Source organism: Barbus barbus (assembly GCF_936440315.1).
Source record: "Barbus barbus genome assembly, chromosome: 19".
NCBI lineage: Eukaryota > Metazoa > Chordata > Actinopteri > Cypriniformes > Cyprinidae > Barbus > Barbus barbus.
Window position 1 is genome coordinate 6,846,884 of NC_136747.1, and position 144,179 is coordinate 6,991,062.

General features: G+C 37.8%; 5 protein-coding genes and 1 pseudogene across 8 annotated transcripts; 4 read left to right on the forward strand and 2 right to left on the reverse strand.

Annotated features, from left to right (window-relative positions):
- The first annotated feature begins 1,008 nt into the window (after positions 1–1,008).
- LOC306885079 (mothers against decapentaplegic homolog 4-like) lies at positions 1,009–17,542 on the forward strand. The gene is made up of 11 exons (XM_079441413.1): positions 1,009–1,248; positions 7,071–7,245; positions 7,396–7,419; positions 8,820–9,038; positions 9,119–9,325; positions 11,043–11,138; positions 11,235–11,288; positions 11,404–11,587; positions 13,468–13,636; positions 15,899–16,037; positions 17,067–17,542. Exons 1-11 carry the CDS (start codon positions 1,012–1,014, stop codon positions 17,276–17,278), a joined length of 1,716 nt encoding a protein of 571 aa, XP_079297539.1. The 5' UTR covers positions 1,009–1,011; the 3' UTR covers positions 17,279–17,542.
- A 5,957-nt stretch (positions 17,543–23,499) lies between these two features.
- Positions 23,500–59,122, forward strand: LOC306885427 (synaptotagmin-11-like). Its single transcript, XM_079441926.1, has 4 exons — positions 23,500–23,758; positions 41,147–42,036; positions 57,117–57,237; positions 57,349–59,122. Exons 1-4 carry the CDS (start codon positions 23,725–23,727, stop codon positions 57,657–57,659), a joined length of 1,356 nt encoding a protein of 451 aa, XP_079298052.1. The 5' UTR covers positions 23,500–23,724; the 3' UTR covers positions 57,660–59,122.
- Positions 59,123–61,662: 2,540 nt separating this feature from the next.
- LOC306885565 (GTP-binding protein Rit1-like) lies at positions 61,663–73,553 on the forward strand. The gene is made up of 6 exons (XM_079442178.1): positions 61,663–61,793; positions 63,850–63,939; positions 66,672–66,728; positions 68,249–68,322; positions 69,696–69,887; positions 71,866–73,553. Exons 2-6 carry the CDS (start codon positions 63,858–63,860, stop codon positions 72,094–72,096), a joined length of 636 nt encoding a protein of 211 aa, XP_079298304.1. The 5' UTR covers positions 61,663–61,793; positions 63,850–63,857; the 3' UTR covers positions 72,097–73,553.
- A 522-nt stretch (positions 73,554–74,075) lies between these two features.
- LOC306885566 (peroxisomal membrane protein 11B-like) lies at positions 74,076–79,944 on the forward strand. Its single transcript, XM_079442179.1, has 4 exons — positions 74,076–74,552; positions 75,917–76,032; positions 77,039–77,240; positions 78,518–79,944. Exons 1-4 carry the CDS (start codon positions 74,497–74,499, stop codon positions 78,945–78,947), a joined length of 804 nt encoding a protein of 267 aa, XP_079298305.1. The 5' UTR covers positions 74,076–74,496; the 3' UTR covers positions 78,948–79,944.
- Positions 79,945–104,611: 24,667 nt separating this feature from the next.
- Positions 104,612–115,619, reverse strand: LOC306884990 (ras-related and estrogen-regulated growth inhibitor-like protein). Of its 3 annotated transcripts, XM_079441286.1 has the most exons (8): positions 115,566–115,618; positions 114,739–114,818; positions 114,168–114,323; positions 113,922–114,038; positions 106,504–106,634; positions 106,371–106,424; positions 106,204–106,280; positions 104,612–105,863 (listed from the first exon to the last, which is right to left on the reverse strand). In XM_079441286.1, exons 2-8 carry the CDS (start codon positions 114,816–114,818, stop codon positions 105,447–105,449), a joined length of 1,032 nt encoding a protein of 343 aa, XP_079297412.1. In that variant the 5' UTR covers positions 115,566–115,618; the 3' UTR covers positions 104,612–105,446. The 3 variants fall into 3 exon arrangements, with proteins under 3 accessions (XP_079297412.1, XP_079297410.1, XP_079297411.1); XM_079441285.1 differs by lacking the exons at positions 104,612–105,863; positions 106,204–106,280; positions 106,371–106,424; positions 106,504–106,634 and adding exons at positions 108,633–110,746; positions 114,438–114,484 and having other exon boundaries at positions 115,566–115,610; XM_079441284.1 differs by lacking the exons at positions 104,612–105,863; positions 106,204–106,280; positions 106,371–106,424; positions 106,504–106,634 and adding an exon at positions 107,766–110,746 and having other exon boundaries at positions 115,566–115,619.
- A 17,659-nt stretch (positions 115,620–133,278) lies between these two features.
- Positions 133,279–135,132, reverse strand: LOC306885320 (perforin-1-like; annotated as a pseudogene). The gene is made up of 2 exons: positions 134,615–135,132; positions 133,279–134,485 (listed from the first exon to the last, which is right to left on the reverse strand). The product of its transcript is annotated as a perforin-1-like (transcript).
- Positions 135,133–144,179: the final 9,047 nt, after the last annotated feature.

Genomic DNA, 144,179 nt, shown 5'->3' on the forward strand with positions numbered 1-144,179 from the left:
TGCATACTAATCTACTACTCTTACTATTTCCGCAGTATTTTTTATGCATGCTGTGCAAATATGCAGTTTTTGTATACATAGAGCAGATGACCTATTACAATGTGCAGAAATATGACAAAGCACACCCTATAGAATACTGCATCCCATAATCCAATGCACTCAACTTCCATTCCCAGAGTGACGAATGATCTTTTTTTGACTCATTATTTGATCAAACTGCCACACGACTGACATTTTTATACATAATGTAATACAACAATACAAAATGACAGAGCATCATCTTGACATTTAGGAAAAGGAATTAAAAAGACATGCACACTTAAAGGGATAGTCCACCCAAAAATGAAAATTCTCTCATTAATTACTCTAGTCGTTCTAGTTACCCTCATGCCATTACAAACCCCGTAAGACCTTCATTCATCGTCAGAACGCAAATTAAGAGAGGTTTCTGACCCTGCATAGACATCAATGCAACTGACTCTTTTAAGGCTCAGAAAGATAGCAAGGACATCTTTAAAATAGTCCATGGGGCATCAGTGGTTCAAAGACTGACACGGAAGAGAAGAATTTGTTGAATAAAGTTATTTTTGTTTTCTTTGTGCACAAAAAGTATTCTTGTAGCTTAATTTGCTAGAGTTGAACCACTGATGTCACATGAACTGTTTTAACAATGTCCTTACAACCTTGTATCAGTTGCATTGATGTCTATGCAGGGTCAGAAAGCTCTTGGATTTCATCAAAAATATCTTCATTTGTGTTCTGACGATGAACGAAGGTCTTACGGGGTTGGAACGACATGAGGGTGAATAATTAATGACAGAATTTTCATTTTTGGGTGAACTATTTTAGGAAACTGAGCATAATTATAACTATGATATATTGAGCGATTCTACCACTAATGTCCATGAAGCATTACTACGGCATTGCCGGTGTGTTGGCACACTTAATGCAGCGTGTAAGTGTCATGTGTTGATGCTGCTGTTCTGTTTTCCCATCTGTCAGAGCAGCAGGATGTCCGTGAACCCTCCCAACAGTAATGACGCCTGCCTCAGTATCGTGCACAGCCTCATGTGCCACAGGCAGGGCGGCGAAAACGAGGGATTCGCCAAGCGTGCCATCGAGAGCCTGGTCAAGAAACTGAAGGAGAAGAAGGACGAGCTGGACTCCCTCATCACCGCCATCACCACCAATGGAGTCCATCCCAGCAAGTGCGTGACCATCCAGAGGACGCTGGACGGACGCCTACAGGTGAAACACTCTACAGTAACTGACGTTCAACCAGTAACATACGCTTTAATGCAGTGAATTCCAGGAATGCCTCCAAATGTTAATCCTGAATGGACTGAATGGATGAGTCATGTCTTCAGTTGGCAGGTTTTTCTTGTCTGCTTTACTCAGTGTTAAATGGATTTCTCAGACAGGCTCTGAATTGTTGTTTTAGGTTGTCATTCTGTCAATGTGAAAGTTTGATTGGACATGACACAGCGGTAAAGGTGTTTAAAGGGTTTCATGGGACCTGTTTGGTGAGGATATGTCTTTGTCACAAAAAAACTAGCAATAGACTAGATTGGCCAAGTTGATTATTTGGTAGATATTGGCCATTTAGTGCTGTCAATGAACAATGCATACTTTCTTTTTTTTTTTTTTTTTTTTTTAAGAAAAAGCGTGATATAGCGTAAATATAGATGTGAATATGTAAAAGAGTAAATATAGCATAATAATAAATAAATAAATGGTTTCAAATTTTTAAGAAATCCAAAATGTTATGGAGCTAGCAATGTTTTGGTCATGATTCCGTTGTTTCATAAATTTTTGACAGCAGTTACAAATGAAACCCAAAACAAACTGAGTAAATATTGTGTAAAATAATTCCTTTAATTCCCACAAATTTAAAATTCACATCTTATTTAGGATCAATAAATTGTATATACACACACACACACACACACACCCCTTCTCCCAATTTTAAATATTAAAATTAGAATTTTTTTAAAAATATTTTTGAAAGAAGTCTCTCACCAAGGCTGCATTTATTTGATGATCATAAATTCAGTAAAGACAGCAATATTGTGAAATATTTTTACCATTTAAAATAAAAATTTTCTGTTTGCCTTTATATTTAAAAATATAATAGATTTTTTTTCATGCAAAGCTGAATTTTCAGCATCATTACTCCACTCTTCAGTGTCACACGATCTTCAGAAATCATTGTAATATGCTGATTTAATGCTCAAGAAACATGATTATGAACGCAACATTATAAATGCCTTTACTGTCGCTTTTGATTAAATTAATGCATCACTGTATTAATTAAAAAAATCTTACTGACCCCAAATTGTTTAATAAAACCACACATAGAACGTATACTGATGGCAAATAGTCCATAAGCAATGGAATAAGCAATGGAAGTGTAGTAATCACATGCAGTAAACATATTTTACCATATTTAAATCTATACCGCAGATTTTCCTTGAAAAACAGCCCAGAAAATACCGAAAGGTTTGTAGATTCTATCTAAGATCTGTAGATATCGGTTTTGGCATCGGCTGTTTTAAAACTCATATAAGTCAACCACTGTATAAACTTCCTTTCCCCAGTCTAGAATAACTTTGGAAAGTGTGTTTTCCTACATTGTTCACACAATTGTTTCCCCTAATCTATTTGTGAATCCTGCGATAAATAAAGCCAGACAATGTAAATAATCAAGGCATTGTCTGTTGAATAAACGTAGTGATTGGGTGTTGCTTTGAGGCTAATCGCATCCACACCACCCACATCTAAACATACGGCTTTCTTATGGGAGACGGATGCAGTCGCAGCTTCAGCCAGTGCTAATGCCTTCCTGCCTGTAGCATCGGTCTCCATGGATACTAGATGATTGACAGTAGCTACAAAGAGAGACATTCATCACAAGGCCTTTGACTGTAAACCTCAACAACCTCAAAGTAAAAGTGGTGGTTTATATGGAGAAGGACGGTGTCTGCGCAGTTTCCCCACCCTTCGGTATGGGCAGATTTAGAGGGAGGGGTGGAGGAGAGGCTGTGAAGCTTGTTTTGTCTAAAACACAGGAAAGGGGCTGGGTTAACTTAAGGCCGTCTATTTTTTCCTCTGTGTAGAAGGGCTGCTGGTAGATAGTCTGTGCTGTTCTTTACACACAAGATGTGATGATATCCAGGCAACACAAGGGGAAAAAGCCGTGTATGTGCAGTAATAGAGAATCTGGTGCAGTAAAGCCCAACTGCTGAGTGAAGACATAATGTGTCACCTCTATTGACCTTATCATAGACAGTGAGAGCATTGGGAAAAAAATAGGTTACTATTGTAAAATAGCTGTATGAAACACACACACACACTCCTCTGACTGCACAGATGTTATTATCTGTTTATCACCAATATTCTTATCACAAACATTATTATTGCACCAAGTATGTATCTTTATGATGTAATCTATAGTGATAAACTATATTACTTGGTATTATAATTAAAATTGTATAGATATATATATATATATATATATATATATATATATTAATTTATTTGTTTATTTATTTTTGTGTTTACTTAATTGCATTAAATGTGCACTTATAGTGTACTTCAAATCTTAAAAGTATGTTTAAAAATATGTACTTGCAGATCATATAAATTAATAAAAGGTTACAAAAGTGTACTCAAAGAGAGTTCACTTCCATGACTTCTATGGCAAATTAAAATGGACTTTCAAGTACATTTTAAATCATTATGTTTTAATAATTTTTTATCGTGCTTTAAAGAAATACATTTATTTTGATGTATTGGCTAACATACTAAAGCACATGTAAAGCACATGATTATAATTTTAACTAGTGCTGTCAAGCGATTAATCGCATCCAAAATAAAAGTTTTTGTTTACATAATATATGAGTGTGTACTGTGTATATTTGTTATGTGTATATAAAGACACACACACACACATACAGCATGTATTTTGAAAATATTTACATGTACATATTTATATAAATTATATAATATATAAATATATTTAATATATAAACATAACCTATTTTTCTTAAATATATGCATGCATGTGTGTGTATTTATATATGCATAATAAATATACACAGTACACATATATTATGTAAACAAAAACTTTTATTTTGGATGCGATTAATCACGATTAATCATTTGACAGCACTAATTTTAACTGTAGTGTTTTATTCAACATTTCAGTTAATGCAAATATATTTGTTAATATATAAAGATTAAATGCACATTAATATATTTAATATTTAATGTTAATATAATGTTGCAACTTCATCATTACAAATGTGCAATTACAAATATATTTAAATACGTGACGTACAAGATTCAATAGCAATTACATTAAATTATATTTTAGTTTATTATTATAAATTATATTTTAAATGTCATATTTTACATTATATTATAAATGTTTGTTAGTGCATTCAGCAGTACATTTTAACCATATTTCAAAGACAAGAAGTAATTATGAAATTATATATAAAGATGTACTTAAAGGAACACCACTTTTTTTAAGAAATCGGCTCATTTTCCAACTCCCCTGGAGTTAAACAGTTGAGTTTTACCGTTTTTCAATCCATTCAGCCGATCTCCGGGTCTGGCGGTGGCACCTTTAGCTTCGCATAGATCATTGAATCAGATTAGCATCTCGCTCAAAAATGACCAAAGAGTTTAGATAATTTTCCTATTTAAAACTTGACTCTTCCGTAGTTACGTCGTGTACTAAGACCACTACTTTCAGGCGCTGCGTAATATCACTGTGCCTGCTGCACCCATGGTGGCCTTAACTACTATGTACTTACATTTAATTTAATCATTTGATACAATGCACTTATTGTGTACAGACATGTTTTTACATTTGAATGTTACCCTACCTCTACTTCTTAAACCTAACCAAACCACCAAACCTGTGCCTAACTGTATCCCAACGTGTTTTGCAATTCAACATGAACACAAAAAGTACAGTGTGCCTAACAATTAATTTATTATTATTATTATTAAGTACATACTTGTATTTAAAGACACCTATATGAAAAAAGTGCTACCTACTATATTATTTTACATTACAGTGTGCTTGTTTTTCACTAGTGGCTGTCATAAAACTCAAGGTCATGTTTTACACTTTTTTTTTTTACCATATTTAACAACTCTTTCTGGTTTGGATGTTGATATCCATCAAGATAATTCATGCTATTAAATGGGAATGAAAAATATTACTACGTAAACATAATTTAGTGATATTTAGAAATAAACATAAGAAATCTCACAAGTTGATCTTCAATATTGTGGATTTTACCCCCAATTGCAATTTTAAGCGTTTTGTAAAGCAACAACATCCCAAAACCTCAGTAAAATCACTAGCACATGGTTATTGCGTTAGTAGATGTTTGGTGGTATTATTCATCAAAACATGTTCACCAATGTTTGTCAGATGTGTTTCAATATGTAGGTTTTGTGAAGACAAACAAGTTGACTTTTCAAGTTTTAATGTAATTTTTAATAATGAATAACATTAGCATTTTTGTATATAATGTAATGTCTAATTTTAATGTATAATGTAATGGAGATGCCCACCTGGTGTAAGTAAGCTTTAGTGACCTGCGAGACTCTATTGTCCGCTCTGGGGTTTGAACCCTGGCCCTTTTAGTGAGCAGCCCCATCACATTTGTGTCTGTTTCAGTCCGTCTGCCAAAATGGCACTGACAGCTGGATTTATCCCTCTGCTCCGCTCTCTCTTGTATCATGCTGCTAGCGCACAACTGTAGCGTCATGCCTCTAGTGTTAATCTACAGAGGATTATCATATCACACACACGTCCTCCTGCTGCCCCGCTACACTCAAACACTCACGGGCAGCTGTGATACACTCTCAAAACTCAACACATGACCTTACGCTCAGTGTGCTTTCAGGATCATGTGACACTCTTTTGTCATACTACTGCGTTCCTGTCACTTATGTGCTTTGTTCAAACATTTTGGTGACTTTAGCGGAAGTTTGAGTTGTGTTTGTCAGAGTGGCGTTGCATTTGGACATGTGATCCAATGCCATATCACTCATATGGGCAACATGAGTTTGTTCAGTTCCTGATCTTGGTTCCCATCTTTCAATAATAGACATGCAGGCCACAAGTAAAATTTAAAACAATGCCTTTGCTGAAGAGTGTGAGGAATCGATAGTTAACTAAAATTAATTACATTACATAAAATTTAAATTTTTATGTTTTACAAATTGGGATTTTAAAATCACATGTATCTCACACAGTTAAAATATGCTAATATGTATAAAAAAAATAAAAATGCATCATTATAATACATTAAATGCAATATTATTGTTAACTAAAGCTGAAACTAGCTTTGAAATGTAGCTTTGAACGTTATTGAAATAAGGCTTAAATAAAATAAAATATAAATATTAGATGGAAAAATAAAAAAGTAATAACTGAAATTCATTAATATAAATATATACATTTGTTAATATAATGTATAATACATTAAAAAAACTGAATAATAATAAATTAAATATGCTATATTTAAAAAGCCCATAAAATTCATAAAACTTAAGTCAAATTTAAAATGAAAACTGAAAATATAAATGCTATATTTTATTGTAGTTTACTATAATTTACTAAACTATAATTAGTTAGTAAATAATATTAAAATAACACTCTAGTGATGATCACATAATTTAGTAATAGATTAACATTGCTAGTATTTGATAAGGTTTAATGATTATGAAAATAATCAAATGAAACCAAATCATGACCTGAAATCATGTTTCAGATATCATGGTGTATGGCTGCATCATTTCGACAATAATTTAGAAAATTGAATTGTGTTTAATTGTGTGAAATATTTAAACCACTAATACAAGTTGTATATTAATGCTTGGAACATTCAAAGTTTTAACTGGTTTGAAAAAGTTCCCATGACTGGTTAATATCTACATTATTATTGCTGTACTTCAGAGATTCTTTTTCCTTCAGTATTATTGTACTATGTTGTAATCCTCATTAACTCTTCCTTTTCTTTTTTCCTCATGTTTTCTTTCTGTAGGTTGCCGGTCGTAAAGGTTTTCCTCATGTAATCTACGCGCGGTTGTGGCGCTGGCCTGACCTGCACAAGAACGAGCTGAAGCATGTGAAATTCTGCCAGTACGCATTTGACCTCAAATATGATAATGTCTGTGTCAACCCTTACCATTACGAGAGAGTGGTGTCACCAGGCATCGGTGAGTCTGCGGTCCTTTCATTCATCACCATGAGCTAAGAGATTACTGAGCTGTGGGCAGCACTTCCTGAGTCTGCACAAATGCTTTTCTATCAGTGCAGGAAAACATATTGTAATAAGTTTTTTTTATTTTTTTCCCTTTCATCTCAAGTTGGTCTCAGTCTTCAAAACACAGGTAAGTTCTGCAATAATCAGTGTTGGGAAGTAACTAGTTACATGTAACAGAATTATGTAATTTAATTACAAAATAAATGTAATAGTAATCAGTTACAGTTACTGAGAAAAAGAATGTAATTAAATTACAGTTACTTCTGAAAATGTTAACGATTGCAAAGGGGGTTACATCTGAATTTTTTTTCACACACATACAGATTTGATTGATTTCTTTCCCAAAATGCACTGACTGCTCTAAAATATGAGACGACAATATTTCAGGAGTTTAGGACACAGAATAGGACACATGCTGATTCGATAACTGTTTTATGTATATGCTTTATTTTTTAAGATTAACTGCTTTTTTCCAGGGCATTGTTAGATACCAGTGTTTCCTGTCATAGCTGTGCAAAAATTTGATTTCAAAAACAGTATCATGGCTATTACACTACTACTTTCTGATTTCAAATCTGTATTTAACCGCAGAATGATCTCAAAGTAAAAAGAGGTGCTAAAGTCTGATTTTGTGGTGGCTGTGCTTTAAAATTCAATGATTATAATCTTAATTCAAGTGTTGAAGGATTTTGAAAGTCTGACAGTCAGGTTAACCCTGCCTGCTTTAAATGCTGATGTGATTTATAGTTGAAAACATTAGAAATTTAGAAGAGTAATTAAAAAGTAATCAAATGTAATCTGTTACATTACTTTAATAAAGTAATTGAAATAGTTACACTACTTATTACATTTTAAATAGGGTAACTTGTAATCTGTAACCTATTACATTTCCAAAGTAACCTATATACTGTGTATATGTGTGTGTATATATATATATATAGATTATATATATATATGGTCCAAATGTTTAGAATAATTAAGATTTTTTTGTTTTTTTTTAAAGAAGTCTCTTATGTATGTTATAAAAGTAATATTGTAGAATATTATTACAATTTCAAATAACCGTTTTTCTATTTGAATATATTTTAAAATGTAATGTATTTCTGTAATGCAAAGTTAATAAAATCCTTCAGAAATCATTCTAATGTGCTGATTTGCTGTTCAAGAAACAGGATTAAAAATGTAATTATATCAGACTTTTAACTTTTTAAAAACATTTTATTACATTAAATTAATAAATCAAATGATAAATTCTAGAATTTCTGAAATTTATATATTTTTAAATATAAATGTATTTATTGAATTTGAAATGAATGAACAGATAAAGTTACGAAACTATGAAATATTGAATGATGTGTTATTTTAAGTTTTTCTACAAAAAATGACATGCCGTTCCACACAGGTTCAAAAAAAGATTCACTGATTCGATTAAGTCCCAAATAAATCTGAGAATTTTTTTTTTTTTTTATGAACTAAAATAAATAAAATAGTAAAATAAATGAAATTTGTCCTCTGGCTGGTATGTAGGTCCCACTGGCAGACTAATAAAGGAAGAGTACAGCCATGACTGCATTCAGATGGACATTCCCCCAGGCCTGCCTCCTCAGCAGGACCACCAGGGGGTGATGAAACTCCCTCCTCCGGACCACTACGGCCAGCCACTGCCTCCTCTACAGCTGCCTTCAGAACCCAGCCGCGCGCCCCCTCCGGTCACCCTTTACTCCAACATGCCCCTCTCCCCCACCGGTAAGCGCTGACCGCTGGCCACACCGGACTCACAGTTGTTGTAATCACAGTGTTATCTTCCAAACTCTCATGTGTTTCAGCTTCTGGCTCTATGATGCCGATGCAGGGAGGTCACGGTGAAGGCTTACTTCAGATTGCGTCTCCTCAGGGTCAAGTCATGACCCCTACACCTCCCCCCTCCACCCCCACACATGGACCCCCACAGACCCCCGTCCCACCCCAGCCTCCACCCAACCAGAACGGCTACAACAGCTCCAAACACTCCCAGACGCAAAGCTCCTTTCACAGTGAGTATCACACCACGTCCTAATCAATCACAACGCGACTAGTAATAATCCTGTTTGTGTTAATTTGAGTTTTTGACCAGTGTTACAAATACCACATAATCATTTCGAACAAAATCTTGCCAAAACGAAGTTCGTTTTGTGTTCGTTTGGGAGTTCGAAATGGCTTGCCAAAGCGAACTTTCCAGAAAAGTTAATTCCAGCTGCAAAACACCTTTGTTCTACCATTGGTCCGTGACGATTACCTCATAGGAGGTGTGCGCTGAGGCCCCGCCTTCTTTCACGTGGAACTCTTCTCTGGGTTAATTTTTCATCTGTCAAGTCCTTGGAGGTGAGATGTCCGCGGGTGAAAACATGAACACCGTGGAGAGCCACTTTATAGCCTAAAAGAAAATAAAGTTGTGCTTCTGATGAAATGAGACACTGACGCTGTTTTTCATGTTTAATACTGCCGATTGCTTTTAAGCAATCTATTGAATAAAGTGCCATGTAAATACACGTGACGTGACTTCACAGGAATGATATTTAAAGAGCTCGTGCAAACATACCCATGTTGCTATGATCAGATGCTTTTTAAAAAGAAATGCTTTCTGTTTTCTCCATTTTTGTTGTGTTTATTTTGTTACTGAGAGGAAAGCGCGCAGCACATATTTACTTTTAAACGTTGCTTTCAGTAGAGTGGGTGGCGTCGGGATGTTCGCTAACAGTATACCACTGCACACATATTTCGAACTTTGTTTTACCCCTAAACGAAGAACGAAAAGCAACTTTGTTTTGAGTATATCGGGGCCTTAAGCCAAACCCTAATCCATGTAATAAATAAAAATTACTCAGTACTTAAATGTATAATTACACTGTAACAAGAACACCTTAAAATAAAATGTAACCTGAATTTGCATTTTAAGTAAGCCGGTCTGCTGTTTGTTCAGACCAATGTGAAAATCAACCTATATGCAGCCAACACACCGTTATAAATGTGAACCGGTGGATCGACAAGAAGCTAATGCTAAAGCATTATAAAAATGCTTTTAGCTTTTTACAGTTTAATGTGTTACCATAGACATTGCCCTACAGTGATCACATGGTATTAGTTTTATTTGTGCAGGTCTTATAAAGGTTTTAAAAAGTTTGTAGTTTGATTTTGAAAATCCTGCAGATACCTTGTAGTAATAATTTAAATATTATTTTTTTACTATTATATTATTTAATAAATAAAACCTGTTTCTATCAATTATTATTATTATTGTTTTAGTATTTGTATCTGTTATTAAAGTTATTTATATTCTTTATAACCTTTTTATTTTTACATTTTCATTTACATGTTTTATTTAAAATTTTGTTTACATTTTAGTAATTGTTTTATTATTATTACTTTTTAAATATTTTTCTTTATCTTTAAATTTTTATTTTGTTTTAGTTGTAATGTTAGTAATTTGTGTTTTAAGTTGAAGTTTTTCATCTAACATTTATGATTTTATTTCAGCTTTATTTCAATTAATGAAACCTTTTAGTGAAATTGTAGTATTAGTTAATAACAACGTCTTGGTTTCTGTTTCTGTAACCCCGCCCACAGTGAATATACAGTTTATATCAAACATCACATATATTGGCCGTGGTTTTGGCATGCGCTTTTCTCTATCAGTGTAGACAGGTAAAATACCGTGTCATCCCATGATCTTTTCACTGCTTCATATACTTTCTAATCTCTAAACTGCTGCAGCAACCTGGACAGGCAGCAGCACAGCCTCCTACACTCCTGTAGGACCCCAGCAAAACGGACGTGGCCACCAGCCTCCTCTCCACCACCCACACTTCTGTACGCTTGCCTTAAACATTGCTAACAACATGAATGCAAATATACCATTATATGTAATAGAACTGAATTAATCCATTATTATTTCTTTTTTATCAGGGTCTCAACATCACAGTTCAGCGTCGTTCCCCCCTCCAGTCTCCAACCATCCAGGTTTATACTTAATATCATCTCCACTAAAACACATAATACAAAACTTTCAAATAGTCTGAGATTCATACTTCTTTTCAGCAAGGACACATTAAATTGATCAAAAGTGCATCTACAGGTCCTGAGTTTTGGTGCTCCATCTCCTACTTCGAGATGGATGTGCAGGTGGGGGAGATGTTTAAAGTGCTGTCCAGCTGTCCGGTGGTGACGATTGACGGGTATGTGGACCCCTCAGGAGGCGACCGTTTCTGCCTGGGTCAGCTCAGTAATGTGCACCGCACAGACGCCAGTGAGCGCGCCAGGTATGTGTCACACAACTGTTCCAGCCAGTAAACATCTCAGTGTGCTTATTAGAGCTCATTCATATACTGAATATTTATGATTTACTCAGTGTTGTTTTGTTGCTGATGTAAAACCAACATTGTGAATATGACGAGGATTTTAATGTCCTTTTTATTTAGCTATTAAGCTTTAAAGACCAATGCCAGTAGACTTGTTCCATATTTATTCTTTTATCACAACTTGAATGAAATTACACTTTTAATGGCATCAAACAAAGAAAGAAAGGTAGAGATGCAGACAGTTTCAAGCTATTGAAGAAAGACTAGGAGGGGAATCAACAAAATATTCAAAATATGCAATTCATGACTTTTTAGCTACAGTTCCCTGCACTGTGGTGTTAATGTTAAAGATGTGAATTCAATGTTATTTTAATATTACTTATATACAGATATAGTATTTATTAATTTAATAAAAATAAATACAATTATTTAGTGCTGTCAAACGATAAAAGTTTTTGTTTACATAATATATGCGTGTATACTGTGTTTATTAATTATGTATATATAAATACACACATGCATGTATACATTTAAGAAAAATATTTTATGTTTATATATTAAATATACTTAGAATATAAAATATAAGAATATAAATGTATATACATGTAAATATTTTCAAAATGCGTGCATGTGTTTGTATTTAAACAAACTTTTATTTTGGATGCAATTAATCGTTTGACAGCACTAAATTATATATACTATTATTTATATATATATATTTAAGTTTATATAAAGAATTAAACAATTATATTAATTAAAATAATTTAAAATAAAATAATTTACATTTATTTTAATTTACGTTTTAATCATTTTATGTGCTTGTCATTTTTATTAGTTTTTGTTATTTTAATTATTTCTATTTAACTTTTCAGATTTAGTTTAACATTTCAGTTTTAGTCATTTATTTATTTAATCTTTTAGTAACTTATTTATTAATTTATTATTAAGTTTTTTAAGATTAATTTTATATATATATATATACACACACACACACATCTATCTATCTATCTATCTATCTATCTATCTATCTATCTATCTATCTATCTATCTATCTATCTATCTATCTATCTATAGTCTGACTATTTCTATCTATCTGTCTGTCTGTCTGTCTGTCTGTCTGTCTGTCTGTCTGTCTGTGTATCTGTCTGTCTATCTATCTATCTATCTATCTATCTGTCTGTCTGTCTGTCTGTCTGTCTGTCTGTCTGTCTGTCTGTCTGTCTGTCTGTCTGTCTGTCTGTCTGTCTGTCTGTGTATCTGTCTGTCTATCTATCTATCTATCTGTCTGTCTGTCTGTCTGTCTGTGTATCTGTCTGTCTATCTATCTATCTATCTATCTATCTATCTATCTATCTATCTATCTATCTATCTGTCTGTCTGTCTGTCTGTCTGTCTGTCTGTCTGTCTGTCTGTCTGTCTGTCTGTCTGTCTGTCTGTCTGTCTGTCTGTCTGTCTGCGATGATGAAAATCATCAAAAGGCTGAAAAATATAAAACTATATTGTCCAGACAAAATGGCTGTATGTGATATGTGTTTATTTGTGTATAGATGAATTTCACAGGTTTTATGTTTGCCTTAACACACGTCTCAAAAACGTCTCACTGTGCCAGATTGACACTGTGATGAACAATAATAAACAAACAGATTATGCGAGAATAACAGCCGGGAAATACTGGCTTTAACAAACTGATGAAATAAAATGTAAGCATATCGACAGAGGCACATCTGGTTTTGGTTATGAGACTCGATGGCATGTGTTTATTTGTGTTAAGTAACTATGTGATGGAAGCTAAAATGTTGTAAAGGCAGTGCTGTTTCAGTGTCTTGTCTCTCTGTCTGCAGATTGCACATAGGTAAAGGAGTGCAGCTAGAGTGCCGCGGCGAGGGCGATGTGTGGATGCGCTGCATGAGCGATCATGCTGTCTTTGTGCAGAGTTACTACCTGGACAGAGAAGCGGGTCGGGCGCCAGGAGATGCAGTGCACAAAATATACCCAGGGGCCTACATCAAGGTAAAAGATACCAGCTTCGCCTGGAACCCATGAAAACTGTGGATGTCAAAGGGGGTCATCATATTTTTAAAATTATTTATGGGAGGAAATAGTGCAATGTTAATAGTGCCAGTCAAATAGCATTGACTTTTGTAGAAAACTAGATTGTGGGTGAGTAGGAATTAGATGCAAGTTTTTAGCTTTGAATTTTTGTATTGTATATTTTATCGTGTATTATCTACATTTTACTTGTTGACTACAAAATAAATAAAAAAATCACAGAAAAGACTACATAGATTAAACAAATGACAAAATACAACAATTAAAATATAAATCACTTTTCAAATTAATAAATATATTTAATTTATAGTTTATAGTAATTTATTGTCTCAGTCATTCTTTAGAAGTGGGACAAAACAGGGTGCAAAATTGAAAAAAATAAAACTTTGTACTCATAAGATATATAAATGTAGTTTCATTTGTCTATGTACTAAGCTACTGAGCTATGCTTTGATGCAACCTCCCAACTTTTCTCTTTTTTAAACAAAATGTGCTTTTTTTACCTTGGACTGTGTAATATAATTTCAACTTTATCTTTAACAGCATTCAAGCTGTTTTTAACATTTCAAAACACTTTCTCATGTTAGCAAACAGATTACACTTTCACATGCGACCAACAATTCCACAACAAATATAAAATATCATAATGAAATATTATCAAAATAGTCATCTGACGGTGGTGATGAAAACCTGAATTTGTAGTATTTTTAACTATCAAATACATTGAATCAAACAATTACTGTGTTAAACCACAACAGGCAGTGAGTATGTTATTGTTTATAAAGCTTTTATTCAAGAGTCACATTTAAGTATTTTGATATATTATTGGAACACATCTTGATGTGGTGACATCTGACGGTGTTGACACTTTCACAAAACAAATGGAGTTCATGTAATAGCCATTTAATTTGTTCTGTTGATGCTAGATGCTAATGGAACCTGCTTCAGGAGAATAAAATGATCTAAATATTTCAAATAATTTCCTCAGAAATTGGAAGATGGTGTTGACGTATCATGGTTGTGACACATGAAATATTAACATTAGGATTTAAAATATTCTAAAACTATAAAACTGACCAGAGTCTGTCTGACAGTGATGTAGTCTGCAGAGGAGGACTGTGGCAAGGGGTCCTTTAGAGTGACGGCTGCCCCTGATATTCCCTGATTTTATTACATTTGAATGAATGTCTGACGGTGTTGACAAAAAGTGGGGACAAAACTTTAAAACCTTATGAAACATGCATGTGTCACTGAAAAACAACCTTGCGTTGATATGAGATATTATTAAGTGTTGGTTTTGATAAAACAAGCTCTTTTTTTATCGTTAAAAACATTTTTATCCATTTTATAGTATATGAATGATTGAACCCTTCTCTGTGGACACACTGTTTTAGATGTAGTGAGAAGACAATAAGTGTCATAGATTTCACATAATAATGATAAAATTAAATTGAAGGGGGTAATTGTGTTAAATAGATTCTATGATCAATCCCCATAACATTTACAATTGAAAATATTTTACATTTTTGAACCTGATAGCAGTTACAATTGCTGGACATGTTTTGTCCCATGTTTCAAGAATGACTGGTCTAATTTGTATTTAATCTTTGAAATACTGCTTTTTTGTAGTTAAAATGTAACGCTTCAAAATTCAAAATGTAAATAAATCACTTTTCATGATTTAAATGAATTTTTATATAAATAAATATATGGTTGAAAATTTGTATATAAATTAAATAAATTAATGGATGAATTTAGACCAGCTGCTTATGTAATTTATTTAATAAAACAAAATTTTTGTGAATTCGAATTGTTGTTTTTGTGTAGATAAAATGTAGTTACATGTAACAATAAAAAAAAAATCCAAACTAAATAAAATATTAAAAAATGTAAATAAATATCAGATAAATTTAGAGATTTTTGAAAATATGATTTTTGGGTATGTTTTCATAGTACATGGTAGTGCAATTATGCTGTTATTATTATTACATCTTAAAAAAATCAAGGAAAATGGGCAGTGAATACCTTTGTGCACTTGAGAGCTCTGTATGTATTTTTGCTTCCTGTCACATTAGATTTGCTTGATCCAGAGCTTGACTTTTTTTTTTAAGCCTGTCCAAATGACTTCTCGTCAGCCGTTGTTTCAGGACACAGCAGCGAGGTCTCTGTATGTCATTGCTGTGCTGATAGCAGAAGTGTGAGTGTGTTGTTTGGTGTCTGCAGGTCTTTGACCTCAGGCAGTGCCACAGGCAGATGCAGCAGCAGGCGGCCACGGCGCAGGCGGCGGCGGCAGCACAGGCCGCGGCGGTGGCAGGGAATATTCCAGGACCAGGGAGTGTTGGTGGAATCGCTCCTGCAGTCAGTGAGTGTCTGCCTCATTCACCGTCAAGTCAAAATGAGGGTTTTGGGACTTTAACTCTGTGGCAATGTACACACTGCAGCTAAATTTGATTGTCAATTCACCTTTAATCCTTAATCCTGTTCTGTAAACACACAGTTTAGTCATTTATGGCAATGACAAGCACGTTCTACAACTGAACTGACTCCTGAAAAATGCAGGTGACAACCGCATTTAGAGAAATTCTAGGCAGTGTGTACAGAACCGAACTGAACAACTAGTTGTTAATTGAAAATTTTAATGCATTATGTCTTTCTGTGTGTGTGGTGGTATGTTTTGAGTCATTAGTGTTGCCAGATCTTCCTAGAGCTAAGAAACTCATGATGAACTTAAATCCAAACGCATTATCTTGGAAATATACCACATGCCAAAATATAACGACCTGCACAAACTCCATAAACTGGATCAGATTATAAACTGAGCAAAAACAACAATCCTAAAGATGCTTAAAAAGCATCGCTTATAATAAGTGGACATGGCAACCCTTCAGGAGCGTGCTCTGTGAAGCAGCTTTTCAAACATAAACCAAACACAATGGCTCTGCTCACAGTGGTTTAGTCAAAATCACGTTCATAAGTCATTGGTTGCTGCAATATTACTTTAGTTACAATTTTAATTTAAAAAAATACGTTTACTGTTGAGAAAATATGCTGTACAATTAATTTATATATAAAATAAATATTTTACAAAATATTTTGGAATCCTAAACGGCTATAAAATCAAAGCCATATGTCTAAATAAATTATGTTCCAAATTTGAAGATATTAAGCATTTTCCTGTAACAAATTAGTCAATTTCTCACAATATTATGTCTGTCACAAAATAACCACAAAATATGGAACCTTGAGACTCAGACCTTTTCCAACAATGTGTTTTGTCAAGATTAGAACAAAAAAAATTGAGTAAAATGACATCATCTAAACATTTATCATATAAACGTAATAGATTTTTTAGTCATTACTGTAGCTTGACTTTGGGAATGTTTGTTTGCAGGCCTCTCGGCAGCAGCAGGGATTGGTGTGGATGATCTCCGGAGGCTGTGCATCCTGCGCCTGAGCTTCGTGAAGGGCTGGGGTCCTGACTACCCCCGGCAGAGCATCAAGCACACCCCCTGCTGGGTGGAGGTGCATTTGCACCGGGCGCTGCAGCTGCTGGACGAGGTGCTGCACACTATGCCACTGGCAGACCCTGGACCGGCTAACTGAGAGCGAACAATACACAGCAAACACTCACTACACAGATACTGGACACACTACAGTAAGCGTGCGAAGAGCATTACGTGCTACAGTGTGCTTCGCACTTTTATCAGTCATTAGAATACCAATGAAAACACCACAGAAATTCACTATTCTAAAATTCATGTTTTGGAAAGATATTTCAGTGCATTTTATTGTTCTATAGTGAAATGTTGCATTTCTTTTTGGGTTAATCTCACAGAAACATGTCTAGGTCATATTTCGCTGTAATATAAAAAAATATATATTTGCATAAAGACAATGCAGACTGGTTTTAGGATTTTTTTTTTTTTTGCATTATGACTAGGGTTGCAAAGGGGTGGAAAATTTCTGGAAACTTCCAAAAAATGGAAAATTCACAAAATTTCCAAAAGATTCTATAAAGTTTCTGGAAATTTACTGGACATTTTCTGTCCCTTTGCAGCCCTAGTTATGACAGTATTTTTAAATTAATTAAGCATATTTTCCTGCCAAATTCTGAATCATTCCTGACAAAATAATTGAAATGTTTCCAATTGTTTTGAGGTTGTTTCTTATCAGATTACTGTATATTTTTTATTTAAAACGATTTGTTTTATTTCTTTTAAATATTTAAAAGAATAATTGTTATATACAGTATATTTATATAAGAAGAATAATGAATAAAAAATAGATGAAAAATAATGTTAAATATATTATCTATAATTTTTTAAAAATATTATTTCAATGAGATGATTGATTATTATGAAAATAATCTTTTTTTTTTGCATTTTCTTTATACAGAATATCGTTTCCTATTTCTTTTTCTTTGTTTTTATGGTGAAATACGACCTTGACATGTTCTTGATGGGATTTGTGAGACTCATCCATTCAAATTAGATGTATATACCTTAGCGCTATAGGTCTACTAATAAATGCAAGTTTACACAGGGTTGATTACAGATTAAGTTCAGGGAAATAGCTTTATTGTTCATATGCCTTTCTAGCTTTGCACATCATGCAGTTATATTAAGAATTTTAGAGCCTAATAGTTTTGCAATACTGGTAGAAAAAGCTTAAAATCTGTCCTTGCAAGAATTTAATTAATGGGTCAGTGTCTGAACATGAAACAAAAGGCAAAAATAACTGCCGCTTTTGCAATGGCCTTGGTTCCAGAAGTATTTTTCCATTCATTCACTCCATGAGACTACAAGATGAACATTACAAAACATATGCATTTTGAATTTAAATGAGTTTGTATACTATATATTTGAAGTGTATTGCAGAATATTTCTTCAAATATTGGGTAGTGAGATTGACTCGAATCTCTGTGGAGAAAATGAATGGTATTTTAACTTTTGGAGCCATACGGTTGTGCTCTATTACACTCTGGTATCACACATACACACAACACGGTCAAAGACGACACCAGTGAGGAAGAGACTTTTCGACCTCCAATCAGCATAAACTCAGAATATCTCGAGATCCACGGGTTTGGTAGCACTAAATGCCTCAGAGCAAATCGCTATATTGCCGCTGGTCACTTCAGGAAGCGTTGGAAAGGACCAGCTGATGTAGATCCAAACCAGCCTCTGAGAGACAAACCGAACCAGACAGATAACAGGACAAACTGTCAAAACAAAATGCTCATCATCTCTGTGCTTGTGCTGTGCTCCTTTACATGTGGACCTCAACTCAGCTATGACGCGGCTTACTATCCAGGCATCTTATTGGTTAGACTTGCAATAGCCTTCCAGCTCCTTTATTTTCATACCAAAAAAAAGACGAAAAAAATTGTTCAGCTTTAAAATGGTGGTATTAGTATTGTGACGCAGTTCGGTGTTTGTAACCAAATCATTTGCCATGTGGTGTAAGTCACCAAAGCCAGATTACCTCATGATAATCAAGCATGAACCCAGTGGATTTTTCTTTATGCCAAAATGTGTCTGGAATCTTCTACTTTCTGGACGTCATGCTCACCTCATACTTTAACCAAATCAAAACAGGGCGTGTCTTGAACCGACTGTAGAGCCTTGATGCACCGACTGACCGATTTCAAACAACGGGTTTTTGCCAACACCAGTTACTCAGCTTTAGCATTTATCTCACCCAGAAACTCATGTCTGGATTGTGACCAAAATTCAGCCCTATACCACTATAACCTTTTGCAAACGGGTAGAACATCTAAACTTCAAACTTCGAGCAATGAACATTATTGTTTTGCTGACTTCCCAAATTGAAATGTCTATATTTCACTGTACACTTACAGTAAATTATGCATTTATTGAAAAGACCCTTCATTTTGGTTTAAGATGTACATCCAGTACAAATGCAAATAGTAACTGAAATCTAATAATAAAAGTGGAACCTCATTATAGAACGTTAAAGTCAACATGATCAAGATTCATCCTGTTTCCTTAAACACGTGTTCCTGATCTTATCTTCTTGACACCACAGGAATAAATGACATTTTCAAATATATTTCAATAGAAAACACTTATTTTAGATTGTAATTTTTTTTTTATTATTTTTGTTTTTACAGAGCCCCAGGAGACGTGGGAATGGAAGAAAATATGAGATGGGAGGAAAAATTATATTTAGTAAAGTTATAAAAATTGTATTTTAATTTTATATTATAGTATTGGATTCCACCAAGAAACCTTGCATTCTCTCGCAAATATTTGTGATCTTGTAAAATATTTGCGATCTCTTGCACAACATTTGCCATCTCTTGGAAAATATTTGCGCTTTCGTAAAACAAAAAGGCAATTTCTCTCAAAAACATTTGCGAGGTCACACAACATTTTCTGTCTCTTGTAAAACGTGCAGTCTCTCACAAAATATTTGCAATCTCTCGTAAAACAATTGCAGTTTTTCGCAAAAATGTGCATTCTTGTAAAACATTTGCGATACCGCACAATATTTGCCATCTCTCGCAAAATGTGCAATCTCTTGCAAAATATTTGTGATTTCTTGCAAACATTTGCCATCTCTTGGAACATATTTGCAAAAAATTGTGATTCCTCACAATAATTTGCAATCTCGTAAAACATTTGCGAGGTCACACATAATTTGCTGTCTCTTGTAAAACGTGCAATCTCTCACAAAATATTTGCGAACTCTGGCAAAACAATTGCAGTTTCTCGCAAAAATGTGCGTTCTTGTAAAACATTTGCTCGCGCGAAATATCTCACAACATTTGTCATCTTGGAAAATATTTGCAATCTCTTGTAAAAAAATAAAATAAAATTGTGATCTCTTGCAAAACCATTTTTTCGTAAAATGCGCAATCTCTCGCAAAATATTTGCGATTTCTTGCAAACATTTGCCATCTCTTGGAAAATATTTGCGATCTCTTACAACAAAAATTGTGATTTCTTGTAAAAAAAAATATGCAATCTCGTAAAACATTTGCGAGGTCACATAACATTTGCCATCCCTCGTTAAATGTAAAATCTCTCACAAAACAATTGCGATCTCTTGTAAAACAATGGCAATGTTGCACAATATTTGCCAATTCTCATAAAACGTGAAATCTTTTACAAAAAATATTTGTGATCTTGTAAAACGTGTGATTTTCTTCGGAACGTTTGCAATATCTTGCACAACATCTCGTAAAATATTTGCAATCTCTCATAAAACAATTACGATTTCTCATTAAACATTTCTGTGCTCTCACAAAAGTATCGTGTTCCGCTGAGAAACTTTGCATTCTAACGCAAAACAATCGCATTATCTTGCAGCAGTATTGCATTCCCCAAAAAAGCTTTGATCACTTGCAAAACATTTGCAGAAATTTAGCGAGAGAATGCAAAAGCATTGAAATACAATTTTTCCTCCCATTAGCATGTCCCTTTAGGGCCTAGGTGCTTCATTAGGTTACATTACAGGAGTAAATGCTTTGCAAATGGCATTTCATGTTGACTTTAATCAGTGCTTTAAAAGTGTTATCTGTGATTAGTCACAACTTAAAAGAAACTATTTAGTAGAAGATCGTATGATGTTCTGCGTTCCCAGTATTGTTTCCATTGTAGTAATCTTTGTGCTTTTCCTTTGTGCTCCTTTGTTCATGGATAGATTCTGCGATTTACTAAAAAGCCCTTCCCAGTGATTCTCACCTTGATTATGAACATCGCAAACCTTCTATTGGTCTGAAATGCTCCAGTAGTTTTAAGCAATGAAGTACGTCAGGGATGTTTTAGTCGTCTTACAGTCATCGAGTGTTTTCGGGTTTCGTTTGGACCCCACATGACGTTTGTAAATTGGGCGATGCAAAAGATGCAAACTCTTCATCTGCAGGGTTGTTCACATCGGCTCAGGTCACGTAGAGAATTATGAGCCTTTCGGGAATTTATTGTAAAGCATAATGCCTTGTTTTATTTTTTTCGTTGCCGTCGGTTGCTATAAAACATTCAATTTAGATGTCAGGTATGCTCATTGTTTCGATGAGTGCCTTTGTGCTGTATTTCATCGGATGCGTGTTACATATACAAACTCTCCGGATTAAATGCGAATTACAGTAAAGCTGTAGTTTTAATACAGATTTCAAAGGCACTTAAAACCAGTATGCTATCTTGAGGTCATTTTGGGTGAAATAGATTTAAGCTCTCGCATTACACATCCAATACACACCTCGGTGGTGTAAAAACATACGTGTTGTATTTAAAGATAGAAACATTTATAAAATAGTCATAGGCAGGTATCTAAATGTCATTAGCAACTTCAGTGCATAGCTTGCTTAGACTTACAGGTATGATTCGGAACATTTTATTGGCTTAAACCGTTTATATTAGATGGTTCTCTGTCATTTTACGGTTTATTTTGCCTTAAAAAATTAAATATCTTACAATCGAGCCCACGTCGTTGGGACAAACGTACAGTTGCTACTTTCATTGTAGAGTAACTTCACTTTATTTCTCCCTCATTAGCTACTGTGTTCTGCACTGTAATCTAGATTTCATTCACTGTATCAAAGGTTTAGAAATTACTTCAAAGGATGACTTTTTTTTTTTTTTCTCAAAATGTGGCCTAGCCCCTTGTAACACTTTAACTAGAACGTGTGTGTTTTTTTTTTTTTCACTGATGGCGCATACTGTATTGTGCAAGGATACAACCAACATGTGTGTCAGTAACATGACAATCACCCAACTGGAAGTCAGATCAACAGCATTCCATATGAAAACTGTTTCTTACAAGTATTTATCAGTATGTTATCCAGTGTGAATATATTTGAATTGACTATTTTATTGATATTGTCATTTCAATTCTTGTTGTTATTATAATTATTCTATTGTTAAAGGACATTCTGCTCCTGTATGTTGACTGTACACCAAAGTAAAAAAAAATCATTTTGATAGATATGTTTTGTGATGTATTTATTTTTGTCAAATGATGCTTCTAAATAGTATATAGCAACTTAAATACGGGGTTATACAATTACGGAAAACCTAGAAATATATTATATATATATATTATTTATTTATTTTTTTCAATTTAATTAGCAAAAACAATTTACTTTTAATTCAATGTAATCACACACAGCTGGAAAAGACATGGAAATTCATTAATTTGTGAAAAAGTTAATCTGTATATAAATAAAATATATATAAAAATAGAAATTAGTATATGTTTTATTTGTCTATTTATTATTAATAATAATAATTTACTTATAAATAACAGTAATTACAAACAGCTGGAAAAGACATTAACTTTTTCACAAATTAATGAATTTACATTTATATAAATAAAAATAAGAATTAGTATATATTTTATTTTTCTGTTTATTATTGTTATTAATTCACTAAAAGTCATCGCAAACAGCTGATAAAGACATCCAAATTCATTAATTTGTGAAAAAGTTCATCTTTATATAAATAAAATATTATATATAAAATAAGAATTTTTCTATTTATTAATAATAATTCACAATAATATTAAAACGGCTGGAAAAGACTTCATTAATTCATAAATTAGTGAAAGAGTTAGTATTTATATTTATATAAATATTAAATTAATATTTAGTTTTATGCAATAATATAATTAGTGTTACATTTTTAAATGTACTAATTAATCTAACATAAATAATTTGTGTATTTACAAATAAAATATATGTAATAATATTAAATAGTTTCAAATGAAATAATGTTTATAAAAATAGGCTATAATGTAAGCGAATAGAGCAGAATAACTTGGTTCGGGGCTGTTCTAGACTGTAGGGGGAGCTGAAGGGTTTCATATGAGTTTAGGTTGAGTCGGCGGTGGCTGCATCATCATCTTCATCACACTCGCATCTGGAGGAGGAGGAGGAGGAGCGCAGACACAGAAGAAAACATCCACAGCTCGGCCACCATTCAGCTGGAGGATCGGCCTGAAGAAATTCATGGAAATCAAATAGAAATTCATTCCCTTTGCTTTTTATTTTTTGTTTTCTGATCACAGCCAAGCCATTGGAATTCAAAATGTCTGAGATAACTAATTTAAAACCAACCTATGGTAAGTGAATCTCTATCTATATTTACGTAATGATCCGGGCTTTAACATAGAGAGGCTATAGAAACGCCACCTGTTTACTCGGTCCTTAATTCATCTCGGAATCAGTTTTTAGGTTAATGGGATTATTTTTAAATTTTTCACGAAATATTTTCTGTGCATTATTTACAGTAGCCTATAGGCCATCGGTTTATATTGTATTGCATTATAGTGAGTTAGGGCAGGAAATAACCGATTATCAAATATAAAATCAAGTGCAGCACCGGAACATACGCACATGAAGCCTGGCAGACCCATGAAGTGTGTTTACCTACACACATGCTGTGTCATAGGATTACTGATGGAGAAATCAAGTAGAAATAGATGCATTTTGCGTTTAGATCAGCTCAACTCTCGCGTCGCTGTGGCACTGAGTGCATGACGTCATGTCTGTGGAGTGCGCGAGCGGCTTTATTCACTTTATTCCTATGGCACATAATAACATCCGTATATCATGCATTATAAGATATTCATAACGCCATATAAACTGTATTGTGATTATTCCTATATTTCCTATATATAGTGATTATTCCTTTTCATAAAACAGTCAAATTACTGTTATTATGCATCACTGGCCTATTCCACAGTAAACAGTAGCCGACAACGAACACATGTGATCATATATTATTATTTATCTACTGTGTGTCATATGTGAGCCTGGACCACAAAACCAGTCATAAGGGTCGATTTTTTTAAATTGAGGGTTATGCATCAGCTGAAAGCTGAATAAATAAGCTTTCCATTGATGTATTGGTTTGTTAGGATTGGTCAATATTTAGAGTGCAAAATACAATTGAGAAAATCTCCTTTAAAGTTGTTCAAATGAAGCTCTTAGCAATGCATTACTAATCAAAAATTAAGTTTTTACATATTTACGGTAGGAAATTTACAAAATATCTCCATGGAACGTGATCTTTACTTAATGATTTTTGGCATAAAAGAAAAATTAATAATTTTGTACAAATATAATGTATTTTTGGCTGTTGGTTTTGTGGTCCAGCGTCACGTATATTACTATATAAGTATCCTGTTTTATGCTAATATATTAGTATAGGGTATATGACCATGTTTTATTTCTCATCGCTCTTTTATTACTGGGCCTTTTTTATACCACAGAGCATGATTTTAACAGGATTGAACGGTTATGATATGAAATGTAAAAAACACAACTCAAGTTTGAATAGCAAAATATTAAATGGAAAAATTAATAGCAAAATTTTCAGTGTCTAATTTAATTATCAATTACCGTTGCCTGAGTTGCCTACTGACTATAATACAATACAAATTATATGAAGATATACTGTAGAGAATATTCAGTAAAAAATAAAACATGATTTATCATAATTATCCTCATCTGCCAGATTGATTAGCTGTTTTGTGCATGTCTTTATGGAGGTTATATCATGCGCTGGGGGAGGTGGAGAGTTTTGACGCGTTTCCTGGTAGATGCGTGTGATGTAGTTTGGGTCAGGTATTTTAGGAACACGTCTGAGGCATCTTGGATCACAACTCAGTGCGTGGGAGTTGCCTGGAGACAGAATCAGCAGCAAGATGTGCGCTCGAGAGGAACATATCCAGAACCAGTCCAGCCAGATCAACAGAGATTTAGGATTTCTGAAGCCATTAAGGAAATAAAACACTTTACTCTGATTTTTCTGTCCACTCTTAAAGCAAAAATGCTGTTTTGTGTGACGAAACAATAGAAGATCAGGACATGTTGGATGTATGTGCATGTACAGTTATGTCAAGTGGGGTTTTGGACAATGAGATTTGACTGTGGGCGGAGCTATCCAGTACAACAAAAATATCTTGAAGTGCACTTAATTGTATTGAAAGAGCACTTATAGTGTACTTTGGATCTTAAAAATATAAACTGTATTTGCAGATAATATAATATTAATGAAATAAAAGGCCACTTAAGCTAACTTACATGACTATGTTTCTTAACACACTTAAGTACACTTTTAAAAAGCGCACTTTGTACTAATGTCAGATTATCAAAATAAAAGTTTTACTTTAAAGTACATTCTAAAGCATTGTTTTAATAATCCTTTGTTGTGCTTTAAAGAAGCACGCTTATTTTAATGTTGACTAACATACTAAAGCACATTGAAGTACTTGATTATAATTTGAACTGCAGTGTGTTATTCAGAATTAAATATAAAGTTAATATATTTTAAATACACTAAATTGCAACATTACAAATGTGTAATTCAAATATATTTAAGTTTCAAAGTTCATTTGACTTTACCATAAATGTTTATGAGTACATTCAGCAGTGCACTTCAAAGTAATTATGAGTGTACAGATAAAGATGTACTTAAGACCTACTTAAGTGAGTCAAAAAGCTCTCTAAAGTGCAGCTGATTGCATTTAGTATAAATGTAAACTCTACTTTTTCTTTTAATCAGTGTTGAAAACATTATACTCAATTATATTATTTCCATAAGTGCTCTTTTTAAAAGTATGTCATAGTGTACTTTTTTCACTGATATAGCAGGAAGAGCTTTTATCAATAATAACTTTATGGCATCATATTGCCCTGGTTATGACACTTTGTTAGTGTTTACTAGAATGCTGATATACAGTATGACATAATACCAGTTTGTATATCTCTGTATCTTAACCAGGCAGATACAAGTTAAAAGCGATGACAGATACTGACGCCACAAACTACCAGATATGTGGTCAGTAGCTTGTTTACATTGTATTGCCACAACCACACTGAAATATCATTGGTCCAAAATCCCACTTCCACTTAACTGTTAAAATTCACAGCTATTACAAGAGTTTGTTGCACCATGCAGCAGTTTTGCTTTCAGTGTGAAAAGACAACTCACACCTGGTTGTGTCAGATTGAGTCTGTATCAATATTAATCAAATGCCTAGTCCTCTCAGATAATAACAGTGCCTTCATTGATTGAGCAGAGAATCGATTGACTTTGCAGGACATCATTTTCACGAGCAAAATAGGATCAAGAAAATGCTTTCAGGACGGAAGGTGACCAGGTCAAGTCTCAAACGTCAATAGTAGCTCTCTTTTGCTTGTTTAACGGAGATTCACCGTCTGATTGGGATTATTAATGTTGGCAGTAAAAGCAGATATGTGACGTCATATTTCTTAAATGAGTCTGATTAAAAACTGGCTTAATTTATTGGTAACATTCAGAAATGATTAGTAATAATTAGTAATAATAGTAGTAGTATTAGTAGTAATTAGTAATAATAATAATTGAGTAAGAAAATAGTTAATGTTTAATTCAATGTGTTACGCCAAAGTAATTTGGTTACAAACTCTACAAAAGAAATTGCTAGTAAATTTCACAAACAATAGCATTCAGAGTCAAAAAAACTGAAATATAATTTTCTTGTAAAACATACTCCAATAATGTTTTTGTTATATATGTATATATATATATATATATATATATAATAGTAAATAAAACAAAAAACATTATTACACAAATAAAACTAAGCAATAGCAATATATTCCTTATGAGTTTATTTCTATTGCTTAGTTTTATTTGTGTAACAATATTTTTAGGTTGATTCTGTGATGTTAAATAACATTTCTGCCTTAAATGTAATTATTACATATATTATAAAATATTTAAGAATTATTCCACTATTAAATAATAATTTCTACATGAAGCACATTTGTAGGTTAACATTTTTAAAGTTTCCACAGTTCACTGAGTGCAGCTGAATGTCTTATGTGGACATATATTTTATTTTATTTTATTTTTTGGTCCGTTAGCACTTAAAACTGATCCTTTCCCAACCCTTTTACTGCAGCATAATAAATAATGAATAATTAAATTCAAGAGTTGTTTTTGAAGACAGAGAGGCTTTGAAGTGAAGTTCTAGCCTTGACTATATTTGATCTCAGCTTATACAGATATCTGTGTATATGTCTTGTGTCTCTTTTTCTTCTCTCTCTCAAGTGTGTGAGTGTGTGTGGAGCTGCAGTGATTGAACAATGGCTTGATTTATGCATGTGACTGTGTCAGAGTGACACGTATTCTCTGTCCCCGCTGAAATGCAGCACACAGTGTCTCTCCACAACACGACTGCAGCTGATCCTCATTCTCACCCTGCTGGTGCTGTCATATTACCACTGACAGCAGATATAGAGAGGGAACCGTCCTGACATGGCAGCTAACTAAACCTCTTTGTAATCCTGCTGAACAGAGAGCAAAATTGCGGGTGGCGTATGAACGAAAACAAAAGAACGAGCGAAAGCTGAGAGTCTAGCAGTGCTGAGCATCATTATTCACACCTGTCCGCTCCGCCACCAGCACATGCTCTTTTCTTAACCTTATCATTTTCCCATCCTGCTTTCTCTTACTCATCATGAACTCCACCCTGCCGTCCAGCTCAGCCGTGACTACAGACAATGCCATCATTTCTCATTTGTGGGCCATTTTGTCCAGCTTATTAATCATGTGCGCCCACACGCGTACACACTCATTGGGCTCACGGTTGTGCGTCTGGAGCACATTATGGAGGGTGTCATAATCAGTGGCGTGTGTTTGGCGTAGATAATGTATTGGTTTTTTTTCTTCAATTATTTTTTTCTTCAATTATTTGTTGAGAGTCATAAAACAAAAATAACAATACGAACATTCAGAAACAAAGGTCAAATACAGTAAAATAATAAGAGCAGCAGTATTTAAATATAACAAACTGATGGAAAGTACAGTACATATGCACTAAAGAGAGAAAATTAAAAAAAAAAAAAAAAAAAAAAAAATTACATTAATGTCAAGCTGTAGTTTTAAATATGATCATACATTTTAAGTATATCTAAGGTGGCCAAAAGGTCAGAGGCCTATGAAAGGCATCCATATTCTACAAAAAGCATCACCCTTGTTTCTTAAGTTGTAGGTGTACTGTTCTAATCTTAATGTTTCATTCAATAGTTGTTTAAACAGTTCAAATGTTGGAGGCCTGTTCCAGTTGAACAAAATGCATTTTTTTGGCTAAGTATGCTATTATGCCAAGCCTCTTTACAGATATAGAGTCAAATGTCTTGTCCAATTCCATACCAAAGAGATATCGTGTTGGCGTATTGTCCAGTGGAATATGCAAAACCCTGGCTGTGAAATCCTGTACAGCTTTCCAGAAATATTTTAGTTTTCAACATTCCCAAAAGATGCGCATAACTGATCCTATGTAGGTTTTACATCGGTGACATCTGGATGATACATTAGGATACATTTTACTCAATCGAAGTGGGGTAAGATACATCCTATGCATAAATTTATAGTTCTGTTCAGCTATTTTGTTACAAGAAAATGAAGTGAAAATATTCTGACATATTAGTCCCCCACTGTTCTTCACTGAAGTTACACCCTAGATTAGATTAGATTAGATTCAACTTTATTGTCATTGCACATGTAAGGTACAGGGCAACGAAATGCAGTTAGCATCTAACCAGAAGTGCAATAAGCAGAGGTACAGGATATACAGTGCCTACAATATGTTACATATGTACAGAAATAATTTTTAAAAATTTTAAAAACTATCAGTATGATATACAGATGGGTGATATGAACATATTATACAGATGGATTATGCAGTAAATGTATGTGCACTATGAGCAAAAACTATGAACATAATTACAAATGGATATGAATAAGCTATACATTAAGATATATAAACACTAGTGCAATGAACACTGAAAGTGCATAGAAAATAAAATTTCCAGTACATAGTACTCAGTGTGTAGATGCATTTTTTTTTTTTTAAACCGATTTAGTGATGGGGAGGGGTGGAGAGTTTGTAGTGGTGTGTGAGGGGGTATCATCGGGCAGAGTTCAGTAGGGAGACAGCTGTAGGGAAAAAGCTGTTCATGAGTCTGCTTGTCCTTGTTCGGAGGCTCCTGAAGCGCCTCCCAGAGGGCAGTAAGTTAAACAGTCTATGGTCAGGTTGAGAGGAGTCCTTAAGAATGCCGCGAGCTCGACGTAAACAGCGTTTTCTCTGGAAGTCCTCAATGACAGGAAGTGGTGTCCCTGTGATGCGTTGGGCGGTTTTCACCACCCTCTACAGTGCCTTGCGGTCAGCAACTGAGCAGTTCCCATACCAGACTGTGATGCAGTTGGTCAGGATGCTTTCAATCACACACCGGTAGAAGTTCACCAGGATGGTTGGAGACAAGTGGTTCTTCTTCAGTGTCCTAAGGAAGAAGAGGCGTTGGTGAGCCTTGACTAGGCTGGATGTGTTGGTGGTCCAGGTCAGGTCCTCCGAGATGTGGGTTCCCAGGAACTTGAAGCTGGAGACACGTTCAACAACCATCCCGTTAATGTGGATGGGGTCATGCGTGCCACTTTTCTTCTTCCTGAAGTCCATAATAAGTTATTTTGTCTTGCTGGTGTTGAGGAGCAGGCTATTGTCAGTGCACCATGCAGCCAGGTGCTGTACCTCCTCCCTGTAGGCAGTCTCATCGTTGTCTCTGATGAGGCCAATCACTGTGGTGTCATCAGCAAACTTGATGATGGAGTTGGATCCATGCACAGGCCTGCAGTCATGGGTGTAGAGGGAGTAGAGAAATGGGCTCAGCACACAACCCTGTGGTACGCCGGTGTTGAGTGTGATGGTGGTGGAGCAGGTGTGGCCTGACCTAACATGCTGAGGTCTGTTGGTCAGAAAGTCCATAATCCAGCTGCAGAGGGAGGTGTTAACACCCAAGTCTCCAAGTTTAGTGGTCAGCTTGGAGGGAATGATGGTGTTGAATGCTGAGCTGAAATCAACAAACAACATCCGTACATATGTGTTGTTGTTATCCAGGTGTGTGAGTACCGAGTGCAGTACTGTGGATACTGCATCCTCAGTGCTCCTATTGCTTCGATAGGCAAATTGGTGTGGGTCCAGTGTGGGTGGGAGGCAGTTCTTGAGGTGTGCCAGGACCAGTCGCTCAAAGCACTTCATAACAATGGGTGTGAGTGCTATGGGGCGGTAGTCATTCAGGCGCGTTGGGGAGGAGTGTTTCGGCACTGGCACGATGGATGTGGACTTAAAGCATGTTGGCACCGTTGCTTGGGTGAGTGACAGGTTAAAATGTCTGTGAAGACCCCTGCGAGCTGCTCTGCACATGTCCTGAGCACACATCCAGGAATGCCATTGGGGCCAGCAGCCTTGCATGCATTGATCCGGCTTAATGATGTGCAGACATCTGTGGAGGTGAGTTTGAGGGTCTGATGGTCTCCTGAGAGTGTGATCTTGGTGGCTGTCTCCTTGTTGTTATTGTCAAAGCGAGCATAAAAGTCATTTAGCTCATTAAGGAAGGAGACGTCTGTGACCGTCGGAGTGGAGTTGCATGGCTTGTAGTCACTGATGACCTGGATGCCCTGCCACATGCGTCGGGGTTCAGAGTTGGAAAAATGTTCCTCTATCTTTACCTTGTAGCAGTGCTTGGCCTTCTTGATGCCCCTCTTCAGGTTAGCCCTTGATATGCTGTAGGCCTGAGCGTCATCTAATCTGAAAGCAGTGAACCTAGATCCCTTTGCCACACATTTTTAAGTGAGACCAGGGAAGAATTATGATAGTCTAACAGTGCCGAGTATATCTCAGAAATCCTTCCTTCCAAAATTTGGCAATTCATCAATATCTGCTCCATCCTGGACCACTCCAGAGATATTCGTCCTGCCTTTTCAAGAGTAGTTATCAAATAACGTATTTGTAGGTATTTATAAAACTCCTGTCTTGGAATCTGGAACTCTACCCTCAAATCTGAGAAGGACTTAAGTGAACAATTGGTAAACAAGTCTTGAAACTGACATATACCATATTCTTTCTACTTTATAAACAGAGACTATCCGAGTGAGGATATAGGTCTGGATTGAAGGACAGAAGAGCCAACATAGAGATTTTAGCAGAAGAACCACAAAACCTTTTACATCTTGCCATGCCCGAAGAATGTTTTAAACAACATAAGTTCTTGTCACTGAAAGTAATGTATTTATGTTGTTAATAAAATGTAAAGATGTCAGAGGCGTAGGGGAACAGAGGTCTTCTTCAATATCTGTCCAGTGAGCAGTTTTACAAGTTTGCATCCAGCCAATCATACCTTTTATCTGAGCAGCCCAATAATACAACTGAAGGTCAGGAAGACCCAGTCCTCCCTTCTCTTTAGTTTTAGTTATTGTTTTAAAAGATATTCTAGGTGCAGAGTTCTTCCACATAAAGGAGCTCATCAATTTGTTTAAAGATTTAAAAAAATATTTTTTCAGGTAACAGGGCAGCGACTGAAATAAAAAATTGAGTCTTGGTAATATATATTTTTTTTTACGTTGATTCTTCCAAGCAATGAAACAGGGAGCAAATTCCAATGTTCCAAATCTTCCTTAATATTTTTAAGAAGTGGGGGATAGTTCATGCAAAATAAGTCTGAGTTTGGGAGATACGTTTACCCCTAGATACTTAAATCCAGTCTGAGCCCAGGAGAAGGGCGAAATGCTCTTTAATTTACTAGAGATCGGCATATTTAATAATAAGGCATTGGATACATTTATTCTGTAACCTGATATACTCCCAAATTCATTTATGAGGTCTAACACCAGCGGTATTGAGCTTTCTGGATTGGACAAATACAGAATTATATCATCAGCATACAGTGAAATTCTGTTTTCCATTTTCCTAATGCTAATTCCTGAAATCTTGTTGCTGATCCGTATGGCCTCTGCAAGCGGTTCGATGGCTAGATTAAACAAGAATGGGGACAGGGGGCATCCCTGCCGGAAGAGAAGGAAGAGTTTCAGGATGAGTTCCATTTTGGACAAAATCTGTAAGCATAGGCATAAACAAGGGCTCAATTTGAGGCCAAAACGCCTTGTAAAATTCTACAGGATATCCATCTAGGCCGGGCGCTTTTCCAGAGGGGAGTGTCAAGATTGCTTGGAACACCTCCTCTGGTGTAAATGGAGAATTCAATTGTTCCTTGTCCTCCTACGAAATCGAAGGCAGAGATAGCTTCTCTAGAAATGAATGAATATCTACTTTGGAGGGATTTTCTGATGAACAGAGCTGTGTATAAAAGTCAAGAAAAGAGTATTTTATTGATTGCAAATCATATTTTAATTGACCTGCCGCATATTAGTACATTTTATTGTACGTTCTGCATGTTCTTTTTTAAGTTGATAGGCCAGAAGCCTACTTGGCTTATTGCCATATTCATGGTAGCATTGCCTAGTAAAAAATAAAAGTTTTTTGGTGTGCTCAATTTGAAGTAAATTAAGACTATTTCTAACAATGTTAAGTTTATTCATATTTATCTCCGTGGGTGATTTGTTTATGAAGTTGTTCTAAATAAGTAAGGTTCTTCTTCAATTGGTCAGTTCGCTCAGTAATAGATTTTTTCCTTGCGGATGTATATGAGATCAGCTGTCATCTAATCACTGCTTTAGCTGCGTCCCAGAGACAGGTGCATGGTCTGATATAAGAATGGAGCCGATACTACAAGAAACAACAAAAGATAGAGAAACCTGGGGTAAGAGGAAAAAGTCTAGCCGAGAGTATGTTTTATGTCTTGCCGAGTAAAAGGTATAGTCTTTCACTAAGGGGTTAAACTCTCTCCATACATCAACAAGACCTGCATCATTAGAGGCCACTTTTAAAGCTTTTGCTGCATTGGGATTAGAAGCAGAGAGTGAAGATTTATCTAGGCTGCTGTCCATACTACAATTGAAGTCTCCAGCAATTATTCCAAATTCTGTATTATATTGGCTAAATAGGGTAATAATTTTTGTCATAAATTTAGGACAGTCTGCATTTGAGGCGTAGATGTTAAGCAGTGTGAATTCCTGACCATAAAGTGTTCCACGTATTAATACATACCTACCCTCTTGGTCATTATATTGCTCTTTAAATATAAAAGGAAGATTTTTATGGATTAATATTGCTGTCCCCGTCTTATTACTTGAAAACTTGAAAAATAAACCTGCCCTACCCAGTCTCTTTTAAGCATCAGCCTTTTTCTTTTTCAAGAAGGTAAGGATTCTCTTACGTTTAATTGGATGACCTAAGCCTCTGACATTAAAGGACATCACATTAAGTATGTTAGCCATTCAAAGACATACATGTCCATATTGTAGTGTATGACCAAAAAAAAAAAAAAAGAAGGTTAAAGTATAGAATATAGAGAACATGGTGAACATCCCCTACCCCCTCCCAAAAGCTAAAGCCTAGTCCCCAAACGACAAGGCAACTTTATAACCGCAAATATACGATAGGCCACTAACTAGAACGGCCGACAGTTGGGTCCCACAACAACGCCCAATTATTACATGTGCATACACTTTCACATTTGAGTCAAATAGAACAAAGCTTAACTCCCGTTATTTATATGAGCAAAGAAAACACATTTTTTATATATATAAAGACAGAGAGAAAAAAAACCCCTTCCTCCAACCTGTCCTTAAATATTGTTATAAGTATTGTTCACTGCTGGTAAACAGACTGGTTCTAGGTTAAGTCTTGTGAGGTTTGGGATGATAAGCTTATACAAACAAAACATTCACGGCTTCCCCCTTCGTATGAAAGAGTCAAGTCCGACCCGATCATCCATGGTTTATCTGGTGCTGATACTGCGATGGAACTCCTCAGCCTTGCGTGGTGAGGAGAACAGCTGTATCTTCCTGTCATGAAGTACCCTCAGCTTACATGGATGGTGATGAAACCCGTGGAAGGTTCCCTTGCTAATGAACAATTTCTTGACGTCGTTAAACTCGTATCTCCATCTGATCGTTTCTGCTGAAAGATCTTGAGCAAAGTAAATTTTGGATCCATCGTGGATTATATCCCAGCTTCTCGCGGAGCGCAGGATGAACTCCTTTTCTTGAAACTTGAGAAAACAGATAAGCACAGGTCTGTTTTGATTAGGAGTTGCCGGTGCTAATGTGCGGTGGACTCTTTCCAACGTAAAGGATTTCTCAGGTTCGAGGCTCAGCCATTGAGGAAGCATGTCGTGCATCAAGTCCAGTAAAGTGCGTTTAACTTCTGCTCCTTCTTTGAGGCCAAATAAACGGAAAATAGACTGGTTTTGTGGTCCAGGGTCACATTTGCAATTTCAAAATTACTTTTATTGTCTTTGAAATATGGTTAAAGTTTACTGCTGAATGCACTGACTAGCATTTACGGTAAACTAAAATGTGCTTTAATGTAATTTCTATTGAAACTTTTATGTCATGTATTTTAAAGAGGAAGTTACAACTTAGTACATTTAAAAGAGAAGGGAAGTGGTGTGTGGCCAAGTATGGTGACCCATACTCAGAATTTGTGCTCTGCATTTAACCCATCCAAGTGTACACACAGTAGTGAACATACACACCAGTGGGCAGCCAATGCTGTGGTGCCCGGGGAGCAGTTGGGGGTTCGGTGCCTTGCTCAAGGGTCTCACCTCAGTCGTGGTATTGAGGGTGGAGAGAGTGTGTTAGTTATTCACTCCCCCCACCTACAATCCCTGCCGGACCTGCGACTCAAACCCACGACCTTCAGGTTACAAGTCCAACTCTCTATCCATTAGGCCACGACTGGCCTAAAATATGTTAACTTGAAATGTAATAATGAATAACATACCACAGTTAAAATTGTAATAAAATACTTTACGTGTGCTTTAGAATGTTAGTCAACACATTAAATTAAGTGTACTTCTTTAAACATGACAAAAGATTATTAAAATATAATGATTTAAAATGTACTTTAAAGTAAAACTTTTAATTTGATATTGTTACAAAGTGCACTTTTTAAAAGTCTACTTAAGTGTGTTAGGTCAGGAAACAGTCATGAAAGTGTCTCTATTCAAGTGCACTTAATTGTCTTTTTATTTCATTAATATCTTGAAGTACAGTTTTTTAAATATACTTTCAAGATTTGAAGTACAATAAAAGTGCACATTCTATACAGTTAAGTGCACTTATTTTTCACAGGAGGTTGTGGCTCCTTTAATGTTAGTCTATGGGATTTTTGCACCCATTTTTTTTTCATCCAAATGACAAAAGTTGAATGATATTACTATTATTGAAAGGTAACAGCACACTTGATTTGTGGTCTCATTTATGTTTGTAACAGAAACGTGTAATACTAATAGTTAGGTGTTTGTTCAATCCATAGCTATAAACATGAGCAATAGTAATACCTTTAGCATCCACCTCTAATAGTTATTCAGAGGTCATTAAGATACTTGTTTCCTTGTAACTACAATGTTAGATTTCAGCTAAAATACTCACACTAATTTATCATTTATAAAGCAATTACCAGAGCGAGAGCTGAGTGTATCAGCTGGCAAAATGATTTTTTCCCCTACTCTTGGTCTCTCAGAGGGGTTGTTTCTAAGCAACAGATGCAGCTGGCTTTTAAACATGCAGCCAAAAGTGACATCATGTGATTTGGAGTCCCTCCGGGGGGCGTATTGCATCCAGTTGAGTCGGGGAGGGTCCGGCCTTTGTGTGGACTGAAGCAGGGCGGGGTCGACCGAGGCTGCATGGGGGAAAAAAAGAGGGAAAAACAGAAAGCCAGAATAATTTAGGTAAAATGACAGGAAATATAAAGCCAGCGGGGTCGAAATCAGGGTCAAACATTTCAGAATAGTATTAAACGCCTGTGCTGGCAGACGTCAGAGTGATGCATTTACTCTACAGTCACATGACTGAAAAATTACAGGTTTCTTTTGAGTTCTATATCAGAGGTGCTGCTTTCAATCAGGAGTTTCAAACATCTTATGTCTCTCTGTTTTTTTTTAATCTAGTGCTCCCTCTCTCTCTTTCTTCTCCGTCTGTCACACAGTATCTTAATATAATTTTTTTTCCTCCACCATAGTTCATTCCTTCTTACGCATCTCTTTGTATTTTATTATGAAACATGAAATCAAATGTGCTGATCATTCCACAAAATGTCTGGATGTTTCTTACTACACTCAATGCAGAATGGTTTTGCAATACCTGAAATTATAACTTTAATGTTTAATGCAAGCACCAATATTACTATTGCTCATTCTCTAGTGATTTTACCTGTACTGAAGTATTGAGCCCCAAATCATGAGACTTATTTAGGACTGGACTTGATGTTGTTTTCCTATGCAATTGTTTTTATAAAACACATGCACAAATATACTTGTGAAAAGGGAGTGCACTTAATTGTATTAAATGTGCACTTTTAGTGTACTTAAAACCTTAAAAGTATATTTATAATAAACTGCACTTGCAGATAATATTAATGAAATAAAAGAACACTTAAGTGCGCTCAAGGAAAGTTCATTTTCATTAGTCTCTTAACAAACTTAAGTTAAAAAGTGCATATAATGTCAAATTAAAAGTTTTCCATGAGTAACCATCACTCATTAACTAACACCTTAGATTAAATGTTTTATCACATTATTTTAATTGAGGTTTCGGTAAACCTGTAGGGTCTTGCATGAGTCGGTCGGTGATATGCAGTAATAGACATGCAACACACCATCTTGTTCTCAGATTGAGCATTACTGATATTTTACATTAAAGCAACTACATTTACTGTCAGAAATGTAGTGAATGCTGTGTGTGGAGTGAACGAGTGTACATGTTTGCTATAGTGTATAATTGAGACTTAATGTACACTTTTTAATGCAGTAAACAGACAGTCTGAGATATAGTGAAAAGTAAGACATTTTGTAGAAATTGAGGGGAGTACATTTAAGGTCATTTGTATTTGCATGTAATAATTGAATGCTCTTTGATGATTTTTTTGTGGGCAAAATCCAGTAATTTCAATAGGAAACCATGTAATCTGTAATCATTTTGTGCCGGTTTTGTAGCAGGTTCAAGTTGGTCAAAACAGATTCACCATGCTGGCCAACAGAAAGCTGCTTGCTTTGAAAGTTACATCTGTGTGAGCTGTGCTTCATATACCGCTACATTATAAACAACAGGCAAAGGACTTGAGAAGTTCAGTTCACTTAAGAAAAAAGAAGTTCACTTAATTGTATATATAATTGTATACATTATATATATATATATATATATATATATATATACTGTATATGCACTTAAGTGCAAGATCACACTTTCATCACTGTTTCTTAACACACTTAAGTAGACTTTTAAATCATTGTTTTAAGTACACTTCTTTGATGTGTTGACTAATATACTAAAGAACATGTAAAGTACTGGATTATAATTTTAACCGTAGTGTGTATTTTGACATTTCATTTAAGTTAATATATTTTAATGTACTAAATCGCAACTTCATCATTACAAATGTGTAATTACAAATACATTTAAATTAATGACATACAAGTTTCAATAGAAATGAAATGAAGTGTATTTTAGTTTACCATAAATGCTTGTCAGCACATTCAGCAGTAACTGTACCCATATTTCAAAGACAATACGTACTGATGAAATTGCATATAAAGATCAAAAATGCACTTAAAATGCATAACAGGAATTTAAACTGTAAAATATTTTTTATTTTAAATAGCAAATAACATTCAATTAAGTCTCTGAAAACATTACATTCAGTTCACACTTAAATGATATTATTTCTGTAATAAGTTCTCATTTTAAAAGTATGCTAGAGTGTACATCTTTTTTGTTTAAATGATATTTACAGCCATATTTTGTTTTCATGTTCTACTTCTGAAAGTAGTCTGGCAATTATAACTGGGTAATTTTGTAGTTTATTTTATCATTATTCTAAATTACAAAGAACACATTTAACTATGTTATTTTGTGACATGCTGTTTCATTAAACTACATTTTCAGCAGGAAGTGTTTTGGTGGCTTTTCTCCTTAGACATTATTCTTGTGTGTTGTTGCTCAGGCATGTGGTTGGTTTCTGTGTTCCCATTGGCTGTTGTTTCCTTAAGGAGGCTGTTGTGTGGGGCAGGAGAGCACATCCTGTTCTCATCAGCTCACTGAAGCTGGGCCCAACTCACAATTCCAGTAAGCTCTGACTGCCGTGAGCAACGAAAGGGACCTGTCGTTGCCACGGCGACCCGAGCACTTCACCACCCCGGGCCCTGGAGTTCAGAGTTTGGCAAGAGGAAAGAGGAGATGAGAGAAGTGGAGGGGAGGAGAGAGGGGCGAAGAAAGAAGGGTGTGAAATGAATATAACAAAAAGAGAATAGGGAAGAGTGTCAAGTCAGTAAATGGAGAAATGAAAGAGGCTGAGACAGAAAGGGAATGACAAAGAAAATGGAGCCAGTGGACGCCAGTCTATCAAAGAAAGCACTTTTAAAACTGACTGTGCTCCACACAGAACCAACCAGTGTGTTTCTTAAAGGGTACCTATTTTTACGAGATGTAATATGTCTCAGATGTCCCCAGAATGTGTCTTGAAAGTTTCAGCTCAAAATACCCCACATATCGTTTATTATATCAAAATGCCTATTTTGAGTGGAAGCAGAAACACGCTGTTTTTGTGCACGTCTCTTTAAATGCAAATGAGCTGCAGCTCCCCTACCCCCTTTTCCAGAATAGGGCTGTGCCTTTACATCTTATGCATCAGATACTCTGCTAAAAAACATCTGTTTGGTTTTGATTATTATGTCTAAAGCCTTATCAGTTTAAACTGAATACCTTGTTCCATTCATAAATGCATTACATTATTGAAGTAAAACGGGTTGCAAATGTTTCATGTTGTCCTAAGCCTCCGGACATTAGCGTGTTTCCGTGTCTGTTATTAAAGGTGTTTGGGCAGAGGGAACCCACAGTGTGATGTTTCCTAATTGAATGCCCTGCAGCATGGGGTGAAAGCAGCACCTGCCAGCCCCGGTTAAGCTTGTTATGGTCTGTTCCTGACATTTGAATATTTTGGGGATGTGTGTTTTAATAAGCCAGTTATGACAGCAATATAAATGAGCAGATTCTGTTGGCGCTGTCAGTTTTGCCTCGTTTAATGAAACAGTAAAGACGTCTGTGTGTTGAGATTGGGTCTGTGTGAATAGTAAATGCTCCAGTCAGGTGAATATTACTACTGGATCCTCTAATGGACCGCAATGAAGAATCCATGATCATAAATATAACTGCTGTGCTCACCATCAGCCCCATTAGCTAGCAAATGGCTGTGGAACAAGCAAGAAGCAAACAGTCATGAATTAAACAGGAAAGAATACAAGCTGTAGCCAAGAGCAAGAATTATCCTGCAATACCCAGAAAATTATTTTTCATTACCACGATAATTTCAATACCTAGAAAGCTCTTTTTTTTTGAGTGTGCTTTTTCTCCCTTACGAACAAGATCTGTAATTATACTCCATAAATATCGTTTCTCATATTCGTGTTTTTGCCTTTGCCTGCAGCGCCGCTGCTGTTTTTTATGTTCTCTCCTGTTTCTCTGTGTTCTGCATCTAACTGGGTCAGTCTCTCACTTCAGTTTGAGGCCATCAGTGCCATGTTTGTTATTCTGTTAAATTCACTTTGAGACCAGATGTTTTCTCTAGAAACCTGATCCAAGTCTTTATCACCCACAACTCTCTGTGAATGTGGGTCACAATTCAAACGAAACTATGAGTTAGGAGTTATAAAGGAAATTACTTGTGCACAGCATTTAGTTTGAGTTCTGCTGCAGTAATAATGCTGTTTGAATACAAATTTTGAAGGTGAAGTGTGTCATTTTTTAATGTAAAAATAATTTTTGACTAATACACAAAGATTGTAGGAGATTTTGCATGAAATTACTTTCTGTGGTTTGGTAATGGTATTTATTCATGGTTGATGTTCGTTGCATGCTTATTTTGTATATAAAAATTAATGTTGTACATATAGACAAAAGGCAAGACAACATGAAAATCAGTAATATTTCTATAATTGCCTGTCCAAAATACATAATAGAAGTACAAACAACACATTACAGTACGCTAACACAAAAATTAAAACGATGGCTTTAAATTTTTCCCAAGTTCAAGTATATTTATTTAGCAACTTAATGGCTTGCACAGTATAAATGATCGCTTTGCTCAATTTCTGCAATATTCTGCCATCTTAAACCTTCAGCCCGAGGGGAAAAACTGCCGCTCTGAAACGAGTGGGTGCCTGCAAACTGCTTCTGTGCTTTGCTGTGAGATCTAGTTTTATGTATTTGTTCAAGCTCACACATGGTAGTTTGCTGTGGTGTGATGTTGTATATGGATGTTTTATTATCTTGAATGCAGGCATGTTCACATCTCTCTGACATCTGAGTCCAAATCAAATCTGAAGTCTTGTTTCGCAAGTCAAGTCTCAAATTCCATGTGCTAATAGTTTTACAAGCCTTTTCACATGGCAGTTATATACAGTGATGATCTGCAGAGGCATGTACAATAAATGCTTGTCAGTATAAATGCTGATTGCTAAAGTGACTTTGCTAAAGTGATCTAATGCACTGTCTCTGTCTCTTTCAGATATGTCCCCAGTACTTGCGGGTTTTCTGGGTGCGGGGGTCTTGGTCGTCTCCGTGACGGTGGCCGTTTTCCTCTGGACGTGCTGTCAGCGGCGATATCGTCAAATGACAGGCGCGTACAAGCTGACCAGCGGCCCCTATGACCCACCCGTTGACCCCCCCTACAAGTTTATCCACATGCTCAAAGGCATAAGCATCTACCCCGAGACCCTCAGCAACAGCAAGAAGATCGTACAGGTGGGCCGGCGTTCCGGATCAGGCTCCCTGTTGAGAGAATGGAGTCGTGGGTCCAAAAACAGCGATGTGGTTCTTATGGATGCGGATCCTGAAAGTGGTACCCAACACCTACAGATGAACCACCTGGTACCACCTATGGGACCTCCCAGACTGGAGAGGGCGCTGCCCATCCGGGCCGACTACTGCTGTATGGAGAGCAGCTCTGGAAACAGCAGCGAAGCACCCAGTAAGACAGCGTCGCCCCACAGTCTCGACTCCCCCTCTCTGGGAACGCTCAGTTTGGCCGTTGACTACAACTTCCCCAAGAAGGCCCTTGTTGTGACCATCGTAGGAGCGCAGGGGCTCCCCGCGGTGGACGAACAGGCAGGCAGCTCCGACCCCTACGTGAAGATGACCATCCTGCCCGAGAAGAAGCACCGGGTGAAGACGCGCGTCCTGAGGAAGACTCTGGAGCCCGTGTTCGACGAGACGTTCACCTTCTACGGCATCCCGTACAGCTTGCTGCCCGAGCTCTCGCTGCACTTTCTGGTGCTCAGCTTTGATCGCTTTGCTCGGGATGATGTCATCGGGGAGGCGGTGGTGCCGTTGGTGGGTGTGGATCCCAGCACGGGACGAGCGCACATCACCCAGCAAATCAGCAAGAGGAACACGCAGGTGAGTGTTTCTTGCCCTTACACAGGATTGGGGGATATCTTTGGGTGACATTAATCTTTAGTGATACACCGAATTTAAAATTCTGTGATGAAATTGGAAATTCAATATTTACCACTGACCTATATGTGACCCTGGATCACAAAACCAGTTAGGATTGGTCAATATTTGGCTGAGATACAACTATTTGAAAATCTGGAATCTGAGGGTGCAAAAAAAAAAGAAATATATTTTTTAAATCTCCTTTAATAAAGTTGTTCAAATTAAGTTCTTAGCAATGCATTACTAATCAAAAAATAAGTTTTGATGTATTTACTGTAGGAAATGTACAAAATATTTTCATGGAACATGATCTTTAATTAATATCCTAATGATTTTTGGCATAAAAGAAAAATTAATAATTTTGACCCATACAATGTATTGTTGACTTTTGCTACAAATATACCCCAGCGACTTAAGACTGGTTTTGTGCTCCAGGGTTACATATTGTTATTCTAGAGTAGGACAGAGATTTGTAGCTGAAATCATGGTCCTTGGTGAATCATAAAATGCAGGCTAGTGGCTACCGGTAAAACAAATCATATATAAGCATTGCAAAAATAATACCCATGGCTCTTGACGACATATTAAGGTTTTATGAAGCAAAACAATCAGTATGTGCAAGAAACTAAACACTATTTACAATATTATTACTTGTAATCCATAGCCTCAGGCAAACAGTCTGGAGTGATGTCTGGTTTGCCAATGAATCGTTCTTTTGAACCGGTTCTTTTTTACACAACTAGCTGAACCAGTTCATCAAATCTGACTGAATCATTTGAAATGGTTCGCGGCTCAAGCAGCACAGATCTACAACTTACTCAAGCAAAACTCACTTTCAGACACTTGACAGTCACTTCAACTCAAAATGAGCCAAGATACTGCTGTATATGATCCTTTGATGGTGTTATTTACAGACTCACTCACTGTCATTGAACTGGGAAAATGACACGATGCAAGCTGATATGAGTTTCATATGAGTTGATGAAGACTAGATTATTCATTTTATATGCTTTAGACATGTAAAACATCCATGTTTCACATCATTATTGAATGCTTTAATTGTGTAATATGTTAGGCCATTGCATTATTAAATAGACAAACTGTCTGAAAGAACCAGTTTCCAAAAGAATTGGAATTCCCTGTTTGTCTGAGGCTCTGGATTACATGTAATAATGTTGTAATTAATGTTCAGTTGCTTATTAGCATGCATATAGAATTTTGGCTGATGATTAGCACTTATGAAACACATACTAATGCCTTTTTCTGCATGACCATATTTTAGATCCCTTAACCCCATGCAATAACTAAATGTAACTTCTACAACAACTACCTTGCTTACTATCAATAAGCAGCAAATTGGGAGTTTATTGAGGGAAAACTCTTGGTTAATAGTGATAATCTAAAGTGTTACCAAGAATGAATATCAATATCGAATAAAAATGTGCAATCAGTTTTGTTAATCCTGTACTTGCATCCACACAGCTGACATGTCGTAAATTGTCCACATTATGTGCATGAAATAAACTGACACAGTCAAAATGCACCATGAGAGAAACACTAATTAAATGCCACTGTTTCGGTCAATGATTTCATCCCTCCAAAAATATTTAATCAGAAACTGACAATTGTTGTTTCAGTCAAATAATTTTGGTGCATCGCTACAATCTTTACATAATTATTAAATGTGAAAACGTCAGTATTGGGTGCGGCTGGGCCTGTGAACGGCATCGTATTCCTGGGCTGTTATGTGACAAAGCGATTGTTAAACTTAATCATTCCCATGAGATGCTGCTCGAACCTTTATGGATCACCCAAGATGTTTTACGGTTAGCGGCGGCCATTGTGGGCGAAAGGCTTCCTACGGCTTCTCTAGGCACAAACCTGATCTTGGAGGTAAATACCATTACCAAGCCTATTTGAGCTCTTTGCCCCAGGTTAAGCGTTCCTGTGATTGATACAAGCAGTTTCAGAGTGGCAGCGCTGGCATCAATTCCAGCTCAGTGAAGCTATTATCCCTCAGCTTTTCTGAGACCAAGTCAAAGAGGCGCTGATTTTATTGTGTTGACATTTTGAACCTTTTTTGGAATTCAAGATGATACATGAGCTTTCGACTTGTGATTTTTTAGACCTTTGCAGGCGCATGTTTAACTGTGAGACTACAAATGGGTTTTTAGACAAGCAACAATAATATACTTTATAAGAATACTTTACATAACTGAATGTAATGTTTTCAGACACCTAATCGCATCTCAATTGTATATCATAATGCATTTTGAATGGACAAACATCAGTCACTTTTCTTCTGAAATCATCCTGTGTTTCGAACTATAGATGTTATATTATGTAGATGTTCCACATATATTTGTATTTATGGGCTAGGCTTTATGGGTGGTGAGAGCGTCTATTGACCCACGAGCCATTAAAGCGGCATTATAGCAGACAGAGAGTGTAGCCATAAAGGCCAGTGACTGCAGGGGGGCACATCCATCAGTACAACCATTTGGAAACTAGTGCTTATTCTCACATCATTAGTAATGAAACCCACAAACCAAACGATTAACATCTCTTCAGTTATTCAGTTTTTGAAAATGATTGATACTTGCTATGCTTCGGTAGTCTCTTATGCCTGTTTACACCTGATGAATGTTATTGATGGGAAATGCGACTCCTTTAGCCACTTTTTTGAAGGGAGGGTCTGGTTTTGTAACTATACTATACTGTATACTGGTTTTGTAACAACACTACTTTTCAAAACAGTTTGGGGTCGGTACGATTTTTTTATGTTTTTGAAATAAGTCTCTTCTGCTCATCAAGGCGGCATTTATTTGATCACAAATACAGTCAATCCAGTAATTTAGTGAAATATTATTACATTATTATTAGTGCTGTCAAACAATTAATAGTGATTAATCGCATTTAAAATAAAAGTTTTTGTTTACATAATATATGTTTGTATTTATTATGTATATATAAATACACACTCATGCATGTATATATTTCAGTAAAATGAAATAAATTTATATATAATATAAATTACATAAATATAAAAAATATACATGTAAATATTTTTTAAATACTGTATGTGTGTGTATTTATATATACATAATAAACATACACAGTACACACACACACACACACACACACACACACACACACACTAAAGGTATTTAATTAAAATAGAAATATTTGCAATATTGTAAGTGTCTTTACTCTCACTTTTGATTAATTTAATCTATCCTTGCTAAATATGAGTGTTAATAATAATGATAATAATAAAGTACTGACCCCGTAAATTTTAAACTGTATTTTACATTACTCAAAAAACACCAATCAGTCAGTCAGTCAGTCAGTCAGTCAGTCAGTCAGTCAGTCAGTCAGTCAGTCAGTCAGTCAGTCAGTCAGTCAGTCAGTCAATCAATCAATCAATCAATCAATCAATCAATCAATCAATCAATCAATCAATCAATCAATCAACAATTTTACAGACCATTGCTTAAAATATACTTTAGTTTCAAACAGAATGCTCATTAGCAGTTGTGTTAACTGAATTTAGAATTGGAACTCGTGGCCTAATGGTTAGAGAGTCGGACTTGTAATCCGAATGTTGCGGGTTCGAGTCTCCGGCCGGCAGGAATTGTAGGTGGATGTGAATGTCCAGCGCTCTCTCCATCCTCAATACCACGACTGAGGTGCCCTTGAGCAAGGCACCGAACCCCCAACTGCTCCCCGGGCGCTGCAGCATAAAATGGCTGCCCACTGCTCCGGGTGTGTGTTCACGGTGTGTGTGTGTTCACTGCTGTGTGTGTGCACGTTGGATGGGTTAAATGCAGAGCACGAATTCCGAGTATGGGTCACCATACTTGGCAGTATGTCACTTCACTTCACTTAAGATGTACAACTGATGTGGACCTTCGGACCAGATATATATTAAAGGATTTTCCTATTTTTATTTTTTAGGATGAAATTTTGAAGTATGCATAAAGTAAATTTAAAACCTCTTTTTTTAGTTTAATGGATGATTGACAGGTGACTAGGCAGTGACAGGTGACTAGGCAGTTCTTTGATACTGTCTCGGAGACATCAGAATAGATTAGTGTTTACACTCCAATGTGCAATGTACTATAGTCTCACAGATCGGCCAGGCTCCCCATCCAGCCAATCACAACGAGCACCCTCACCGGAATACTAATCAGCACACCTGCACGTCATCTGCACCTCATCAAGACACCCCATATAACCACACACCTCACAACAGCCAAATGTCCAGTCTCGTTCGTACGTAGTGGACTCCTAAGTGTTATCTCTGTGATTTACCTGTGATATACATACCTGTGAACTTACCTCTTGTGTCTCCTCCGAGTGTTGTCTCCATCCGTGTCCTGGACCCCAGTCTGTCCTTCCTGGAAGCTTCCCCCGAAGTATTGAGGTGTGTGGTTCCCATCTGTCCACGAGCTCCTGTCGGTATACACCACGGTTCTGTGAGAAATCCCATCGCATCATACCCCATCCTTGCATCTGCCTTCAACAGTACATTCTTCTGTCTCTGCTCATCTGCCTTAAAATAAACCTTACCTGTTTTTGTATCCCGTGTGTGGAGTCTGCTTCTGTAACAGAAGACCGGACCAACACCGAAGGTCACGATGAGCAGCCCGGATCCGTTTCAGGAGCTCGTGGACCACCTCCGACGAGTTCTTGCCCCAGGATCACCGCCAGCACCACCGAGCACCCCTGTCACCGGAACCACGACTTCTTCTCCGCCTATGATCTACAGTCCCATGGCCAGACCAGCGCCCTTCTCAGGTGTGGCGGAGTAGTGCAGCGGGTTCCTATTACAATGCTCACTGAATCTGAGTATGCAACCGCATCTGTATCCATCTGAAAGCTCTAAGATCGCCTTTATTGTGTCACTTCTCTCTGGCAAAGCCTTACAGTGGGCTGAAACTCTCTTCTCTCAGTCGAGTCCAGTAACCCAGTCCTATCAGAGTTTCACTACCCACATTTGAGAAGTATTTGGGAGAGTCGAAGGAGATCCATCCATTAGCGATCAACTCTATCATCTCCGCCAGGGTACCGATTCCATTCATAGTTATGCTCTGCAGTTTCGGACCCTGGCGGCCGCTAGTGGATGGAATGAGAGAGCCCTTCTCACCGCCTTCCATCAAGGTCTAGAGCCCAGATTGCGGTTGCAGCTGGCAAATGTGGATGATTCCTGTGGGATAGAGAAATTCCTTCAGCAAGCCATTCGTGTTTCCACCCGTATGCAGTCCTGCTTCACCGATCAACCATCGTCAGCCCTTTGTACTCCTCCCTTGGCCCAACCAGGGGTAAGTCTCCCTCCAGAACCCAACCCTAAACCAATGCAAACGGATCGTACTCACCTTACCCACTGTGGGACTGTGCGATCGATCTATTGCCAGGTGAGCCAGTGCCCAAGGGTAAAATTTACCCACTCTCACTTCCAGAGCAGAAGGCCATAGAGGAGTATATCGACGAGGCTTTAAAGCAAGGATACATCCGTCCGTCCACGTCCCCTGCTGCTTCGAGCTTTTTCTTTTTGGCCAAGAAGGACGGAGGCTTGCGGCCTTGCATAGACTACCGGGCTCTTACCCAGATCACAGTCAAATTCCGTTATCCCCTTCCTCTCGTCCTAGCTGCATTAGAACATCTCCGAGGTGCCACCATCTTCACCAAACTGGACCTCCGCAGCGCGTATAACCTCATCCGGATACGTGAGGGGGACGAAGCCTTCGTGACACCCACCGGGCATTATGAATATCTGGTCATGCCGTACGGCCTTGTCAATGCCCCCTCCGTATTCCAGGACTTCATGCACGCGGTGCTCCGGGAGTATCTCCATAGGTTCGTGCTAGTTTACATCGATGACATCCTCATATACTCCCGGAGCTTGGCCGAACATCGCCGCCACGTTGCGGAGGTCCTCCAGCAACTCAGGAAGTTCCATCTGTTCCTCAAGGCCGAAAAATGCTCTTTCCATCAACCATCCGTGCACTTCCTAAGTTACATAATTGACAGTGGTGGCATCCGAATGGACGAGGGGATGGTGGAGGCCATCCGAACCTGGCCGGTTCCCTCCACAATCAAAGAACTCCAGAGATTCCTAGGTTTTGCCAATTTCTACCGAAGATTCATCCAAGATTACAGTACCATCACAAGTTCCCTCACCAACCTGCTCAGAAATAGGCCCAAGTCTCTGTCCTGGACCCCAGCTGCCACGGAGGCCTTCGAGACATTGAAGGAAGCCTTCACCCACGCTCCTATCCTCGTGCATCCTGATCCCCAGAAACCCTTCATTGTGGAGGTAGACGCCTCCACTTCTGGAGTAGGAGCAGTTCTATCTCAGCAGCAGGGGAATCCAATCAAACTCCATCCATGTGCCTTCTTTTCTAAGAAGTTCAGCCCGGCGGGAAGGAATTATGATATCGGCAATCGGGAGCTCTTGGCCATCAAACTCACCCTAGAGGAATGGAGGCATTGGCTAGAGGGCGCCCAACATCCTTTCACCGTGCTGACAGACCATAAGAACCTGCAATATCTAAAGGAGGCCAAACGACTCAACCCCTGTCAGGCACGTTGGGCCCTCTTCTTCACCCGGTTCAACTTCTCCATATCATACCGCCCTGGTTCCCGTAATACCAAAGCCGATGCCCTGTCCCGTTTACTTGCCACCGAAGAATTCGAGGAAATTCCTGAGTCAATCATCCCAGAGAAGATCTTCACCTGCCCCATCCAGTGGACCGAAGAACCCGCCACTCCTGCCAATGCCTCTACCGCCACTCCGCCGGGCTGTCCCCCTGGTAAACAGTACGTTCCCAGATTACAACGCATCTCTGTCATTCGCTCTGCCCACGACTCTCTGGGCACTGGCCACCCAGGGGCCAACAGTACCCTCTCGCTTTTGAAAGATCGTTACTGGTGGCCCAGCATGGCCAGGGACGTGAGAAGGTTCGTTCAGGGATGCGCGGCGTGCGCCATATCCAAGAGTCCTCCCCACTTACCAGCAGGCAAACTCCTCCCGCTGCCCGTTCCCAACCGTCCATGGTCACATCTAGGAGACGATTTTGTCACCGACCTGCCAGCATCGGACGGAAACACTTGCATCCTGGTAACTGTGGATTGATTCTCCAAGTCCTGTCGATTGCTTCCTCTGAAGGGTCTGCCTGCCGCCATGGAGACAGCGGAGCTGCTCTTCAACCACATATTTCGGCATCCCCGAAGACATTGTTTCTGATCGTGGTCCTCAGTTTGTTTCCAGAGTCTGGAAAGGCTTCTTCAAACTCCTAGATGTGACCGTAAGTCTGTCATCAGGGTACCATCCACAGACTAACGGGCAGACGGAGAGGAAGATTCAGGAAATTGGCCGCTTCCTGCGAACCTTCTGCCACAGCCACCAGGACTCCTGGAACCAGTTTCTTGGCTGGGCCGAGTACGCCCAGAACTCCCTGCGTCAAGCTGCCACTGGACTCACTCCCTTCCAGTGTGTGCTCGGCTACCAGCCACCACTATTCCCCTGGTCTGGAGGACCTTCTGAAGTGCCTGCAGTAAATTACTGGTTCCGGGAGAGCGAGAGGGTCTGGGACGATGCTCACCATCAGCTCCAGCGAGCAGTATGCAGGCGCAAGATGACAGCAGACCTTCGCAGATCCGAGGCCCCACAACACCAACCAGGACAGAGGGTCTGGCTGTCAACCAGGGACATCAAGCTGCGCCTGCCCTGCAGAAAGCTAAGTCCCAGATATGTTGAATCCTTCACCATCAGTAAGCAAGTCAACCCAGTCACATTTCAGATGCAGTTGCCCCCACACTACCGTATTAACCCTACCTTTCACGTATCACTCCTGAAACCGTACCACCCACCTGTTTCTCCGTTCACAGAGCCTGGTCCGAGTGAGGAACCCCCTCTCCCGTTAATACTGGAAGACGGAGCGGTGTATAAGGTGAAGGAGATCTTGGATTCCCGGTGCCGTGGTGGCCGCTTGGAATACCTCGTAGATTGGGAGGACTACGGCACAGAGGAGAGATCATGGATCCCCAGAGATGACATTCTGGACCCAATGCTACTGGAGGAATTCCATGCGACCCATCCTGACCGTCCAGCTCCCAGAGGAAGGGGTAGGCCACCACGACGTCGGGGCGTTCGGCCCTCTGGAGCGGGCCGTGGAGAGGGGCGTAATGTCACAGATCGGCCAGGCTCCCCATCCTGCCAATCACAACGAGCACCCTCGCCGGAATACTAATCAGCACACCTGCACGTCATCTGCACCTCATCAAGACACCCCATATAACCACACACCTCACAACAGCCAAATGTCCGGTCTCGTTCGTACGTAGTGGACTCCTAAGTGTTATCTCTGTGATTTACCTGTGATATACATACCTCTTGAACTTACCTCTTGTGTCTCCTCCGAGTGTTGTTTCCATCCGTGTCCTGGACCCCAATCTGTCCTTCCTGGAAGCTTCCCCCGAAGTATTGAGGTGTGTGGTTCCCATCTGTCCACAAGCTCCTGTCGGTATACACAATGGTTCTGTGAGAAATCCCATCACATCATACCCCATCCTTGCATCTGCCTTCAACAGTACATTCTTCTGTCTCTGCTCATCTGCCTTAAAATAAACCTTACCTGTTTTTGTATCCCGTGTGTGGAGTCTGCTTCTGTAACATATAGTTTGTGATCAACCCATTTTGCACCTGTATTTACTACATTGGATTGTTTACTTGTGATCATATCACACAAGACAGATAGCAGGTGTAAAGGAGGCCTCAGTAAACACCCATTGAAACAGAGAGAGAAGATTTTGCATCCATTTGCTTTCCAACACAAGCTGAACACTGTAAAAGTTGTTGCATAACAAGTAATCATAGCCTAATACACTGCTGTATTTCCATCAAAACAAGAACAATAGCATTATAAGCGATGTTCATAATCTCATTCTCTCTGGCGGCAAGAAAATCTTTAGTGCTCTAAGGCAAATAAGTATTTGAGCTTGTTTTCCTGCTTGTGTACAGCTTTGTAAATCAGTATACAAAATATGCAGAGTAAGCTTGTTCAAATCAGAGAACTTCCTGTCTGCTTTATGCTCTTCTATAGAGAGAGTATCTTAAATTGAATCAGTGCCTATGACTCCACAAGACAGGAGCATTAGGGTGTTGGCTGGGAGTGGTGGACAATCGATTCAGCCAAGAGAGAGAGAGGGAGAGTGAGAGAGAGGATTATGGGAGAGAAGGAAGGAGAAAAAGCTCAGGGAACAGATGGGGTGCAGTCCGTGCGGCGAGAGAGACTGGTAGAGAGAGAGATGGGTGATTATGAAGAGTGAGTGACATACTGCGGCAACGCCATACTCTACGCTTGCTTATAGCTCTTCCTGAAGCATATTTTCATGGAAAATAAATGTGTGTGGAATAAGAGTAGCCTTGTTAATGAGGTTTAGCTAAGGCGAAAACAGGATGAGCTCATTCTTATTGTAGGCATCTGTAATAAAGTGTTTTTTGTATAGACGTCTTTTGAATAGACACTTAAATGTACACAATCAATGTATTGGCAGTATCTAAAGCATAATCCCTTGCACATCTTGAGAGATGTACAACAAATCCTCAAATTGCTCAAGCATTACCTCCAAATCTCATAAATTATGGAGAAACATTATCTTGGTTAATTTTTTTTATTTTAAATAGCTATTTTATTTACACATTTCATCCAGTCATTTGAATGCTTTGCATGGATATGCAAATATGACATACAAGTGAAACAAGGTGTAACATTAGCATGGGCATCTTTATAAATCTAAATAGAGATGCACATGTGTTTAATAATTCTCATTATTAACTAGTGCTGGGTAACGTTTGAAAAGTATTCTGTATACATTACGTAAAATGAATAAGATTATGTTACTAACTACAGTTTTCATCATGTAATCTGTAATGACTACAGTTTGTAAGTAATCTACCCAGCTCTGTTATTAACTAACTATTAACTATGACTTTTGTCTCTAATTTGCTGATTATTATGTAGTTGTTAAATCTAGGTATGGGGTAGGATTAAGGGATCGAAAATGTGGTCATGCAGAATAAGGCATTAATATGTGCTTTATATGTACTTATAAACAGTCAATATGCTAGTAATATGCATATTAATAAGCAACTGGTTAAGAGAAAATCCGTCCCTAAACTGAAGTGTTACCCAATATTTTATTAACCTGGTCCAATGTATCTATGGTCAAAATACACAAATCAACAGGCATACGAGAAGCACAGTTACCCGCAGGGACTGTGCCTCATTGTGCAGCTAAAAAGAAAATCACAAACACTTACAGACATTACACATTAAGATGTAGGCTGTTTTAAGTCCATGTTTAGCTCCAGGATGCCTCCTAATGCAAGTTGCCATGGTGATAACCAGGAACAGGACTGGAATCTTAACTCTCATAGAAGAGAAAAACAACAGAGATGGCAAGAGGAAAAATAAGAAGCAATGTCTTTTCATGCGGTGTGGAAGAAGTGTTTTTACATGTATTAATTTGATTAGATACTTTTAGAGACTAAGGAATACAATAATAACAAAGGGATCTTTTAGAGACTAAGGAATACAATAATAACAAAGGGATACACATACTGTATATATATATATATATATATATACAAAAAACAAACAAACAAAGAAAACAAACAAACAGAGGATGTCTTTTTAAGTGGCTTCATTTATATCTTAAGCTGTTTTTTGTGGCTTCAGCAATCGGGTTGGGGCTGGATGCTTGTTCCTCCATTGAGGGACAGTGAAAGTTCAGCACTGAAACGAAACACAGCAACTGTACAAAGCACATTAACATTTAATGAGGACTGCACTGGATTAAAACTGTTTATTTTTGTCTATTGTTAAACTGCCACTATTTTACACTTAGCATTTGTTTACATTGTATACCTGTGCCAACACTGTGACGAGTGGGGCAGGGCCGAGAGCCGTGGGAGCAGCGAGGCCGGTGGAGTTTAATGATAATGAGCGACACCTGTGCCACTCACTGGTCTCGAGTCCCATGGAGGAGCTCCGCAACGATAAAAGTAGGAGTCATGACGGTGGAAGACGAGAGAGGACCAGGCCTGGGCTTTATTTTGTGTTTTTTTTTTTTTGTGAGGGGCTGCCACATTTGTTTTATGTTTGTTTATTTTATTACTAAATGGTTTAAATATTTGGTGGTTCCTGCCTCCTCTTTCCCATATCTACGAACTTTGCTACAATCACAATTTGCTGTTACTGCTTTTACTACTCTGAGACAGGGCTTCATAACCCATGGTTAAATTTGGGATAAAAGTCGCCTTAAGTTGTTTTAGGCGGTTGCTGCTGAATGTTTCAGTGCTCATACAATACTATCACATGACCAATTTGTACGTATTTTACGAGGTGTCTAATTTGAATGAATTCGTACAACCTCACTCTTACGATTTTGTACGATTTGTCTAGACCCCAGTGACGGATAGATTTATGGGCGGGGTTAGGGGTAGGTCATTCGTATGAATTCATACGAATTGAGGAACTCGTAAGATACATACGATTTAGTAAAAATTTTACAAATTCCTACGAGTGAGGTTGTGCGAATTAGTATGAATTAGCCACCTTGTATAATATTCACAAATTACCATGAGATTGGGTTGGCTCGTAAGTGTCAGAATGCAAGACTGTATTCGCAGAGACAGGGTTAGAAATAAATGTCCTGTGGGAGTTAAACCATGGCTTGAAGAGACACCAACGCTCCTTTTGTCCTCTTCTCTTATGACAATGGACAGGTGCCTTTGATTATTCCACCCAGCTTACCCTCATGACCATATGATCACCATTTCCCAGGGAGAACTGACAGGTGCACAGATGGCCCATTGCAGTTTTCGTTCAAACTTGTCCATATGGAGAATAAGTGGCAATTTAATGTCCCGTGTGAGCAGGACAGGCTCTGGTGTAAGTGGAGTGAATGCTCTCTCCTCCTCTATGGTCTATTTCACTGTCCAGGAAATGAAGTAGGTGTTCCTTCCAGTACACAAAGTGGATAATAACTTCATCCTGGTAGACTGAGTTACATCATATGGGAAAAGGATGGTACCCCATACATACTGAAAGGAAAGGCACTGTACTGCCAATATTCCTGTAGTGTTAAAGGACCTTAACTAAGTGACAGAAGGTACCTGCCAAAATTTCCAAAGACTTGACACAAGCAGTGCACCTCGCGGTTATTTTTTTGCTTCTCTTGGCCAGAGGTGTCCAATCCTGGTCCTGGAGGGCCTGCAGAGTTGAGCTACAACTTGTACCAACATACCTGCCAGGATGTTTCTAGTACACCTGGGTTCAGGTGTGTTTAATTGGGGTTGGAGCTAAACTCTGCAGGACGTTGCCTCTCCAGGAACAGGACTGGACACCTCTGTTCTTGGCCAAAGGACACGCCAGCGATAATTAACAAAAACAAGGCAGACAACACATAATTATCTTACTTTTAGTCAGGCTTTGTCCCAGAGGCCAGGAGTGCCAAGAGAACACAGTTTTCCTGTGTTGCAACACTTTCTTAGCTCTTAATCTAATAACCTGCAAACCTGACCTTGTTGCAGGATCAGAGATACCATTACATCCCTCAATACTCTTACACCGAGTTGGCTATGATGGCACAGAAAGCCCATGGACAAGGGTGATGGCAGTACTCGGTAGTACTCGAGACAATACTGTGTCTCAAGCCTGAGCTTAAGAGCATGTTTTCATAAACTTGTCATAAACTTGGGAGCATTTGAACTCAGTCTTCACAGTCCGGTCTTGAGTAGTACAACACTGCGGATACTTTTTGCGGTCTGTATCAATTTATTTGATCCGCTCTGTGCTATTGTGTCTTTGGACAGAAGCACATTGTGTGTGTGCTGCTCAGGTTTGTGTGACATTGAAGCAAAACCAGACTTCATTCAGCCTAAAAGGAAAGCTTATTTAAACTGTCTGTAGAGTTCACATGCAGATCTTGGTGTTGACTCAGGCTTATGGTCTCAATCTTTTTTTTTTTTTTTTTTTTGCCTTTTAGGATAGGACAGTATATATATTGACTGGAAACAAAGTGGGAGAGAGAGGGGGAACAGGATTGGCAAACTCAGGACGCCCAAAGTGCAACGGCGCTATATGTCAATACACTGCTATCAGCCGACCTGGTCTCAGCTATTACTCTGAAAGCCAATATATACTTCAGTTTTTACATGTACACGAGGGTCCACGTGATGCAAATTTCGTCACCTTAAAGGGTTAGTTCACCCAAAAATGAAAATTAGCCTGCGTTTTACTCACCCTCAAGGTGTATATGACTTACTTCTTTCAGACGAATCCAATCAGAGTTACATAAAAAATTGTCCTGGTTATTCCAAGCATTATCATTGCAGTGGGTTGGTGTTTCTGTGGAACAGTCCAAAAGACAAAAACAGAAATTGCGCGCATCCATAATAAAACGTGCCTCACATGGCTCCAGGGGAGGCACCCCTGTAGCGAATCCATGCGTTTTTATAAGAAAAATATCCATATTTCAAACATAATAAACACTTCTCTCTTACTTCATCTAACCGTCATAAGCGGAAGCTGTTCTGGCAGATGATGTGGGACGTATGCGCATCGTGATTAGTGATGAACGTGGAGAGAGAACAAAACAAAACGCCGGTCACGAATTAGAAGTACAAACCGAGGATTTGTAAAGAAAAATGTTGGAGGATTTTGATATAAGGCAAGAGGAGACTGATTTTCCTTTGCTAAAGAAAGGAAACTTTGCTTCCTTTGCTCCTGTAAACAAACTTGTGAGACTAGCATATCTCAGAGGCTCGCACGCAACACATATATCCTATGTCATCCGTCGGAACGATTTCCGCATACGACAGATACCGGAAGTGATAGAAAAGTAAAATTTATTTACAGATAGTGAAATTTATTCACCCCCCGGAGCCGTGTAAGGCACGTTTTATTATGGATGCGTGCACTTTATTTGACATCTTTTGGACTGTTCAACAGAAACACCCACCCACTGCAACGATAACGCTTGGAATAGCCAGGACAATTTTTAATATAACTCTGATTGGATTTGTCTGAAAGAAGAAAGTCATATAAACCTAGGATGCCTCGAGCGTGAGTAAAGCACACTTTTTTGGGTGAACTGACCCTTTAATAGTACTTTACATGCACCACCCGAATTTTGTAACCGGTTGCACATGTGCATTGACTTGGTTTTGCACTAATCAGTTGTTCCACAAGGTGGCAACACTGGCCCGAGCTGTTGTTTCGCAGTAGAAAACTAAAGAGACAGAACAACAACAAAATAGTGGAGACTACAATGGCTGCATTGACGAGCATTTGTGTGAAAGGGATGTGAGATAGCAGCAACTTTAGATTAAAAAAGTGCAAAGACATTTTTATCGGCCATAACTTCTGGAGAAAAATAGCGCAGAAAAAATGAAGCTTTCTAGAGGGCATGTGTAGACCATCTGCATTCGCATACACCTCAAATGGACTATACTTTGAAAGGCTATGCGTACAACTGTGCAAAAAAAAAAACTTAGTATACTTGGGCCTTGATTCATTTTACTCAGGTCTCTACCTGGACTCGACTACAGCACTTGGAGATGGGTTTTGTTCCCCTTGTTGGTACTGCTTTAGGAAGCATGGATGATTGTGCCAGGCTTACCTTACTTTTGGACAGACTCTGAATTTGATGATACATGGGGCAACTTTTAGAGCAATGTTGCTGTCAACAGGCAACCAGTTGGACACACGACTGATCTAAAGTATCCAAATTTGTTGCCCATTCTCAATGGGAAAGTGCCCAAGCAACATTACTCAAAAAAGTTGCCAAATGTATCATCACCTTGAGGCTGAGTATCATGAGCCATTGTGACAATCCTTCTATATCAGTACTGTGATCACAGGATGGCTCCACATCATGTCCTTATTTATTCATCTGACAGACTTTTGCGTATGCCTATAAACATTTGTGTCCTATTTCTTGTGTTCAATTTCGGTTCTGTTTCTCCGCAGTGTGAAAGTCGTGGAGAGTTGCTGGTCTCTCTGTCCTACCAGCCTGCTACTCACAGGCTTAATGTGGTAGTCCTTAAGGCCAAACACCTGCCAACCATGGACATCACTGGCCTGTCAGGCAGTAAGTACACACCACACATAAACACAAATATATAGATATTCAAATGATCCCATTTATGATGCCAAAAACCTGACAAATTCTAATGTCTTTATTTCTCTTCTCCACCCACAGACCCTTATGTTAAAGTGAACGTCTTTTACGGCCGCAAGCGCATAGCCAAGAAGAAGACGCATGTGAAGAAATGCACACTCAATCCCGTTTTCAATGAATCATTTATCTACGATGTTCCAGCTGAGCTAATGCCGGACATCTCTGTGGAGTTTCTGGTCATTGATTTTGACCGCACCACGAAGAATGAGGTTGTGGGTCGCCTGGTTCTGGGTGGTCAGAGCCCTATTCCATCAGGGGTGACTCACTGGAGGGAAGTCTGTGACAACCCAAGGCGGCAGATTGCTAAGTGGCATAACCTTATAGAGTACTAGTGTCTGGCTAACACATGGGGAAAGCAAAATGTATTATACCACTTCCTTCCTGTCAGCCCCTCTATAAAAAGAAGCCCATTTAACAGTTTCTCCTTTTCCCTGTACAGATAGGTGTATGAGAGGTCATGTGTGTCAGGATGTAAGACCAGGAAAAGACACTTAGAAAGTTCTCTAATGAACTTGTAGCAAAAAAGACTTATATGTCATAGCAAAAAAAAACAGATGAAAAAAGCAAAAATAACCACGTCAGTGTGGTTTTTGGCTCTGATTTGATTACGCTAAAGTCAATTATAAGAGAATTATACCTGTATGAGAGTTATATGCACAGTATCCTCAGAGTCTTCTACCAGTATACCGGCATATTCACAATATACATACACTACTTTCAATTAGCCGCATGCTAGAGCTAGTGAGACACTTTTATTTTTAGGATGAAGGAGGGTTGTATGAAAAAGTGAGTTTTAAGGTCCAGTTTTTAAGAAAATAATGATGTGAATGTTTTGATAGAAAATGGATGAAATGTGATATAAACTGGACACCATCATGAGCATTTTGGCTAACATGCTAATATTTACCACAGAAGACAAGGTTGAAACATGGCTATTATTCCTATTCATCTAAAAAGTAATGTTTAATCTTGTAATGACGCTGAAATTGAGATGAAAATTCTCTGGAGAAAATAAAACTCCAAATGCCAGTTAAACAAAACCTAATGTTGAGGCAGTTTTCAGCCAACCGCCAAATTAAAATTAGAGACTGTCAGCTCAGGATTAAAAATAAATTTGATTTATGAAAGCGCTCTGATGTTACATATAGTAAAGCCAGTCTACACTTTCCCCCGTTTTTATGCTGTAGCTGCTTTATTTATGTGTAGCTGTACTTATACATTATTGTTCATTTCTCCGTCTTGATGACTTGGACAAAGCACTTCTATGACCACTGTGTTGTCGGCGTATCTCAACATATCTACTATTCATTGATTTAAATAAATTTTTGTTTTTCTTTTTTTCCTTTAGGCATATCTATGCACATTTCCATTGTACTACAAAGGATGTTTTAACCCAGTTGCTGTGCTATACCATAGCATAGAGATCAGGGAAGGTTTGGTTAAAAACGTTGGAGGGAAACGCTGATTAAACAACAGTAAAAGCCAAATGTGACAGATATTAACATATTAACGTATTGTCAAATTTGTACATTTTACATGTACTGTACCTAACATCGCAGTTTCTATTGCCATCAAACATGTTTTTTTAAGGCCACACTTAACAACTGAATATCGCCAAATATACTTTTGACTTACAAATGGTGTCAATTAGCCACCCCCAGGTTATTTACTTCAATAAGTTTGGCTTTAAGCCCGTCTATTCTCTATTCTATGAATTATAGCTGAGATTTATGCAGATTCAGACCAATTTTTGCACTTTTGTAGAGTACTGTATTTATTTTTATGATTTGCGTTCAAAAGACAGAATATATATATATATATATATATATATATATATGTATATCAAAACCCTAATAGCTATGATAGGACTAATTGACCATATCAAAGTTAGGATTTTGGCATTAGCCAGTAACCATTAGTCAGCGGCAGCTGTCGAAAACTAACCAAAGTAGATGGACCAATGTTTTATGGTGTGCTGGTGACCATGATGAAGCAGCTCGCACTGCAGCATCAGACGGGTCTCTGAGTCCATGTTTGAAGGCATGCAATGTGCGTGTGAATGTGTTCCCAATGACGTAATTCGGTGCCCACAGCCCCTGAGGCAGATTACATGCTCTATTCCCAGAGCAAATGAGTGCATGTTTAGTTAATAAGGCAGAAAGTGGGAGGGTGAGAGGAGGAAAAAAATATAGACTGGCTCATTAGAGAGATTTCATATTTAACATGTGAAATTAATATAGCAGTAAATTAAGCCCCAGCGTTCTCTCCATGATATCTGCAGTCAAGCTCATTGTGAGTCATTAAGGCCACATAATGAGATCAACCACTGTTTATTAGGAAAAATGAATCACATTCTGAAGAAAATTAAGAAACCCTTCGTCTTGCAATTTCACTCTATACATTTTCAACAGAAAAGTGAACTCTTCCACCCTCTATGATGTTTTTAACCCTGCATGCAATGACTATTCAAATTTCTGCTTCAAAACTGGTGTATATATTACAGTTTTTAGTGGTTTATATGACAGCAAAACCCACTTTTGTAAAAACAGCAACCCAAACTACACAATGCAACCTACGTGAAATGATACATGCGTGTTTTTCTTTATTTTAACCCTCAGCTCCTTGTGTTACTTGGAACTTTTTTGATCTTTTGGGCATACAAGCTTGTTTTATATCAATAACTATAGACATAAAGATGAATATAACCAATTGTAAATGAGTGTTTGTTCCAATGCACTGGTGGGCAGCAGCACTTTCTGCTCTCCTTGTATCTAACTGTTTTACCTGGAATGGAAATGGTTACTTTTTGTGTAAACATCCTCTTTTGGAGTGCTATCTGCCCCTTTTTTTTCTCTCTGCCACTGGTCCCTAACAATCCCTCAGTTTTTTGCTGTTGTGTGTTGTACAGAAACATCGAAAGCTGAACAAAGACGAAAATGAGCTGAGAAGAAAATTACTGTAATAAATATATTAGTCCATCTGGATACCGCAATGTTGATATGGTTAAGATGTAATGAAGTTAGAGATTCAGCTTTATTTTAGGTGTCCCTTAAACCACTGTACCTAGATGATAAACAGTGTTAGTTCACCACAACTGTAGTGCGATTCATGTTGTTACCTGGACTTTTCAATATTTGTAAGTACAAGCAGGTTGTCTATGTATAATGTAAGTACAGTGAGTAACATGTACTTGACATACCCATCTTAATACTGCTCATTTCACTACACGATCTTCAGGGACATCTAACATAAAGTGTGAACTATAATGCTTTTGAGGGCAAGTTATCTGCATACTGCTGTGAGTTTATGCTAAATACAGTATGTTACACTAATGCTGACTTGTACTGTATGTTGAAGTTGTTAACACAATGGACGTGCAAATACAATAAAAACTGATACACTAGATCAGACCTTCCCCTCTTTCTCTGCTCTGAAGTTGAATTAAAATCAAGTTACAACTTGAGTTGTAATCTGTCACCTACTCATCCCTTATTTTGCTCAATTTTACAACCGCAAATTTTCCATTATAAGGTGACGGATCCAAAAAATAGGAATAGCCTGCGAAGCAGAATTGTGGCTGGTTAGTCATTTAGGTCATAACGTTTTTTAGCCAGATACATAAAAATGTAGGTTGGTCAACTCTGAATCCGAAAAGTAAGACTGTTTACCCCTTGCTGGTTGGTAAAACACGTTCTCATGTCTGAACAGATTGTGGCTGTTTGCACAATTGGCCACTGTGGTTACTTTACAAGAAAAAGCAACTACATTTTTTACCTTGAAATATGAATTAAGAATCATTCTGAAGGTACACTGACTGTAAAAAGGCAAATGGCTTTTGTTTCTTCCCCATGCTCCCCTTCAAACCGTATTAACTTTACGTCCTGTCTTCTGAGATGCCTTCATCTGGTTGGTTTTTGAAGGCAGCATAGATGTATCCTTTGATATCCCACGATCCTGTGTTCAATTCCGTGAGCTAAAAAATAAAAATAACATCTGAAAGTTGTGGTTGGTGGTAAGCTTGTGTGTAAATGTAGGTTTTTGACCAACTTATTCTTGCCAGAAAGTAGTACTGTAGTAATTAATTATTCGCTTTATCGCCAAAGCTCCCTCTGTTTTGTAGTAGATCATTAAACTGTCATGCTGCCTCATAAGTCTGTCCAAAATCACTTAATTAGAATAACTGTAGTAGCTAACTCTATATGATTTAACTATGTAAGTGCACCCTATGTGTATTTACTCATAATTTATTAAAATGTATTTATATGTATATTTCACCCCGTGCTGATGTATTTGTCGATGGCCTGAATGGAACCCTGCGGGCTTTAGGACCCGTCTGCGCTCAGTCCTCCGTGGCTCTGTATGTTTACAGTGAGAATTGTATGGCAGGAATTTTCTAACATCAAATATTTAAACATCATTTGCATCGATACAAAAGTCCCAATGGAGACAGAGATCCTGTGACACAGGTAAGCCACCAAGTAACTTCTAACCATAGGTTTATCATGCACAGAATCACACTTTTTAAAGCAAAATGACTGTATCCGCGGCGGCTACTATGTTACACTAGTTTATTTTATTTTAATGTTTCAAGTGTTTGTTGTAATGCGACTCTGTCGCTTCATAAACAAGCCTAGTCATTCACATCGATTCAAAGTTCAACGAGTGATAAAACTTTCGCAAGGTTTTTGGTGATCACTAAAAGTTGATAAAATACACTTTGTAAATATAACTAATTTAATTAGTCATATATATGTTTTTGATGTATTCTCAGAGGTAAACTCACTTCAGGTCGTCGACGCGTTCGGTCTATTAATATAACAAACTATGATTTCATTGCACTTAATCTGTTCATTTTAACCTCGGCCATTAAATAATAATGCACATCTATTCATCTGGTTTAAAAGACTTTTCTTGGGGTCATGCAAGTGTTCCTTTTCGACATTTTCAACACAGTGGCTTCTAGGTGCAGTTGCCACTCAAGGCCTTAATATTAAAAGAATGCGCTTTTGAACATGTACCATAATAACCATAGTTTGCGCCAACATACCACACTTACTAGTTAATATCGTTAGCTTACAGCACAAGAGTCTTGGCAAAGGTATAAGCCACTTCTTTCATCAAATTATACTAATCAATAAATTGCCACAAATATTATGAAAGCTTTAGACACTGTTTAACAGAGATCCCACATTAATTATGATGGTACAGTACTTTGAAATGCTTACAACAAATGGTCATTAAAGGGACCTTCAGGAAAGGTCAAACTTAATTTTATATTAGCTGCTTTATTTTCTCAGTTTTCTGTGATATCTTTGTTGCAACCTTTTTTGTGACGTGTGCAAATACAGTTTAAAGCTCTTATTATTTTGCAAATTTATAGCAATAAGCATAAACAAATACTTGTAAATTGTTTGTAAATAATTATAATAAGTTATATAAAACCTATATGCACTGTAAATAAGGGTCGACAGAATGTACAGTACCATCCACATTTTGGACTCACTTGGCTGAATTTATGTTTCTCTGGAAACTGACAGTAATAGAGGCTGTAGAATAATAATTCTGTCAGCTTGAATAATTTAAGCCAATTGGTATTTATTTTATAATAAATTGCTGAGTTATTACAAACTAACAAACCATGGACACCATGAGAGCTGCTCAGGCCATTTTTTGGGGAATAACATTTTCTATAGATGTGCCATAAAAGAGAACAATCTATTATTATAGGAACACAAAATTGCAAACAAATTCAATAATTATTTCTATTAAAATTATATACATATACAGTATAAAATGAGATGGAGGGGATCTGCACACACACACACACACACACATCATTAAATAGAGCTGCTCAAAACTAAAAAACACCACTCAGCAGTGTTATTCCATTGTCTGATATTATTTCCACAGAAAATCATGTAGAAGGGCTGCTCTGAAGTAACTAATGCAGCATCACAGTCAATGACAATGGAAAATACATCAGACAGGGGTACACTGGCAGATAATCTATTATTGCCCGTGGTTAATGTAACACCCACCCCGTGGATGCTTCGCTTTGTCACATGAATAGCTCGACAGAATGACTCACTTCCTCTTCTCCATCAAACTGAAGCTCTGGTGTCAAACACAGCCTCGGCGAGTGCTGTTTTTTTCTGGGTGCAGTCAGTCACATTCTGCCGTGTTGCGCTACAGGCCTGCATTCATGCAGCGGTGCAGCTGGGGAATCAAACGCTCAGTGTTTCATTGTTTATTATGATGGCTTGACAAAGAGTCCAACTCCTACTAGAACTTGCAAACTATATTAACAGCTGTCTAGCAACCACCTAGTAATGCCTTGCAACCACTCAGATAACCCTGTCTGTCTGTCTGTCTGTCTGAGTTTCTGTCTGTCTGCTCATCCATCCATCCATTCATCCATCTGTCCATCCCTCTGTCTGTCTGTCTGTCAATCATTCTTTCAACTTAATCTTTTAAAGTTTTTAAAACTACTTTGAACAGGTGTTTGCTTGTGTCTTGTTTCAGTTATTTGGATGGAGTCCTTGCGGAGCGCAGGGGGTCACTCCCGCGAGTACAAATTGGTGATGTTAGGAGAGGGAGGTGTGGGCAAAAGTGGTGAGTAATGTAGTTCTCTCTCTCTCTCTCGCTCTCTTTTTCTCTGTCACTTCTCTCTGCTGTTGATGTTGCTTTTTTTGTTTTATTTGTTCCCATTCCCAAGTCAGCATCTGTTATTGTCAACAGAAGATCTCATTTTTTCATTGTTCACTTCAAAGTTTTAACCCAGGCATGGATGAATAGTTTATTGGATGGTATAACATGCATAATTGATTGGGTCAATGTTAATTTCTTGCAATTATATGAAATATAAATATTAGTCGGCAGGGCTGCAACAAATGATTTTGATAATCGATTAATCTAATGTTTATTAGAACCATTAATCGACCAATTGCCAGATTTTTCACTGATTAAATCGGCAAGATTAGATCATTTTATTCAGCTTTTGCAGTCAGTTAAAATATCGAGTTTTATAAACATAATGACAAATAAATAAAATATAGCAATCACTTCAGTTTTTGAAAATTGTATTAATATTATGTAGTTACAATTATTTTTACAATACAAATAAATACAGTGTATTTGGCACACAAAATGTGATGACAGATGGGTGACATTCACCATTTAATTATGAAAAACTGACACAACATTCTGCCTAACATCTTTTTTAAGTCATATGATTATGAAACAAAATAAAGGTAAATAATAAGACGTTTAATTTTTGGATTTCACAACATAATCTCTCTTAAAATACCTTATAATGTTACGATAACTAAAACAGTCTCAGTTAGATCAAGCTTTAATCTCTGCAAACCAAACTAGCACGTCAATGTAATGTTTTGCATTCCAAGATTCAAGATTCAAGATTCAAGATTTTGATTCGTCACATACACAATTATACAGAGTATAACCAGCAGTGAAATGTAAGTAAAGTCATTAATAAAAAAGATTTTATCATTAGCTCCACAAGAGAGATGCTTTATAACAGAAAATCTAGTTGTAATTCTAACTGAAAGCGTCACTGACACTGTTTTCTTTCATGTTAAATACTATGAAACTTTTTGCTTTAAATGAATCTATTGTATAAAGCGCTATATAAATATAGATGATGTGACCGGGCTTTAATGGAGTGTTGAACTGCAGAGCTTGGGCAAAAATATCCATATTGCTATAATTAGATGCTTTCTTAACTGCTGCTTTCTCACCGCTGTCATTTTTGTTGTGTTTATTTCATTATTGAGAAGAAAGCGTGCATGCAGCCTTTATCTACACATTCGTTTTAATGCCATGTGGCTGCATTTGCTCTCTAAACTGCCTTGTCTTCTTCTATTGGATTTCACCCGGGAGAGCTGAATGACAGTCTTGCACTGCAGCGCCACACTGTTCACACCGTGTTATTGCTGGCTCTTACATTAGGTCATTAGATCACATGACTATTCGTCAACAAAAATGTCAACGTTGACGATACTGTTGACTAATTGCTTCAGCCCTATTAGTCGGTATTGTTTTAAGTGAGAATAAGCAGTTCTCAGAAAGTGTTACCAAAAATACGATTGTTTCCCTAAAGGTCTTGTGAGTTTTTCCAAATGTAATCAGCAGTCATTTAAACAGGGAGCTGCTAGAAAGTCACTTCATAATGCTTAAATCCTCCAGTGAGCAAGTCAGAGGTGTCTGTGGTTAGGAGCGAATTTTTCAACACTTTCCTCTAAGAAATTATGCTTTTCTCATAAAGGCAATGAAGCCTAAAAACTATGTTTAGGAACAATTAACATTTAGGAAAATTAAAAATCTAATTTTCAAAATTTATTTGAAAGCGACCTTTTATATTGACTTTTTTAGTCTTTTTTAGAGGTTCTTAAAAGCATAAATGTTTTTCTGTCTACAGCAAAAGACCCCAAAACAGAGTTGTGGGCTAAAGTTGGCCTTTGATGATGGGGAAAAAAATGTCCAGTATCCATTTGCCTATTAATTTGTGGTGGTTAAATATGCTTAATTTTAAAACAATTGAAAACAATGGCACAGTGCAAAAAGTCCTTAAAGGGATAGTTCACCCAAAACTGAAGATTCTATCATCATTTACTCACCCTCAAGGTTTTTTTCATACCATCATATTTTTTCTTATCAACATATTTCAAAATATCTTCTTTTGTGGTCAACAAAAGAAAAAACTCGTACAGGTTTGGAAATTCTTGGGGGCGAATAAATGATGACAACATTTTCATTATTGGGTGAACTGTCTCTTTAAATAGACTTCCCTTCAACTAAAATTTTAATTCCTAATTTCTTTCTTTGATTTTGGCATGAAATAATTTTGTGCGATTGACCCTTGTGCCAGATTTGAGTGGTTTTCTTTCAGTGCAGCCCTTTATTGTGGTCAGACAGCGGGCTGGTTTCACAGCCTTTGAGGTACAGTCACAGGCGGGCAGACAATAAAAGTGTGGGTGTTGGCTCAGTGCTTCAGTCTGGTTGTTACGAAGGCGCAGGTGCCTAGCAACTTCCTTCCCCTCCAGGAGTCTGTTGCCTAGGAGATGAGCGGAGGTCACCTGGTGAGGATCTCATTGTTCAAGTGCACTGCAGAAGGTTCTTTAGGGTGACTGATATCGCTATATCGTTATATCGCTGTCTCCATGGGAACAGAGTAGAGAGTGCATACAGAGCAAATGCATGCTGACAGCAGGGTGTGTTTGCCGCACATGAGGGAGAAGGGGGAGATGTTTACACTCTTCTCATTGAATTTAATGGTACCACAATTATGTAAGAACTCTGCTTGTCTTGTTCTCTTTGTCTCGCAGCCATCATCATGCAGTTTATAAGTCACAGATTTCCAGAGGATCATGACCCCACTATCGGTAAGGAAATTATTAACATGTCCTCTTAACTCATCAATCAAGTCTTTTACATTTCAGAGTGATGTTGCATTCGGTTTTTGTGACGCCACAGGTATAGATGACCAACGAATTTGGGTGAATTCTGGATGAGTGTCAAAAAGTGTCCCAGTGAATCTTAGTACAATTATTTTCCCTATCTATGTTTAAAGAAATTGTTAATTCAAAAATGAAAATTTGCTGAAATTACTCACCTTCAGGTCATCCAAGATGCAGATGAGTCTGTTTCTTCATCAGATTTGGAGAAATGTGTAATTATATCACATATACTCACCAGTGGATCCTCTGCAGTGAATGAGAGTCCAAACAGCTGATAAAAACATCACAATAATCCACACCACTCCAGTCCAGTCCATCATGTCTTGTAAAGAGAAAAGCAGCGTGTTTGTAAGAAACAAATCCATCATTAACTGTTTTAACTGTTGTTTCCGGCTAAACTCCTTAGTGATACAGGCATGCAGCTTATCGCTTCATAATATGTTCATTGATGGGCTGTAGTGGATTACTTGTGGATTATTGTGATGTTTTTATCAGCTGTTTGGACTCTCATTCTGACGGCACCCATTCACTGCAAAGGATCCATCGGTGAGCAAGTCATGCAATGCTAAATTTCTCCAAATCTGTTCCCAAGAAGATACAAACTCATCTATATCTAGGATTTATAGCAAATTTCCATTTTTGGATGAACTATTTCTTTAATAAGCAATTTTTGTATTTTTTTGGTAGTGGCACAGAAATGACACTTTGAGTTGAAGTCTAATTTATTTTTATTATGTAATACTTTTTCCCCTAATTTATCTAATTTAATAATATTATCTAATAATGTTATTTAATAATTTGACTTTATGTACTAATTTGTAATTTATTTTTATGTAAATAGCGTTATTTTTACATGCTTTACATACACTCTATTTTCATTGATGTTTCTTGAGACTGTCAGGTGTTGTGTAAAATTTGGAGTCTGTAAGATATTTTAATGTTTTAATGCTAACCAAGGCTGCATTTATTTGATCATAAATACAGTAAAACAGTAATATTGTGAACTATTATTGCATTTTAAAATAACTGGTTTCTATTGTATATACAGTATTTTAAAATGTAATTTATTCCTGTGATCATAGCTGAATTTTCAGCATCATTACTACAGTCTTCAGGGTCACATGATCCTTCAGAAATCATACTCATATTCTGATTTGCTGCTCAAGAAATATGAACATATTTTTGTGAAAACTGGGCTATATACTTTGATAAAAAGAAAGATGAAAAGAACAGCATTTATTTGAAATATAATTTCTATTGTATATTATACATGTCTTTTAATTTAATGCATCCTTTAAAAAAATTGAATGGTTGTGTGTGTATTTACTGAATATACCCATAAATATAACACTGATATCTCTTCCCATTTAAGTTTTTTCTGTTAAACTGTTTAATGTTTTTGTGTCCTCTCATCAACCTCCGTGCATGTGTTTTTCTGTTTTTAGAGGATGCCTATAAAACACAGATCCGCATAGACGATGAGCCAGCAAACCTGGACATCTTGGACACAGCAGGACAGGTAGGCGGTAGAGGTGGTGTGATAAAGACGGACACATGGAAAACAAAACATTAATCAGTGAAGTGCAAAAACCCGTCTGTGGCAAACTGCTTTATTTTGCAGACTATAAGAAGGTCATTCTAAAATGTGTCTCACTTCCCTTTTTCTGTGTCTATCTTTGTGGTTGTCACTTCACAAGACACACAAACACACATCAGGCACAATGTTTCTCTGAATCTGCATCTTTTTCGTCATTGGATCACTCAGCGATGTTATAAAATACATTAGTCATCTCATCACGAGTTTAATGAAAATTCGCCTACCGTATATTAACGTAGTGTTTAGGGTTCATTTGGGAACATTGTTGAAACATTCAGGGAATGTTTCATAATGCATCTGTGGTATAATGTTGATTACAACATAAGTTTTGACCAGTATAAACTAATCTCTTGTTTGCAGCCAGGAATATAGCCACAAGACTTGTATGTAAAATTGTGTTTGAACAAGAGACTAATGTGGCTAAATTACTTTATAACATTGTTTGTGTAAAATTATATCCATTGGGACTGGGCAGTATGGCCAAAAATATTATCATGATTTTTCTATATCATACAATATCGATATTTATTGCGATATTCATCTACTGTTAATGGGGAAGGAAATTCCATGTTTGAAAAAAGTTGTCTAATTAAATGAATTAGTAAAACTTTTAACAGTTTGATCATTCTTTAAAAATGTAATCAAATTAAATTAATTTACATCAAAACATTGCAGTTTTACTGTCAAGCAAGACGCTGCACAACAGACCTGTATAAATTAATGAAAAAATAAATAAATCTTTGGCTGTGTGATATTTCTCAAATGTTATTATTACTTTGAGAATTATATTTTAGTAGGCTATGCAGTAGTTATATATTTCTGTCATAATTTCTCAGTTAAACCTGACCTTTATTTTGACGGGTTGTCGCGATAGTCTTTCAATTTTACTTTCGGTTTCAGTGTAGTTTTTTCTCAAATGAAACGGTGTAAAGCTGGTTAAGTGACTCTCAGAGCAGCTCTGGAGACTGAAGTTAATGTGTTCATGTCCTCATATATTAAAATGCAGAAATCAGTGGCCATCACATTCACATTCATTCACACAGAGACACGCCAAACATGCACTGACTGCATGTTGTTGCCTTTATTTCTGCTGTGTCATAGACTAAACCATATACAGTAAAAATGTCCAGAGCATATTATTGTTAACAATATCAATTTTATCGCAATTTTGATAAGATACCGTTTTAGCGTCCAGCCCTAACTGCTCTTGTCATGACCATGTAAATCTGATAAATCCTGTAATTTTGCGTACAAGACAGTGAGTTTGTAAAGAAGATCTCTTTGTTTGAAACCAGGCGGAGTTCACAGCCATGCGTGATCAGTACATGCGAGCGGGTGAAGGTTTCATCATCTCGTACTCCATCACGGACCGCCGTAGTTTCCAGGAGGCTCGCCACTTCAAGCAGCTGATCTACCGCGTGCGGCGCACAGTCGACACCCCCGTCGTACTGGTGGGAAACAAGTCTGACCTGGTCCATCTCAGACAGGTGAGACGCTTTACCTGAAACCCATGTACCTCAGAAATATTGAATATTACATTGTGTTACGTAATGGAACCATGGTGTATCCCATTCAAAATACTATAGGCTATAATGTGACAGGTATTTTAGCAGTTATATAGCAGTATGATAATGTATTTTTGTAGGCCAACCCTTAAATTAGCATCGCCCTGATTCCCTCGACATTTCCCCCCAGATTTTTCCATTGGCTTTTTGATTATTAATAAGCTCTGTGACCCACAAAAGTTTGAAGCCTGTTTGAATTTTGAAGCCTAAATACAGTAAAAAGCTGAACGTAGGCTTTAAATGAACTACACCACAGTTACATAACTTAAACTTTTCTTTAAAAACATTTCCCCTGAAAGTTTGAGTTGGAATAGTTTGCAGGTGCATGATTATAAACACAATGAGGCTGTGAAAGCGACTCTGATTTGGTGTGATGTTCAATGTCCACAACAACTTTTGTAGTTCCATTTAGACGCTTCCTAACAACCACCTTTTTCAAGACTAGTAAAAGCTTTACTGATGTATTTTATGTTGTGGAATAAATCGTGAAAATTTGTATTCACTACAGACCTTATTTCAGGCATTTATGCTAAAACACATTAAAAAAACCCTTTGACTTCAGGATGATGGAAACAAAAACGCTAAAATGCAACTTCATCCCTGCAGCACTATACAGCAGACTGGGACATGCTTCTTGGTGGCTCATGGTCTGGATTTTGACAAGGACTTTAACCTGTTTGATTTTAAGTAATTTTTCAAAGTCATTGCCCTGAAGGTCTTTTTTCTGTTCTCAGCTCCAACTGTTTTCCTTCTGTCTTTATGATGTCTCGATTCCTTGCCACAAGGACGAATCCCTAATGCACACAGTGTTGTCACCTCTGTGCTTCACTGTAGGGCTGATGTCTCACTGTGATGTGCTCTGTTTGATATGAGCCAAACACAGTCTAGCATTGTGCCATCTGAGAAGAACAGACTCTTCCTGGTCTTCACATGCCTTTGGGCAAACGCTAGTCAAGATAGCATGAGCTCCTCAATCTTAAGTACCAGCCAGACAGTTTCTCTCATCTCTGTCATGGAGAACTGTAACTTCTACAGAGTCGCTGTAGGCTTCTGATGGCCTCTCTTGCAAAGGTTATCGTTGCCTGTATACATGATTTTGAAGGATGTGCCAGGCTGATCACATTCAAAGTTGTGTAACTTTCCTTTAGAGACAGGCTGCACTGTGCATTGGGATATATGACGTTTCTTGAACATATTTGTACGTTTTTAATGTACCTTAACTGATATTTTCTCGAACCGTGTCCCTCATCAGGTTGAAACACTGATGTAGAATTCTCTTGGAAATACTTTAGATGAAGAACAAAATCACTGGACAAATTGAGTAAAAGTTCTATTATTTAAAATATAAATGACAAAATTTTTAATTAATTATAAAATTATACAATAAAAATGATAATAAATTATAAAATATATTTTTCCTGTGATGTAAAGCTGAATTTTCAGCATCATTACTCCTCATATGATCCTTCAGAAATCATTCTATGCTGATTTGTTGCTCAATATTTCTTATTATTTTCAATTTTGAAAACAGTTGTAATTTTATAAAATGTCTTTTGTAACATTATAGATGTCTTTACTGTCACTTTTGATCAAATTAATGCATCATTGCTGTATAAAAGTATTAATTTCTTTAATTTTAAACGGTAAGTTGAGCAGTAGTTTCTATGCGTTTATATATAAGAAACATAAAACACTAAAATGTTCAATAATATTTCATAATATTACAGTTTTTACTGTATTTTTGATTAAATAAATGCAGGTGCTTTGGTGAGCTTAAGAGACATTATTACATACCCACTATTTTGACATATCTAATCATTAACTAACGTTAGAGACATACTAGGCACAAATGAAGCCGTTTAGACTGAAGGGCTGTTTGTTTTTGTCTTCACACGTTCAGGTGTCTGTAGAGGAGGGCAAACAGCTGGCGAGGGAGTTCCAGTGCCCGTTTTTTGAGACCTCCGCTGCGTTCCGTTATTACATCGACGAGGTGTTTGCTGCACTGGTGCGTCAGATTCGCCAGCGCGAGGCCGAGATGGTGCGGGGCAGCGAGAGGAAAACCCGGCGCAGCCATTCCTTCTGGAGTCGCCTTAAAGCCCCCTTCCATAAGAAACAGCAGTCCGAGCACTGAGAGAGGCACAGAGAAGGGCATGATGGGATACCGTGGGCTTCCAGAAGATGGTTCTCTCACCTGCAGCTCTATTAGTCCCATCTCCCTCGGATGGTTTGAGAACTGTATTTATAGTTTCTCTATGATTGTTTGCAATGATGCACTCCCAATCATTTCAGTTAGACTAAACCCTCGCTGTGCAGGACACACTCACTGTCATCATTTGGGACGTGGGCTGATTTACTGATGTTAGAGATTCAGAAAGAAATACTAAACTTGACAGTAGTTATTATTTTTTTTAGTTTTGGACTTGGTGAAGTTGAATGTCTGGGGGAATGTTGTACCTCATATTTTAACTGATAGGGATGTAGAAGGATTTGCTACATGTGTTTTTTTGAAGTGAAGAGAGGCACGGGTCAGAGATTTGCTTGTTGGAATAAAATGAAGGTTGAATGAGTTTCAGAGAGCAGAGAGCATGTTGTGCACAGTAGAAAGAAGGAAAAGAAAGCCACGTGTTGCAGGATGGGTAAATAGGCAAGGGATTATGGTAGAAATATTAATAATCTGCCAGTATAATGAGTACTGTGAACCATTCCTTTTGTTAGACACATTTAAAAACCCTTGCTGTAGTTGATTCGCAACTCTGTTCTTTAGCTTCTTTTGAAAAAAAACTGGGTGAATAACATGTCCGGGTCACATTTCACCCCAAAAGTGTGATATTATTATTATTATTTAAAATAATTTCATAAATAATTAATAAGATAGGATGCATTGCTAAATATTTTCATAACTGGAAGCACATTTCCCCCCAAATACTGGGATGTTTTACTTTTGAGTTTGCAATTCACAATTTTTTTATTAGATTCTCATTACTGTATACAGTAGTATTTTACAACTTAATATATTTTTCATTATACAGTAATGAGAATGTTTTTAACCGTGATGCAAATTGTTTTATTGTCATGGAAATAATGCAAAAATGCTCCTAAAATGCACTCTTTTTAAATCAAAATACTAAACAGAATTGATTATATTTTGACCTGAAATATGACCTGGACACTTGAGATTCATTCAGTCAGCTAGGATGCGTTTGATGGAAACTGAGCTGTATGAACTAGCTGCAAAATACACTGTATGAATGACTTTTTTTTTTTTTTTTTGGCTGAGCAATATTCAGGTCCACCTTTAAGCACATTAATCATTCCCTTTGTACACTGTAATTTTTTCCCAGTGGTTTCTGTAGTCGATGTGTAGGAAATGAAAGACTTTTATGATGTGGATGTCCTCTTACACATGCTGTGCACTTACTGCGCATCACACATGAATAGTATGTCTGTTCATTTTGGCATTTCATGCAAATTCATGTTGTTGTTTTTCTTGTGATTATTAGATTTTATTTTTAAGCAGAATGGGTTTACTATATTTTCCTTTATTTATTGTTATCAGAGATTCTCAAATAAAATTCACTTTACCAATCTATAGCATAGTCTGATTATTTATTATTATTATTATTATTATTTTTAGCCTTGTATTGTTTTGTTCTTAGTTATTATCAGTAATATTAAATGTGACCCTGGACCACAAAACCAGTCTTAAGTAGCATGGGTATATTTGTAGCAATAGCCAACAATAAATTGTATTGATTTTCTTTAAAATCATTAGGATATTAAGTAAAGATCATATTTTGTCAATTTCCTACCATAAATATACCAAAACGTACTTTTTAATTAGTAATATGCATTGCTAAGAACTTCATTTGGACAACTTTAAATGTGATTTTCTCAATATTTTGATTTTTTGCACCCTTCTAGATTTTCAAATAGTTGCATCTCAGACAAATATTGTCCTAATAAACCATACACCAATGGAAAGCGTATTTATTCAGCTTTCAGATGATGCATAAATCTCAATTTTCAAAAATTGACCCCATGACTGGTTTTGTGGTCCACGCACGGTCACATATATCAGTAATATATACCTTTGTATTTATTTGGTGACATCTGGTGGTTGTTTTTATTGTTAGTCGCCAGAAACAAATCGTAAGATCATTGCACTTTTGTTGTCGTTACATATAAAATTTATCTAGTCTCTAATAAAAATAAATTGACACTTTTAGGTTATTTGTGTGCCATCTCCGTACGTAATAAACACATCTGCCAAAATGTGATTCGCTGTTATTCAAGGAAAACTGCACGATGCGCTTTTATCCAAACGCGAACGGCGTGTCCCTCTTCGTCTGCCGTCCATGGATTAAAGTGTCAAAGCGACATAAACATCAACTGCAACACACAGCAAGTATGCCACATAATTCCAGCCGCAGACTACAGTCAAAAGTGCATATTCTCTGAAAACATCAAGGATCTCCTCGGTGTATCTGGCGCGTGAAGGACGCTAGGCCCAGCGCGCGCGTGTGTGTTTGTGATGGAGTCGTGGGTGAGATTCAGCGCGCAGAGTCAAGCCAAGGAGCGCGTCTTCAGGTGCACAAACACTCACTCACTACCACATCTACACTAGCTAGGCTGCTTGACAGCATCACATGTGCAGCCTGTTTAGAGACTTAAGGGCGCTGCATTGGAAGTTGTGCTCATTGATACCGTTTTTGTTTACAGCTACTTCAAAATTAGTAATATTAGCAACAAAGCACGGTATTACTAGCATGTTTTAGGTCGTAGTATTTACTAAAATGCCTTTGAGTACCATGTAAATATCATATATGGATATGAAACCCATGCAGTACCATGTCACAATTAACACATACTACTTTCAATAAATATTATAATATTATAAGGGATACTAAAAGCCAAGAAAAGAACATATTTTCAAGTAACCAGACATTTGAGCGCTAATGCTGTGGTGTGTTTTTGTGGTTTAATGCAACGCTTTTCAGACATTTGTAGGGGTGTACATTACCAGTTTTTGAACAGTACGATTTTTAATGTTTTTTTTTTTTTTTTAAAGAAGCCTCTTCTGCTCACCAATGCTGCGTTTATTTGATCCAAAATGCAGCAAAAGCAGTAATATTGTGAAATATTTTTACCATCTAAAATAATCTATTTGAATATATTTTCAAATGTAATTTATTTCTGTGATCAAAGCTGTATTTTCAGCATCATTACTCCAGTCACATGATCCTTCAGAAATCATTCTAATATGATGATTTGCTCAAGAAACATGATTATTATTATCAATATTTAAATTGAGTACACTTTTTGTTTCAGCAGGATTCTTTGATTAATAGAAAGATACAAAGATCAGCATTTATCTGAAGTAAAAAGCTTTTGTTATATTATACACCGTACCATTCAAAAGCTTGGAGTCGGTATCATTTTTTTGGTGGGGGGGTTTATAGAAATGAATACTTTTATTTAGCAAGGATGCTTTAAATTGATCAAAAGTGATGATAAAGAAATTTATAATGTTTCAGATAAATGCTGTTCTTCTGAACTTTCTATTCATCAAAGAAACCTGAAATTCTACTCGGCTGTTTTCAACATAATAAATAAAAAAAGTTTTTTTGAGCAGCAAATTAGAATGATTTCTGAAGGATCATGTGACTGGAGCAATGATGCTAAAAATTCAGCTTTGAAATCACAGGAATAAATTACATTTTAAATTACATTCAAATAGAAAACAGTTATTTTAAATAGTAAAATATTTCAGAATTTTACTGCTTTTGCTGTATTTTGGATCAAATAATGCAGGCTTGATGAGGAGAAGAGACTTCTTTAAAAAAATAACATGAAAAATCTTACTGTTCAAAAACTTTTGACTGCTAGTGTAAGTGTTCTTATACTTGTTGGCGCGGTCTAAATGCTGATTGTCTGTATTTGTGATTGAGCAGGGCTGCCCAGTACGCCTGCACACTGCTGGGATACACACTGCAGAAAGGAGGCGCGAGAGCAGAGCTGCTAAACACCATCAAACAGCTGGAAGCTCACATGAGCCTGACCAGAAAATGTACGTTTAAGATCTTCTGCTGAAGTTGGGCATCATTGGTCTCCTTTTCATTATAAGTTACAGTTTGAATGAACCGGATGCTGAACTGGAACGGCAGGAGAGGAATACTGAATTGCATTTTAAGGAAATTCAGCTCAGTCACAAATTTTCATTAGAGAAAGTCCAACCCAAGTTTTGTAGCAAAATACAAAGGCATAAAAAACCCTCAGAGACACAGTGTATCAGAATTGCAACATATGCATACAGCAGTTAAACAATTCTGAATTTTCTCTAAATATGGGTAAATATCATGCATAACAGTAGCTGACACCTTGTAGTTTATTACAACAGTTTTAATGGGACGATTTGCATATTAACTGCAATTAACTTTCTAAATTCACACAAAAGGATGGCAGACACAATTTTTTAAACACATTTGTATATTTGCAAAGTACGCAGTTGAGTACATGTATCATTTTGTTTAAATTTTATTTTTATATGGCTAGTGATGGATTGCATGCCCTGATATTTTTAACATTAGAAAGCATTAATAAAAAAAGTTGAGAATCTTTTTAAACTTAACAAAAATTCAACATTAGGGGTCAAACTTTTTTATATATATTTTTAGCTGTTTTCTAAACTCTTTAATCATTATTGTCTCATTTATATAACGTGTTTAAATTGAGTGGTTCTAAAATACAGACATTTCTTAACTTTTCATGACTGTATGCTGTGTTCCTACTGGTAATTTTGCAACATTTTTCCCATATCCCAATTCAAATGTTGCATAAATTGCCTAACTAATGGCTTGACATGTTAAAAAATAATACGTCATGATAATAAGTCATTGCTTGGGTCTCTGAGTGAGGGGTTTAAACTGATTATACTTATTATTACTATTAATTAGTGAAGTGGTTGTATTAAGTGACTCCTGATGCCTAATCTCTTGTCACTCCCAGAATCTGTGTATGTTGCTGTACTCGTTCCGTGTTTGATTGATTGAGTCCGTGTGTGTGTGTTTTGTCAGTGATGCGGTTAGGGAACTCCGCTGAAGCTCTGGAAGCAGCCAAACGCTCTGTGCATCTGTCAGACTGTGTGCTGCGGCTCTGCATCACAGTGGCGCATTTGAACAGAGCCATGTATTTTGCCTGTGATAATGTACTGTGGGCCGGCAAAACAGGACTGCTGCCCGAACTGGACCAAAACAAATGGAGCCAGAGGTCGTTTAAGTGAGTGCTAGATTCATTTGTTTTGTTTTTTTGTGCAAAATTTTCTGAAATTTTAGCAAAATGAAATCATTTCAAAAATTACACACACACACACGCACACACACACACACACACAATAAATAAATATATACAATTTTATGTTATTTATATGGTTTTGGTTTCCTGTAATAAGCAATATACACTGCCTCTCAAAAGTTTGGGATCAGTAAGATTTTGAATGTTTTTTAAGGCTCATCAAGTCTGTATTTATTCCATCAAAAATACTGATAATAATATTGTGAAATCTTATTGCAATTTCTAATATTGGTTTCCTAATTTAATATACTTCAGAATTTATTTCTGACACAGCGCTGAATTTTCAGCATCATTACTCCAGTCTTCAATGTCACATGATCCTTCAGAAATCATTCTATATGCTGATTTATTATGATTTATTAAGACTGATGTGCTGCTTCATACAGTTTTTTTGGAACACGTGATACTTTTTTCTTTGATTCTTTGATGAATACAAAGTTAAAATGAGCAGCATTTGTTCAAAATAGAAATCTTTTCTAATAATATAAGTCTTTTCTATGACTTTTTATTCAACACATCCCTCCTGAATAAAAGTATTAATTTCTTAAAAAGAAAAAAAAATGTACTGACCCCAAACTTTTGAATAGCATTGTAATATTGTAACACAACATTTCTTTTTTAAATAAATGCTGTTTTTCTTAACTTTTTATTAATCAGAGAGTCCTAAAAAAATATCACAAGTCACAGAAAAAATTAAGAAGCACAACGGTTTCCAACATTGACTATAAATCAGTATATTAGAATGATTTCTGAGGGATCATGTGACACTGAAGACTGGAGTAATGATGCTGAAAATACAGCTTTGATAAATAGCATTTTAAAGTATGTTAAAATAGTTATTTTAAATTGCAATAATATTTCACAAAATAACATTCTGTATTTTTGATCAAATAGATACAGCCTTGATGAGCAGAAGAAACATTAAAAATCTTACTGATCCCAAACTTTTGACCGGCAGTGTATATGTTTACGCATATTTAGTTTATTTTTCTATTTAATTGATTTTGCAGGTGAACATTTGGTTCAAATCCATAACTGTATTTGCATTACCCATCAGAAATGTTCCTGAATTTTCTTTTGCATTTTAATGTACATGTATTTTTATTTATATGGAGATGATTGCATTTAATTGAATGTTTTGAACACAGGATGAAATTCGCCATCTAATAATAACCCGACTTTCTCTCGCTTCCTGTAAACAGATACTACTTGTTCGCACTCATCCTCAATCTAACGCGAGACGCGTATGAAATCCGTCTGCTGATGGAGAGAGAGTCCCGCAGCAGTTCAGCTAAAAGCTTTAACTCCAGTCCGTCTCCCCTCACGCCGAGCCCAGAGAACGGAGGAGAGTTCCCTCTGACCCCGTCGCCCTCCTCAGCTCTGTCTCCTCTGCCATCCCTCCCCATGATCTCAGCCAGACTCAACCAGCAGCTCCAGCTCCTGATCACGGTGCTGCGCAACAACCCTCCGCTGCTCCTGGACCTGCTGAAGAACCTGTGTGATGTCTTCATCCCGCTGGACCGGCTGGGCCTGTACCCCACGGGCTCGGGCTTTGTGGGGGCCTGCGGCCTCACCTCCTCCGTCCTGTCCATCCTCACTATAGTTCACCCCTGGCTAAAACTCAAGCCCTGAGTCCCGTGGCAGGAACTACATGTCCCGTGGCTTTATTTCTGGAGAGAACCTCTCTTAAGCTTGTGTAGATAGCGGGAAGGAGAATGTCTGTCCTTCGTTCCAGTTTAATTGCACATTCAAAACCGTTTCTCCTACGTGTGGAAAAACTAAAAACAAGATCTTACCTATTCTAATTAAAACCAGTAATTGAAGTCTGGAAATGTCCTAGTCTGGCCATTCCTTTCATGTCAGCCCATATAATGCTGTAGTTTTCAGTATGGGGGCTTTTGCAATTCAGCACAGAACTACAAATGGCAAACTTACTTTCAAAATCATAATTTTCTCCTGATGATGAATCTAACTAAAATCAATAGAAAATCTGCATAAATTAAATGTAATGCAACAAATATGTGACCTTTACAAATGTGCATTACAATTTAAATAATTGTATTTTAGTCATAATAATAGAGCTTTGCTAGATTCAAAATGTCACCGCAAAAGAGCTTAAACTGCAGCATTTTTTGCGAGTCAAACTTGCTAATCAAACGTTGTTCAAGGATACTGCTGAGTTCGGAAACGGTTACTGTTAAAAATGTAATACTTTATCCAATTGATCCTTTTATAACCTATATCTACGTTTGAGGCTGTTTCTTGTTCATTACTGGAGTTGTGAACCTCTGTAATTTGTTACCAAACACATTTCAGAACTAGTAGTTTACATTTTTGCAGTGATTAATAAATAATCAACCAAAAAGGATTCGGGGAAATGTTAAGGTGAAGTAATATGTTATAAGCTGAAATTTGCTTAATTTACTTAAACTACATCACTGACACTGAGCTATAATGCAGATTTTTTTTTTGAATGAGTGTATACATGAGCTATAGAGTCTTACGTAACATAATCATATTTTGAAACTTGTTAAATGTTAATGCTATGCATCACTGGGGTTACTGATGTGACATGACGGAGCTGTGAATCTAACTTTTGAAATAAATAATGCCTTGAATTTTAATCTCTACTCTTGATTTTTCCTTATTTTCCATGTGCATTAATTAGGATCGCACTCATTTTATAAAACGAAAGCAAATCGGAAACTTCTTGAACTTTCTGTCAAGAATCAAGGTTATTTGCAGCCTGTCAGTGTTTCATCTGTTCTGTTGAATCACTCAAAGCGTATTGTCCTTGTCTTGCTAAGCTGCATCTCACCACTGGAGGGAAACACAAACCAACATTTGCTACCGGAAACATGACATCATTCTGACAAGACAATATGTTAGGGTGACCAGATTTCTGAAATCATATTCTAGTTCAGTGCTCAAAATATCATTTAAATTTTAACTGTGATTATCTAAGAATTAAAAAGGGGGGACAATGTGTTTTTTTTTTTTTTTTAATTGTGGCTTTCAAATAGTAGTAAGAACAGGCCAAATTATAATGTTTGCAAACTGACCCATAGCTTTAGGCTAATCCAATTCACCAAAAATCACTATGAAAAACTGTAAATAGTAATTACTGCAAATAGCAAACAGATCAAAACAGTATTAGTCTATATCATAACAAAAGTATGAAACACACAATGAAGCACATAACTTTTCATGTTCACATGTTCATTTTCACACAGTGAATATGCAGTAATTAGGCTACAACTTTTCAAATGTTATTTTTAGTGCTGTCAAATGTTTAATCGCATCCAATATAATAGTTTTCACATAATATATGTGTGTATGTTTACATAATATATGTGTACTGTGTATATTTATGTATGTATAAATGCACACATGCACAGTATATATATTTAGAAAATATTTACATGTATATATTTATATTACAGATAAATATATAAACAACATTTTTCTTAAATATCAACATGTATGTGTGTGTATTTATATAGACATAATAAATATACACAGTACACACACATATATTATGTGAACAAAAACGTTTATTTTGGATGCGATTAATCGTTTGACAGCACTAGTTATTTTATGTTTATGTTTTTTGAAATCGACCCTTAGTATGCCTACTCCTTATTGTTTTGCATTTTAGGCTCATTTTGAGAAAAGAAGTATGTACTTTCTGCAACTGTAATTGTGCAAGTGTGATTGTTGAGTTAATTTATTTATTCATTTATTTATAAAAAAAAAAAATTCATATCTGAGGTGTGAAGGCGTAATTTCAGGAACGTTTCAAATTGGGTGCAAAACAATCACGAACACTTTTATGCCTTGTTAAATAGTACACATAAACAGTAGGCTATTATTTTAATTTAACACGTAAAGTTAGTATGTGACTACCTTGAAACAGAAAATGATGGCTGTATCTGAATTCGCATGCTTCCCCACTATATACAGTAGTATGCGAAAACAGTATGTGACAGTATGTCCGAATTCATAGTACTCATAAAAGTGTAGGCAAAAAGTACCCGGATGACCTATTACTTCCAACGTGATTCTGAAGTGTGCATACGATGGACACTTTACTATCCCATGAGGCCATGAGAGAGTGTTTGTGAATGACATTGGCCCTGTCCCAAATCGCAACCTAATCCCTCGCGGTCTTTCTCCAAGTGCACACTTTCGTGACGTGCTGTTGGGTAGAAGCCTGCCAAGGAGCTTGCCTCAGAAGCACCCTTCTGAAAGCTAAAATGCCGAATGGAATTAATGTACACATTCATGCGGCGGCCATTGCAAGGGTGCAAGTGTGCATGAAGTGTGCCATTTGGGACAGGGCCAAGGCCAATTTGGGAAGGTCGCGTGACAATGACAACGTAGAGAATGTGGTATGTCCAGATTACATTCATACTATATTACGTACTATATTCATACTAAGGTTATTAGTAATAAAAAAAAAGGATTTAGAAAAACACTAGTGTTTAATATGTTTAAGAATCACATGGGCCGTGTGGTTGTTTGTAATGTATGTTTAATTGCACAGATTGAGAGCAAAGTCTCCTGCTGTGAATGAGCGGCGGTGGAGGTCTGTCCTCCTACTCTCTCAACACACTTACATCACACTGATTCACATGCTCTGTGTCACTCCCACATGGGTGCATTTGTTTGCATTACCCCCACCTCTCTCTTTCTCTCAGTCAGGCTCAAAATCACGTTTAATTATCCAGTGGATGTTTGCTAGTAGAATGTTTGGGAGCCATTGTTGGAGTAATAATATAAAATGCTGTAGTTACACGTGCCTGTTGGGCTTTGTATTGATCTGGAGTGTTTTCACTAGGAAGTGAATGACATAAATGGGGAGCAGGATAGGAAAGAGTGAAGGTGGTCATCAACACCACCCACAGTCACCCACAGCAGATGCTTTCTCAACTCTCTCTCACTCTCTTTATATTTCATTCTACACCCTTTCTCATCAGGCAACTCTCTTTGTACTGGAACATAAGCTATTCTTTTATTAGGCTCCCAAAATGTAGTAGTCATGGAGATATTAAATGGCTTTGTGGCAGCGGGGAACAGGTCTGAGAGCAGACTTTTCTATATGGTCTCAGACGTTTGAACCCCACCAACGAAGATCTGGACACACACAGTGCTGCAGACAGTAACATTAAACCAGGACCCACGCCACTTTTGAAAAAGACAGAGAGAGGATGAGTAATGTTTGGCGCGTCCCAGCAGTGCATGTCTCTTCATGAGTCTGTGCCAAGCTGAGCTTAATGCTGTGTTAATAGACAACTGATTGTCTCTGAACACGGACCCCACTGGAGGTCTTTCTTACATAAGCGCAGGTTTGAGCTCCAGACCAATCACATCTTTGCCAAACAAAGTGCAAAATACGGACTACTGACTGTTGCAAACTGAAATGAAAAGGATGATTTTGACAGTGATTGAAATACAGTAGCATGGACTTAAAGCTACAAAACTTTTTAATTCATACTAAATTAATTTTAAGATCCACATTTTTTATCTATCTATCTATCTATCTATCTATCTATCTATCTATCTATCTATCTATCTATCTATCTATCTATCTATCTATCTATCTATCTATCTATCTATCTATCTATCCTAGTTACTTAGTTTCTTTTAAACTATTGTGGGAAAAGGTGTGAACACTAAATATTGTTTAACTACTTTTTTTCTGTAAGGAATGTCAGAGTCACCATCCTTCCCATGAGTATAACCTACCCGTGATCATTTTAGATGATACACGCCTCTGACTGGACTTCCCCATCACACACTGTACATTGTATAAAGTCATATAATCTATCCTGCCTGAACAATAATCCGCCCTGAGGTCTGTGGTTTATCTTTTGTAGACAGCTGATTCATACAGAAAGTGTTTCAGTGTATGGATCACGTGTCTTTATAGGCACACAATCCTATCAGTTGTGTGCGGTGATTAGGATCGACCCTCATGTCCTGTGTTGTCATATGAACTGGATACGAGCTGCGGGGCTGATGGGATATGAGAGGACAGGGGAGGCGCGGCTTGCGGTTAACATTCTGTCATCTCAATGCAGAAGATAAAGAGAGCGCTGTGGCTTTATCAGGACGAATGAATGACAAAGGAGATGTGAGGTGAAGTGCATAGATATGAATACCTGCCATTCAACACACAAGATACAGAAACAGTATCAACAGTATCTTGAAAAGGTCAACATGTCATGTTTATGGTTTATATAATGTAGTTTGAGCAGTTAAAATGGGGCACTAAGATTTAAAAAAATAAAAAATAAATAAAAAATTCAAAGACAAGAGGTTTATTCAGTATGAATGCATTAAATTGACCAAAAAGTGACAGTAAAGAAATTTAGTGTTATAAAAGATTTCTGTTTCAAATCATGATCATGAAAATTATGATAAAATCAAAAATCATGAAAAAGTGGTCACATTTTCCTCAATTGATTTCGACATTAATGACAATAAGAAATGTCTCTTGAGCAGCAAATCAGCATATGATTTCTGAAGAATCATGTGACACTGAAGACAGGAGTAATGATGCTAAAATACAGCTTTACATCACAGGAATAAATTACATTTTAACACATCCAAATGGGAAAAAAATAAGTAATTTCTCAAATATTACTGTTTTACTGTATTTTTTTTATCAAATAAATACAGCCTTTATGAGCATGAGAGATTAAAAAAACTATACTGTGGTGCACAGTATTTATTTATTTATTTATTTTAAGTCATATCCTGTAGACATGTTTTGACATTTGTGGTTTAGAGAGCAGCATGTTTGTCAGGGCTTTTTCATATTTTTTCCTCCCTTTCTATTCTGGTCTTTCTTTTTTTATAAAGCAGCAGCATTAAATGCCAGCTTTATCTCCATAGCAACACATTTTGGCCAGAAAAAGGGCATCAAGAAAGGACATCTGAGTGCATGAAGATATTTTTTTTTTTTTTTTTTCCAGTTCAGAATGGCAAACAACTCCACAGAGATTACAAGTACAGTTGTCCCAAAATGTGCAGTATGCATTTAACTGTATTACACTGTAGTAATAATAATAATAATAATAGCTGTGGAATTTTGGACTTTGAATTTTTTTAATCAGAAATTGCTAGTAAATTCAGCAAATAATTACTAAGAATTACTTTTTTGAAGTTTTTTTTTTTTTTTTTTTACAATTTCAGACGAATCAAAATATCAAAGTAGCATCTGCAAACAGAACATGCTGCATGCATTAACTGTGAACATCTTCTAAAGACATTTTTGGACCACACGCATAACATGACATGTTTAGACTGAAACAAAACAAACCTTTTAAATTGTTTCCCATTGAATGGATTCAACAGCTAATGGTATAAACCAATGCTTTTATGACCATAACAAGCATTTCACTTCATTTCCTGGACTACATCAGCGTTACTATGCGGAATATTTCCCACACTGTGAAATAAACTGCTGCTGAAACAGTCAAACACTAACAGTGTTTATCAGTCTTTGAACTGTCCTCGGGTCTCTGTGTGGGCCGGGGCCTGCAGTACAGATCCCTCTGGGGCTGAAGAAAGGGAGTGAAGACCAAATATGCCCAGCCGTGTTTGTCCTCCTGTCAGTGGGGAGTAAAAATACTGCAGCTACGTGCTGCCCGCCAAGCCTCCTTCTCCAGTGCAGCATGTCCCACAATCTTCTGGAAGAATCTGTGTATGGCTGGACGTAGTGTCTGCACTTCATAAACAGTCATGAAAACAGACAGAGCTAAATAAATCCACAATACAGTTAAAATATCATTTTCAACACATTATGCCAGGGTTATTTTAATGAACTAAAACTAAAACCATTAAAAAATATTTTTATTGAATTAAAAAAGGAATGAAATTAAATGAATATAATGCTATTGCAGTTAATTCCAAAGGAACATTTCTCAATTTTATTTAGATTAACTTTACTTTAGATGACTAAAAATGAAAATAAAATAAAAAATGTATAAAAAAAAAAAAAAAAAAAAAAATCGAAATGACAAAAACTAGACATTTAAAAAGAAAAAATGATAACCAAATTAACATAGCTAACTAAAATTAAAATAAAAAAATATATAAATATAAACAAATTGAAAATATATTGATTTAATTTATTAAAATAATTCTTACAAATTTGCATGTATTTATTTATTTATTTAATAAGTATATAGTACATATTAGTTTGGAATGACAAACATACCAGAATACTATATATAATATATAATACTATATATAAATATCTATAGAACCCCCCCCCCTCCAAATGACAAAACCACAACAAAATTAATATAGCTAACTAAAATAAAAATTAAAATAAAAACAACAAATATAAATAAAACATAAAACTTTTTTGCAATTAATTAATTAAATTTAATTTATTGAAATAATTAATATACATTTGTATTTATTTATAGATATTAGTTCGGTATGACAAACTGACCAGAATACTATCTATAAATATCTTGTTTTCAATGTGCTTCACTGCAGATTTTAATATAGACTTTAAATGCAGTCATATTTTGGTGTTCTGTGCATCCAGCTGGCCTTTGTCACTAATCTTGATAAAACAGCGCAGTCTTCTTTCAGGTCTGTGTGAGGGTGAAGAGTGATCCGCTGCTCGATATGAAAGCTCTGCTCTGCCTACGTGAGGTCTGAGGCTCAGCGCTGTCCAACAGAGACGCCGAGATAAAGCAGGAGAGGAGAGATGTGGAGATAACAGACCACTGCCACTGACACCCTGAGCTGAAACACAGATGCTGTTTAGCTGCTTAATGACGGCTGATTTCACAAAACAGCAGCTTAGAGCTTATATTCATTTTACACTTTATAGTGGCCAAGATATAAAATTAGAGAAAAACAGAGTAATCCTTGTGAAAAAGAAGCACACTTTAGTATACTTTAAAAAAAAAGAGTACTTATTTTACTTTAAAAGAACATACTTAAGTGTGAACTGATTGTAAGGCTTTCAGACACTCATTTGCATGTAAACTGCAATTTAATTAAAAAATTATTAGAGTTTAAATTAATATTAAATGCAAATACTTAAAAGTGTTTTTAGGCCCACTTAAGTAGGAATTAAGTATATCTTTATAGGTAATTTAATAATAGTCTTTGAAATATGACTTAAGTTTGCTGCTGAAGGTACTGACATGCATTTATGGTAAACTAAAATATACTTTAATGTAATTTCTGTTGAAAATTGTATGTCATGTATTTAAATATATTTGTGATTACACATTTGTAATGATGAAGTTTCAATTTAGTACATTTAAAATATATTAACTTGAAATGTAATATCGAATAACACACTACAGTTAAAATGATGATAAAGTGATTATTTTAGTATGTTAGTCAACGCATTAAAATAAGTGCACTTTAAAGCATGACTAAACATAATAAATTTGGAATATATTTTAAATTACAACTTTTATTTTGACAAAGCGTACATATTAAAAGTGTACTTAAGTGTGTTAAATCTTTTTAAATCATGCAAGTCTAATCAGATTCCAAAAATGAAGTACTTGTAATTAGATTAAATTACATTTTAAAATACTTCGTAATCAGACTACATTTACTTTTTTATTGATTACGTGAAATCATATAGTCACACAATAGCAATAAATTATTCATAATTTATTGGTTCTCCCTGATTATTTTTCATCTTTTCCTTTCTAAAATGCCTACATTTAGTAAGTGATTGATAACTTTTTTTAATTTACTTTGATTGATGTTACTTTAAAATTATTTATTTATAAAAAAAAAAAATATATATTTATTTTAACCTTGACAATGTAATGTTTAATTCATTTTATTTTATTAATAAAAACAAATGGAATATATTTTCTTTGTATTTTAATATCAATATGGCACAATATTATTCTATTTAAATCAATTTGATAAATGAGTTATGTTAAAAGTAATCTAATATTAATCAATAAGTAATCTGATTATATTACCTAAAATGTGTAATGTAATGGATTACGTTACTAACTACAATTTTTGTAATTTATAATCAATAACGGACTACAGTTTGTAAAAAATCTACCCAGCTCTGCTTATACATTTATTTCTTTAATATTATATTTTCTGCTACTACATTTTTTTATATGCTAGATTTGAAGTAAACTACAAGCATATATTCAATAAAATTAAACACACTTCTTTTTTTTCTTTTTTTTAACTGGAGTTTGCAAACCTACAAGCTATGAGTAAGAGAGTTATTATTCAGTGTTTACACAAAAGTGTGAAGGCACAGCAGCAACAAATTGGCTCATTTTAACCTCAGGGTCAAAGAGCGGGTGGAAAATTGCCATGCGAAACTAAATTATGATTGTTTTTGTTGAAAGAAACATTGACTAACAATATTAGCTTCAGTCACGTTAAAGCCATGAGATATGATGATTTTAGATTGACTTGACTATTTATTGAACTGATGTAAAGGACTTCCACTCACGGTTCATTTGAACAGTATATTTCATTCTCTTTTCATTTTCTCTTCCTCTCTTTCTTAGTTTCATAGCCATTTTTTCTTGTCTGCTTAACTCAACTCCACACGGTTCAGCCTCACCACCCCTGAATGCACAGATACTTTGGCATGGCTGGGCAGAAAGCCCTAAAAGGACCAACACACACACACACACACACACACACAGTATAGCACAAATCAAAGATCTCATGCAATCTGAGAATGTGCTGTTGTCTGCTGTTCTCCGTGTTACACAGGGACACAGAAAAAGCCATTATTGTCTCGTTTTCCAGAGCTCAGCTCGTAGAAAACAAGGACGGCAGCCACTGGACACCTGGGAGCAGTAATGAAAACTATGAAAAGCAGCCAAGAGATGCAGGCCAGGAGGCTGGTGGCTCTAATGAGTATCAGTGATTACATTATACAGGACTGCTCAGATGAGGGTGGTCCAGCTATGGTGGTCATTCCAAATGAAAGAGACTGTCTTAAAGAGACAGTTCATCCAACAAAGAAAATTTGCTGAAAATGTACTAACCCTCAGGCCATCCAAGATATACATGAGTTTGTTTCTTCATCAAGATTTGGAGAAATATAGCATTACATCATTTGCTCACCAATGGATCCTCTGCAGTGAATGGGTGCCGTCAGAATGAGAGTCCAAACAGCTGATAAAAACCTCACAATAATCCACAAATAATCCATACCACTCCAGTCCATCAATTAATGTCTTGTTAAGTTTAAAGCTGAATGTTTGTCAGAAACAATTCCATCATTAAGATGTTTTTAACTTTAAAACGTCACTTCTAAACTAGTCTATAATGCATAATAACGCTTCCTCCAGTGAAAAAGTCCATCCCCTGTAGTCCATTCACATCAAAATGCACCCACATATTTGTTTTGATCTGTTTTCATTTGTAAATGATGTTTATCTGTGCATATTTCTCTCCTGATTCAGATGAGGCAACTTTTTCACTGAAATAAAGGATTATATAGAGGACTCGTAATTTAGCTGAAAACATTTTTCTAATGTTCTTCTGCAGAACACAAAATAATATATTTTTAATGTTTCAATTGTTTATGTCCATGCAATTAGTCAATGAGTCAATGCCGTCTAAAACAAAAAACACTGGACCCTATTGACTTTCATTGTATGGACAAAAAACACTAATATTTTTCAAAATATCTTTGTCCAACATTCTTTCTAATAACTGCTCATTTCCACTGGCAGCAGTGGCTGCACGCACGTACTTCACAGCGCACAAGCATCACGCACGTCTCCATTATATTTAGTAAGGAAGTATTTCTGTCTTCTGGGAATGAGGTGCCCTTTTCCACTGTTCCAGACCCAGTTTCATTTACTCAAACCTAAACTTGTGTATATTTTAAGAGGCAGCGTAAACCTGTTCTCTGATCGCACCAAAGGGTGACCTCTCACAAACTGTTCTTTCCCATGATCCAGGCCGCACCCTCATACTGCTCAGATTCCTGATGTTGCCCTACCAGTCCCCATTTCTATGTCAATACATCACCAGATTTATTTGGGTGGTTTTGCACCCAGAGAGCTGTTTTTCTAGCTGTAGTGTGCTGGTCATGTGCCGAGACTAAAGTGATTAGGATTCTAATTTGAAATCCCTTTGATGTATTTGTGAAATGAAATCAAGAAGCTGGTGTTAATGTGCAGGTTATGCCCTATCTTTGGAAAGATTGGTTTGTACTAATCGCATTTGCATACCAGAGTAGAAACGACCCAGTGTACATTAAATTTCCATTTGTTTTGAAATGGAACATTTTGTTAAAAAATGCTGACATGTATTGAAATCCAGGTACCATTTTCTATAGTAGTGAACACCCATGCTTGAGGAATTTAATTTAATTTAATTTAATTTAATTTAATTTAATTTAATTTAATTTAATTTAATTTAATTTAATTTAATTTAATTTAATTTAAAATGTGTAATTATGAAATAGAACGTCTATAATTATGAAATATAAAATTGTAATTATGACAGTCATATTTTTTTTGTCATAATTATGTCAGAATTTCAACTTTTTATGTCAAATTAATTGAATAATTATCAGTATATCATAATGTTAAACTTTTATCTCATGATGACTTTTTATCTCCTAATTTTTTTATGTCGTAATTTTGGCTTTTTAACTTTTTATCTAATAAACTTGACTTACATTTTTATCTCATAATTATGACTGTATGACATAATTATCATTATTTTGACTAGAATGTCCTAATTTTGACCTTCATTTCATTAATGTGACTTAGAATCTAATAATTTGTTAATAATTATACATTTTTATAGTATCTCATAATTTTGACTTAGGATATCATGGCAGTGTGGAGAGAGAATGTTTCACGTTTCTCTCCTCAGCATACAGAGTTATTAATTTGGTTAAATATCTGAAACACTTAACTATCTAAGAGGATTACAAAACTGCTGCTTTATCCCTTTCTTTACCCCTTAAACTTCTGCTGGGTTTTACAGCAAGATAAACAACCATGAGGGGCTTCACTTAAACTGTACCGCTAATTAAGAAGATTTAGAAGGCTCAGATTTGAGGGAAAGGTATCGAAAGGTATTAAATATTAAGGTGGGATATATTATCCTATTGAATTAAAGGGATCATGAACTGCCTCTGTTTTATAATTTGTACTGTTCTCTGAGGTCCACTTACAATGTTATCAAGATTTTTACATTAAAAAAACTATTTAGAAGTAATATACTATTTTCTGTTTTAACCCCCTTCATCAGAACGCTCTGCTTGAATAGTCGTGACGGATTGTAGACGTAAGTAAACGCCCACTGCTATGATTGGCTAATAGTTGTGTATATTTGACAGTCTATGTCTTTCACAGATGCTGCTATTATTTAGGATAAAAATGCATAAATACTCATATCAAACATTCTGTTTAACAGACAAAGCAATAGTGCTCATGTAATAAATACATTTACTGGTTCGATTGCCTGGTCTGAACCCGAGTTCGATTGCTCCCCCCTCCCCCATATTATTTTATTTGGATTTGAACCGCGGTTCGTTTGTGTCATCAAGCCAGAAGCTTTTTACCCCGTTGCTTAGTAACGACGGTGCAAGAGAAGGCGGCAAAATGCATAACACTGCACTTTTATATATTTACATTTTTGAACCGTTCGTTTTGTTTACAAAGCTTCAGTGCATAACAGCACTTACGTCTGTCTTACGAATGTACTGCTAATGCTCTAAAGAACACTGAGGGCAAACAGAAATGAGATATACAGCTCATTCACGCTTCAGTCACGCTTGTCAGGAAAGTGAGTGAAATACACAAACACACATTTTTATCAAATAATACGTCATTAATAGCGGTTCATTTCTGTGAGTTGGTACGATTGCATTCACATCAGCAGCGAACCGTACCAGAGTTCACACGAACCGTACCCCAGACCACCCTTATTAAGCGGACTCGGGTACGGTTCGCGGGTGCACACCCGAGTTCGGAAGACAGTGTTCATATCATCCAAACGAACCGAACTCTGAAGTCAATCGAACCCGGGGGTGCACCAAAAGTGCTAGTGTGAAAGCACCCTCACACTTGTGTGCTGCGACATCACTGTCAGATTCAATATAGTCAGCACAGCATCGTCTTTTAGGGTGTATTCACACCAGGAAAGTCCGCTATTTCACGGACTAAATACAATGTTGATTTTTTTTGTTTGTTTGGAGCCGTTTGATTTCACACTGCCCTTTTTGCAAGTGAACCAGAAATTGTAAACAAAATCACACGTGTGCTTAAGGTCATCCATTCATTGGTTCATCCATTCAACCGTACCAGAGTTTGTTTGGAACCGGACTGAGATCACCTCTTCAGCCGGGTCTCGGTTCGGTTGTTTGGTCCGCACCTGAGTGCGATTGCTGTATTCACACCTGCCCAAAAGATCCGCACCCAGAGGGGAAATGTACTTGAATTCGATTCAATCGAACCAAACAAGACAGGTGTGAATACACCCATAAGCCCAATTTATACTTCTGCTTCGAACCTACACAGTAGCCAACGCAGAGAATCATACCCTACGCCGTACCTCTCCAAAAATGTAACAGCGCATCAATTCTACGCGGACCGCAAGCGCTCTAATTGGTCTGCTAGAATCCCTCCCTCCATATGTCCTTGAGTTTTGTGTGCGTTTATGAGCACTGTAATATAGTTTAATGATACATCTTCTTATTTAAATAAAACAAAGCAAAGAACAAGTGTCTTATCACTTATAGTACATAGCATTATACGTACATAAGTAGTTGTCCGTGACAAACAATGTTGATCTGCTGTGGTACAAGTCCTTGTGGAGATTGAAAGAATGCCATCTTCTCCTGTTCCGTTGTTGTCTCCTTTTTGTAGTTTTAAATAACGATTTAATGATTTGATATTTATTTTCCGCTGTCACGGCTATGATTCTCCTACGAGCCGCTTCTTCTTCGGCTTTAGCCATGGTACTGCGGGTTACACAAGTAACATGCCCATGGACACTGTGGTCCGCATGTGTATTGTACATTGACGACGACGCAGATGCATAAATGAAAACTGACGCAGAGGCTACGACGCAGAGGCTACGGCATAGGTCCGACGCAGAAGTATAAGTTGGGCTTTAATTTCAATTGTTCTGAAAATCCCATGTTGAATTGTGCCTAAACGAATCCATGGCACAAGTGAACAAAGGACCAAGTTCTTACTGATGCGGTCTGGATTTTCATTAAAAATAAAGTTGATCCAATCTTTCCTAATGTTGGGATCAGAAGGAAGGCGATGCAAAGACAATTTTTTTCCACAACAATGCAACTGTACAGCGCCTTGTCTTCAGAGCATCGTTGTCATTTGGTTTCTGCACTACATACGCGAATCGGTGGACGGGGCTAAACAGGCAGCGATGTAGAAGCAGGCATTGATCTTCTTCTGCGGAGGCGGTGCTTATCCACACTATTACATCATAGAGTAGAACATTCCACAAGCTGTCCTTTTGGCAGATCGGCTTCAATATAAGCTGTTTTTAGACTAAAGAGAAAGTTTTGAGTTCTGAAACTTACAGGATGTTTTTATAGTACAATGACCTCATATATGTTTCTCAGTTCATGACCCCTTTAAAATAGACTTTCTGTCTGTAATCATTTTATTTCAGTCAGATGGGGAAAATAACGTGTCTGGAGGTACATCTAAGGTTTCTCAAAAAGAAATGAGTAAAGTTTGGCAGAGAAACTTATTTAACAAGCCTAGGTGAGCAAAACAAGCACATGCAGTAGATGGCCCTTCTTCACGGCACTTCAGATTGAGGACAGCATGCTCTGATGTTGCCTGGCACTGAATGATGTGCATATGTAAGACGTGCTGAGAAAACCAAAGGTGGCATTGTGGAAAGAGAGAGATCTGGCAGCCATTGCTTTATCGATTCTGCCATCTCTGTGCTGCAGCTGGACACACGTTGAGACACATCTGGCCAAATGCAGTGCAGCGGTCCGCCATAGTGATTTAAAAAAAATAAACAAAACCCTAACCCTATTTCGTTAAAGTGTGTCCTGATACATTCTGGCATTGCTTTGTTTGATATTTTAGGAAATTGCATACAAAGGGATAAATGGAAACACCAAGATGTGAATAAACTGTCCAAACTGTGCATTGAAACCTATGCACTCGCTTGAGATAGATACAGTTTTTTTTTAAATCAGAGTATCTATATACAATAAGTACAAATTGGCCGTTTTGTTGGCAAAAGGTATTTCCATTAATTTTGAAACCAATCTGGTAAATGAGACAGTTTTGTGGAAAAAAAGGAGAGTGAATTTTGCTTGCAATTCGACCGACTCAAATTTGAATCTACTTTGTATGATTTTCATTCTTATTTCAAGCAACGCCAGTGGTGCGACACAACAGACCCACAATTCAGTTCGGCAACGCATGATATCACCCATTCAAAGTAAATGAGAAGCGTTAACACCTTTAGTATAAACACACCTGATTATCACCGGCTCTCCTTGTTTGTTAATTGTTCGCTAATTTGCCCCATTTAGTAAATCTGGCCCTTAACTATAAATAGCATTTCTACATTACTTGCACTTACTGTGTGCAAATAGCCTCTGCCATATTTACTCAGAAGACATAAACATAAAGACAGAAACATTGAATGTTTATTGAATAGATTCCTTATTCTGCAACAAAAAGTTGCCTCAACTAAACTTTAACCTAAAATGTTATGTTAAGATTATGTAATACAATATCAAATATTTTTATGCACTTGTAGTGTACTTCCGATCTTAATGTAATAATGTCAAATTAAAAGTTTTACTTTAAAGTACATTTTAAATCTCAATCATTTCAATCTTTTGTTGTGATTTAAAGAAGTTTACTAATTTTTATGTGATATAATCAAGTACTTTATATGTGCTGTTATATATTTTTAACTGCAGTGTGTTACACTTAAAGTTAATAATTTATTAATTTAGTAAATTTTAAATGCACTAAATTACAAATTATCATAACAATTGTGTAATTACAAACATATTTAAATACATGACATCCACAATTCAATAGAAATGGCATTAAAGTATATTTTAATTTACATAAACGCTTGTCTTTTCATTCAGCGGTTCACTTTAACCATATTCAAAAACAATAGAAGTAATTATGAAATTACATATAAACATGTATTTAAGTCCTATTTAGGCGGGTCAGAAAAGCACACTTAAGTTCAACTAACTACATTTAATAGAAGGCAGTGGCTATTTGCATTAAGTGAAAATAGCATATTTTCTTAGCGATAGATGCTATTTACACTAAATGCAAATAGCGGCAATTATCTGCACCTCAGTATTGTAGTGCATAGTACGCAATAATAACTTACTGAGTGTAAATTATAGTTTTAATTCAAATTATTAAATTAATGCCACCTTATTGGGACAATAAAGCCCTCCCTGCACCTACCCTAGCCCTACCCGTTACTTTATTTTCAACTTTTTGATTATTTCCTTCATTTTTATTGAAAATAAATGCATTTCTGATGTGATTTGAAATTTGAAAAAAGGAGAAAAAAAGTTCGCCAAAAGGCAGATTCGAACCCGTGTTGATTGCATTAAAACAAGTGCTACACACATTTTACCATCTCAGCCACTAGAGCTGACAACTGGTGATCGTCTTTTGTGTTGTTGACTAGCCCAATCACACGTTAGTGGGCGGAGTTAGTGTAAATAGCCTCTGCCAACAAGGCAGGCTATTTGCGCTTAGTGTAAATAGACACTCTGTTAATATAAATTTAAACTATAATACATTTTGATTTAATTGTACATAACAACATGCAAATAACTGTCCAAAAACATTACATTCAGACTTAAGTATATTCTTTTAAAGTACTCTTTTTAAAAGTATGCTAAATTGTACTTCTTTTTCAGACATATGGGCAAAGTGCTTGTGTCTGTCATACTTGTACAACATGCTGGACATCACGCTCCCGTCAGTGATCTGACAATATGCTGGATCAGCGAAACATGCGAGCGTTTAGCTTCTCTTGTCTACCTCTCCACGGAGCTGATATTGCTTATTAGTTCCTACAGATTGAGCTGTTACAGGTCACTCTCTGTCAAATTAAAATCAGACCGCAGGAGGACATCTTGCACGTGAGTTTAATTTAGCCGTCAGAGGCAGCAATCAGCAGCACAGGTGCACATGTGTCATGCTGAACAGGTGCATGGGCCGGTGAGAAGCAGCTCTGTGCTGCTCTGCCTCACAGCATTCGGGCTAAAATGAGTGGAATTCTGGATCGGAGGGGGACGAGGTGCCCGCTGGAATGCCAGGAATGCCGTCTCAAATCCCATCTCACTGCCTCACTGTGAGCACACCTACTGTAGGCCTCAGGGGTGTTTTGATCTGCATCTTGGTTTCGGCGGACACGGTGGAGGTCACAGCCCAGAGGAGAATTTTATTGGTCTTTCATAGCTCAAGAGGCGTAATAGAATCTAATGAAACTAGGTCTCAATCCCAGCTATACATATTTCTAGTCTTTTCTTTATGACCCTTGCAGCACAAAACAGAACATGAGGGTTAATTAAGACATTTCCATTTGCTGTCCATTTAGTCTTTGAGAGCCCGTTGAGATAATGAGATCACCTTTTGTGATTTTCTGTGAAAAAGAACTTTACACTTTAGCATACTTTTAAAATGTTTACTTATTATAGAAATTATTTACTTTTAAAGAATATGTTTGTGAACGGACTGTCTTTATTTATTTATTTAGTTTGTTGACAATTAATTGTATTTTCAAAATGCAATTAAATGAAAATGTATCATACTTTACAAAGAGTTGTCATTACATTACACATGCTTTTTTTCATTACTTGAAATAAACATTAACTGAAAAAAACGAAAAAACTACAATTTTTTTGAGCTAGTTGCCAAAGCAACATTAATTATTCTCTTTTATTTACCATTTTCTTTTACCTCAATGTACTACAATAACTAAAACTTAAATAAAAACTATTTATAAATAGATATATAAAAAAATAAAATGAAAATGAAAAACATGCAAAAGAAAATGACCCAAATTTTAACTAAAATTATGTTGTAAATAGAGAGTACAAAAAACAAATTAAAAATATTAAAATCTATAATAGTATCTCAATGATCTAAAAATAAATGATCTAAAATAACACTGACTTTAAACAGCAATTACTTCTACTGTCTGTGAAATATGATTCAAATGTACTGCTGAATGTACTATCAAGCATTTATGCAAAACTTGTAGGACCTGTATTTTAATATATTTGTAATTACACATTTGCAAAGATGAAGTTGTTTCTCAGCAGGGAAGTGTAGTCAAGATTTGGTTTACTGTGAACTTTGATTTCATTGTGTTGGCTTAAGTTAATAATGTGGAGGGAACTGTAGTTTTAAGGGTGTTATTCCTTGTTAGGGGGCTGTTGAGTTAAACCTTGACTGAGAGTCTGTTTTCGGTTGGTTATTAATCTCTTGGTCAAACTCGAAACAGTAAATGTTTGGATCCCCTGCGTAGTTTGACAGGGGGGCGAAGTACAACGGTTCTCAGCTAATATGAATCTGCTTTAAAAGGAAGATGAAGGCTTTGGAGTTTCGTCAGAATTGCAGCAGAGAATGGAATGAATGGAATGCTTTCTATTTGAAGTCAAATCATTATGACGTCACTGACACCAAAAGAGTCACTTCTTTATAAAACACTTAAAAACAGTCAGCTGGAGCTTATCTACAACATAGACAACATATGCCATATTTAGATGTTATTAGGAAGAACATGTCACTGTTTGGTTCAACTTATAAGGGGGCACCGATGAATAAGCTGAATATGCATGAAAATAAATACCCCCTCCTAAAATGAGTTCAGCTCAAGTTCATAAAGGTCCTTTCGTGCTGAGATTTGGTTGAGAGACATTAGTAAACCAGCTCTTTTATGATGTCTGCAGCTTGACATTTTGAGTTAATTGTGATGTTTACAATGTCGATATTCAGAATATACCTATATATACTTATGATATTATAGCATGCACACTTTCTGTGTGCGCTGTAAACCCATGACGAAAGTATTCAGACCCCCTTACATTTTTCACTCTTTGTTATATTGCAGCCATTTGCTAAAATCATTTAAGTTAATTTTTTTTCCCTCATTAATGTACACACAGCACCCCATATTGACAGAAAAACACAGAATTGTTGACATTTTTGGAGATTTATTAAAAAAAGAAAAACTGAAAATTAAGGGGGTCTGAATACTTTCTGTACCCACTGTATACTTAATTTGACAAATCGAACAGTATTATTATTGCACAGATTACTGTATGCCAGGATGCAATGCATTGATGCAAACCTCTTTTCACTGTGTGATAAATGGGCAAATAATATCAGCCATGATAAATATTTAGTTTCTCATATCTCACGTGAAAGGAAAAGTTCACCCAAAAATGGAAATTTGCTGAAAATGTACAAACCCTCAGGTCATCCAAGATGCAGATGAGTTTGTTTTTTCATCTGAACAGATGTAGCATTACATTACTTGCCCATCAATGGATCCTCTGCAGAGAATGGGTGCCGTCAGAATGAGAGTAGATAAAAACATCACAATAATCCACAAGTAATCCACACCACTCCAGTCCATAAATTTATATCCTGTGAAGTGAAAATCTGCATGCTTGTTAGAAACAAATCCATCATTAATATATTTTAACAAACATTTCTTCTGGACAAAATATGAGTCCATAATCCATAATTACACTTCCTCCAGTGAAAAGTCCATCTCCTGTTGTCCTCTGACATCAAAATCCACTCACATATTTGTTTAGAACTGTTTTGGACTGTTTTCACTTGTAAATGGTCGTTGATCTGTGCGTATTTCTCTCCTGATTCACACAAGACCTTTTCACTGTTTTCACTGGAGAATGAAGATTTGTATTTTAGCAGAAAGCAATGGTTTAAAGTTAAAAAAATCCATCAACAATTAACATCTAACATCTAGATGTTAATTGATGGACTGGAGTGGTGTGGATTACTTGTGGATTATTGTGATGTTTTTATCAGCTGTTTTTGGCTCTCATTCTGACGGCACCCATTCACTGCAGAGGATCCATTGGTGAGCAAGTGATGTAATGCTAAATTTCTCCAAATCTGTTTCAATTAACAAACTCATTGATATCTCGGATGCTCTGTGAGTTAATTTTTGGCAAACGATTCCTTTAATATCTCATTCATGATTGATAGCCAATATAATACAACAATTTACACAAACTTAAATAAAAAATAAAAATGCGATGATTCTCAGAGGCAGAGATCCCATTGTGAGGCCTGCATTCAGTGGCTCATTGATGCCATGAGATGGTCACTAGTGATGCTGATGACAAGATATGATCAGACAGTCTATTTAGTATTAAAAGATAAAGAAACCAAATCCCTCTTTTCATTCAGGTCTGTCTCATTTCCCAGTGGAGTCCAGAAGAATGGACACCCCATTGCTGCAGAGGAAGGATAAAATCAAACCTTGAGACTGATGAGGACACTTGTATATCTGGTGTGACCCGTGACAAGGCCACTGCGGCTTTAGTAATGTTGTATCTTCTTCTTGCATACCCAGATTTGTCCAAATATGTATTTGCAAATAAATTTGTCAAATTGCATTTCACCTTTTCATAACTAATTAAATCTGTAGACCTCAAATTAATGTACCGGGTTCAAATGTTAAGCTATGCCAATAGAATTACTGCAATTTTGTTTCTTTTTATAAACCAAGGGATAATTATAATAAGATAATTTTAGGTGGTATTTAATGGCATATGTTACAGATGGTTCTAAAACCAGAATATACTTTTAAAGCAATATGTTCACTAAAAAAATGATATATTATTTAAGACTTGTTTCTTATTTGCTGTATTTGTGTCTTGACTTCTATTGACATTCCTAAGGATTTAGCATGGAGTTTAATCATTAGCTGACGCTGCTTGAGGTCCATTACACTCTTGGGAGGCCAAGATTTATAGCTGAATCAACATTAACACAATGAATTTCAGTGATTTGCCATAGCTTTCAGTAGAAGACTTCCTACATTCAGAAGCTTTATTATGGGACCTTAAATATATTTTTATTTCCTGATCGCCTCAGTCATATGTTTTAAGCAGGCTTCCAAAATCGTTCCCCCAAACAAGGAAATGCAGCCATGATAACAGTTAATATTATTGTATAACACCAGTCATAAAGCTCTGTGTTCAAGTATCAATTATTAAACTCATATTTAGCATAACTTGTAAATTAAAATAGGTTTTCTTTTCCTACAAAATTAGTTCAAAGGTTTTCCAAGCAATACCAGTCCATTGCACACTCCCCTGGTGGATGTTAATGAGTTACACACAAGTTTCAAGTAATTTTCCACTACAAAGTGAAAACCCACTCATAACAGGAACAACCTTTGGTTTGGTCAGCTTATGTCAAAATTCCTGACACATTCCTGTGAGTCAATGTATGTAGGCGATAGGATGGCCATCAGGCTAAGGTGAAAAGGTTTACATGTATATGCCTCCCACTTGGGGTTAAAGGTCAGGGCTAAAGTCTCATAGCATCTTAAAGAACTAGGATCAGGTTTCCAACTTTTAACAACATTTATTTAAAAAAAAAGTAAAAATGCCACATTACACTTCGGTTTCAGCTTCTTCGAATATCTAATGTTACCAAAAAATAAAATAAAATAAATATCAACATATCTTACAAAAATGTGATTTTATAGACAGTTTATGCTTTTTTGTATTATATACACAAATACAGTACACCAAGGTGAACATCAAAAAAGTCCAGTAAAAAGTTAGTGCTGCTTATCAACGGTAGCTGTCACAGTTGCAAGGCGACAAGAGCAATCCTCCGTATGCTAGATCATCCCATTTAACAACATTCAGTTAAGCCTTCACGGCCTTCTAAGGATCCAGCCCCTGAATTGGCACACAGATACTGCTGCCTTGAATATACGAATGGCATCATGAAATCACTGGTAAAGCCTTTGTAGCACAGGGTTAAACCCGGCATCATAAAGCCATGCGTGTGTCAAAGGTCATGGGTCTACCCAGAAGGGCAATGACCCTAAACACTTTAAAAAACACTCAGGACTGGTAGAAAGCAAACACTTGACTATGATGAGCCAGCAACGAGCACAGGTCTAATTCACACTGAATACTAGGACATTATAGAGTTTAGATGGAGTTTACCCCAATAGTTAAACCCTTGTGAAAAATGAAGTACACTTTAACATGAGCACTTGTTATGGAAATAATATACTTGAAGTGTTTTTTTTTATTACTTATTTAATTACACATTTATAATGAAATTGCAATTAGTTTGACATTATTACAATGTGCACTTTTTAAAAGTGAACTCTCTTTAAGTATACTTAAGTAACCTTTTTTCATTAATATTATCTGCAAGTACAGTTTTTGGTTACTCTTTATTTTATGGTGTTCTTATTACAGTGTAATTGTACTTTTTTAGTATTTAGTAATATTAATTAACAACTTGTACCAATAATAGAGTTAGGGTTAGGTTAGGATTTGATTTTGGGTTATTGCATGTAATTATGCATGATTTACGGTTAATAATACACTAAGTACATGCAACATGTAACAAGGACACTGTAAAATAAACTGTTACCCAGTTTTAAATATACTATTAAGACCTTGAATTCACATTCAATACAATTAAGCACACTTCTTTTTCACACACATGGTGGATACCAAAAGATATACTTAATTTCTGTATATGCTACAAATAATGTGTTTTTATTTAATGCAAGGGTGCTATTACTGTAATTATTGCTTCATTGCCTTAAAAAAAGCTAAATTGAATTCCTGGTAAAATCCCACTTGGAGCATGATAAAGGCTTATTATTTTCTGAGAGAAAATTTGTAAAAAATGTCTTAGAAGCGATCAAAAGCACAAAAAGCTCTCCTTCAGGCAAGTTGACATTTAAAACAGATCCTAATTTGCTTATTCATTAGCCTATAAAGGAAATTATACACATCATTTCTCGATCTAGACTGGACTAGATTTTTCTCTCTCTTCAGCGTTAGGTAAGATATTTTTACAGTGAAGCACAATATCCGGTAATCAAGCCTCATTGTAATGCAGTGGCTGTTCAAGAGCCATCACCTTAATTACTCTCTCATCTCATCCCTCTTATTAAATCAAATGGTTCAAATCAAATATCTGCACCGCACACATCATTTCTGCATCCTTCTGTAGTTGTTATATGAACATGACCCTGTTTCTTCTGCCCATCTTCCCCAAAATCAGAATTGTAATCCTGGCTCATTGTGTGAGAGATATTCTAAGGCAGGTCTGTTGCAGTTTACACAAACTACATAAATTCTACATCGTGCAATGCTTATTTATTTATTTTTTTGCTTCTGTATTGTTCATTTAGAACTTAAGATATTCATGCAATCATGTTTCATTCAGATTGTACTGTAATCTTCCTCAAATAAATGGTGACAGACTCTACATACTGTACGCAGTGGCTGTTGTTTGATTTGAACACTTCCTTCCTGAAGAGCCCTTGACATGCAGCGACTCAGTGTACCACATTCGTATGTGCAGGATCCCAGGTTCACAGCCTGTCTGTTCCCACAATCCCTGACTCACCGCACACACTTCACCATATGCTGAGGTACCATACCACCAAAAGCCTGAAGGCACTCTTTATCTCTTAAAATGAAATTAGGAAGAACAGCAAAAGGACAAAGAGAGAGAGATAGAGAGATATGGTTGGAGAAACATCTTCATTGTTCCCCTGCCTCTGCGGTCGAGGACCTTGAGGTGTTGTTATCTCACATAAAGGCAAATAAGGAGACAGACACGTAATCGGGGCTTTTCTATGGTAGAGAGAGATTTCCTTTTATCAGTTTAAGGTCAAAAAATGAACTGAAAGTATCACTGCACTGACAAAATGCAAAATAAATAAATGAAAAGTCAATAACGAATAAATTCATTGAATATCATTATTTTGATCTAAAGGGCAGGTCATTCTCAGGAAACATTGCAATTTACTACGTGAATCACAGTGTGCGTGCCTTACAATATATTACAAAATTATATTAATATATAATTAATACAATACTGAAGTATTTAACTAAATAACCATTTTAAACTATTTTCAAAATAAAACATTGATTTTATTTCTAAATATTTATTTTTCATCCAGAATATCAGTCAGTTTGTGTATCCCCATTTTTTATGTTTCATTGCTTGAAATTAAACTTTTGCTATTGATGCATTAAAAACTGAAAAAACAAGTTTAGACATAAGTTCCTTTTATGGTATTTATCAGTATTTTATAATATTTACACTTAAATTGATATGAACAAGTTCAACAATAACTCAAACATTGTAGAAATTCATCCTAGTGACCATAGTAATTTTCACAAGGAAAAAAATATTGCTCTTGGAGAAAAGTATAATAATTAAATAAGGTTCCTTATTAATATTAGATTTTGCATTGATCTTCAAACCTGTCACATGCAACCCCAAAACACAGAGACTAGTGACACAAAGTGTTTAGACATACCATGAGTTATTAACTTTTTTTTGTCAGTTATAATGTGATTGAGTATAAAGCTAATACTATCATCATTATATTCAAAATTGTAAGTATGTGAATTAAAGACATACCGGGATGGGGTGTTAAAGGTCTTAAAATCGCAATGAAGCGGATGAGAAGTGCAAGCTTGAGTTTTTGACATTTTGAAAACATTACTTTAATTTTTAGGTCAAACTTATTTTTATAAGTAAATTTTCGTTTTGTGCCTCCTGAGGTGAACTCATAAATGTCTATGACACTTACAGCCCTGGCATTTAGTGCCTGAGGAGGAAAAAAATATGATTTCCTGAAAACTCTGCTGTAACCTTTTCAAATGAAATCATTAAATGTTAAAGATGGCACTGTTTCCTGAGGAAGACCCTTTTATTGTTGTCTTTGCTGCGAAAGCATGGTAGAATATGCCAGAACATTGTGCCCCATGGTCCATCGTGAATATTCATGCGTATGCTTGTGTGTAAACGTTAGCGTACACACGATTGTGGGAGGAATTCAGGCTGGTGTGTCACTGAGGTGTACTGTGGACGGAGACACGTCTGCGTCAGTGATGTCATTGCTCGCTGACGAGGGTTATTGTGGTGCGCATAGCAACAGCTTTCACAGTCTCAGTCAGCTCCCCCGCAAAGCACCCACTTGGCTGGAGGGGGGTCTTTCAGAAAGACCCAGCTGCCCCTTTCTCTTTTTCAATCTGTTTCTTTTCCCATTTCATTCTTTTCTGTATCAAAATACTCGAGATGAGACTTGATATATAGGTATACTCCCATTCACTCTTAATGATTTTATTACAAGTGCAAACAGACAAGCAAAATGGTACTGTTTTGCCTCCTCAAAGCTTTTGAATTGTGGAAAACCTGTACATGCTGAAGTTTTCATATGGCTATGCATTGACCAGTCTGGCATATATGATGCACATTTGCACTCACAATGTAGGTGTTATTCAGTCAATGGGCCCTACATGTGATCTTATCCACTCTGAGCTCACTAATATGTGAATGAATGAACATGTGATGCTCATGTGTCTGGACTTGAGACATAACAGCTTTACTTCCATTAGAGGGAAGTCCATTTTAACTTTATTTACATATATAAATTGATTGGTTTACAAAAGTACTCAGAGGAAGTAACTTCAAAGATTAAGGTTAATTGAGGGCTTATGACATGCAAGGAACTTAACAGGTGAGAAAAATACACACTAGGTCAGTAGTTCATATAGTCACAGTCTTAAATATTAATATGGATAAAATGACAGGGTTTGGTGGTCTATATTTACAAGTAGTTTACAAGTCTTTTTAGTCTACTAGATTTTTTTCTGCTAACGATTCAATTTTTTAATCATGGGTCAAACAAGGTCAGTTTTCTAGAACATTTGCTTGCTAACTTTGTGGATAGCAGCGAATCCAGTAAAGTTTGAAATGTGTGGTTGCTGTTCATCCAACGAGCAGAACATTGTCCAGCTTATGTTGAATTAACATATTAAAAGACGCACGCAATTGTCAATGGCGACTAAAGTCAGAGCTATTAGCTGGGAGGAACGAGGCCAATCCCAAATCTAAAACATGGGCAACCTGCAGATTCTAATGGCTACCTTTCTGCTGTAAGTATCATGTTTATGCATTTGGCAAAATGTATTTGTCACATACTAAAAATGGCTCATTTGGACTAGTACTACCTTAAAAAGCAATACAGATATTAATATCTTTTGCATGTTTTATTATAAAACAATATAAGCATATGTTTTTACACTTGCAATATACACAACAATCTGTGTTTGACAGTGTGTATCAATGCATCGAATAAAACCGTTAGGACTTCAAAAACACATTTAAAGATCAACCAAGGCAAAAGTGGGCATAATTTTGAAATCCAACATGCTACCACATCGCTTCAATTTATGACTGTAGCACTTTATAGGACCCCAATACATGGACAACTTAGGGCAAGAAAAGTTAAAAACGAACATTTCAACACAGAAATGCTACATTACAATATTTATGTATCACACGTTAGAGGCCACATTTTAGAATCGGTCTCATTTAATTGCATAGGGACTAAGGATTGAACCACCAATTGCACTTATTAGCTACAGTAAAACTGATAGCAGTACAAAGTACTGACAATTTATATATTGAAACAGTGAGCAATGAGACTGTATTGTTTGTATATTTAAATCTAATTTAAACAATTCTTAGAACATTCAGGAATTAGGTGCCATTCACACAGAACATGTTTCTGCATTCCAAAACAGAATGAAAAAAAACAAAAAATGGAACTGGAAGATGAAAAGATGAACTTTTAATTTGACAGGCGACTTAGTGATGCTCATGGTGTGAGATGCCAAAAAAAAAACAGCGATGCAATGGCCAAAGATGTCTGTCCAGCAAATAAAAACAGCACAGACTGAACTTTGTGAATGGCTCTAAGACTGTCAACTTGCAAAAATCCAGTTGAGATCAAAAGTCAGTCTTTGTTCCAATATGGATTCCATAAAAGGCTTAACCCTGATTCTTCCACCGCTTTGAGGGGAAACTATTCAGTCCGCTTCCTTCCAAATACTGCCGACATGCTCCTCACGATACCTTTGAACCCTGCAGGGCCCTTCTTGAGTGCCCTGGCCTCTCGGATGAGCTCAAACAGTTTGTGAAATACCATCAGCACACCGTGGTACGTCTCGGCAGCGGAGACCTCGAAAAACCCACAGTCCGCTGAGAGCGCCAGCAGCCGGCCCTCTTCACTAGACACTGTACGCCTGTGCTGGAGGTCTCTCTTATTCCCCACAATGATGATCTGAGCTGTGCTGGCCAGTTTTTGCTTGGCTTGTCGTATGCACTGCACTTGTTGCCGCACAACATTGAAGCTTGCTCGGTCACAGATGCTGTAAACAAGGATATAGCCGTCTGCCCACTGCAGCTGTCTGTCGCTGATATATCCCGACTCCTGTCCATTCTGAAACAAGACATGTATGCATTACTTCTATTCACTTCTGACTAGCACACATTTCAATTGTTGCTGACCCTATACTATTACTTTAGGTTCTAGTACTTATGGCTTAGTTGCTAGCAAATATCCTCAAAAGTTAGTAGTATAGTTTTCAAAAATATTTCCCAAGTATTAAGTACAATTGCCGTTAGGCTACTTTATAAAATTAATAACTTATCAGTAGATACAATGGATAGGCTAGTACTTCATTTTAAGGAGTTAATGTAAAAATAGCTTGCCATATGTCATGCAAAACACTTTTAATTAGGCTATTATTTTATCTCGGAATATGCAAAAAGATGCTTACCTGCGGGCAAAGTGAGTCCCATATGTTGAAACAAATATCACGCCCGTCGATCTTGTCAGTATGGCTGTATATTGATTCTGTGGATGAAAATAAACCGTTAAGCAAAATAAAATCTATTTTACTGCAAATCATCCTGGAGATCAAGCGCGGTAAGAGATGATGCTTACCTATATCTCCATATTCTCCTATGAACCGCCTGGTTAGAAAGCGCACGGTGAGAGCTGTGAAGGAGAGGTGGTTAGTGCTCTATTTCAGACTCAATGCATGAAGACAGCAGGCAACATTTGCAGTAGAACTCACCAGACTTTCCAACGCTCTCAGCTCCAAGTAACACAATGTTGGCCTCCACTTTCTGCTGGTTGCCTTCCATGGTTTTGCTGCTGTAGCGAATGCGTGGTTTCACTTGAACAACCATTGGTGGGTAGTAAAGCCTGTTGATTGAGTCCCACTGTTAGCAGGTGTTGAACATAGAAAAGCGCGTGCAGAGTGCGTTTAAATAGGCTGATATGTGTGGGCGGGGCTTTCTACATACTGACCAATCAGAGCGAAGAGCGTCTGTTCTTGAACTAGTAGCCTACAGTACGTTTTTTTTACGCACAGGAAAGCATTTTTTTTTTTAAAGTTCAGTATTTAAGATCAATAAACAGTAAAAAAAAAAAAAAAAACGAATTTCATTTCCCAATCTGCCACTGTGAAATATATGGAATATTTGGATGAAGCGGGCGGAAAGTTCCTTAAAATGTCAGCAATAAAATGTACATTCATTTATGAAATAACATTATTATTATTATTACAACCAAGTAAGGTTGTAACTAGCTGCTGTGGGTCTTGCCAAGGCATGAAACCAATTACGAAGGGCTATGAATAGCAAATGCTTCTAAATGACAAATTGTCTTTAGCAAATAGCCTACTTGCCGCATTACATTAGCAATTCAACACAGACCCATAGCCCTCCTTGAAATGTCATGGCAAATGCTTTTTCATGACAATACTTCAGTAGTTCAGTAATTCTCCAGATGCAAAGGCCATTGCCTTTCTGCTTTAAATTAGCATTTTTTTTCTTTCTAAAATATACACCATATTGTTCAGATCCTGCTTTAAACTGCACTGCTGTGTTCATACTATTAATATCGTTCTGTTGAGTCCTTTTTGACAACAACATAGGCTACACTATTAATTAATAAAGAGCGACGCCTCGTGGAGAAACAATTCTGACAATTCTACTTTTTTTTTTTTTTTTGGGCAAGACATTAGTCCCCTCTAAATTTAAAGATCAACATAGCCCAATTTATGTTATGGCCTAATACATTTTATATAATACATTTGTAACAAAATGTCTATTATATATATATATATATATAATTTTTTTTACGTTTTTAAACATGTATTTAAGTCTTAAATAAAATGTAACATAACATGCAAATGCATCCATTCATATTTCAGAAGTAAGGGCAGAAATCTTCTCCCTCTGGAGGTCACATTGACAAATGACGAGGAATCAAGCTTTTTATTTACAAATAGGATTTGTAAATAAGTGAAAGAGTGATGGTAAACACAGAAAGGGAGTTTTTGAGATTTAATGAGAGGAAATTCACTTTATGGTAATACGGTCCGTTATGGTAATATTGTCCATTGTTACATGTAAATCCACATATAAGTGCAATATACTTTCCAGTCACATGGACATGTTTTAACTCCTTTATCCAACCAGTGCAGACAATACAGATTCACCTTTACAGTCACAATATGACATGGTAAAGTGTTTAAAGGATTCGCCTCACATAAGATAAAATGGGCAGAAATAGAAGATCCCTGAGTGGATTTATAGGCTTTATATTAATTTGAGGTTATCTGGAAACATAAGCTCAGAATCTGAGTGAGAAAATAACAAACCTGTGGCAAACTGAACTTCTGCAGCAGCAGGAAACTCAGTTTCTTTTTCACTCCATTATTTAGTCCCAGAATGTCCAGAGAGAAACCGAATCAGCTCTCTCTTGCTTTCTTAATTTAAAAAAGACAAACTAAATTTCAATAGTCATAACATATCCTTTAAGCACTCACATCTAAATGAAGTCACCTTAATTTACATTTACAATACATATTTTTTTCAGAAAACAATTCTTGCCTAAAGGTGACAGTGGCAATGACAAATTCCTTGGGATGTTTACATAATCATTCAAAAGCCGGGGTCTGTGCATTTTTTTAATGTTTTGAAAGAAGTCTCTTACGCTCACCAATGCTGCATTTATTTTATGATGCTTCTATTTGAATGTATTTTAAATTTTCATTTATTCCTGTGATGCAAAGCAGAATTTCCAGCATAATCCATAGTCCTTAGTTTCACATTATCCTTCACAAATCATGTTGATTTGGTGAAACATTTTTTTTTATTATCATTATTGACAACAGTTTTAATTTTATTTATTTTTGTGGTTTAAAAATAATGCGTGATGCATGTTTTTTGTCAGGATTTCTTTTAGTTCAAAAGAAGAGCATACGTGTCTGGTCACTTTGATCAATTTAATGCATCCATGCAGGAAAAAAAAAGGTAGGAGATGAGCCCATTAATCTCTGGCCTGGGATATATTTAAATCAATGTCCATATGTTAAACTTTAAGTAGTTCTATTATCTGTGCAATACTAGTCATGTTTTTATTTAAGAACTTACATAATGTGTGTTATTGTTATTCGTCTAGTAAGATTAAAATTGATTTAATCAGTTAATATTTGTCAGTTCTTTATGAAAGGAAAACTTGATCATCATGGTTGAGGGAACAAACAATTGCTTCAAAACCCACTACTACAGTAATCCATGTTTGTGGGTATATATAGACAGGGAAGAATAACGGAGTATGTTTCAAACTTGAATTCTAATTATTTATGGCTTTTCATTTAAAATACAAGCATATTCAATTTTAACAATAATTGGCCTTCATATGAAAATGATGCTGATGTCTTTGTAATATCTCAAATGGTAGAGTCTGTGCATGTTCTGTAATTGGAGAATAAAAAATATTAAAACACATCATGTTGGTCGGTTCAGTCAATAAACTCGCTGCTAAGCTGAAGCTGAAACCCCTCTAGATGTTCCTTTAGTCTCTCTCTGATGTCTGCCGTGGGCCTCAGGTCCGACTGATGTGTGAGCTGACCGTTTTCCCACGCTGTAGCTGTTAATACCGTGGAATCACACTTGACAGTCAGTCCATCCCTTTCTTCAGCGTCCTTTGACTGATATCTCTCCAATATCACCTGAGGCTGCACAGTCTCAATCACAGTCTCAACATCAACCCTGTTCCCTTCCCCCGCTTCGGCAGAAACCGGCATCAGAAGGACATGATCATCAGTCCCTTCCTGTACCCAGAAGAACTGCTGTCCCTGCTCCATTTCGCTCTTTTCCTTCACATTGAGGTCAGGGAGAAGAAGTCCTTGTTGCGGCTGAAGCAGTTGGATTTGCTGCAGCTGGAATGGTGCAGAAGTTTCCTGTAGTGCTGTGGAGTATTGAACAGGCCCAGGAGCAGTGTGCATGTCAGTCTGTGGATGCAGCAGAGCGAGTTGCTGGATCTCTTCTACATTGCTGTGAAGCTCGAGAGATGTCTCTTCCTCGGTGCTCAGCTGGTGCGGTTGCAATTCCATGGTGACCACCTGCATCGTGTCCTCGTTCTCTGCGCTCTCACAGTAATATAAATAGTAGCTTTGTTCCTCCACAGGCGCTACATCAGTCTTTGAGGTCTCTGACTTTTGTTCTTTGAGCACTTTGGCTTTCCTTTTGATTTCCTGGATTCTTTTTGGCTTATGTCTTGTATGGGATCCTTGAACCTCATCAGGTCCTACAGTTGCTTCTTTGTATCCACTTACTTTGTTTCCTTCATTGTCTCTTCCGCAGTAAAAGCAGCACCCTTCTTCTTCTTCCCCAGTGACTTTTCCTTTCGTCTGTGCTTGTCCGTTCCAGCCCTCAGCCAGAAGGTCTATTTCATCACTCGCACTCTCCTCCAATCCCTCAAGATTACAACCTCTCTCCACCTTCGCCACCTGTCCCTTTTGAGCAGCCCAGCTTGAAAACTTGCCTCCTCGGACCTCCTTTCCTTTGGCTCCGTCTCGTGTGCAAAACAGCGTGCTTCTGAGCCGGTTCTCTCTGAGGCGCAGTAATGCATGGCGTAGGCGGTTCTCCCGCCGTCGAGCGGCACTCAGAAGACGCAGTGCTTTTTCCAAGCTGTCGATGGCTTTGTCGTAGCGCTTGCGCCACACTAGAGGGCACAGCTGAGCGTAGTTGTGCTCTTTGGGCAAGTAAAATCCAGGAGGAGGCGGGAGACGTCTCATGTAGCAGGATGGAGAAGGTGGACGAGGAGGAGAAGAGGGGTCAGGCGGCTGGTCATCTAGTGCCGTCTCTTCAGAGGTTTGAGGAGCCTCAGATGAAGGCTGAGGAGGAGGCTTGTCCTCCCCTTCGCCTTTTTCACTCTCATTTTCTGCTACTTTCTGCTCCACTGTCTCATTGTTGAAGATCTCCTGGGTTTCTGAGTCCTCATTATTGGAGGAGTTCTTGACACTGAAAAAATTTGGTGTAAAATATAAACATTTAGTATTTTAAACAGGTTAAAAACCCATGTACACTAAAAAAAAAACACAATGTTTGTGAAAATGTACACTTTATAAAAAGAGTCTACTAAATAGAATACAGGGCTCGCAAAATTTCTAAATCCCTGGTAGCCCTTCGGGCAGGTACTCTTCAGATTTTGGTAACCCGGAAATAATTTAACTAGCCCAAATAAAATAAAGACCATAAATGTCAATCAAAAACATTTTCAATACACAAATATCAACGAATACCAAGGAAAGAGTTTTATTTTACTATTTACAAGGTATTTGCAGAATTCTTAAAAATCTATTTAAGGCAATTTGAAAAATTATTTCTTATACCATTTAACGTATTTAAAAACCTTAAAAACTCGTCAGTTTAGTTGTACCAAATTTAAGGACCCGTGGGAGCAATGCTCCCTCTAATTGTTTTTCTTGCTGAGCACAACTTTTCTCTATTGAGCGGACATTTCTGGCACCTGAGCAAAAGCATGCTTTATACCAGACCTGTACAGCATGCACACAAAAAAGTGTGTAACTTTGAACTTTAATGTGCTATTTATATTTGATTTGACCCTTGATGTAACTAAATGATGTAAATTTTAGGTTACCTGAGAAAACATTTTTACAGTACAATACACTGCAGTTCAAAAGTTTGGATCAATAAAGTTTTTTAAAGAAGTTTCTTTTGCTCATCAAGGCTGTATCTATTTGATAAAAAATACTGAATATTATTTCACAAAATAATAGTGTGAAATATTATTGCAAGTTAAAATAAATGTTTTCTATTTTAATATACTTTCAAATGTAATTAATTCCTGTGAAGCAAAGCAGTATTTTCAGAGTCACATGATCCTTCCATTCTAATATGCTGATTTTTAATCAATGTTGGAAACAGTTATACTGCTTTTTTATATTTTTATACTGTATTTTTTGGGACCTGTGAAATTTTTTAAAAATAAAAAGTTAAAAAGAACAGCGTTTAGTCAAAATGGAGATTTTGTGTTACAATATAATCTATTCAAAAGTTTGGGGTCAGACATTTTTTTCTTTCTTTTTTAAAGATACTTTAAAAAAGTTTAAAGAAAGTTAAATAAACTTTATTCAGCAAGGATGTGTTAAATGGATAAAATTGATAGCAAAGACTTCTATTGTAAGAAAATATTTCTATTTTGAATAAATTCTGTTCTTTTAAACTTTTTATTAATCAAAGAAAAAAGTAACAGGTTACAAATAAATATGAAGCAGCAGAACAGTTTCAACACTGATAATAAATCAGTATATTATTATGATTTCTGAAGGATCATGGGACACTGAAGACTGGAGTAATGATGCTGAAAATACAGCTTTGATCTCAGGAATAAATGCTATTTTAAAGTATAGGTATTAAAATAGGAAACCAATATTAGAAATTGCAATAATATATCACTTTTTTTCTGTATTTTTGAAATGAATACAGCCTTGATGAGCAAGAGACTCAAAGTCAAAAACCTGATAAATAATTGACCTTGTTTTTGAGTCTATGATATAGGCCTAACATATATCAAAACAAACTATTTAAACTGATAGAATAGAATAGAAACTGAAGCAAAACTTAAGATGATATCTGTAAGTTAAATATATAAAAAAACATGAACATATGAATTCTTCTATAGCTGTCTAAACATCGTTATGAAGTACAGTTTGTACAATACTCTTGTGTGTGACTGAACATGTTTCAGAGTTTTGTTACCCATCCTCTGCTATTTCCAGCTCTTAATCAAGCCACTCTTCTTTAATACATGAGGATGTTTTATTTCACATGTCATTGCGTTTGCGTTGTCTCTCGTGTTGAGCGCACCGCAACCATTGAAGTATTCAGTTTCTACAGCGACTCGTTTGGTGCATATCGTTCTCTTTCTATGAAACCTGCAAACCGCATTCACCGGCTCTAACTCTGTCGTGACATCAGCTCTATAGCGGTTTGCCCGAGCATTGCTATTCTTTCCCTTTTACTGGCGGCATTCAATCAAATGGCTTCCCAACTCATTTTTGTGAGGCACATAATTTCTTCTGCGCGGCCGCGGTGGAAGAAGAGCACGGTCGCGCGCGCGCTCAGCTTAGAGGGAACACTGCGTGGGAGCCCCGTATTTAAGGTAGCCCGTCGGGCAGGGCAGTGATACATTTTGGTAGCCCGACTGGAAAACACAATAGCCCCGGGACGTCGGGCTAGCGATTTTGCGAGCCCTGGAATATACCTGCAAACAGAATCTAGCAGTACACCTATTTGCTTATTAATTATTATAGTTTAAATGCAATTAGCTGACATCAAGAGTGCTTTTTTGAGTAAGTACATATGCGACTCTGGACCACAAAATCAGTCATAAGTAACACGGGTATATTTGTAGCAATAGCCAATAATATATTGCATGGATTTTTCTTTTATGCCTACTGTAAATATATCAAACTTAATTTTTGATTAGTAATATGCATTGCTAAGGACTTAATTTGGACATCGTTAAAGGCAATTTCCTCAATATTTAGATTTTTTGGCACCCTCAGATCCTCAGATCTCGACCAAGTATTGTCCTATCCTAACAAATCATACATCAATGGAAAGCTTATTTATTCAGCTTCAATGAATAAACTGGTGGCTTATGACTGGTTTTGTGGTTCAGGGTCACATATTTAAAAGTAATTTCAATTACTTTGTCTTTGAAATATGGTTAAACTGGACTGCTGAATACCCTGACAATGATAAACTAAAATAATATTTGAATGCCATTTCTATTAAAATGTTTTTATATCTGTAATTACACATCTAAATTTTAAAGTTGACAATTTAGTACATTTAAAATATACTAACTTTAAATGTAATATCAAGTAACACACTACAGTTGAAATAAAGTACTTGTGCTTTAATATGTTAGTTAACACACCAAAATAAGTGGTGCACAACACAAGATTATTAAAACATAATGGTATAAAATGTACTTTAAAGTAAAACATTTATTTGATATTATTGTAAAGTGCACTTTTTTTAAGTGTACTTAAGCGTGTTAAGAAACAGTCAAGTTTCAATTTGAAGTACACTACAAGCACAGAGAGAAACAAGAGAAAGCACACTAGAAAGAGGTGATTTTTATTTGCAGCTTTATGGAAAATACCTGATATGTTTGTCCACATTTCGAGGTCTGCCTCTCCGTTTTGTTGCATTTCCTCTTTCATGAGGCTGAATTTGAAATACAGTGGGAATGGCATCATCCTTCAGCCTGCGATAGCCACTAAAAAAAAAAAGAGAAAGTAAAAAAACATTGTTCCTTCTAATATATTGTATTTCAACAACAAAATGAACCTAAAACTTGTTTTGGTCATTGCTTCAGTGACTCTGAAGAGAGTAATTAATTGCAGACCTGACACCAGAGAGTTCAAAGCTATCGGGGGTGAAGTGTTTAGAGCAGAAATAGATGAATCCACTCTGGGGGTCCCACTGTCCTTTTCCCTCAGGGCCTTTGCGACGAGAGTTGATAATCCAAGTTGTGCGTCGAGGGTTTCCCTTCTTTGGCAATCTGGACAACATAATAAACAACATTAACAAGTTAAGATCATTTAATTGCCCCCCTGAGGAACTACTGTTGAGACACATTATACTGCTTTTGTTGACATAAAACAAGAAAACTCACAGTGAGTTGAAATGGGAATGCAAACATGTAGTTGAGTGAATTGGTCACTAGGAGGCAGATGTTAATCATTATAGCATGGTAGTATACAAACTATCAGACTACACACTGAAGGCTGAGTCATTACATACACGTTTTATTGCAGTTGTTACCATGAAAATGAGCCTTTTAATGCTTAATCAAAATGAAACCACATAAACATCTCTGTAAATCTGGACATGGTGTATAGCAGTGGTTCTCAACTGATGGATCAAAAGCATATAATAATACATTTAACTACTGATTTGGAAATATCTATGCACACCTGTGAAAAGTGATCCCAGATTTCCTAATGTCTTTTGTGTCACGTGACTTGCAACCTACAGCAGAACAATGTCTTGGCATCTAGGGAAAAACAAAAACATCATTTTAAACAAATTTGTAAAAAATAACACCACATGTGCACTACAGGGCTGGTTAACTTTTATCACCCCCCCCCCCCCCCCCCCCCCCCCCCCCCCTCATAACATACTTTTTTTTTTAATCACACAAATTTATCCCAGCACTTTTAATGATCTAATTAAATTAGTTTAGATCAAATAAAATGTCAATAAGATGCAGTTAAATGTAAAATAAATAAATGATATAAATACTGTATAATAATGTAATAACGTAAAATGATAAAAAAATAACGCCAACACCAATAATAATAAAGAACTAATAATACAAAAATAAATTCTGCATGTTGAGGAAACTTCAAGATATGCATCACATCGACTAATTTATTTATTCATTTATCTTGAGAAGGTCCTCCAGACCTAACACGTTTTCCTGAGTTGATTTACTTCAAATTTCGTGGCAATTATTTGCTGACAGTCCGCAGGATGGTTTAAAAGCCATATATCATAAACTTTTCTGTTTTAGCAGTTTTCCAGGCAGCCGACTATCGCCCGTATCAATATATCTCGATATATAGTGTCGTCTTTAGATAACTACATAGCAGGCTATTAAAACAGCCGATACCTGAGGCGATAAATAACAAGTTGGTCATCTGAAACCAGTATAAGCCAATGCTATTCGATAAAAATGCTGGCTGCCTTTCTGGTAAAGAATATACAGCGATTTCTCTTTAAAATCACCAATAAAACTCACCACAAAGGCCTGCGACCTCACGAAGATGGCCGTCTTCTTCTTCCTAGGCGCTGTAGATTAGACCCTCCTTTCTGCAGCAGCCAATCACAATTGTGGATTACTGTGACGTCGCGAGAGGACGTAAATGTGCGTTTTGAAGGGGCGGAGGCGCTGCTACATCTTTAATCACTAGCCTAATCTAACCTAACCCTACATAACTAAAACAAAACAAAGAAATAAATTAATGAATTTTAAATGTGGTTCTAAAATGTGCACTTGGAGCAAGATCTTGATAGATAGATACAAGGATATAAGCATGCACAGCCATATGATATGCATGCACAACCATATGATATGCATATAACAGCATATAACTATGTTTGCATTATGAATCACCTTAATAAATAAAATAAAAAAAATCCATTGCAACAGCACTAGTTTTGACATCATGATGATGATGCTCTTGTGAGGCTCAAATATTTTGATATAGCAACTAGGACAAGTGCGGTTATTGCTACAGTAGCCTAAGTTTGATTCTCTTATGAGAAGTCCCAAAGTGGTGTGCATGACAGAGAAAAGTGTTAAATGCACTTCACTTCAGCTCAACTGATGTGTGAAATGCTGAAGCTCAGAATCATACTTACAAGCCACAGACACTTAAGCTATCACAACAATACTTAGAAGTGCACAGGAAATGCAGTTTCCTGTAATTTTAATATAAGCAAGCAATAATATTAAGGTGGATCGGTTTTTCTTCCACTGATGATACAACGACTTAGGTCCTATGCTCTGTCTATTTAGAGTTAACAATTTACTACATCGTTACTATTGTGAACCAAAAGGAAGATCATAAAGCAAATGCATTTAGAGGATCATATGCTTGAATGTAATACTATATATATATATATATATATATATATATATATATATATATATATATATATATATATATATATATATAAAGCTCTTCCTGACTGCAAACTGTGCTCATCAGTTCAAATTCATAAGCCTCAATAGAATGGTCCTTTAACCAGTTAAAGACAGTTTCTATAAAATCACATTACTGTACACTTGATTACACTAAGTGCAAATAGCAAAAGATTCAATTTACACTGTGTTAAAATAGCAAGATTTTCTGCTATTTATACTACTTATTGCAAATAGTGGCAATTATCTGCACCTCAGTATTGTAGTACATTATAAAACACTACGCAATAATAACGTACTGAGTGTAAATTATAATTTTAATTCAAATTTATTAAATCTATGCCACCTTATTGGGACAATAAAGTCCTCCCTACACCTACCCTAACCCTACCCGATACTTTATTTTAAACTTTTTGATTATTTCCTTCATTTTTATTGAAAATAAATGCCTTTCTGATGCGATATGAAATATGAAAAGGGGAAAAAAATGTTTGGCAGAAGGTGGGCTCGAACTCGGGTCGATCGCGTCAAAAAGCATGTGCCTTGCCAACTACGCCACTGAAACTGATGTTGAACTAACTTCTTTTTTTATTGTTGACTAACCCAATCACACGTTAGTGGGCGGAGTTAGTGTAAATAGCCAACAAGATGGGCTATTTGCACTTAGTGTAAATAGACACACCGAATATAGATTATTTAATCATAGAGACACGGCCTTTGATCTGAGCATCCTTATTCTTCACTTTTCTGAACCTTCTATGATGAATATACCCTTTTGACTCCCCCTGAGGCCATTACATAAAATATTTCCATCACATTCCCCCCTCTGATCGTTTTTTACACGGTCACATTCTCAAATCTGGTTATCTCTTAAAATGAATAAATGATTTGCTTTTGACCTCCATCTTCCCCTACTTACAGTTTCATTCTAAAATCATCTGACATCATCTTCAGTTCTTTCTTCTTTCCAAGTATCGAAGACATCTCCATCCAGCTCAATCATTTGTTCTTTTGTAGTAGGCCTATACATTCTAGTTGACTGGAAGTAAATCAGCATAGCTATCAGAATTAGCACTGGAGTAGATAATATGATCATCAAACTCAATCTGATCACTTTGCTGGCCCACAGTCAATCTCAGAGCTAATGCTCATCTAGCCAGCCCTACAGATGTCTCAACAGCTTCATCGCTCAAGATGTTTCAGTCCATTTTCCTGGCTTGTAGGAATGTTGGGGTGTGTCACCTGGAACCGGTAAAAAGAGGCTTTCACCTGTGACTGGATAGAGCTGATAGATTTAGTCAAAGACATCACATAACTTCTCAACTGTCCATCTCTGCCCGCAAGGCCCTCTTGGGGAGAAGGCTCGATTCTCACTGCATCGGTCAACCTGTAAGAATTTCATGTGGGCTGAGGGCTATCTTGGTGCCTTTTCGGGCTCTCATGATCATCAAGACTATTGGTAGGGCTTGAACCCATGCCATTCCTGTTTCGGCTATGATTTTTCATAATTTGGTTTTTAAAATCTGATTCGCCTTTTTCAACTCTGTGAATTACAAAATGTGTCCCATCATCACTGGACAATCTTTCTGGTACCCATTGGGACTCTGCCTTGGAATAACTTCTCTTATTAAGGCTTTTGTTATAGCGGTAGCATCAGCTTTTCTACTTGGGAAAACACTCTGAAATTCTGCCACTTTGAAAACATATCAACAATTACAAAACAATACTTATAAGCTTGGCCTGGTGTCAACTCAATGAAGTGCTGAAAAATAAATTCTAATGTGGGGTGGGCGGGGTACGTTTGTGGCTTACTGTGTCTTCCCACGTTATTTGCTGTGCAGATGTAACAGTTGTGACAGAATTTCTCCAGGAAATCCCAGTTAGATCATTCATTGCTAGTTTTGAGGCATGGCCTATCCCATGAGACCTTTTAGCAAAAATTGGTAGGAATTGTTTTGGTAGGAAATGCCTTTTTGCCTTTGTATTTTTCCATACTCCATCTTTACATTTTGTACCCCCCCGCTGACCAATGTTTTCTCTCCTAACCATTAGCCATATTTTGAATTTCAATAAACGTTGGTGTGAGTTCTGCCTATGCAGTGAATGACTGCATCAGCACTGCATATGGAACAAACAGTTAAAGGATGAAATATCACCAAGATTGAGCACACAAAACAGCTTCTACCGAACGAAGGCACTGAGGTGTTCCACGTACAATAGTGTCTAATCATTTGGAGTTATCCTTGAATGGTTGATGACGATTTCCGTGGGGTTGTGTTAGAACTTCCGGCATGAACCCCAATTTTTTTTCAAACAAAGAGCTCAAACATTTTGAATGGTTGGGTAAACCTAAGCTGCTCCTTGTTAAATATTTGAAGTTTTTGCATAGTCTTGGATCCATGGCCTACAATATCCCGTAACTCCCAGAATTACATAATTTGTGATTTTGTAACGGGTTTCGGTAATTTCTGGACTGCTTTGTTCAAATCCTAGCCTACCTTTTTTCTGAAATGAGGTGACCAAGGTATCTAACTTCCTGCTGTATTAACTGAAATTTTTATTTTGTCCATTTTTGGCCATTCTCTGCTAAAAACACAGTAATGTGCGCAGATCGATCTCACAGGTGGCTTTGTTGGGAGAACACAGCATCAGATCAGTGTCTGGGTGGACTGGAAATGAGAAAAAATTGCATTCGCTACTTTAAATCAATGACAGATATATATATGTAGCATTGTTAGGCACTTCAGACAAAATTGGATTTGGTGTAATTGGATTTGGTATAATTGGAGATTTGCGGCTGTATGGCTCCATTAACTAATCACAAATCATGTACAAATTTCCATCCTCCTAATGCCTTCTGCACCAGTAGAATAGGAGAATTTTGGAAGGGTATGATTGTATAATTGTCTCTTTTCCTACTAATGCCACATGAACATTTGAGTGTCTGGAATTCCTACCAAGAAATCTGAAGCAATTTTGGAATCAAATTTGGGTTTTATTCTCTCCTCACTACAAACCCTCTGAACCTCGATTGCCTGCATTGCAGCATTTGATTTGACCCCCTCTTGGTATATGTAATGTTTCCTACTACTATCCCAAGTCCAGTTCCCAGTTTTTTTTTTTTTTTTTACTGGATACTGGATAGTGAGCCAAATCCCCACATTGGCCCATGAACCATGCTTCTTTCCCACTGAGACGTAGGACTGGACTGGTGTCTAATGTAAGAGAGCAGACTGAGCAGGTTAGTTTAGTTAGTTTAATAAAATGCAGAGAATTGCTGGGATACCAACAGAAAATCAAGATTAATTTTTTTCCTGGTTGTCCATTAAACCATTTCTCCTCATATGCATTGTTCCTATCCTGTCCTACAAACCATGAGGTACAATGCAGATGAGGTGTTTTTTTCTAAATCTGGCAACATTTGTTTGTAAGAAGAGTATGGATCCAAAAAAAAAAGAAGAGTTAAAGCCCAATTGTAATACCAGTTTGGCATAATTTGTATAAAAGCATCTCCAGAATAAAACAGTTCCATACAATCATTTGAAATGAAAATGATCAATTCCAATTTGGATAAACATTTCTAGCCAATAGATTTACAGGGCATATTTCAGAAACCAGTAAAGAATGGGTCACTTGTTTCAGTTTGTTTGTTACCCTTAATGGCATAGTCAACTTATCGACCAATGGTATGCCAGATAACCCATATGTTGTTTGGGTTTTGCCAGAATAAGTTAAATTTGGAAGTTTTAAAGCAGTCTCTTCAGTGATCATAGAGAATGTGGTACCTGTGTCCACCAAAAAGAGTGATGAAAGTCCTTCAACTTGAATAGTCATTATTTGATTTTGTCTTGGGTTATCAGTTATTTGTAGTAGTTTTTGTAGTAGAGTGTCTCCCACCTTATCCTATTCATGGTCTCTCACGTTTGATGATGGAAACCAAGGGTTGTTAAGGAAAGGAGGAATTGGCTCACATGTGAGATTATATTTTCTCTCTCTTGGGCAATCCTTGGCCCAATCTCTTCTCTCACCACAATTGTGACAATGTTCGGCAGAAGTTTTCCACTAGTATGATATTCCTTGATGGCTTCTTGGAGATGGAATATTCTGGTGGTCTTCTTGGCTGTTGTGACCTTACCTTCTTTTCTCAGTCCATCGACCTCAGCCTCGGCCTCGGTCTTGGCCTTTTGACCTCTGGTCCACAGCTGGACTCCAGGTTTGTGCCTCCCAACCTATGCATGTCAGTCTTACTGCTTTTTGCAAATCAGGAAGGAGTCCATTCACAAAATTATGTTTTAGTATTCCTGAGTTATCAGTTTCTTCTGGAGGACCAGAACTTTCATCGACAGTTGTTTTTAGCCGTGCGTGGTAAGTATTCACCGTCTCTCCCTTCATGAAGAAAAAGCTTCTCTTTCCTGCCGATGAAGGGAAGATCCTCCTGGTCTGGCTCGCCAAAACTGTCATGGAAATTCCCAATACTAATCTGACTTCATCACTGACAATTCTATTTAATCATAGAGACATGGCCTTTGATCTGCGCATCCTTAGTCTGCACTTTTCTGAACCCTCTATGTTGAAATATCATAAAATATTTCCATCACACCGTGCTTTACATTTCTGCTATGGGAACAATGCTATATTGGATATTCAAGACAGACAGCATCAATAAATAGATCATTAATAAATTATTTAATTAAACCTCGTGATAAACATGCAACTTTGTGTAATGGATGAAATTACCTTCACACAACAGCCAAGCATTTCTTTCGACATTACATCAAAGCTGATGCATTGGTGAAACACCCTTTCTCTGAAATGCTGAAGCCTGATTGAATAACACTGAGTGCTTCTCAATATCCCTCCTTGCTTCCTCGCTCCTCCGTCCTCCATCCTATGACCCCGGAAAACGATCGAGCTCAGACAGTTTTTATTGCACTGCAATAGTCAATGGAGATCAAGTGCGGGAGGGCCAGCCTCTATATATAGCCTGCGCTGAGTGCTATATACTTTTGGATATTGGAATCTTTCTCTTTCACTTGAGCCTGATTTTAACCATGAAACATTTGCGCCGAGTTGAAGACGAGAAGAAGATGATCCCTTCATGCGAGACAGCATGAGGAGTTTATATTATTGGATAAGCTGTCTGCTCACTGCTACTCCCCCCTCCGCTGCCGAGATGGTTCATTCCCCATATCCCCCTTCGTCTAACTTCAGAAACAATTATTGGCTGGGCTGATGCAGTGCTAAATGAGTTTGTCTACCCCCTAGCATCTCACCCCTCCCACACCCACCCAAAGAAATTGATGGAAAAATAGCCTTGTTGTTGACAATGCAGCTTAGGTTTACAAAGGTGCATGGATCCTAATTTGCATGATATAAGCAGCCCTTGCCTCAGAACAACAGTCTGCTGTGTGCAGAGCACTCTTACATGAAGACATAGTGTCAGACAGAGGCCCCCAATTTATCTCCCGAGTATGGAATAGCTTCTTCAAACTTCTAGGTGTGACCGTAAATTTATTGTCTGGTTACCACCCTCAGACAAATGGGCAAACGGAGAGGAAGATCCAAGAAATCGGACGCTTCCTGCGAACCTTCTGCCATGGCCACCAGGACTCTTGGAACCAGTTTCTTGGCTGGGCCGAGTATGCCCAAAACTCCCTTCGTCAGCCTGCTACTTTACTCACTCCCTTCCAGTGCGTGCTCGGCTTCCAGCAACCCACGTTCCCCTGGTCCAGGAACCCTCGGATGTCCCGGCGGTGGATTACTGGTTCTGAGAGAGCGAGAGGGTCTGGGACAATGTACACCACCATCTGTAACGAGCTATCCGCAGGCGCAAGGTGACAGCAGACCTTCGTAGGTCCAATGCTCCTCCCTACCAACCAGGACAGAAGGTCTGGCTGTCCACAAGGGACATCAAGATGCGCCTTGCAAAAAGCTTGCTCCCAGATTCGTTGGCCCCTTCACCATTCGGAGACAGATTAACCCGGTCACCTTTCAGTTAAATTTACCAGCACATTACAGAATTAATCCCACCTTCCATGTTTCCCTCCTAAAACGGTATCACTCTCCTGTCTCCACAGAGCCTGGTCCGAGTGCTGAACCCCCTCTCCCGCTGATTCTGGAGGATGGAGCCATCTACGAGGTCAGAACAATCCTGGATTCCAGACGCCGTGGTGGTCGACTGGAATACCTTGTAGATTGGGAGGGGTACGGTCCAGAGGAGAGGGGGGTAATGTCACAGATCGGCCGTGCTCCATGACCAATCCATCACAGCGATCTCTGTCACCTGAGTTTTGAATCACACCACCTGCACCTCATCAGCACCCAATCAAACCTGCACTACTTAAGCACACACCCCACGCCAGTTCAGTGTCCGATCTCGACAATTCGAAGTGGACTCTCAGCTCTTCGCTGTTACTCACCTGATACCTACTTGCTAACGTGATTATCTCCTGCTCCTCTCCTTCGTGGTCCCTCAGTGTCTCCCTCGTCCGTCTTCTTCCAGCGATCATCCTCCATTGTCTCCATCGTCCATCTGGGGTGTGTGCTGCCTTCAGTCCTCCACGAGTTCCTAGCAAGATACAACATCCATCAGTATATCCATTCTGCTTCACCTACAGCCTCAAGTCTCTACTCACCGTCATACTGCCATATACTCCTCTGCTGAATAAATAAACATCCTGCATTATTTACTAATCCTCTGTGTCCAGACCACTTCTGTTACACAGGGATAACAAGATACACATTTAAGACATCTTCAGATATAAGAAATAAAGTTTTAAGCACATGCAATATTTTTATTAATCTATTATGACGTCATTATAATCATAAATGTATATCTTATTTTAATTAATCTAGTATTATTTCAATAATCTGCAAAGTCCATATCTTGGAACACTTTTTTTTTTTTAAATAACATTCATTCTTGTCTCTTTTTTAGATAGGGCTTCATACACTCATTCACTCTTCTCCAGCGTAACACCAGCTGCGCCCATCTCCGCTACCTGACCACACTCACGTGACGGTCCAAGAGGGGTGCACACCTTTGGTCCACCATATTCAGAGCTTATTTTCTCATACAGCCACAATCACTCACACAGACACATACATTAAAATAGACTACACTACACTCTTCCTGAGTGACCTGTCAGTTCTACTCGCTCTTTCACTGATACACTTCCTCAACACTGTAAAAAAGCAGCACCCTGCAGGAATTTTTGCCTACCCGTGCAGACCTCTGTAACCCTTCCTTTCGCCAAAAGAGCTGTAGTTGCAGGCCTTTGCACGCATCTCTTTACTTTATCTGCTTAACGTTAATTATTGTCCTTCAAGGCCCACTTAACAATAAACACAGACCATTGCATGCAATGTATATCTGCTTAATGTCCACTGCCATCCTTCAAGGCCCTCTTGACAGTAAACACAGATTTTTGCATGCACAGTCTGCCCTCATTTACTGCTATCCATCAAGGCCCTCTTAACAGTAAAACAGATCTGTGCATGCAATTATTTCTTCTGGAATCAAAACCTCTTTTTTTGTTCTTTAAATTTGGAAGAGTAATTTTTAAGAGTCCTTACCACCAAGGGCTAACTAGCAAACAACACAAACTAATTATATAAGCATAAACTGCCTACCTTTTTAGTGGCCACTTAATTTGTGTTGCTCGTCAACTAAGCCCAATGTGGTCTTTCACCCTCTGCTCCTTTCCAATCCTGTTTGTGACGCCAATTTGTGGTGGCTCCTGCCGGTGCTATTAGGAATCATTCTCAGTCTTGGGGTTTCGATACCAGAATTTCGATTTTATTATCAGAGACAATAAAACCGAGAAAACTCTGCAGAGCAATCTCTCGAGTTCGTGTCTCCATACCCTTTAATACAGTTTTTCCTTTAAGGTGTGTTCTATACATTTCCTATGTCATTGTTTATCTTCTTTTGGCTGTGCCTCCATCTGCTTCCTGGACCCCAGTTTACGTTACGTTAAAGGAGGAGACCCTATCATGTCAAAACTGTTACAGAAGTATACCCAGAACACAGAGATGATCGTTCATAGGGAGTTTATTTAACAACACCATAGGAAGTGCTGGAATGCAGGTGAGTAAACTGTTAGATGATACTTGGGATGTAATGAATAGGAGAGTGATAGCAGACTTCGTCTCACAGGACCAGGATATTGTGGAAGGATGACGGGAGGAACCCACACACTCTAGCACGTCTGGAGTACACAGGGAAGAACAGAGGATGGAGATGAGGAGGACACGCTGGAAAGACACAGGAGGTAAGTACAAGGAACTAACACACTGAACGTCTTACTAGGAATCTTTGTTGGAGTAGGGAATGAGTCCAATACGCATCAACGAGACCGGATGTAGGAGTGAGGTGATGAGTCTGCTTATAAAGCCAGCTTGATGAGTGTACTGATGGGTGACAGGTGCATGCGATTAGTATTCAGGTGAGGGAGTGCACTGGGATTGGAATCCTAAATCTGAATCTCTGGCTGTTCTGTGTCAAAAACAAGATGTGCAGCTTTATCTTACACCATACCTCAGCACATTCCATTCTTCTGCAGGCCTCTACTCACACAGGCAGATACAATTTTATAATAGTAGAATAACTTGATACAACTTGAAATGGGTATATTCACATTGGTTACACTTGATTAATTTATATTTTGATTAATACAACTCTTCTACACTTCTTTGTGGACAAGATGGACAGAGGACACACTACCTGTGGTCCCTGTGGCCCCATATGTCTTCACCAAACTTGACCTGCACAGAGCTTACGACTTAATCTGCATACAAGAGGTAGAGGAGTGGAAGACTGTCTGTGCCACAAGCAGCGGGCACTATGAATATCTTGTTATACCCTTTGGATTGGCTAATAGTCTGCCTGTTTTCCAGTCATTCATCAAAGACATTTTTCGTGACATGATCAACCATTGGGTGATAGTGTATATTGATGACATCTTGAGCCACTCCTACTCCATGGAGGAGCATGTAGCCTATGTGAAAACTGTTCTACAATGCCTCATTGATAAAAATTTACAGTGGTGTGAAAAAGTGTTGGCCCCCTTCCTGATTTTTAATTTTACTCACTTAAATGTTTCAGATAATCAAACAAATTTAAATATTAATCAAAGATAACACAAGTAAACACAACATGCAGTTTTTGAATGAAGTTTTTTATTATGAAGGGAAAACAAAATCCAAACCCACATGGCCCTGTATGAAAATGTGCTTGACCCCTAAACCTAATAACTGGTTGGGCCACCCTTAGCAGCAACAACTGCAATCAAGCGTTTGCGATAACTTGCAATGAGTCTGTTACAGCGCTGTGGAGGAATTTTGGCCCACTCATCTTGGCAGAATTGTTGTAATTCAACCACATTGGAGGGTTTGAGCATGAACCACCTTTTTAAGGTCATGCCACAGCATCTCAATAGGATTCAGGTCAGGACTTTGACTAGGCCACTCCAAAGTCTTAATTTGGTTTTCTTCAGCCATTCAGAGGTGGATTTGCTGGTGTGTTTTGGATCATTGTCCTGCTGCAGAATTCAAGTTTGCTTCAGCTTGAGGTCACAAACAGATGGCCGGACATTGTCCTTCAGGATTTTTTGGTAGACAGCTGAATTCATGGTTCCATTTATCACAGCAAGTCTTCCAGGTCCTGAAGCAACAAAACAGCCCCAGACCATCACACTACCACCATATCTGACCATAAGTTTTTAGTTTTTAATATTTCCATTCCTACATCCAGCTCAGTTAAACGACCATATCCTTCCGAAATGTTAAAAAACTTAACACATCTGATTTGAACAATGAACTTTCTGTGGCACTGTCTACTTTCAATTTACAATCCCCCTTCCCTGTTCACCTGCTTAATACAACACCATTTTACTTTCTGTATTGGATACCCTGGCACCTTTTCGAACCCGCACTCTTACTTTTACAAAATCCTCCCCCTGATTCACTTCTGGTCTTCGTTTACTGAAACAAGAATGTCGTCGCTTGGAACGTCTCTCTAATAAAACTGGACTTATTATCCATCAACAAATGTACGCTGACCATGTTGCCACCTACAAAAACTCTGCTAAATCTGAATATTACACACATGTAATTAATAATCATGAGTTCAATACCAGAGCACTTTTCTCCACTGTCCAAGGACTCACTAAGCCATTAGAAACCATTTTTCACTTTACTACTGTATCCCAATGTCAATACTTTTTGGAATTTTTGCACAACAAGGTCGACACAATCCATAAACAACTAACCACATCCTTTTCAACGCACCTTGATTGCAGTTGGACTAATAACGTACATACATCACCACTCACCACACTCTCTGACTTAATTTTACCATCAATCCAACAAATCAGTAACATTATTATTTCAGCATGCCCATCTACTTGCTCCCTTGATCCACTCCCCACATTTCTTGTTAAATCATGTCTCTCCACACTCTCTCCTGTCCTTACTGCCATAGTTCATTCTTCGTTGTCCATTGGTATTGTTCCATTATCACTTAAAACTGCTTCAGTTACGCCTATAATTAAGAAATCTGGTTTAGATCCAAAAGACTTCAATAATTACTGTCCTATTTCTAATTTACCTTTTACTGCCAAAATTCTTGAACGTATTGTTGCAACACAGCTTCAGAATCATCTTCAAAATAACAATCTGTTTGAGCCATTTCAATCCGGTTTTCGTTCTAAACACAGCACTGAAACAGCCTTAATTAAAATCACAAATGATCTACTCCGTGCAGCTGATTCCGGTCTTCTCTCCATTCTCATTCTCCTTGACCTCAGTGCCGCCTTTGATACCATCTCGCACCCAGTTTTACTCGAGCGTTTGGCTAGCACTGGGGTCACTGGTACTGCTCTAAAATGGTTCAACTCATATCTCACTGACAGGAAACAATTTGTATCAATGAAAAACATCAAGTCATTCTCATCCCCATTACACCACGGAGTTCCCCAAGGCTCAGTGTTAGGTCCCCTTTTGTTTATTATTTACATCCTACCTCTTGGTAATATTTTTCGGCATTTTGGTATCTACTTTCACTGCTACTGTTACATGTCGGGTTTTCTGTTTTCCCCTGTGACTGTTCCGTGTCGGGTTTTCTGTTTTCCCCTTTGACCTAGTTCAGTTTGATTAGTCATTGTGTTCACCTGTCCTCCCCAATTATCTGCCCCTTTATAAGTTCCTGTGTTTGTTAGTCTGACCGTCGGTTATTGTTGCTATCATTGATGTGTGTGCACTCCCCTGTTTGTATCTGCTCCTGGAATCCTGATTAAAGGAAAAACTATTGTATATCCTCGTCGTGCGCTCCTTGTTCCGCACAGCATCGTAACAGAATAACCGACCGAAACAGTAAGATTGTGGCGTGTTTTTTCCCCGTTTTGTTTCCCGTTTTTTGTCAAGTTTTTTATTTTTTATGGATCCCGCTGTCCTCGTCATCCTGCTGGAGCAGGGGGACCGCTCTCTCGAGGACCACACCGAGGATTTTTTGTTCCTGGCCAACTTAACACACTTCCCGGACTACTGCCTCTGCACGTTCTACAAAGCTGGACTGAACAACACCACACGTGGGCAGTTGTCCGGGGACGGTCCTCGAGAGAGCCTCGCCGCATTTATCGAGTGGGTGCTGGTGTCTTGCAGATCACAACTCACCGTGGACATCGCAGATAATGACACCAGCCCCACTCGGGACCCAGTGCCCAGTCCGCTACCACCCCGCAGCGCGGAGCTGCCCGAGCCCACCGCAGACGGAGAGCCAGAGCCTGCCGCGGTCGTTGAGCCATCTCCATCTGGAGCGACAGAGCTACCGATCGTCCCGGAGCCCGAGCCCCAAGTGTCTGACCAGGTGCGAGAGCCGGCAGTTCAACCGACGGTGGATGAAGCTGTGGAGATCGCGAGGGCGATGGAACGCCCCGCCCACGGCGCCACCGCTGAGGGTGAGCATGAACTGGACCTGGGAAACCTCATTGACTTTCACACTGACACAATCATCCTGAAGCCAGCTCCGGTGTTAGATTTCTGGGAAGTTATCCCACCCAACCTCCCTCTCCCACCGCCTCTCATTGACCTGGTCCCTACTCCATCACCCTCATCACTGGAGTTCGTCAGCCCCTCTGCTCACCCTCAGCTCACCATCTGTGGCGTGGGCTCGCCGCTGGTCTGCCGATCTCCAGTGCTGTTGGCGTTGAGTCTGGAGGATCCCTCGTCTCCGCCCTCAGCCTCCGAGACCCAGACTCCGCCTCAGTCCGGCGACCCTGCGGCTCCACCATGCCTTCAAGCTCCCTCGGCTCCACCGGATCCCGTCTGCCCACCAGCTCCACCGGGCTCCCTCGTCCTTCCGGCTCCGCATTGGTCAGTCGTCCCCCTACCTGCACCTCAGGACTACTCTCCTTGGGCTGCGCCCCGTCCCTTCGTCCCTCCGGCTCCGTTGGGCTCCTCCTTCCCTCCTGCTCCACCTATGTCCTCTGTCGCTCCGGCTCCGCCGCGGCCATCCGGATCTCCGCCTGCGCCGAGGTCGCCGAAGACATCTGCTCCGCCTTGGACCTCCGGATCTTCGGCGTCACCCTGGCTCTTCGGCTCTCTGTCTCCACCTCGGGCTCCACCACCACCTGCTCCGCCGCCGTTGGTCGGCCCCATGGAGTCGGCGGTCACTCCTCCACCATGGCTCCTCCCTCCGTCGGCTCCCCCGTGGGCCACCATCTGGACTGTGGCCTGGGTGTTCATCTGGCCCCTCCTGTTCCTGGCTCCCCCTTGGCTCCTCCCACCCTCCACTCCCCCATGGACTTATTGTTTGGATTCTATGTTTTTTTTTTTTTTTTTTTTTTCTGCCACCCTCCTGTTCCACATCCTCCTCCAGAGCCCCCACCCTCCCTCCTCAGTTGTTATGTTACGGCGTGAGGTCACGCCTTGCCGGGAGGGGGCGAAATGTTACATGTCGGGTTTTCTGTTTTCCCCTGTGACTGTTCCGTGTCGGGTTTTCTGTTTTCCCCTGTGACTGTTCCGTGTCGGGTTTTCTGTTTTCCCCTTTGACCTAGTTCAGTTTGATTAGTCATTGTGTTCACCTGTCCTCCCCAATTATCTGCCCCTTTATAAGTTCCTGTGTTTGTTAGTCTGACCGTCGGTTATTGTTGCTATCATTGATGTGTGTGCACTCCCCTGTTTGTATCTGCTCCTGGAATCCTGATTAAAGGAAAAACTATTGTATATCCTCGTCGTGCGCTCCTTGTTCCGCACAGCATCGTAACAGCTACGCTGACGACACTCAATTGTACATTTCCACAAAACCCAGTATTTCATCATGCCCCACTGCACTTATTGATTGTTCACAGGCCATCACATCTTGGATGACAAAGAACAAGCTCAAACTAAATGGCAATAAAAGTGAAGTTCTTCTCATTGGTGCCAAATCTACACTCTCCAAATCCCCACCCATCAGTATAAGTATTGAAGGCTGTCTGGTCCCTATCTCCTCTCAGGTCAAAAGTTTAGGTGTAATACTGGACTCTACTCTCTCTTTTACTTCACATATTAACAATACAGTTCGCATAGCTTTTTTCCACTTATGTAACATTTCTAGACTCCGCCCATCACTCACTCAGCACTCAACCCAAGTTCTTATTCATGCCCTTGTCACTTCACGTCTCGACTACTGTAATGCCCTTCTTTTCGGTTTACCCCAAAAGCTCCTCCAACGACTTCAAAATCTCCATAACTCTGCTGCAAGAATTATTACCCACACAAAATCAATAGAACACATCACACCGATCCTTATCCAACTTCACTGGCTCCCAATACTCCAAAGAATTCAATACAAACTCCTTCTCCTCACTTTTAAGGCACTTTGTAATCTTGCTCCCACATATTTGTCTGATTTGCTCCATTCATACGGTCCCTCTCGTGCCCTCCGTTCCTCTTCTTCTGGTCTCCTGTCTATTCCTTCAGTGGAATAGTGAAAATGGTCAAAATGGGGGCTAGGGCCTTCAGTCACGCTGCCCCTGAACTTTGGAACTCATTACCCATTCATATCGGTCAGTTGGACTCTATCAACATTTTTAAATCAAAACTCAAAACTTACCTCTTTAAATCTGCTTATTCTGAGCTTTCTGTTTTTATTTATTTTTTATTTTTATTTTATGTATTGGTGATTTATTGCTTGTGTTTCTGTTGTAAGGTGTCCTTGGGTGTCCTGAAAGGCGCCATTAAATAAAATGTATTATTATTATTATTATTACTATATTTTACTGTTGGTATGATGTTCTTTTTCTGAAATGCTGTGTTACTTTTACGCCAGATGTAATGGAACACACATCTTCCAAAAAGTTAAACTTTTGTCTCGTCAGTCCACAGAGTATTTTCCCAAAAGTCTTGGGGATCATCAAGATGTTTTCTGGCAAAATTGAGATGAGCCTTTATGTTCTTTTTGCTCAGCAGCGGTTTTCGTCTTGGAACTCTGCCATGCAGGCCATTTTTGCCCAGTCTCTTTCTTATGGTGGAGTCATGATCAAACATGATCAAACATGATCAAACACTTTTTCACACAGGGCCATGTGGGTTTGGATTTTGTTTTCCCTTCATTTAAAAACTGTATGATGTGTTTACTTGTGTTTTCTTTGATTAATATTTGAATTTGTTTGATGATCTGAAACATTAAAGTGTGACAAACGTGCAAAAGAATAAAAAATCAGGAAGGGGGCCAACACTTTTTCATACCACTGTATATGCCAAAACCGAGAAGTGCTAATTCCACTTGCCATTCGTGTCATTCTTGGGGTACGTCATTAGTTCTAAAGGAGTCACCATGGATGATGCCAAAGTAAAAGTAACCTTGAACTGGCCTCTGCCTAGGGCTGTGAAGCAACTACAGCAGTTTCTGGGATTCGTTAACCTCTATTGACAGTTCATCAGAAACTTCAGTCTAATTGCAGCCCCCCTCACCTTAATGCTCTGAGGAGGGGGAACAAGTCTAAAATGATCCTCAGCAGCTACCCAGGCATTTCAGGATCCTAAGCATCCTAAGGATCCCAGTCTTCCATCTGTGGTAGTGGTTGATGCAGAGCAGCTTTTTCTATTTGTTTTCTGATACTATGATCTACCAGATGACATTGTCTCAGATCATGGCACCCATGTTTATTCTTCTGTTTATTGAATGTGAATGTCAGCCTCACATCAGGGTACCACCCACAATCGAATGGGCAAACGCAGGTTTGTTTACGCATTAAACTCATGGCCATGAGAAAAATATGTTGTTCCCTCAACATAAGAAGTCGTGGCCATGAGAAATGGATGTTGTTCCCTCAACATGGCATCTCGAGACCATGACTTCACACCGCGTAGCTATGACATAAGGATGTTGTTACCTCGACAAAACAATCTCATGGCCACAACATATTATCACGTTCCTATGAGTTAATATGTCATGGGCACAACAAAATTAAGTGAACCAAACATGTCCCCTCACGGTCACCGTAGTGTCTCTCCATTTGGATTTACTTGTTAATTTATTAAAGACTGTTTTGGATTATTTTCATCTCCCTTGTCCTGTTTGTGGTTTACAGAGTTGTTACAGTATTATTGTATTGCCAAAGCATTTTAAGTATATGTAAAATCAGAATATAATTATTTCTCTAAAAACTACATTCTGCATATCAAGCCTCCATTACTAGCTCTAAAATGATGGGAGTGGGATGAGATGTGTAAGAAATTAGTCCCACATACAAGAGTGTTTTCAGGACAAAATGTCTTGAGCATTTGTATAAGCAGAATGATTAATTCCAGTCCATAGAATTATTGCTTTGCATTGTGGCTGCATTTCCACCTCGGGTCTGCATTATTTTTCATTAATTTAACGGCCCGTTGTCAATTATTCCTTATATGAACTTGTATTTCAGTTTGAAATTTAAAATATTTGCATCTAAATAATAGTTTCTTGGGCGGCACATAGCAACAGAGGTACACAAGGTGGAAGTTGCCATCTTAATGTGCAGTTTTGAAACATCATCTGAGAAGAATGTTTTTCGAAATGGCATACTAGCAAACTACTGTTCATCAACTATTTCACTCATATTTATATTGCACAAATAGTTATTGTAGCATACTATTTCAGACTGTTCTTTCCGATAATATGTATCTTTTCTCCAAACTGCTTGTCCTATGTTTTGTCACAGGAATGCTGGAACTCGTATTAGCATCTCAAGAAGAGGCAGGGAGGCACCCTGGATAAATGGCCAGTGCTTTACTCCCTCTTTGATAACAGCTCTTCCTAAAATAATAGTATGAAATATTGTATTGTTCAAATATAATGCATTTTTTTGCATTTTATATTTATATGGATTTTCAGAATGGTACTGTCGCATGGCCATCATTGGATTAACAAATGCATAATGGTGTATTTCTAGCAAGGGCTAACTGCCAAAGGTAATCAGCTGAACCTTGCCTCCCTGGTTAACTATTGCAAAGGACACAAATGAAATTGTCACCTGCAAATGTGAGTTTAAAAAAGTATGTAAATTTGCTCAATTGGCGATGAGGGTGGGGTTTCTCATCTAAGATGTCAAATGGGGCAGGAGCAGCACTGTCTGTAGCTTTTGTATTTTGTAAAAAAACACACTCGCACACACACACACACACACAGGTATGTCTTTATGAATGCTTTATTAATGCAAGAATGCAGAAAGGAAATGGGAATATAAGTAAGCAAAAGTTACAAATACACTTTTTTTCTGGCAGATGAAAGTACAGTTTAGGTGCTGTTAGGCTTCATGCATAAAGGACGGATTCAAAATTAAGGTCACAGCATCATCATCTTTTCAAAAGTACTCTTGAAATTGAACTTATCTGAGGTATTGAGAGCTAATTCAAGCCTCGGCAGGTCTTTAACCAGAACACCATTTCTTGAGCTGAAAATATCAGCCAGAGGGGCAGCCATTGGAGAAGGTTTATATTCATTACACTGAGGGCCCTGCAGACTGGGAGCACATTTCACTTCGTAGGTAAAAAAGAAGGTGCCATATTTAAAAACGCAAATATCACGCACAACTCCACTTCTTAGAGGAAAAGAGCATTTACCAAGGAGATCGCTGTCCCAGGAGCTGTCTGCATCATATACTGTAAAAGTTATTTTGCTAGCCATTCTGATCTTAATAGGACCAAACCAAAATGTTTCTGGCCAGCGTGGATTATCATTATTATCAATAGTCTTAGTGCGCTTGATTTGTTTGTCATATGTAACAATTACAGTGCCATCTGTTTGTGTAAATTTATCTCCATACAGACCTTTGGCTCTGAGATTGTAGACTTTCAGGGTGGCAAGTCCTTTTGCAGCTGGACAGCAGTTAGACTTTATAACTTGACTACTTTCACAAACACAAGCACATCGATCTCTTGGACTGCACTTGATGCCAATCTTGCAAGGCTCAGAGCAAACCTTCATAAGGGCATTTTGAATTATGTAGTTCTCAACAGCTTTCTTCAGTCCTTTCCTTGCAGGGTGTTTAGTACTCAGTAAGAAATGAAGGGGTTGCAGAGAGTAATGCACAACTTCAGGGAGATTCTTCAACGACTCGACCCATTTTTTAAGGGAATTTGGGTGTGATGAACCAGAAAAAAGTAGATCTTCTCCATTTTTGTCTCCTCCAATAATTTCCATTTTACGATCATTGAACATGGAGCTGAACTTTTAATTTATGTGCATCTTCCTTTTTTGTTCTTGACAAAAACGTGTCTTTGTCCTCACAGTTGCTGCATTGTATGAATTAGAGGCTTCTACATCCAAACAGTCCTTCACTGCAGTGTTTGTAAGGCCACTCATCGCTGCCTGGCAGCTTTTGATGGCTGTTACTGCTTTCATTTGCCCTCCTAACATGACACTTGTGGTATAGTGAGTGCCATATGTGGTGATCAGGTTGCTGTAGGCATCTGGATCGTAGGATGCAGGGAGCGATTTGATCGCTTCAAGAAACTCTGCTTGAAGAGGTGGCTTTGAAGCTACACGATATCTGTAAAGAAATAGTAAACACATTTAAATTTAGTTGGATCAAAGAAGGAACAATTTTCAATTTAAGTTTTAAATTCATAGTCATTTTATTTCATAGTTTTTTTTAACAGTATGAGTGAAGAAAAACAACCTGTAAAAACGGCATGCAACTTCATGTTTGGTGAAACTGTATTTGTCTGCTTTTGATTTTTTCATTGCAAAATTTGCTTCCCAGGAATGAGTGCTTCCAAATGCAGCTCCACCTGCCTTGACATCTAAACCAACTTTCCAGTCAGCCGAGATTGCTGATGATGAATCATTGACCAGTGCTTCACTTGATTCAAAGATCCGACTGGAGACTTTCATTGAACACTTCGGCAAGGCCCTCCAGTCTACAACTGCTGCTGGTAGCTTCTGTTTTATACCACTCATGTACTTGTTTTTGCGCAATTTACAAGTGCCGTTTCCTAAATCCCATGTTTCTGTGTTGATCACATAAGAACCTTTTCGCTCCAGGGTCACAATATCAAATCCCTCTCCAGCGAGATTGTGTCCTTGAACAAAGGGAGCATCCTCACATTCTTTTATTGAGCCTATGTCATCCTCTCCAGCAATGGTCATGAGAAGCAATGCCCAGAAAACAACAAGATAAATCTGCATCTGCCCCATGATCTGTTGGGAGAGAAAACAATTTCAACATTTCTGTTAAATCATTATTGGTGCCAGATTTTTACATAAAAATAAACTTCTTCATAAAATTGATTATATCAACAATATTATTTTAAAACAAACAACACACATGTAAAGTACAAGTATGTACTTTAAAACACTAATGGTTTCTTTAAAATCATATGATTTGTTTGATGATTTTTCAGTCTCTTACCACTGAATTCACTGGTCAGCAGATAAAAATGAAATGATTTCTCTCTAACTGCTCATTTTATATGATGTTTGTGTAGATGTGGGTGTCAAAAATTTGTAGTAGCTACAAATTATATGCATAGTTAAGAGTGTTAGTTTTCCTCCCTAACAGGCTTTTCTAGATGTGTTCTACTTAATATGTGGTTCTGCGCAGACTGATCAGCCTATGATTTGAAGCAATGCATAGTCGATATAATTTTTCTCTGACTTGAGATTGTGTAGATGCAACATCACTATGATGTACACCATTAAATGAGAGCGATTTGAGAGCAGTCGGAATGGCTCATTCTTCACAGTTTTCCTCAGTGGCTATATAAGCTCTGTTGATGACATAGCTGTTACGCATCTTGCCAGATTCACAGATGACATTAATGACGTGTGTTTTCTGTTTATTTATTATATTAAATACAGCTGCAGTTGAAGTCAAACTCTCTAGTCTTTTTTCATGTCTGTATATTTAATTTTTGCACATAGCTTTGTCTTTGTGTTGGCTATGTTTTCCCTTTGCCACACCCACTCATTTAATCGTTGTCTAGTCTTTGTTTAGTAATTTTGCTCACCTGCTCCTTATGTGTATTCATCTCTTTTTATTGTGCTCTCTTTACTTCTTGTTCTTGCTTTGTACTTGCTTTGTGCCATATATTGTTGTCATTGATCTTCCCTTTCGGCCTCTGGCGTTTGACTGCAGGTAAGAGTCCATCTGCCCTTCCTCATTCAGTGAAACCGCTATCTGTCTCTTGAGTCCCACACATAAGCAGAAGCTGAGGAGTAAATATTGCTCCATTCAATTCAGTTCAAGTTTATTTGTACAGCACTTTTCACGATACAAATCATTGCAAAGTAGCTTTATAGAAAATTTAAGTTTCTACATTATATTTAGTAGCTTATCAGTGATGACTATATCAAGTTGGCGTCCATATGGCAGAAATGTACAGTAAAAATCATGCAGTAATCAAATAGACGGTAAACATTATTAACAGCGATGATTATAAGATATACGTTGGTAGTTTTGTATGTTGGTTCAGGGTTGGCATCATCTGAGATCCCCTGAGGGGTTGGCATCATCTCTTCTCAGATCTTCATAAGGGCTGGATCCAGATTGAAGCTTGTGTAATTCCTAGCCTCAGGATGCCAATCCCATGGCAGAAACAGAGAAGCAAATAGAGACAAAATTAGTGTAGCTGTTGTTCCAACAAAGCAAAATTGACGAGTTCAACCCAAGCAAAAGAATGATAATGTGCAGATATGACTGAAGTACAAGGTTATGAGATACATTATGTGAATGCTTGGGTAAAGAGATGTGTCTTAATTTACATTTAAACTGAGAGTGTGTCTGAACAATGAACATCAGGAAGGCTATTCCAGAGTTTGGGAGTCAAATGCGTAAAAAGCTCTACCTCCTTCAATGGATTTTGCTATCCTAGGTACTACCAAGAGTCCAGAGTTTTGCGATCTTAGGGAGTGTGATGGACTGTAGCGTGATAGAGGACTAGTTAGATATTCAGGAGCTAAACCATTAAGGGCCTTATAAGTAAGTAGCAATATTTTGTAACTAAAGCGGAAGTAGCCAGTGCAGAGACTGTAAAATTGTAAAATCTGTAACATAGAGAAACATTGGAAGATCTGAAGCTCGCATCGGTTTTATGGGGTTTATGCTTCAAAAATGGAAAAACAATGTGCCTGGGATACTTGTAACACTGATTCCAGGTATGCTGAGAGGATTGGCAATATAATTTATTTTATTATATTTCTTGAATCCAAACTAAACGAAGCGAAATGTCCCGAAGTGTTCAACCCCAATAAAATGAAGACAAAAATGTTCATTTTCTGGTTGTCATACACTCATTAAGTCACAATCTTTGTCTCTTCAAGAAGAATGTTAATGTTATCTTGTGCTGTAACAAGGTATCTCTGGCTAAAACTAGCTAAGGTTAAAGTTAGTGAGTCCATGCTATCGTACAAACCTAAATAGCGGACTGTTCTGGCGTCTTGTACAGTGTACATCAAAAACACATAAACGAAGGTCTACATTTCAGTGCCTCTCCATATTAAATTGGTTACATGTACATTAATTTGATCATACCCTGCGATACATGAACAGTGTTGATCCTGCATGTTGTCATCCACGATCTTGATGACCGACCGTAATATGAGACTTCTCCCGCTTGCATTGTGATCTGTAAACCCTCGCTTCGAGTAACCCACCGTATTTATTTTTAAATATTTTATAAATCCCTCCATGGAATATTTAATTCCCATTTGGTGGCCTTCTGTGTCCAAAATTGCATGATCTTGAGGTATTTGACAATGGGTTTTCTGACCATAAATCTGTCATGTTTTCTGTTCCCTTGGTTTCTAACACTCCTAAAGTCAATAAACTTACCCGTCAATCTCGATTAATCACCTCTGTTACTAGCAAAGCCTTTTCATTAGCTTTTTGTGATGCTATTAAATCAGTAGATGTCAGACAGTGTGACCTGAGTGCAGAGGAGCTCCTGTTCAGGCTTAAGTCCACATGTGTGGATGTCTTAGATTCCGTTGTAAAATCCTCAAAAATTAAACCTAGATCTGAACCCTGGATTGATGGCAACATACGCTCTCTGAGGCAGATCTGTAGGAGAGCGGAGCATACGTGGAAAAAGGATCGGCTCCAAATTTCCTTTGAAATTTTAAGATATTCATTATTCAAATTTCGGAAGGCAGTCATAGCAGCGAAATCCAGGTACTTCACGGCAATTATTGACAAGAATTACCACAGACCTAAAACTCTTTTTACTATTATTAACACTGTTGTTAATCCAACTGTTTGTGAGTACCCAGATGTGTCAAAAACTATGTGTGATGACTTTCTTAGATTTTTTATTAATAAGATCAGTGATATCAGGTTGGGGATATCTCCACCTGGTTTTGATCCATCTGTTTCTTCTGTTTGTTCTGTTGAATTCAGCCAGTTTGAACCTATTTCTTTTTTACATCTTCAAGAAATAGTGTGCCAGTTAAAGCCGTTTGGCTCCTCCATTGATTCTATTCCACCATATTTCCTGAAACTACTTTTTGATGCAGTGGGTCCCTATCTTGTGACCATGATAAATCGATGTTTTGAGACTAGTGCTGTGTCTGAAGTTTTAAAACATGCTACAGAGGCCAAACCTAGATCCTTCTGTTTTAGCCAATTATAGACCCATTTCAAATCTGCCTTTTATTACATTTACATTTATCATTTAGCGGATGCTTTTATCCAAAGCGACTTACAATTCAAGTTACAGTTTCTACATTTTATCAGCTCTTGCTTTCCCAGGGAATCGAACCCATGATCTTGGCGTTGCTAGTGCCATGCTCTACTATTTGAGCTACAGGAAAGCTTACAAAGATTACAAAGATCCTAGAAAAAGTAGTGCTGCAACAACTACAAACGTTTTTGGTCACACTTTATATTAAGTGGCCTTAACTACAATGCACTTATTGTGGTCATATTGTATTGCAAAACACTTTTGCTGATATTAAGGTTGGATACTGGTAAGGTTAGGGACAGGTTTTGTAGTATGGGTAGGTTTAAGGGTGGGTTAAGGTTTAAGGGATGGGTCAACAGTGTAATTATAAATGTAATTACAGAAATTAATTACAGATGTAATTACATATAGGTATTTTAAAAAATATAAGTACAATGTAAGAACATGTATGTACACAATAAGTGCATTGTACCAAATGTTTAATTTAAATGTACGTACATAATAGTTAAGGCCACCTAATATAAAGTGGGGCCAAGTTTTTAGATGAAAGTAAGATCTTTGAGGTCTTTCAATCAGGTTTTAGAAAACACCACTCGACTGAGACTGCACTTCTAGTAAGGCATTTTGCATTTTGGACTATCTGGAGTATGTTTATTAAGCGTGCAGAACAACCACCCAATAAAACATTACAATAATCTAACCTTGAGGTCATGAATGCATGAATTAACATTTCTGCATTTGACATTGAGAGCATAGGTCTCAATTTAGATATATTTTTAAGATGAAAAAATGCAGTTTTACAAATACTAGAAACGTGACTATCAAAGGAAAGATTGCTATCAAACAGCACACCGAGGTTCCCAACTGATGACAAAGAATTTACAGAGCAGCCATCAAGTGTTAGACAGTGTTCTAGGTTATTACATGTGGGGGTTTTATGTCCGATAATTAACACCTCTGTTTTTGTCAGAATTTAGCAGTAAGAAATTACTCGTCATCCAGTTTTTTTATATCGACTATGCATTCCATTAGTCACTGGGCTGCGAAGAAATATAGAGCTGAGTATCATCAGCATAACAGTGAAAGCTTTCTAGTCTATTCAAAAGAATGTTGTGGTCGATAGTGTCGAACGCAGCGCTAAGATCCTGTAGCACTAATAGAGAGATAGCACTAACCACGATCAGATGATAAGAGCAGGTAATTTGTAACTCTAATGAGAGCAGTCTTCAGCAGTGGTGCAATGGTGGGGCTTTTCTCCATGCCCTCGCACTCCGTTGCTTCATCCACCGTCGTGTGCAACATTGCCGGCACTCACACCCGGTCAGATGTTACGAGAGGCTCGGGCTCTGGGACGATCTCCAGCTCTGTCGCTCTCCTCGGCAATGGCTCATTGATCGTGGCGGGCATGGGCTCTCCATCTGTGGTGGGCTCAGGCTTTGGCTCTGCACAGCGGGGTTATGGTGGACTGGGCTCTGGGTTCGGAGTGGGGCTGGTGTCGTCATCCGCAACATCCACTGTGAGCAGCGATCCACAGCGCACCAGCACCCACTCCATGAACGCGAAACTCTTGAGGACCATCTTCCGATGACTGCGCTCTGCAAGCGGTGTTGAGTCTCGCATTATAGAATGCGTCGTCCGGATAGCTGGTGCAGTGAGCTATTTCAAGAAACAGTCTTGTGTGGTCCTTGAGAGATCTCTCGCCCTGCTCCAGAAGGAGGAGGAATTCAGGGTGGCTCATAATAAAAAAACAAAACAAAACACTTTCAAAACACGAGAAAAAAATAAACGAGGGGTTACACACCACTATACTCTCTTTGTCGGTCCAGTATTCTGTCACAACTACTGTGTGTGGAATGAAGCACAAGAAGACGAAGACAACTAAGAAGAAAGTTCAATAGTCTTTAATGATTCCACAAGGGTAATCCAGACGGGGCAGGAAAACACACACACATACATGAAAACAAACAAACACACACACACACACACGCACACACACGCACACACGCACGCACACACGCACACACACACACACACACACACACACACAGACAGACAGGGGAGTTGATGAGGGACAGACAGGTGAGGAGGATGAACTAATAATGACATAACGAGAACAGGAACATAACCAAATATGGGCACATGAGAAGAGAAAACACAACAGAATGTCCATAACTGTGACAAATGCGTTATTAATCAAAAGTTGTTTGTTAACATTAGTTAATGCACTGTGAAGTAACATTAACAATGAAGAACTGTATTTTTATTAACTATCGTTAAAGATGAATAAATACTGTTATATATGTAAATTTTTTGTTTGTTAGTTAATAAATTAACTAATATTAACAAATTACACCTTATTGTAAAATGTTACCAATATTTTTGAAATGTGAACTGATTTTCAGCTGTTCTTTTTAATAGTCAACTTATTTTCGAGCCATCCCAGATAGCACATGCACGTCTGCAAGATGTCTGTTAAAGATCTGCAGATGTAAATGCAGATGTCAAATAGACGTCTCCGGGATGTACGTGTGCTATCAGGGTATCGTCATAAAAGCTCTGTAAACACTGAAGCACAGACACAAAGATATATTTCCTTTCATCAAGCCGAACGCTCACTAAAAAGGAGACAGTCATCATGTTTTTAGACTATTTCAAGTTTTATTTTGACGTGACACAAAACGTCTCAGGTTACGCATGTAACCATGGTTCCCCGAAGGGAACGAGACGCTGCGTCAGATACGCTTTGGGAACGCCTTCAGCATGACCGTGCTCTGAATTATCTGTACAATCAGTCCAATGGAAGGGCGAGGCGTCACGGGCGGGTGACGTCATGACCAGGAAGCTTTAAAAGCACGTGACGTGGAGCCGGCTTCAGCTTCTAAGAATGATGCAAGCGCTGGCAGGGATGCCGGAGGAATGGTCTCGAGACACAGCGTCTCGTTCCCTTCGGGGAACCATGGTGTAACCTGAGACGTTCCCCTTCAGGAACTCGAGCTGCGTCAGATACGCTTTGGGAACGAGATACCCATGCCGCCAGACTGACAAGTCCCTGCCTAGTGTGTACTAGGACGAGAGGACAGAAGAGCCCGGAGCGGCTCGAATGTTGAGGTCATAAAACCTTACAAAAGTGAGGGGCGTGGACCACCCAGTAGCGTTGCAGATATCCTGCATAGACACACCTGCTAGGAGGCCTTGGAGGCCGCCACACCTCGGGTTGAGTGAGCTCTGACTCCCATCGGCGAGGGGAGCTGAGAGGACTCATAGGCAATATTAATAGCATCCACTATCCAAGCTTCTGCTGGTCGGGCTCCCCGAAGGGAGGAGGACAGAAGGCCTGAAGTACGACGGGCTGTGGCATCACAGAGGGAACTTTAGGTACATACCCTGCTCGGGGGTCAGAAAAAACTTTGGCCATACCGGGCGCAAAGTCAAGATAGACAGGGGCCGCTGAAAGGGCCTGCTTGCAAAGAGCCTCTAATACCACAGCCAGGTCCCACGTGGGGACACGTGAATGTACCGGCGGCCTCAGCCTCAGCGCACCGCGGAGGAAATGTGTAACTAGTGGGTGTCTACCCACTGACTGACCGTTGACAGGAACGTGGTAGGTCGCAATGGCCGCCACGTACACCTTAATGGTGGAGTGGGTTAACCCTGCAGAGAGATGGGCCTGCACGAACTCCAGAACTGTACCAATCGGGCAGTTAGCTGGGTCGAGCTGGCAACCTCTGCACCATGAAGTGAAGAGTTTCCACTTCACGGTGTACAGTTTCCTCGTAGAGGGAGCTCTGGATTGGAGGATGGTCTCAGCAACCTCGGTTGAGAGACCGGAAGCTATGAGCTGTGCCCCCTCAGTGGCCACACCCACAGCTTCCACAGCTCCAGGCAAGGGTGGACGATTGTGCCCCCCGCCTGTGAGAGGAGATTCCCTGACGGAATCTCCTCTCCCATGGAGTGCCGTTGAGGAGAGAAATCAGGTCCGAGAACCATACTCGGCCCGGCCAGAACGGTGCTACCAGACGTAGACTGACCTCATCCTGGCGCACTCTCGCCAGAACTCCCGGGAGCAGAGGGATAGGGGGAAAAACGTACAGACGAAGCCTCGGCCAAGTCTGTACCATAGCATCCAGTCCTAGAGGAACTGGAGGAGACAGAGAGGACCAGAGGGGACATTGAACTGACACAATCACAGTCGCAAACAGGTCCACCTGTGCCTGGCCAAACACTCTCCATATCTGCTTCACCACCTCGGGGTGAAGCATCCATTCCCCGGGCCTTGGTCCCTGTCTTGACAGAATGTCTGCTCCCACATTGAGATGCCCAGGAATGTGCACTGCTCTTAATGAGAGGAGTTTGCCCTGGGACCACACAAGGATCTGGTGCGCCAGCTTGTACAAGGGTCGTGACCGCAGACTTCCCTGGTGGTTTATGTACGAGACCACCGACAAGCTGTCGGTGCGCACCAACACGTGGTGGTCTCTTAGGTGTGGGAGGAAGTGTTTGAGTGCTCGAAACACGGCCAGCATCTCCAGCCAATTGATATGCCATGTCAGATGGCGGCCACTCCATAGACCACGGGCAGGGTGGCCACGCATGACCGCTCCCCAACCGGTGAGGGACGCGTCCGTCACTAGTGTTACACGGCGACAAGGAGCTCCCAACACCGGGCCCTGGGACAAGATCCAAGGTTTCCTCCACATATCTAAGGCACGTATGCAACGTCTCATGACCTTGAAAGTGCGGAGGGGCCAAAAGGTATCACGTTGGACGCAGCTGCCCTCAGACCCAGCAGTCTCTGAAACTACTTGACAGTGAGTGACTGGCCTTCTTTCACTCTCATGACTGTGAGGATCGACTCGTTACGAGCAGGGGACAAACGTGCCTGCATCGTGGTCGAATCCCACACCACGCCCAGATAAGTGGTCCTCTGTAATGGAGAAAGCACACTTTTCTTGGCGTTTAGTCTTAACCCCAGGTCTTTCATGTGGGCGAGAACGACATCTCGAAGTCGAATCACCAGCTGCTCTGATTTATCTAGAATCAACCAATCGTTGATGTAAAAGTGCGGGGTGAGAGTGAAAGGCCAATGGGAAGAACCTGATACTGGTAAGCTTTGCCCCCAAAAGCAAACATCAGGGACCTCTTGTGAGTGGGAAGGATGGAGACGTGGAAGTATGCATCTTTTAGATCTAACGTGACAAACCAGTCCTCGGACTGGATCTGAGTTTTGAGCATCTTGAACTTCAGTCTGCTGGCTGAGCGGTTCAACTGATGCAGATCTAAAATGGGACGCAATCCTCCATCCTTCTTGGGAACTATGAGGTACCGGCTGTAGAACTCGGACTCTCTTTCGTGAGGAGGGACCACCTCCATGGCCTCCTTCCTCAAGAGAGTACTTTACTTCTCGTTACCCTTACCAGAGCCTGCTCAGGGCCCACCTGAGTGGGATTCACCCCGTTGAATTGAGGCGGAGGAGAACCAAACTGAATTCTGTAGCCTCTCTCTACAGTATGCATGACCCATGGAGACACATTTGGCAATAGCCAAATAGTCTACTAAGGGAACCAG

Bases quoted from the DNA above. Each gene is read 5' to 3' on its own strand.
- LOC306884990 (XM_079441284.1), bottom strand. From the start codon at position 114,818: ATGCCAAGACATTGTTCTGCTGTAGGTTGCAAGTCACGTGACACAAAA. The intron at 114,039-114,167 runs GTCTGCAATTAA...TTTTTTTTTTAG, and splicing joins TTTGAACTCTCTGGTGTCAG to TGGCTATCGCAGGCTGAAGG. The intron at 110,747-113,921 runs GTATTTTCCATA...AAATTTTTTCAG, and splicing joins AATGTGGACAAACATATCAG to TGTCAAGAACTCCTCCAATA.
- LOC306885565 (XM_079442178.1), top strand. From the start codon at position 63,858: ATGGAGTCCTTGCGGAGCGCAGGGGGTCACTCCCGCGAGTACAAATTG. The intron at 66,729-68,248 runs GTAAGGAAATTA...TTCTGTTTTTAG, and splicing joins GGATCATGACCCCACTATCG to AGGATGCCTATAAAACACAG. The intron at 68,323-69,695 runs GTAGGCGGTAGA...GTTTGAAACCAG, and splicing joins TCTTGGACACAGCAGGACAG to GCGGAGTTCACAGCCATGCG.
- LOC306885079 (XM_079441413.1), top strand. From the start codon at position 1,012: ATGTCCGTGAACCCTCCCAACAGTAATGACGCCTGCCTCAGTATCGTG. The intron at 9,326-11,042 runs GTGAGTATCACA...AAACTGCTGCAG, and splicing joins GACGCAAAGCTCCTTTCACA to CAACCTGGACAGGCAGCAGC. The intron at 13,637-15,898 runs GTAAAAGATACC...TGGTGTCTGCAG, and splicing joins ACCCAGGGGCCTACATCAAG to GTCTTTGACCTCAGGCAGTG.
- LOC306885566 (XM_079442179.1), top strand. From the start codon at position 74,497: ATGGAGTCGTGGGTGAGATTCAGCGCGCAGAGTCAAGCCAAGGAGCGC. The intron at 76,033-77,038 runs GTACGTTTAAGA...GTGTTTTGTCAG, and splicing joins CATGAGCCTGACCAGAAAAT to TGATGCGGTTAGGGAACTCC. The intron at 77,241-78,517 runs GTGAGTGCTAGA...TCCTGTAAACAG, and splicing joins TGGAGCCAGAGGTCGTTTAA to ATACTACTTGTTCGCACTCA.
- LOC306885427 (XM_079441926.1), top strand. From the start codon at position 23,725: ATGTCTGAGATAACTAATTTAAAACCAACCTATG. The intron at 23,759-41,146 runs GTAAGTGAATCT...TGTCTCTTTCAG, and splicing joins TAATTTAAAACCAACCTATG to ATATGTCCCCAGTACTTGCG. The intron at 57,238-57,348 runs GTAAGTACACAC...CTCCACCCACAG, and splicing joins CATCACTGGCCTGTCAGGCA to ACCCTTATGTTAAAGTGAAC.